Below are 126,591 nucleotides of genomic sequence, written 5' to 3' on the forward strand. Positions count from 1 at the left end.
CAGTATTCTCTTTCATAATTATAACTGTGATACACTGTACAATATAGTACTACAGACTTTGTCATGTTGAATCTTGCTGTTCAAATCCTACTTGGAAGGCTTGGCGGGTGAAGCATTGAGCTTTCTAGTTCCCCAAGACAAGCACAATATGTGTGGATTTTTGTTCAAGGGATGTTGTAATCACCTTGTCCGTGTAGGTGAGGGGGGGTGGGAGTTAACTGGACCATTTTACAAACCGAAATTATACCATTGCACCTCTTTCTTTAAATATATTTGTAACTGTACTTTACAGTCCTTGGGTTTCATGTGTGATGCATATTTCCTTGCATACACACTATGGCCAACATGAGTAACTTAAGAGGATACAGCCGCCCTGTTAACTTTATAAGTTGGAACGTTAAATCCATGAATCATCCAGTAAAGAGGAAAAAAGTCCTTTCGCACCTAAAACAGCTGGATACAGACATAGCCTTTTTGCAGGAGACGCATATAAGCGCAGGGGACAGTACTCGGCTTCTTAGAGGATGGGCTGGTCAGGTGTACCAATCCAATTTCCACTCAAAGACTCGAGGTGTTGCTATTCTGATTAATAAAACTACTCAATTCACAGTATCAGATGTACAGAAAGATAGCTCTGGGCGATACATCATTGTTGTGGGAAAACTATACACACTTCCAGTTATTTTAGTATGCATCTATGCCCCAAACTGGGATGATCCCAAATTCTTTACAAACCTTTTCTCTCACTTACCAGATATGACAACACACTACCTCATACTTGGTGGTGACACCAACTGTACACTTTCTTCCAATATGGATCGGAGTGTTTCTAGGAGGGCATCCCTGTCAAAATCGGCTCACTCTATTCAGCACTTCCTAAAAAACTATGGCGTGGCAGATGTCTGGCGATTTCGCAACCCCACTACCAGAGCATATTCCTTTTTTTCCTCTGTCCATAGGACATATTCACGTATCGACTACTTCTTTGTAGACAAAAGGATCCTTCATACTATAAAAAACTGCCAATATGGAGCCATAGTCATCTCTGATCACGGCCCAGTCATTATGAAAATGCAGATTCCGAATACACAAATCACATGTCGTCTGTGGCGACTTAACCCTTTACTTCTTTCAGACCAAGAGTTTACCACTTTTATATCAGCTGAAATTAAAATGTTTCTCGACATTAATCAAACACCAGGAATGTCACCCTCTATTGTATGGGAATCACTAAAGGCATATCTAAGGGGCCAAATAATCTCATACTGCGCAAATAAAAAAAGAGTAAACACTGAAAGTCTTAAAAAATTAACAGATGAAATATTGGAATTGGACACGCTGCACAGTCACTCCCCCACGGCAGACACTATCAAAAAACGTCTGTCACTTCAAACGGAGTTTAATATCTTATCTACGCGACAGGCTGAATATCTTCTTTCCAAAACCAAACATACACACTACGAACATGGGGAAAAGGCTGGGAGATCGCTTGCACATCAGCTACGCCAAAGAACTGCTAACCAAACCATCCCTGCAATTAATGATGAAAATGGTCTAAAACATACCGACAATGAAACAATTAATTCATGTTTTAAAAGTTTTTATCAATCATTATATACTCCAGATTCGTCTGCCAGCCCCTCTGCTTTAAATGACTTCTTTACAACCCTGAATATACCCCGTGTAGACCCAGTGCTGTCTACTGAATTAGAAAAAGATTTTTCAGCCACGGAGATAGCCTCAGCAATTAGTGCTATGCAAAGTAGTAAAGCCCCAGGGCCAGATGGCTTCCCAAATGAGTTTTATAAGCAATTCTCAAATCAGATCTCTCCGTTACTGCTATTGGTATTTGAAGAATGTTTTGTTAACAAGTCCCTACCACCAACCATGCGACAAGCAGTTATTTCTTTGCTACCTAAAACAGGAAAAAATCTTCTTGAGTGCAGTTCATATCGGCCTATTTCGTTGTTGAACACTGACACAAAAATCTTTGCCAAAATTCTGGCATGTCGCCTTGAAATGATTATTCCCTCTATTATTGCACCCGATCAAACGGGGTTCACAAAAAACCGATTTCCTTTTTACAACATTAGGAGATTATTTAACATTCTCTATGGTCCCACCCTGCGCGAACCCGATGATATTGAGGTAATTCTCTCGCTTGACGCTGAAAAGGCGTTCGACCGGGTGGAGTGGGACTACCTTTTCAAGACTTTAGAAATTTTAAATTTGGGCCCTAAATTCGTATCCTGGGTTAAAATTCTATATACTCTACCAATGGCAGCCGTGCGCACGAATAACAATCTGTCCACCTACTTTGAGCTCAAACGAGGCACAAGGCAGGGATGCCCTCTGTCACCACTCTTATTCATTATTGCACTTGAGCCGCTTGCATTAGCCCTGAGACAGAACACTGCTATCAAGGGTATACATCGGGCAGGTTCAGAGCATAAAGTCTCACTTTATGCAGATGACATGTTATTGTTTATCACGAACCCTATATCAAGTTTTCCTAAACTATTAGCTTTACTCTCAAAATTTGGAAAAATATCGGGCTACAAAATAAACCTCCATAAAAGTGAACTTATGCCCATTACTAAAGTGGAAGAACAGCATTTTGTGTCAGTCCCCTTTAAAATAAGCCCCCAAAAGTTCAGATATTTAGGCATATGGGTTACTTCAGACTACAAAGATCTCTTTAAGGCCAATTACCAAACTCTGCTATTAAAGGTGAAGCAAGACCTCGAACGGTGGGACCATCTACCTCTCTCCCTCGGGGGCAGGATCAACACAATTAAGATGAATGTACTCCCTAAGTTTCTTTATTTATTTCAGTGTCTCCCCATCTTCCTGACAAAGTCTTTCTTCCACAACCTAAACAGCCAGATATCATCCTTCATATGGCATAAAAAACCACCAAGAATCAACATGAATATATTACAGAGGCCCCGCTCAACTGGAGGTATGGCACTTCCAAATTTTATGTACTACTACTGGGCTGCCAATATAAGAGCATTGTTATATTGGGTGAAGAATGATGGCATTGATGTCAATGACCCTGAATGGGCGGTGCTAGAGAAAACTTCCATTGGTTCTACTTCATCAGTAGCTTTATTATGTTCCAAGTTACCACTAAATCAGCCTATCTCATCCTTTACCTCAAATCCAGTTGTCATTCATTCACTCAAAATCTGGTATCAGTTTCGGCGGTCTTTTGACCTTATCGACCTTTCATGTTCAGCACCAATATTAAGAAACCATTTGTTTGCCCCATCAATGATGGATGAGGCAGGCATTTGATATTTGGTCAAGAAGAGGAATAAGAGCATTATCTAACCTCTACGTTGAGAACAGGTTTGCTTCATTTGAACAACTATCACAGAAATTTAATCTCCCCAAGTCCCATTTCTTCAGGTACCTACAAACCAGAGATTTTGTGGCCTCTAACTTTGCTCAATTTCCATTACGTCCACCTGAAACTCTACTGGAAGCAATTCTCAAATGTAAAGTCAACACAAAACAAATAATAAGTAGAATGTACATATTACTAAATACATCTAATGTGGATAATCTGGACTCTCTCCAACACAGATGGGAAAAAGATTTAAATGAAAAAATTCCAGAAGCAAAGTGGCAACAAATAATACAAAGAATTTACTCCTCCTCAATATGCCTTAGACATGCTGTGGTTCAATTTAAAATAGTCCACCGTCTTCACTGGACCAAAGAAAGACTAACTAGGTTTAATAAAGATATTGATCCTACATGTGACCGTTGCAAACAAGCTTCAGCCACATTACTACACATGTTCTGGCTATGCCCAAAGATGTACAGTTTTTGGCGGTCTATTTTTGAGACACTCTCTATAATATGTGGAACAACAGTAGATCCCTCTCCAATGATCTCACTGTTTGGTGTGGCCCCGGGGGCCACTCCTCTCCCTGGGCACTTCAGAAATATGATGGCCTTTTGCACCCTGCTCGCCAGGAGACTTATTCTATTTAAATGGAAGGATGCCCGGCCTCCTACATATGGCCAATGGATAAGGGAAGTCATGCGCCATATTCATTTAGAAAAAATTAGATATACCATTAGGGGGTCCACCAGAAAATTCTATATTACCTGGCAGCCATTTATCTCTTTTGTGGAAAACATGGCAGCTGCCAATATTGAAACATAACCCAAGTGACTATGTACCTGTTATTTTTAATTTTCCTTTTTGTTGTCAATATGTTTACAAATGTGCTTAGTAAGCTTGCAGATGGTCCAGTAACTGTGGGTGGGTGGGTGGGTGGGTGGGGTGGGGTTATTGAGAAATTGATGTAAAAGTTCTGTGATTATATTGTTTATTGGTTGTATTTGAAAATAAAAAGACATTGTTCAAAAAAAAGAAAACCCTTGTGCAATCATGTCAGCACAGCTGAAAACAGTTTAGCTGGTTAGAGAAGCTATAAAACTGACTTTCCTTTGAGCAGCTTGAGTATCTGGAGCATCACATTTGTGGGGTGGATTCAACGCTCACAATGAGAAAAAGAGAACTTTCATGTGAAACGCCACAGTCTATTCTTGTTCTTAGAAATAAAGGTTATTCCATTCGAGAAATTGCCAAGAAACTGAAGATTTCCTACAACGGTGTGTACTACTCCCTTCAGAGAACAGCACAAACAGGCTCGTACCAGAGTAGAAAGAGAAGTGGGAGGCCCCGCTGCACAACTGAGCAAGAACATAAGTACATTAGAGTCTCTAGTTTGAGCTTCATTAAATAGTTCCCGCTAAACGCCAGTGTCAACATCTCCAGTGAAGAGACGACTCCGGGATGCTGGCCTTCAGGGCAGAATGGCAAAGAAAAAGCCATATCTGAGACTGGCCAATAAAAGAAAAAGATTAATATGGGCAAAAGAACACAGACAGAGGAAGGTTGGAAAAAAGTGTTATGGACGGACGAATCGAAGTTTGAGGTGTTTGGATCACACAGAAGAACATTTGTGAGACGCAGAACAACTGAAAAGATGCTGGAAGAGTGCCTGACGCCATCTGTCAAGCAAGGTGGGGGTAACGTGATGGTCTGGGGTTGCTTTGGTGCTGGTAAGGGTGGAGATTTTGGGATTTTGAATAAGGAAGGCTATCACTCCATTTTGCAACGCCATGCCATACCCTGTCGACAGCGCTTGATTGGAGACAATTTCATCCTCCAACAGGACAATGACCCAAAACCACACCTCCAAATTGTGCAAGTATTTAGAGAAGAAGCTGTAATGGAGTGGCCAGCGCAGTCACCTGATCTCAACCCCATTGAGCTGTTGTTGGAGCAGCTTGACCGTATGGGATGCAAGAAGTGCCCATCCAGCCAATCCAACTTGTGGGAGGAGCTTCTAGAAGTGTGGGGTGAAATTTCTCCAGATTACCTCAACAAATTAACAGCTAGAAGGCCAAAGGTCTGCAATGCTGGAATTGCTGCAAATGGAGTATTCTTTGATGAAAGCAAAGTTTGAAGGAAAAAATTATTATTTCAAATAAATATCATTATTTTTAACCTTGTCAATGTCTTGACTATATTTTCTATTCATTTTACAACTTGTGTCGTAAATAAAAGTGTCACTTTTCATGGAAAACACAAAATTGTCTGTGTGACCCCAAACTTTTGAACGGTAGTATATATATATGAATTTGTATGTGTATGAATGCGGACTATATGGATAATCGTTTTATTTATATATATATATATATATATATATATATATATATATATATATATTTACATCGTGAAAAGCATTTGGAACATTTTGAATACTGTTAGATTATAATTATATATAGACATTAGAAACAGTTCAAAACAAAGCACTTACCCTCAATATTTTTCCAATATTGAAAAGAACATTGATAATATGAATGATGTAGTTAATGACTTCAACAGGTATTTTGTAAATGTTGGACTGAATCTGGCAGAAAAAAATCAATAATCCTGGAGCAGATGATGGATGGAAAGAAGTGTTAATTAATAGGAATCGAAACTCATTGTTTCTCACTGCAGTGGAGGAGAGAGATAATAGATATTGTAAATAAATGTAAAAGCAAGACATCACTTGACAGTGATGGTATAGATATGACAATAGTCAAAAAGGTTATCGAAACAATTGTTCATCCTCTTACATGCATCTGCAATCTGTCATTCCAATCTGGTAAATTCCCTAAAGAAATGAAATAACTACAGGCCTGTTTCTCTACAACCACAATTTTCCAAAATCCTAGAGAAGCTTTTAACTCACAGATTGGACAAATGTATTTATAATCACAAACTGCTGTCTGAAAGCCAATCTGGATTCAGATCACAAAGACCCACCTAAATGGCATTATTAGAAACAATAGAAGAAATCACCAGCTCCATAGACAAAAAGAAATGTGCAGCAGGAGAGCTCATATAGTTCATGTGTGTAGGAGGCAGATCACTATAAGATTGTTCTTCTCTCCTTTTCATCCATTCACATTAAGTAGTTTTTTTGTCCATATCTTTATTTAATTTATTTGAAATGAAATAAACAAACAAAAATAATGTGAATACATCTCTTGTTTTGTAGGATTTCTTTATCCAGACACAGAAATGCTTTTATCTGCAGGATCATTGAGGCTGTTGAGGCAGGATGCATCTTGAGTATTTTCCAGAGAGCAGATCAAGGTGAGTGAAACAAACTGTGCTGTTAGTGATTCTATTCTCTGGTACCGAATATCTGTTCTCTCTTTGCTCTTTGGCTTTAGATCATTGACACCTTGATGATTGAAGGATCAAGCAGGCTGGGGTCAGAGGTCATCATGACCAGAGGGAGAACATTCTCACACGCTGCCACAGGCTAACCTACCATACATCCTTGCTTCTGCGTAGAATTGAGCTTTTATATAAAATAAAGTACACTGAAATGATTTATTGATGTTTTTGTTCTTTTAAAGTTGTCATGGATAAATGTGCCCCGGCTAGCTCAGTTGGTAGAGCGTGAGACTCTCAATCTCAAGGTAGTGGGTTCATGTCTCACACCGTGTTCACCACCTGCAGGAAGGTTCTTAATCGGTGCGATGTGATCTGGGTGACAGTGTTCAGACTGTCACCCCCGTGACCCGGTAATGGATAAGCAGAAGAAAATGAATGGGTAAATGTTGAATGTTTGTCATAGACATTTACTCCTTTCCTGCTGAAGTAACTACAGTTACTCTCCATTCTTCTGAAGTAGGCAGATCAGTTTAGTAGCTGACCTCTGACCCTGAGCTTCACTGTGCTTACAGCTACAGTGACCTCTGACCCTGAGGCTTCACGATGCTTACAGCTGCAGTGACCTCTGACCTCTGACCCTGAGCTTCACTGTGCTTACAGCTACAGTGACCTCTGACCCTGAGGCTTCACGATGCTTACAGCTGCAGTGACCTCTGACCTCTGACCCTGAGGCTTCACTATGCTTACAGCTGCAGTGACCTCTGACCTCTGACCCTGAGCTTCACTGTGCTTACAGCTGCAGTGACCTCTGACCCTGAGCTTCACTGTGCTTACAGCTAAAGGGTCATGCTGAAATAACTTCATTGTCATTCATGTACAAAGAATGAACTTTTGTTCCATGGCTCAGCTACAGTTTAGAATATAAAATGACAAAAGGTTGCAGTGATGTGAAATCTATATATAGCACAGAATATATACATTGGCTATATATACTGGATAACCAGCCAAAATACACAACTTTACCAGCAGGGATGTACAGTAACACTGCAGAGAATGACAGTAGTCCTGGAGAGATTCATCATTTCTTCATCTATTGCTTTATTCCATCTTCATATCTCATGAGCAAGTCACCGTTCTTTATGTAATGGTGCTTATTTTTGCAAAAAAAGTTAAAGATGATTTTATTTTTCTCAATAGTCTTGGTGGGTATCACTAAGCAGCACGCAGAATAGATTAGCCAGATATAACTTGAATGTTTGTCAGCAGTGTTCTTCCAAACAGTGTCATGTCTCATTGGAACCACTTAGTCAATATTTTTTCCGCAGTTAAGAGTTTTATGAACATTATTTCTTTCGCTTGTGTCTAAACATTTAGAGATCCAGATTCTGGGATATTATACAGAGAAAGGTGAGAACAGTCATGGATTATTGCTTATCGATCTTCCTTTAAGAAATCCTGATTGAGTATAAGACTAATAATATTGGATATACCTACTTACCACCTTGCTGCCAATACAGATGTAAGTATTTTATAATCTGTTTTTGAGAATGGAATAGTTCTTTGTTTGCTCAATAATCATTTGTCTTTTCCTGATTTGGTTATTAATTTAATTCTGCCTTGTTTCATTGTCATCAATAATTCCTTTCCAGCGCTGTTCAGTGCTCCATTGTGTTCTGTTCAGTGGGAAACGGGTCCAAATGGCTCTATGAGTATTGAAGGTTGCTGACCCCTGAGCTCGAACAATGCTTTGGTTAATAATGTTTTCAAACACAATATAAACAATGATCACACAATGAAACTTGGCTATTGCCAAAGAGACAGTTGCATAAACTCTTGAAGTCCGATCCTCCTGGGGATGGTCATTTCAGATTTTAGTGGAAACCTACTTTGGGGCTATTGCCAGTGCTCATCAAAGAACCTCAAACCTCCCACATCAGCTGCCATGTTGTTGCTTTAATTGCAGTAATCCTGTGGCTTCCTGTGTGTGTGTGTGTGTGTGTGTGTGTGTGTGTGTGTATGTGTGTGTGTGTGTGTGTGCGTGCGTGCGTGCGTGCGTGCGTGCGTGCGTGCGTGCGTGCGTGCGTGCGTGCGTGCGTGCGTGTGTGTAGAGAGAGGACTTTCAGGGCTCCTCCTCAAGACGACGTGCAGACATTCTACATGTGTATCACGTCTCTTATCACCTACAATCAGACTTAGTCCCGACAGTCCTCAGTGGGGCTGAAGTTGTCAGGTTTCCTTGAGGGGTGTGGGTGGGTGTGGGGTGGGGTGGGTGGGTGTTGTGATGGCGGAGTTGGTTTTGGCTGTCGAAAAGAAAAAAAAATGATAACAACGACACCCTTTAAACTTTACAAGCACCGACGAAGCAAAACAAGAATGGTGGAAGAGCTGAAAAGTGTGTTTCAGTGTGCTTCTACACTCCTTCCTACAATTAGCCTGCAGATAAATAACAAGCGCAGCGGGACACTGAGCTTTTGCAGTTTCAGCTCTCCACTTCGAGCAAAGAATGGAGCTTTTTTCCACAGCATTGAGCTTAATGAGTAAAAAAAACCCACGGTTACCTTCTAATTTTCTTTAACTATGAAAATGAAGGGGCCACAGTGGTTATCGCTCTTACCTCACAGCAAGAAGGTTGTGGGTTCCAGTATGACCCAGGGCCGTTCTGTGTGGAGTGTGCATGTTTTCACCATGTGCTCGTGGGTTTCCTCCTGGTACTCTGGATTGCCCCGAGGTGTGAATGTGGGTGTGTGTGGTTGTTTGTCTATATGTGTCTGCCCTGTGACAGCCTGGCGACCTGTCCAGGGTGTACCCTGCCCTCGCCCACAGTCTGCTGGGATCGGCTCCAGCACCCCGCGGCCCTGAACTTGATAAGCCGGATAGAAGATGGATGGATGAAAATGAAGTTGGTTAAATGGGCACATCTGACTTGGCTTTTCCACCAAAAAGAACCAGGAGTTAGTTCAGGGCTGGTGCCAGGGCCAGTTCTTAAATGAGCACCACCAAAGAACCGGTTCTTTTTCCACGACATTGCGTCACTCCAAAATGTGATACATCACTGATTTCACCAATTTCGTGCTGACAGCGCTCATACAGAAACCAGGAGACGGACTATATTCATCGGTTTAGTCCGGATCGCTCCATCTAGTTTGGCCTGAACCTCAGATGCAGACCAAAGAGCCAGAAAACATTACGTCTCTTCTTGTCTCTGTTGGTGTTTTTTCACGTCCGTCTTGCTTTAGTCTGGAGCCCCGGAGTGGACATAGAGGGAAAAGAAATAACGTATTTATGAGTTTGGGGCGAACGCGGATTAAATAATCCCATTCCCTCGTATTATTAACTGAGGGAGCTACAGTATCTCTGTCTGTTTTCTTTAGCCAAAACAGTTTTCTTTCTCCCTTCTAAAAAATGGGAAACATCTGTGTCCACATGACAGTAAAACTATGCAAAACAATATACTATGTAACTACATATGCCAGACCAATAGGTGGCACTCTAACACTGCCACAGAAATACACCAAGAACAGAGAAGAAGACATGGAGCATGTAAAAACAGAGAAATTGACAAATTCGATGTCTCGCCTTATTACACCAAACAGCATCAGTAGCTTCTGCAGCTCGATCTGGAGCATGTAGTCCGCCATTGTTGTTGTTGAGTGATGATGAAGAGAGGGTCGTGGGGCTAACGGGTCCAGAGACGGGGCGATTAAATTATTGTTTTCATAAATTTCTCCACTCTCTTTTCATAAAAAACAAGTTGTCAAGCCTCTAAAATGCTGCGCTGTGTGGATGATTGACCAAAAATGATGCAGTGACATGAAACGACCTTGTGGTGTGTACAGGGCCTCAGTCTTGTAAAATTTCAAATATCAAACACCACCCATCACAAACTTTTGTGTAATTGTTTTTTAATTACTATTTTCTTGAAAGTACTGTGATTTGTTGTCTTTGCTTTGGTTTTCACCAACTCAACAACAACAAGAACAATCAAACATTAAGGTTTCCACATGCTAAAGGTGCTAGCATGATGCCATTTGTTTTGCTTCTTTTGATGCTAAAAAGAAAGGGTAGGGAAAGATTAGTATAGCTTTAATATTTAAATTATATGTTTAATTGCTTAAAGCATTATGTTAAAAAGTGAGAGTGCGTTAGCTAGCAGTGTGAACCTATTTATTCATGGGAGGACAATATTAATATTTATGTTAGCATGTCACTCTGGAGGCCGCTATTGTTATTGTCTATCTTGTCGTGTATATAGAGAAAAACTATTTACTGTGGTGCTCCTCCACATTAGCAACATTTCAGAAAAGTTGTGTTTCCCCATTGGAGCGTTATAAAAAACTTCCGCCCAGAGCCCTTTTCAAAAAGTTGCATTGGCAGGAGCACTTTGTCATATTAATAAACTGCCAAAATCCAACAAAAACTTTGCAAAATGACACTGAGTTCAATAAATACGCTCAAATTCAACAAACTTTGGTGAGATTTTTGTTTAGTGCAATTATGGCTGCCATATTTGACATTACACTTAATTAAAACCAATGTCCCTGCAAAATCTTGATCAGTGCAGCTTTAGCAACTTAATTCAAGACATCTGTTTACACATTGAATGGAAAGTGATTTTTTCCTCCTTTTTCTAGTTTAATTTGTTTTCCTTGTAATTTTACCATTTATCAGATCTTAAAACCATCAAAGCTAAAATATACCTTCCTTCTGTGTCTGTAAGTACACTTGATAAATTAGCAGGTGAAAGCCGTGAATAATATCCTGACTTTTTGCACAGATCGGCTCATTCTACTTTAAAAATCTGCCTTTTCTCGGCAGATGTCTGAAGAGCCTGAGAACCAGATGAACTAGATGACACAGCAGCTTGCTTACAAGCATTGGAACATTATATAACTTTTTTTATCTTATATAAGTTTTTCTGTCTCTGCTCTGTTGTCTTGGCAGGAGTTTTTTTTATACGACCTTCCTGTTTGTGTCAGCTGAACGTCATGCTGGATTAAAAACTTGCATTGAATTTGTGGAGTTTTTAAGATTGTGCAATTCATTCTTCAGGCCAACAGAGGTCAATAAAGGTTACGGATTGCGAGAGCTTCTTCCAAAACCCAGGCAAGTTACATGACATATAGTCGTTTATTTTCCCAATGGGACCCAAGTTTCCAACTCAGAATCTTTAGCTTTGTTTAATTTCAACCATCCATAGTATAGAGATGACAAAAGTATAGATTTATTTATAAAACGAAACGTATGGATTTCCTACAATACCTTGGTTGGTGCTAAATCAAGCTGTGGATGAAATCCACTCCTGGATGAAGCAGAAGCTATCCTTCAGCACATTACTGCACCAGATGATCTTCATGAGAAGAGCTGACGGGTGTATCATCCGTTGCTACGAGATGAAGTTTACTGCCTCTGTTCCACATGGAAATGTGTTTTTACAGAGTGAAAACTTTCTTTGTCCAAATCCTTGTTGCCTTTGGCAGGTGACGCGTCGTGACTCACTGTTACTCAAACCCGAGGGTCTCTATGGGCTACACACACACACACACACACACACACACACACACACACACACACACACACACACACACACACACACACACACACACACACACACACACACACACACACACACACACACACACACACACACACACACACACACACTTATAAATCACACACACACTGGGCCATACACTCGCCTGCCTGTCAGCCTGCCGTGATAATAAGAAGCTCAGTTTTAACAGAGTGATCAGAGGCGGATGTCCGTGGGCTTTCCCACTGAATTTGTCTTGACATGTTCAAAGAAAAACATGACTTCGTGACTCTGAGCATTGTACTTGTTTTGTACCCAGGGAGTTTACCCACAATTCACTGACCTGCCCTGGCCGGATTCAAAGAAAAACAGCAACAACATAGATGAAAGACTGCATTCCTCTCTGTGGTCATTATATGGGGAGATGCTTATCTGTGTGTATGCTCATATCAGCTGTAATCAGTCAGTTTATAATGACAATGTTTCAACTCTGACTGCTACCGCCCTCAAACATAAGGAGTTTGAAATTATCCATATGTAAGATTGCATAACTTTTATTTCATCCATCTAATTCACTTTATTTTTTTTATGTCCAGATTGACTGTACGGTTACGTACAGTCAATAACCTTCGGTCATCAGCTGTTTCCAGAATTTTCGGTGAACCTGTTCTTCAGCTCTGACTGTCATGCTTTTAGCCCACTATTAGCTCTTTGTTTTCCTCATCACGGTAACAGTTTCTCTGCTTTTCTCCAGTCCCTCACCAGTCATACTCACTATATATATATTCATGTAACAATAAAAAAAACATGTGTATAAATAGCATCACATTACAAAGAGGCATTACAATAACCTCATACACAAGTAACACAAACAGCTTTTTGAAGAATTTGAATATTTTGAAGTTCCCCGACCTCCGTGCATTACAGGCCTAATTACTGTCATAAGCAATTCAGTGATGCTCTGCCCAACTACCTCTGTCTCTTAAACATGTACATGCTCATTAAATTAGATCAGTTCAGAGTAATTATTATTTATATTTATAACTAGTATAACACTTTTCTTGGGCACGCAAAGACGCTTTACATAAAGAAACACAAATAAAGAAAAATAAAATGAGTTTATGGAAAAGCGAGTTTATTTTTTTTACCAGTGATATGATAATAGCTTCAATTTGCTTCAATATAACAACCTAAAATGAACAAATATTATACAGGAAAGAGGCTTTTCTGTGGTACCATAGCAGCATTCTGTTTACATACAGTGAAATCTAGTGGTCCTGGATGGTATACAATGGTATAATTTGATCTACTCTTTCAAGTCACATGACCAACCAAACAACTGAGAAAATAAATTAGCTTACTGCTTGGGGATCTTGTCTGAAATAAAAAGATCTTGATTGAATCCCTGTCAATACTTTTGTGAACATATGATTTAGCCTTTCAGCTCTGTGCACCAACATGAGGGATTTGTAATTAACCACTCAAGAGGTGCAATAAGTGCAGACTTTCAACTTCAATTTGAGGATATTCACATCTCAATCCGGTGAACTGTGTTGCAGCACATTTTATGTCCACGTTATTAATGGATCAAAAGTTATTGAACAATCAGCTGCCTGCTGTTCCATGATCAAATGTCTCCATTAGTACCAGAATGTCCATCAGCTGGTTCTGTAAACTTGAACCATCGACCACCAAAAAGGTGGTTTGGATCCCAAATGGTTGTTGTAGTTTATTTTCTAAAATGGGAGAACCAGAAGTTTAATGATTATAACATTCATGGTGGATAGAAATGATTAAAGGTGAAGAACAATAGAAAAGGTCAGTGGTATAAGGTGGTGGTGATGGCCTGGCAGGGTACTGCTTTGTCCTTGAGCAAGACATTTGAAAACATCTGCTCCTCAGGCACTGAACTGTGGCAGCCCACTGCAGCTAGCATGTATAGTGAAGGTTAACTCTGAATAGGATGGGTTAAATGCAGAAACATGATTTACCTGAGGGGATCAATAAAGTATGGTTTCATCTTTCTTCAAAGAAACAGAACTGGTGTTACAATTACATCTTTTTTAGAGAAGAAACCGTGAAATGTGGCAATTAGATGCTTGTGTGGGACTTTAATTCAATAATACCATGAAAATTCTATACTCCTGAGTTATGGAGTGGCATTACAGTTTCAGGTCATCCTCGAGTAGAAAGACCCAGGTGAACCAATAAATGAGAAGAATACGTATGATAATAGTATTTTGGTTTGAAAAGAACAGGATAGGTCATATGTCAAGAAGTGGAACACATACAGGAGTTTACTTCAAGAAACCAGAGTTTGACTTCTAGTTCACATTGTCTTAAAAATTTAACCAAATACATAAATGAAATCAGTCCCACATAACCATCTGCAACATCACCCTTCAATCAGCAGCTAAATGGCATTCAAGTTCTTGAACACGGTATAAAAACATGAAATTCATCAAATGAGCAGACCCATTCCCAATAGCACAGCTTGATTTCCCTGTTTTTCCCTAAGGTAACTGCAATGGCTGCTCTGGACTTTTGTCAACATGATTACAGGAATAAACATTCAATGTTTAGTTATGTTTTTCAATCCAAAAATTATTACAAGTGACAGGTGTACTGAATTTATCTATTTGCTAACAAAATAGAATTGGTCATAGAAATCTTCAATGCATGAGTGAGTTTGTGAAACAATGAGGCTCCGTTTACACGACATTTCAAGTGAAAATGCATTAACATGTAAATGTCCGTTTCCACAGAAATGGAAAAAACACAGTTTTCATGTTGGGCCACTAGTGGGTGCTGTTGGTTATTTTTGTGATGAAACCACTCACACATGCTATAACATTAACGAGGTTCACAGATATTCGTTTTCAAAGGCTGTCGTCTTCACTGCCACTTTTACACTATAGTCCTGTTTACTTGATTAGCTTCTCTTTTATCCTTTAATAACTGTTTCCTGGTGACCATATATGGAAGTAACATTCATCTCTATCAACAAATGAGTGTGGGGCCTCAGCTTCTCTTTCAAAGAGCTGTTTGCATGGTGGTAGTTCATCTTAGCAGGTTTGCTGCCACTTCTTTTCATTACTTCATAGATCTGTTTATTCCAATCAGACTCCGACACCCTTTTCATCCTTGGTCTAATACTATAACCTTGATAAATACCCAGAGCCACAGGAAATTCTGGGAAACTGTGTTACAATAGCTGCATGTCAGACTAATATCAGAAATAGTAATGAGTAATTCAGCTGTGTGCTCATGCATGTGGGCTCGGTTGGAAGAGAGGTTGTCTCTCAATTGGAACGTTGCAGGTTCATCCCCAAGTGTCAATGAGCAAGACACTGAACCCCAAACTGCTCTGATTGAATGGATGGAGTGCCGCATGGCAGCCACATCCAATCCTTTTAAAGACTTTTTCCCTGGGATAAATGAAATACTCTATTCTATTCTATTCTATTCTATTTCTATAAACTTTTGCCATTAAAGCAGTTGTTGTACTTTTAAAAGCAGTAACTACCATGTAGCTGTATTTAAGTAGTTGTTTTTATAAGCTCAGTAGAGAAATGACACGAAACAGTTAGAGATCATTTATATGAAATTGTACAGTTGATTTTTTAATGAGCATATCCATCATTTGTCACTCCATTATGATTTTCTATCTTCCTTCACATTAAAAATTCGCCCTGGTCCTGTTTAACTGATTTTTTTCTTTCTTTTGGGGACCAGGCTGTCTGAAAACATTTAAAGCTCCACCCAGAATGAGGCTGCACTCTTTCTCTCTCTCTCTCTCTCTCTCTCTCAATCTCTTTCTCTCTCTCTCTCTCTCTCTCTCTCTCTCTCTCTCTCTCTCTCTCTCTCTCTCTCTCTCTCTCTCTCTCTTTCGCTCTCTCTCTCTCTCTCCACCCCCCATCTCTCTCTCTTCATACATTTGTCTGTTCAGTGTGGATCCTGACACTGGACTTGTAGGAGCTGGGACCTGGGACTTGGAGAGATTATTTGGGACAGGAGTTTTACAGGAAATCTGAGCGATACCTATGTAAGACTTACTTGCTCAGCCACGAGAGTCCCTAATGTACCGCTGACCGGGAAACAGTGACGTTTAAAGTGGCCAATCAGAAAGCAGGGGGGAATACGAGGCTGTCTAGGCAATGTCCGCCCCCAAAGTTCCAAAACTCTATATCACAGCGAGCACACACACAGAGGCAGCGCGCGTGCAGAAAGAGACCACACTCGTGCAGAAAGAGGCGACGCACGCGTCGAGACGCACCGCGCGCGCAGAGAGCGGTCTTAACTGCGGGTGATTACAGTTTTTATGCGCTTGTGAGTTTGGCACTGAATTTACGCCATACTTCCCTGTGCGTAAAAGTAGCCGCACGGATGATGCCTTTTGCGCTGACAGAAGCGACGCGTACAAGCAGAGATGGGCAGCCTTGCTGGACTTCCACGGTCTTGGGGGAAACGTTGCGCACGCTCCGCGGTGGTCTTGCCTGTGGTTTCGGCTCTTCTCCAGTTTTGCGCCGCCTTTAACTTGGACGCGGAGACGCGCGTCGTCTTCTCGGGACCGAGGGGGAGTTACTTCGGTTACTCAGTGGACTTCTTCGGCAACGCGTCCAGGTAAAGTCTGCCGTCATCTCCAGAAAGCAAATATCACGTCTCCACAGTGTCCAAGGGTTTCTGATGCGCTTTACGCATTCGAATCACCGCTTTTAAAAAGGCACTTTCCATTTGTACTGATCCCAAATTAATTAAAAATCTTGTTTTGAAGCTTCTCTCACTAATTTGTGGTGATGTGTTGTTAAAGTTGCATCATTGCACATTGTGTAAGACTTTACTCAATCCATGAGACAATCAGGGGAGTGAAACATAATTCCCATGGTCCAAATCTGGCCCAAGAGCAGTGTTGCCAACTCCCTCAGTAAGGGAAGTAGCTATTGGCTGCCCTTAAAAAGCGCAAAATGACGTCATCACCTAATTTGCATAATTGGACATTGACGTGTAATTGTTAGGCACGCTGTTGGAAAGAGGAATAACGTAATCGAAGAAACAGTGTGTAAAAAAAATAAAACGGCTTTGCCATTTAGGTATGTTTCTGAGTTGTCATGTGTCTTTTTTATACCTGATAGTTTGGCACAGAAATCAGCCTTACAATAAAGGCAGAATGCTCCTGTATCATCTCCAATAAACGGCTTCAACCAGCCTTTAAATTCTGTTTGATTCTCACTCCTTTCTGTATTTTTGAGAGTACAGTTTTGACTCAGACACGATTAGCTGGCTTATGTCAGGGAGAGGCACACACTCTGGCAAAGTGAGGAAGTGAATGAGACTGTGCGAGTCAAATCCAGTGATTTATTGGATTTGTTTTAGTGTAATTGAAAAACATTTCTATTTACTTGCCGCTCAGTAAACCAGCGGCGGCCTTGCACATGCGCGGTTCATTCTCAGTGTGGACCAGTGTGGTGAGGGTCTCCTCTGGTCTGACTGCAGGAGGGAGGGACGTACTGTCAGACTGACCACAGGTCTGTCAATCCTTCTGGAGGAGGAGGGGCTCACAGCAGGACCCGCTGCTCGTTGACGACAGTGACTGCAGAACGATACCTGCTTTCACGTCAGAGTCGCCAAACACACTAGAAAGTCGCCAATAACACCAGAAAAAGTCGCTAGATTAGTCGCTAGTCGCTTTTCAAAAAAAAAAGTCACCAACAGTCACCAGATTTAGCGACAAAGTTAAACTTGCGCGTCCTGCCCGTGTCATCTGCCCACCTTGCCCGAAGGGGCGAGTGGTTTTTAGGGATGGAGCCGATCCGATCCGGTATCAAGTTCCGATAGCAACGTAATTCATGGATCAGAAATTTCCGATCCAACCTGCAGAGATTTCCGATCCATGAAGCCTCGTCTGCTTCACTGTTACTGAAATGACTCCACAGTGTTTCCCTGCTGCTGCTCTGCTCGACTGGATTTCCTGAAGGGAGGCGGGTCTCAATGAGATGAGGAGTAATGAGTCAGGAAATCCATTCCACAGTTTGCAGCCAGCGAGCAGGCTAGGGGAGTAGCACTGCGGCTATCCAACTTTTCATGACAACATGTTGCTGTTTGGACGGATTTTACACTCAAAACACCACAAAGCAACACATCAACGTGGATGTTAGCAAAGCAGTTGTACAGTGAGGCGGTCGCTTTGTCAACACACGTCACCGTTTTAAATCTCCAGCTCCCCGAGGAGAACGGCACTGACCGCGACATCAAAACAATGAACAGCAGCTCCTCCGCTGTAGCAGTCGATTCACACCTCCGTGAATCTGCGTCCTACTCCACGCTAAACTCCCTGAAAATAGTCCCAATCATTCGTGTTGTGTTAGAGCTGGAAACATTTGGTTTGTGCTGCGTTGCTAAATAATTTCTCCAGGGATTAATAAAGTGATTCTGAGGTTTTAAAGATAGAACTAGTTTATTATGAGATGATGACGTCACACAGACCCCCACATTGTCCAAATGGAACAAAAATAGTTTGTACTGCTTCCTTTTCTGACCTTATACTAGCCCCAAGTTGCCTTTTGAGAGAATACATGCATCCATTTGTACATTTCATACATTACTGTAGAGAGGAGTTTATTACAGCCTCATTTAAAGTCAAAAATAATGATAATAATAATATTAAAGCAAACAGAGCTGTGGTGTCAGAATCGTATCATCAGATATACAAATTTAAGTATCGGGATCGGATGGGAAGGAAAAAACATGGATCGGTGCTTCCCTACTGCTATGTAGATGAGCAAACCGCTCAAAATCCTTAATGTCAAGCCCTGCATTAGTATAGTGACCAAGCCTGGGTTTACGGCTTTGATAAGCACAATGGACAAGCGGTTGGCTTGTTGTGGTGAAAGTTTACATGACTTCAAGTCACAGTATTTAGTAAGTTTACAACTGTAATTGAAGTAGAAGATAAATAAACTGTCTTTCATATTAATACATGCTTCATTTGACTTTATCTTAACATAAGCCTAGCCTATAAGAAAGAACAGTTTATGTATAATAAATCTGATATTGTTTATTATAAGACAGATTGATTTATTGCTTGTGTTTGTTGAAAAATACATGAGAAGAGGACCTTGACAAAACAATCGCATATTAAATCGCAATATTGAGGAAAAAAATCGCAATTAGATTATTTTCCTAAATCGTTCAACCCCAGTTAAAGGTACAGTAGCTGTTATCATGGCTGAGCAAGTAAGTCTTACATAGTCATCGCTCTGATTTCACTTGATTTTGTAGTGGGTCCAATGTATGGAGCTGGGTTTTGTTTTTTGTTTTTTACTGTCCCAGCTAAACTGACGTCTGGTGGTTCCTTAATCTGGGTTGTTCACAGAAACGTAAATCAGTTTTTTAAAGTAATATTAAAACCCTATTCATTAATTCTATTGATAGTCTGTCATTGATTATATGACAGGGAAACAGTGACGCTTAAAGTGACCAATCAGAAAGGAGAGGGAATGACGAGGCGTCTATGGAATGCCCGCCCCCCCAAAGTGCCAAAACTCAACATCACCGCACGCAGAGAGATCACAGAAGTCACAGTGAGCGCACAGAAAGGCGCAGAGAGTGGTCTAACTGTGTGTGCGTGATTGCAGTATTTATGCGCTTGTGATTTTGGCACTGAATTGACGCCATACCCCTGGTCTACAGAGTGATGAAAGTGAATAAATGAGACACAACAGGTATTTATATTGTAAAGAGTTCACATTATCCTTCTTTAAGATGTTATTGGTTTGGACCCTCTGCTGGGTTTCAGACCTGTAAAACTCATGTTTGCCTGCACTGGCAGAGTGGATTACCTCAGTACCTCATTATACTTTCACTTTGTCTGCAATCTGTAGGCTTTCTCACGGTGGTCATGATCTCATCCATTCTTACCTCAATCTGGACAACACGTCTACAACTACCAACCAAAGTAGTTAAAAGTCAGACTGGACGCTACAGTCAGCACCGCAATGGTTTTACTTAACTCTGCTCCTTTTAAGCAGTGGACTGCAATTTAGAACTACGGTCCATTTGAGAAGCCATGTTAATGCTTATCGTTGGTTATTAGTAGATGTGGAAAGATTTCAGAAAATTTGGAAGGAGGAAAGCAGGGTTTTTTAGAAGGAATCTTAAGTGAAGGGTAAAACTCTTATAAAAGAGGGCTGCACAATGTCAGAAATGTTTTGTTTTCATCAATGTGTGCAATGGACATTAAACATACTACAAAATGATCATATTTTGTTACTAAATGCAAATATGAAGCAATTTCCTTATGAAACGATTGGCTATAAAACATGTGGAACAACAAGTTTCATTATTAATTAAAATTGTGAAAACACATAGTAAATTGGGATGTGCAATATATCTCAAATTTATCGTTATCGCAATATCAACATATGCAATATACATAAAAGATACTATACTATGAAAATTTTGCAAACAAATGCAGATTTGAAGCAATTTTCTCATTTAAACATGCAGATTAACAAGTTGGGATATTAATTAAAATTGTGAAAAAGCACAGTAGCAACTCGGGCTGGACAACATATAGCAATTTATTGTTATTGTAATGATAACAGGCAAAATATATATATATCACAAAAGACGAAACTGTGATGAGTTATGTTCTCATGCTCTGTGCATTCATGAGAGAATAAAAGTGCAATTTATTTCAATTAATTCTTCCGAAAAATGTGTGGTTAACTAAAACAAAACATTGCAATCAGTTGACAGTTGTAAATATTTCTTACGTGAAGGCCACAGGAGTCAGAACCATAAAAATGGAGACAGAAATGTTGACAAACTGCTGATCTTTTTAAACACTACTGATGGGATGCAGATGAGACGAAATACACAGCAGAAGAGGCAAGAGAAAGAAGACTGTTAGAACTGGGAATACCAGTATCGTGTATCGGGTCCGATACTGCATGCAGTATACATACTCATGAAAAATCCCTGATACAATCCTATGAGTATTACGTGATGTCAGCTGGTACACAAGAGAGAGTGAGCAATGTCGGCGGTTTGGAGATTCTTTAACGTTAATGTGAATGACAAAAGTAAAATATAAAGAGGAGGAGAAAGATATGAAATGGAGTGGGAATTAGGCTTTATGGCATTTATTCAGTACTTGTATACGTACTCAGTATCAGTACTTGACAACATGTTTATCTGATATCGAGTAGCAACATATGAGTATTAAAGTACTGAAGTAAATTGGATGAGGTCAAAGACATAGTTTACATGAGAGTATTTGTAGGTGAGATGAAGTCAGACACCAGACACGGTGTGTAAAAATCACTTGTTTTAGCTCCTGTCACATTCAGAATTCTGAAAAGGAATGAATGATGGATGAGGTGTTGATGGCATCATGAGTCACGAGGTTGATCCATCATTACCGGGTTTAAAAGTTAATAACCAGGAGTCTTTGAAAAAAATTTCCCATGAAATCTCAACACAGCCCTCAAACCAGCTGACAGAAAGTATTCAGTCTGTTGCCAGAATAAACGCTAAGAAAAACTAGATATTTCTCTATTCAAGGTCAAGTTGTAAAAGACTTCCCTGCTTAGTTTAAAGAACCAGAACCAAATATAACAGGATTATACGCAGTACGTTTGGCACCATTCCGATGAAAACAAACCACCATATAACAAAGCTATATTCTGAAACCTAATTTTAGAAAACTCACATTACAAAAGAATACTGCCACACACAGACATATTTTTTATTGATGAAAACAGTGGAGTTTGTCTATTTATTTCACAGTTTCTCAAATGTCACCTGGGTTCTCCACAGCCTAAACAAAGGAAACCAGCTGCTAGCCTCCGCTTTTAATTTGAAATTTAAGAGGTATTAGCAAGTCTGGCATAGAAATAAAGACCACTACTTCAGTGAGACAAAAGTATGTGAAATATACCTGTGGAGCTCATTAAAACACAGTCCCAGTTAATAACATGGTGAAATTGCCCATATCTGATGCTTCACTCATGGCGAGCGCACTGCATCTGTGTAATAGATGCTAACGCTACCAGGCTAAGATGAACAGTGGAGAAGCAATCACGACGTTCAACTTGTCAATCAGCCAACGTTTCAAGAGGAAACGCATCGCTTTTGTGTCTTTGCTTCATAAAAGTTTCACGTTTACACAGCAACCTTTTGTAACTAATGTCAGTTTACATAGAAACAGCAGAAACACTGAAAATGATGTAGTTTTCATGTTGGGCCACTAGTGGCTACTGTTTTCTGATTGAAACCACAAACACATGCATGCAGATAACTTTAAACTATAAATATTAACAAAGGGAGTACATGGATGAACAAGATTGTTATTATGGTGACTGTCTACTATAAATCTACCAGGTTCCAGGCAGATATGGACTGAGAGTCATGAGACTCTGAAAGCAAACACTGTTGTTATTGTCCATCTCCTGAGAATATGCAGACAAACTATCTACTATAACTGGTGTGCAGTAGCAGCGTTTCAGAAGAATTGCATTTCCTCCTGTTTCCCCCGTTTCCATGGGCTGAGCATTTACTAAAGTTCTATTTTCAAAAAGTTGTGATTTCAGTGGCTCTGAGCGCCGTTGTCCTGTAAACGGAAACCTAAAGGGCAAGAAAGGTTTTGTCTTTTCACTTGAAAACTTAATCATGTAAACAAGTCCTGAGTCTGATTTTGAAGCGGTCCGTAGAATTCTTGAGTTTGGAAATGGTTGCAGTGGACTCTGTTAGCTGGTTTACTGGTTACATAACATTTTACTGAATCAGCTTCAGGTTTCTGTTGAGAAACACTCAGATTTCTCTCCAAATCTCGTTCTGGGACTCTTCAACAGTTTGGTTTGCCTCGGGACGATCTGGACAGCAGCAGTGCACCGTGTGAAATCTGACAGTGAAAGGTTAAACATCACATATCCTAACATTTTATTGACTCACTGTGTCTCAGTGTTTCCTCCTCAGAGGCTGACGGACTTAAAAGCTGTGTTCGTTTAATTAATGGAGACATTTCCTGTTCGGAAATTGGTCAAGATTCCCAGAGTTTGTATAACTAAGCTCCTGCTGGTGAGAGGTCATGTTGTGGAGCAAATACTAAGATGTTGATTTACACCCATTTTTTTTCCTGCAACAATACAAACCCTCTGTCCCAGGCCGTACCGTAGTGACAGCTCACTCAGTGTCTGTGTGTCAGACTACTGCCTCTTGTTTTGTGGTGGTAAACAACCCAACAGGAGAGGAGACGCCGCTCTGAGTGCTCCTTCTGCTGATGATGTTACTTTAGCTGGTTGTCATGCATTCAGAAAATTACCAGGTTGTTTGTCAGTGGGGAGCCTTGTAAAGAAAAATGCTCCCGTGGCTTAGCCATGCCATTTCTGTTTTCACAGCCCATAAGTCTAGTTTAGGAGGTAAACCCAACACCTGCCCCGAGGGGGCTGGAGCTTCCTCGGGGCAGGTGCTGGGGTACGTTGGTGTTAGAGTCCAGACCATCCGGTTGGCCACGATGTATGGTCACAGATGTTTATTTAAAATGATCAACAGTGAGGCCGGTAACGCGTTACTTAGTGACGAGTCATCTAACGCGTTACTATTTCCAAACCAGTAATCAGATTAAAGTTACTTCTCCAAGTCACTGTGCGTTACTATCGTAAGGTACCGTAGGACGATTATCTTGTCTGCAAAGCCGCTTTATTATTAAACTGAACCAGGCAGCTCGTTCTCCCTCTTCCAAACGGACACAGACATACGCAGCACATGCAGTATGACCTCACCCGCCCCCTTCTCCACTCTCAGCCAATCACAGACCAGCTCGATCTAATGGTGTGTTCAGGTGACACAAAAGAATAGTAAAAAAGATATGTCAACACTAAACCATATCATTGCAACAAAAACACAATGAAAGACTTTATTTGTCCTCCGGGGGGGTAATTAAAAGGTCGCATAGAGCAGGTAGTGCAAATATATAAATAGATAAATTGTGCAACAACAGACTACAATGACATCAATGGGTAAATAAATACCAGTAATAGTAAAACTCTTAAAACAAAACCTTGAGTCAGACATAAATACAAGAAAGAATGAAGGTCAAAGGTTAAATATGTATCAGCAGGAGGCCGGGTGGTGATCAACACTGAGTTTGGAAAAACCAGTTGTCTTTTGTATTTTGAGATGATGGGGTGTTGTCGGCAGCTGTTGAAATAACTTAAAAGTTACTTGTAATCTTTTAAAGACAAGTAGTCAGTAAAGTAATTAAATTACTTTTAGAAGAGTAATTAGTAATCAGTTTTCAGATTACTTTTTCAAGGTAACTGTGGCAACACTGATGATTAATTACAAAAATCTATGACCTAAAACCTAAAACTTATTTAAACAAATATTTTTTCCTCTGTGAGTCCCTCCTGACTCAGACAATGTTTACACAACAATGTTTTCCAGTGAACACAGAAAACTTTAATTGTGTTTTTGGGGGTTAATTTATATGACAACGGTGCTAAACCTTGTTGAAAACGCAACTTTTTGAAAATGGAAACCAAGGTGGAACTTTTGAGAATGTTCCAACTTTTTCTCCATGGAAACGGGGAAAACGCAACTTTTCCGAAACGCTGCTGCACACCACCGACATACTAAACATGTGAGTAGATGGACAATAACAACCATAGCATCCTCCAGCGTGTCATGACTCCCAGTCCACATTCTCCTGGGACTTGGTAGTTTTAGTTGACAGTCACTGTAATAACAATCCAACCTCTTCACCTGAGTCCTGTACTACGAACCGTGATCAACATATCCAGGATCTCTCTCTGTTCCCTGGGTTGACTTATCGAGATGTGTGCGATCCTGATCACCGTTACTATGAAGCAGGTTATCAACTCGCTGGTTCAACCCAGAGCTACGTGTGTCCGTGCACGTGAAAGGGGCGGAGTTTGCAGCGTCTGACCAATCACACACACGAAGAAATCCTGCAGGGCAGTTTACATCTGTAAACTGAAGTAGCAATTATTCTCAGAGAATATGAAGAATTAAAACACATCCAGCAGCTAAAAGCAACACTGCTGCTGCAGCCAAAGCCAGAACATTCCTGACTTGTTTGTGAGATAATACGATATTAATTTATCAGCGATATAAACGGACAGCATGGCCGGCTGATCAATCAATTTCACTTTATTACAACAGTAACGTGTCGGGCTGAATTTCCTCACTGCTCTTCTTTTAGTTTATATTTTCCATTCAGTTGTTTTGAGGCTGAATTTCTCTTGTGAGAGTGTTTTGTGTTGGAATATTAATTCATCACCGCGATGACACGAGTAGTTGTGCGTTCCATAAATTCATGTTTCTGCAGTTCTGTCAGGTGTGATCATTAACCTCATTATTACAGCTCAACCCTCGTGATGATAAACAGACTTGGAACAAGTCAAGAAGAAAAACATCTTTCAAAGCCTCAGTGACCAGGATTTATATTATTATGTCAAAAAGATCGCTCTGAATTACTTTCTCATCTCTGCTCCGCTGCAGCTCAGCGCTGAACCTGCCCACCAATCACCATCATTTAAGAATGGGCAGGGCATTTTCCAAGAGATCTGATTGGTCAGGAGGCGGGGCTTTGACCTTTGATCGAGGACATATCCTGCTCCCAAGCAGGTTAGACTTTCAGCGTCAGTTGCTGGGGTGATTTATCCTGGTGAGAAGTGAACCAGCGTCGTAGTACGGAAAACCCAGGGTTAATCCTTGAAGGTCTCGTTGTTGCAGGTTTCATTAAACTCACTCACTCAATGTAGAGTTGTCATGAGGCGAATTGGACCATGTGATTGTATGTGTGACACCCCTTGTTTAAAAGAAGAAGGACAGAAGGACGGAAGCAGTGAAAGAGCTAACTAAAAGGTGGACGTGGTCCAACAAGCCCTTGTATTTGAGAATATTCAAAACCATCTGTCGCAACAAGACAAATTTTTGATATGTTGTTGCACGTATCCTCCAACTCCATAGTGAGCATTGAAACATTGGACTTTGTAGATTTTCAGATCTGGTTTTGTAGTTTTCTCAAGGTAAACCTAATATAAAGATCTGCCTGAAAGTGATATGGAGTGTGGAAATAGTTCATATCTATTGAAGTCCTGCGTCTTTTTCTGTTTTGCAACCTATTTGAGAGCTTTAAAATGGACTAAAGTCACATTTCAGCAGCACAGTTCAATTCTTTATCAGTCAGCTGACTAAACCATTTCACATATCAGAAGATTTGTGAAACTCTTTTTTGCTGCGGTCTGTATCTCACAGTCCAGCCAAGATCTCAGTGCATATTGAATATCAGAAAATAGATCCAAATGCTTCATTTATCATGTATACTTCCAGTTTCTTCACCGTTGACACGACAGCATACAGTAATGTGTCTGCACACAACGTATGCGCTATATCTTCAGGAAATAGTTCATAGCATAGCTTAGTAGATGGACACCAACAGCAATGAGTGTCATGACTCCCAGTCCACATTCTCCTGTGACTTGATAGTTTTACAGTTGACAGTCACTGTAATACTAATCTAACTTCGTAATAACAATCTGACTTGGTCGTCTGTCCATACGAATGTCTGTCTACTTGCTGTTGTTTATTTTTATAATGCATTGTTTCTCTGTGCATGTGTGTGGTTTCAATCCAAAATCAAACAACAGCACCCACTAGTGGCCAAATATGAAAACTACATTGTTTACAGCATTTTCCTGTAAGTGGACATCGTTTTCAAAACACCAATAATTTATTTTTATTTTGAATAGCGCTTTTAAAAACACTTAAAGATGCTTTGCATCATGATAAAATCAGCAAGCATAAAATGGAGAAACATTAAAAACAGTCACAAAAACACATAATTACTGTGGTGTAAATGCAAAAACCTTTCTGAAACAAAATCGATGCCTTTTCAGTTGAAACATCATCTTAGCTTGTTCTATAAAGGAAATAACCAGGCATAGATTTCTACACTGCCTCCTAGTGGCTAAATGGTGGTGAATGATAGGTAAAGAAGAAGTTGCACAAAACTCCAGATGCACAAAGACTGTAAAATACTGTCCTAAATGCACAAGATTAAAGGTTTGATGGTATTTTCCCTCATAATATGAATCACTTTGTAAATGAAATTCCTGTATGTTTCTCTGCATTGTCCCACCCAGCATGAATCCCTGCTGTTCTTCCTGCCAGATCTGCATTTCTCTTCCCTCTCAGAACAAGAAGGAAAACACACTAATTGGGTCTGGTTTCACGAAAAGTCTCGGCCACACACATATGCAGGAGTTTAATGCGTTTATTTACATGCTAATCAAATAAAGCAGATATTCAGGTTCCAGTTGGTATATCCTGTTTGTTATAACAATGCAGATAAAATCTGGAGGAACCTGAGTGGCAGCAGAGGAGAGAAAGACTCTGCTTGGTTTTAATGAACAAGCAGTGTGTTTATTAGTGATTGTAATAGAAGATAATACCACTGCTCGTATGTTGTTTCCAGTGATTTGGCTTTTGCCTGTTGGAATTAAAGCAGTGTTTGTGTGTCTATACGTCCGGAGCGGTTCAGCTGAGGGTTTTATGTTGTGTGGGTGACTTCTTGAGTGGATGGTTAATTTGAGGACTTGTTTCAGGATAGCGAGGCTGTGTGAGCGCCTCCACTGTGGCTCATAAATCCTGGAGTAGAAATTGCACGTTGCATCTTTGACCTGGCCTCGCCGCCGAGCCTCTTCCCTTCCCTGCAGATGTTCCTGTTGAGCATGAGCTGAGGCAAAGTACACGCACACTTCTATCACCGCTGTTAAAGAGCCTGTTGTTTCCTGTTTTCGCTACTGGAGCTTTTAGAATTGAATGTTCCGGGGATCACAGGAGGTGGCGGTCTGGTTTAAAGCAGCGAGGTGAAGGAAGAAGGAGGCTGCAGCGTGAGCGGTTTAGGAAAGCTCACCCAGCCATCTATATACTCCTTTGCTGCTCTCCAGACATTCAGGGGGGATGGGAGAGTGAGGCGTCTGTCTGATCTCTGCTAATGTCATCAGTCACCAGTGTCTCGAGGCTGCTACCACACCGTGCAGTTTCTGGCTGTGCCAGATGAAAGCGAACAACCAGGAGAGAATTGTGGTGATATCTTTGGTCTTTGCTCTAAACCGGTGTTCCTACGTCGCACTGTGAAACTGGTTCAGACAGCCTGGGATCAAATTCAGACATTTTTGGGAAATTTCGATACTGCTGCTGCGCCCTACGTCCACTAACTAGCCAGTAGAAATGCATTATGAAATGAAGTATCAGCACGACAGTGGCGCTAAACCCAAATCGATGCTTTGTGGGTAAAATGGCAAAACATGTAAAAACAAAGTGTGGGATGTAAATGAAAAACTTTTTGTCAATTTTACTCTAAAAACACAAAAATGCCACAAGTGCAAGGGCTCCATCCATATTCTGCTATTTTTGGGGTTTTTTTGTGAATGGATGGCCCAGGCTTACATTCTATTCTTGTTGGATCCACTGTCCACACTGTGACCCAGCTGATGGTTTCATCCTGCAATCTGCACACAGAAAACTTAATGTCCTGGACGAAATGTTTTAGATTATCAGCTGAAAGAAACTAAAAAAGTAACTTGTAATCTAACTTAATTACTTACAACTTACTTAGTAACAAATAATCAGTAAAGTGACTTTTTAAAGGAGTAACTAGTAATCAGTAATCAAATTACTTTTTTCAAGGTAACAGTGGCAACACTGCTGTGAGCTTACAAGATTGTTAAAAATCTCAGTTTCTCGTCGGCTTTACGGACCTCCAACATGCAATACAGGTAAATTCACATGGAGGAGCAACGCTGCAGCATGTGCTCTGCTCAAAGTCAATTTATTTCCAGACAGTCGTCCAGGGAAAAAAGAAAAAAAAAAAGCATGAACATTTCCAGATACTTCTCATTGAGTCTCTTACTGTCCTGTCAGTTGTTTGTTCAGTGAAACTCCTACAAGAGCATTTTCTCTGCACGTTGGAAAAGACCTGAAGCAGAACTGAGGATTACCCAGAGATGATGGCGGTTCATTAAAATAAAAAAAGCTCCTGAGGCGAGATTGTGTCACAATCCACTTGGGTTTGATAGAAGCTCAGTGAAACATATACCCATTCACATGTTCTTCTATTTAGCCTATTTAAGATGTAAGAATGTAAAAGGGACTGAAGGTTTCTAACACAGAGAATCATTACTCGGCTCTGGAGTTTCTCTTTGCTGGTGGGAGGATTTTCGTGTTTGTGTCATTAGAACGAGTTATTCTAATGAGTCCGTTGTCATGTTCACAGTAATTTAATATGGTGTCAGGTTGTTTTAGGTGACTTTGTGTCAGTCATTTAGAATAAGATGCATTTTCTTTCCAAGAAAAGGCAAATCCCGTCAGTGTTTATGTCATTGTGTGAGAAGTTTGAAGGTAAAGTGTCACACATTGTTATTTATACACATCCTACACAATTCCACCTTTTTCAGTGTGTCACTTTTTTTCATATCTTCTGTGATTAACTCATTATTACTGGTTTGGAAGAATAGGGAAAATTAAATTATGGTTAAAAGAATGGTGACACAATGTACCACTGTATTTCTGAGTCTTCATGAACTTTAGTGATTCAAATCTGAAAGAATTTCTTAGTTATGTAATGAACAAACAAATATTGAGTCCTGTTGTTCTTGATTTTTGTGTTTTGGCCATATTCCAACTGGTTCATCTGTTTTCTGAGAATTTGAAGGTCTTCCTTCAATCTTCATCTGACAGTGATGGATGGTATAAAAACCTCGGGATGCACTAATACCACTTTTTGAAAAGACGAGTACAAATAGGAGTACTGATCTTTAGCGACTTGTCGATTCTGAGTATTGATACAAGCATGAACCAAATGCTATAAAACATCATTCATACTCTGTACACTAACGTGATTTGAAGGCTATGCGTTGGCCTTAACCAGATCAATCAGAGCCCTTGTGGTCTGCATACTTCCCTTTGTGTTCTGTGCTGCACCAAACACATAGATGGCAGCTGCTGCAGGTGTGCGTAGCGTTGGTGCACAGGCTGTGTGGAGGTGGTCGGTGGCAACGCAAAGCCTTTCCTTGTCATTTCAATATGGAGTATAAATTAGGCTAGTTGGACTTTAAAGTTGGACTTTAAACATGTAGCGTCGCTGGTGTGAGCCCTGAAACACTTTAGCATGTGGAGTGTAGCACACCTCGGCGCTACTAGATCCACTAAGCAATACAACTAATTCTGCTGGTCCAAATATCTCTGGTGATTAAGTTGCTGGTGTTGTACAAACTGTCTTTCTCCTCCTTTAGATGTTTTGGCAGCACATAATTTACACTCTCTTTCATTTGTCATTAATATTAAGAATCTCCAAACCGCTGACATAGCCCGTCCTCTCTAGTCTACCTGCTGCTGATGAATGATGCCACGTAATACTTGCCAGGTTTTATCGGGGAGCTTTTACGAGTATGTGTACTCAGGGCAGTATTGGTCCCGATACTGGTATCGGTATCGGTTAATCACACTGCAAAATGTAGTATGAAGTGTGATCTTGGTTAGGTTAGTGTGTAACATCATAATCAATGATTTTATCCAGTGTAGTGTTTCATATTATGCATATTATGCTTATGCTACATTCTGGAGGTCTCACAATGTTCCTATTTAAAAAAACAGCAAGTGAGAAACTAGTAGCAGGAGGAGAATGAGCTATGCTACTGCACATGACATGGTAAAGACCGGCAAACAGTCAGATTTAGGGGTTTCTGTACAGGCGTTCAGCTCACAAAGCTACTTTTGTTATTTCTTTATTTTTTTGCTGGTCATGTGTCATGATCGAGTCACAGCATGAATTTATGTCTGCATGATCACCTAAGCTGACACAGAAACCACATTAACGGTCGAAAATATGACGTATTCCAATCCTGGCATAGAGAGTCATACCCAACTCTTTGCCATGAACGACGTCTACCCCCGGACATAAAGCTGTCCTCGTTCTGCTCGCCTCATTATTCCACACAGGACACGGAGACATCAAGGGACCATTGTGGCTTAATACCAACTTGACCTCATGTCACACTGTATTTCTTTCTCTTTTTTAATAGAAGAGGACTGGCAGCTGATTCTAATGCTCACTCAGTCATTTTACTGTATTTACCATCTGCTGTAAAACCCAACTGGTAATAACAGGGATGTGCAGCATTGAAGTCACTGAGGTAATTGCAGCAAATTGCTCTTTAAATGTTCTTTACATGCCTTTATGAAACAGTTGTGCTGGTTCTTCCAAGTCCCCATAAAAAAAGAAAAGACCCACAGGATGGAGCTTTTTCTAAAACCTTCTGTGTTCTCAGCCACAAACTGTGATGCAATTTATAGCATCATGACAGTGAATAAAACAATACAGTGCAATAAAATTAATTCAATTGTTATTGCTAATGTGTTCCAGGCAGTTCCAGTTATTATGGCTTTCATCTGAAGGTTTTTATTTGTGTGTGATGTGCTTTAAAATGAGCTTTTACAAAATGCTTGTGAATAATGTGGCCTATTGGCAAGTTTAGAGATGAAGTGTCAAACTTATTTAGTTCAGGAGGCACAGACAAGCCAGTTTGATTTTGCTGCTCTGGTCACTTTGAAATCATTCAATACTTTGCAATGAAAAGGGAAGTAAATCAGTACTTTCCATACATTTTCTCATTCAATTTCCTCTTTTCTTTTAACTAAGGCACAGCTTACATGGCCACAGTTTCTAGTGAAAATGCTAAACTTTCGTAGAGTTTTGGTGTCCCGTTTGCTCGTAGCCACTGAAAACTTTTAGAAAATGTCCCACATCACTTATTCCAAAGGAGGGTGAGGATAAATCTGATTGTGGTAATTATTGCCCGGAGTAGTTTCAAACCCATTTACATTGGAACTTGGAACAAGGCAAGGATGTCAAATGATCTTATTTGCGATTTCTATAGAGCCTCTTTGTCATATTTCCTTATTTGTGGATGATATATTGTTACAGCTGAATCCATGAGATATCTGGGGGTTAATTTACCTACGGATGTGTCAAAATTGTTCTCTATCAACTTTCTGCCCCTGAACAAGAAAATTAGAGGAGACATAAGGAGATGGGATTCAAAACCTTTTCTTAATTTTGGGTCTCGTATTGAATCAGTAAAAATGACGATTCTGCTGATAATGTTGTATTTCCTCCAGTCCCTTCCAATAGATGTGTCTGACCAATAGTTTCAGGAGTGGGATAAACTTATATCTGTAAGGGTCTGTGTCTGTCTTTGTGTGTGTCTGTCAAGTCTGCATCATTTATCTCTTTGTCACTTCCTGTTTTATTTTGAAGTCTATCTTATCTGTGTCTTTGTTCACTTTCCCTTCCTGTTCTCACTCCCCCTGTGTCTGATTAGCCTTGATTCGTATCACCTGTCTGCCCTTCCCTTGTGCATTTAAGACCCTCTTCCTTTTGTCTCAGTGCTCGTTTATCATTGTTGTTCCGCTTCATGACCTCAGCCCATGCCTCGTGTTCGTCTTCGTGTTTTGGATTTCCCTGTGTACCGACCCCTGCCTGGACTTGGACTGCCTCTTTGAACACCAATCCTAAACGTGTTTGCTCTGACTCTTTAATAAAAGCTGCAAACGCCAGTTCTTTGTGCGAGTCCGCGTCTGGGTTCTCTATGAACCCTGATAATATCGAGATACATTTGGCAGGGGCGAAGACCAAGAATTAAGTATCAGCTCCCAGGTCTAAAATATTGTTATACGGCTGCACAATTGAGACTATTAATATGTTGGCGTAATCCAGAATACAGGGTTCGATGGAGGAGATTGAGGAGCATATGACGGGGAGAAGGTTACACAACAGCAATGGGACAATATTTTATTAAAAGCGTTAATAAAGGGCTTTGGACCCAAACCTAAAAACCATCTCAAGACTTTATTGGGGTCTACAACAAATGAAAGGCAACTCATTCGGTCTTAGTCGTGCCTCACACGACTAAGACACACGAGAGGACACAAACGATTGGCTGGCACTATGCCATCTTGGAACTTGGAGCAGCAGCCTCAGAGCATCATTATAATAATAATAATAATTATAATAATAATAATGATGATAATAATAATGCATTGGTTTTATATAGTGCTTTTCTGGACACTCAAAGACGCTTTACATTGCATTATTCATTCACTCCATACTAAGTGGTGGTAAACTACTGTACGTAGGTAGCTACAGCTGCCCTGGGGCAGACTGACAGAAGCGAAGCTGCCATTTTGCACCATCGGCCCCTCCGACCACCACCACTTACTCACTCTCACACTGCAATTGGCTCCTTTGAGCCTCTGGATGCTCAGCTTCTTGTAGTTGGACCATAAATCAGCAGTGTACAGCGGTGTGACGTTACATAGGCCCTAAACACTGAACATTTGACCGAATCTGAGCACATAGAAAACTTTTTAATCAGCATGTTAGCCTGGGCGTGTATTTTACAACACTGCCGATAGATGTCTTTATCATCCGTCCAGTCATCAGATATGACATGGCCTAGGTATTTAATTTCCTCACGGACATCAAGAGGACTGTTAGCCAGATAAAAGGTTGTAAAACTTGATTTCTTGTCCCCAGTGTTTCAAACTATCATTATGCTGCTTTTCTTAGCATTATATTTGATGTCATGATCGCTGCCATACTGAGAGCACACCTTCAGCATCTGTTGCAGACCAGCACTATAAGGGCTCAGTAGAACCAGGTCATCCGCATACATAATATGAATAACAATGGTATTGCCCACCAGACAACCTGTGTTAGACCCATTCAACAGATTTGATAGGCCATCCATATAGAGATTAAATAAAATAGGAGATAGTATTCTCCCTTGTCTTACTCCATTGCACACATAAAATAGAGCAGATAAAACATTATCCAATTTAACATTAAAAGATTGATGGGCATACCAAAACACTAAAATTCTCACTAACAATGTAGGGACACCTCTGTCCAGGTATTTCACAAACAGTTTTTCATGATAAATTCTATCAAAAGCTTTAGATGCATCAATAAAACATAAAAATACAGTGGAATTAAGACGTGTACTTGGATACAATCTCTTTGAGAGCATAAATACAAAGGTCGGTACCATGTTTTCTTTAGAAGCCAAACTGGATGTCAGTAGTGAGGACATGCATTTCTAACTTTGTTTGCAGGATTTTCTCCAGTACTTTCGACAAGACACTGACTAATGCAATAGGTCAATAATTGTCCATACTAGTCCATTCAGTTTATCATCCTTGTCTTTAAGCACAGGCACTAACAGTACAGACATAATAGATTTAGGCAGAACACCATGAATCAAGAAACCAGTAAAGCACATGGCGAGCAAAAGGCAGGAGTCTATAGCTGGAGTATTCTAGATGTTCTGCAGTATTGCAATCCATACCACAGGCTTTATTATTCTCCAACATGTTAATGGCATCATAAATATCTGCTGCCCTAACTACCATATCTACAGAGAGACCAACATGATCATGATCAAGAAAGATTTTGCTACTTTGAACACAATTGAAAAGTTTGTAGTAATGCTCCTGCCATTCCTCGGCTATTTTTCTGGGCTGCTAACAGCCTCAATATCAAAAGGCAGGGGAGTCTTAATATTATTCATGACCTTGACCTCTTTGAGGAAGTCAAGGTCATGATCAAGAAGTCAGTGAGATTGTTATTCTGAAGCTTTTTAGCAAGCAAACCAGCTCTCATTGTGTTTTCATTTTGCTTAATAAAACAAAGTGCATATTTAAATCTAGCATTCATGATCTTTTTATTATCTAATAGCACCCCTTGTCTAGGTCTGCCTGCCTCTGCCCACAGTCTAAAGGCCTCTCTAGCAGCAGCATGTATGTCAGCCACCAACTCATTCCACCAAGATCTGATGTTGGGTATTTTATATTTTAGAGTAGAGTAGAGTAGAGTAGAGTAGAATAGAATAGAATAGAATAGAATATCTTTATTGTCATTGTAACAGAGGTACAACGGAATTCTTTTTGGCAGAAGGCGGTGAGTCTGATCCTGGCCGCCTTATCTCTGTACAGTTCAGTACGTCGTCTGATGACGTGAGACAACCTTGGAGTGTTCTGATTCAGAAACAAAGTTCGAGGTGGAGCGAGGTTGAGAAAATAAGGAGGCGGGACGGAGCGTCAGTCTGCACAAACATCCTGGAGAAATAGAGAAATAAACCAGCCTTGGACGACTGTCTGTCTGGGGGAGTCAATGTCGATAACTGTTTTCGATCAGGCTGAGCACAATTTATCTCGGCCTTAAAAGTCCTCGGTCTCTCTGCAGTATCCAATATCCAATATCCAATATGGTGGCCCTTTACCTTCCAAGCCGAGCTGACAACTTCTCCAAGTTGGATTCCAACCCGGGTAGACATTCAAAAGTCTCATCCTGCTTACTTTCACGTTTGTTTATCGTCTGAGTGCTCAGAGCTCCCCACAATCCCTCAGCGACGCCTGGCAGCCTTCCCAAAACAGCTGCCAGTGTCATCCGAACTTTGCGATAAATCAGAAAACTTCCAGCTCCAATCAGCAGCATACCTGTTATCATAATTCCAATTATGTTGACGTCTTCCACGTCTTCAATGGAAAGACTGGACAGGCACACGATCCTCCAACTCCCCCAAGAGTCCCAACGTGTATCTGGCAGCAAACGTTCCATCAGGACAGGCGGGCTTCTCCTTTGCCCATTCTTTTTGTCAAAAAAATTTGGTCGATTGCATTGAGACCAGCTAATCAATTCCATGATTTCGGTTTGGATAAAGGTGCAGAGAGAGGCTCCTATTAGATTCTGACACTCGTTTACTCTTGTGAAATGGTTCAATGGAGGCATTAAGACATTTCACAATATCACAATACATGGCACTAGGGCTGAACGATTAATTGCATTTGCGATAATATCACGATATGATAAAACGGGATTTTCGATCGCAAAGGCTGCGATTTGACTGCTCACGTGATCTGGCCACGTCACGACTTGTGTCATGCGCCCACATATACATCATGAGCAAGTGGAGCAGAGCAGCAGTATTACTCCTTATGAACATAATTCGAAACGGCAGGTGGAAATAACTCATAACCCATAACGGAGTTCATAGCAAAAGATATGATACCCATTTGATGGGCTCGACATTAAGGTCTGTCCGACCGTCCGGGGCTGGTAAAAGCTTTGCTCGGGCAAGTGAATCATCTGCCCACCTCGCCCGAACGGGCAAGTGGTTTTTAGGGATGGAGCCGATCCGATCCGTTATCGGGTTCCGATATCAACGTAATTCACGGATCGGAAATTTCCGATCCAACCTGCGGGGATTTCCGATCCACAAGCCTCGTCTGCTTCACTGTTACTGAAATGACTCCACAGTGTTTCCCTGCTGCTGCTCTGCTCGCTGGCTGCAAACTGTGGACTGGATTTCCTGAAGGGAGGCGGGTCTCAATGAGACGAGGAGTAATGAGTCAGGAAATCCATTCCACAGTTTGCAGCCAGCTAGGAGGCTAGGGAAGTAGCGCTGTGCTATCCAACTTTTCATGACAACATGTTGCTGTTTGGACGGATTTTACACTCAAAACACCACAAAACAACAAAACAACAAAGCAACAAAGCAACTCAGCAACGTGGATGTTAGCAAAGCAGTTATACAGCGAGGCGGTCGCTTTGTCAACAGATGTCACCGTTTTAAAACTCCAGCTCCCCGAGGAGAACGGCACTGACAGCGGCATCAAAACAATGAACAGCAGCTCCAACGCTGTAGCAGTCGATTCACACCTCTATGAATCTGCGTCCTACTCCACGCTAAACTCCCTGAAAATAGTCCCAATCATTCGTGTTGTGTTAGAGCTGGAAAGATTCTGTTTGTGCTGCGTTGCTAAATAACTTCCCCTGGGATTAATAAAGTGATTCTGAGGTTTTAAAGATAGAACTAGTTTATTAAGAGATGATGATGTCACACAGACCCCCACATTGTCCAAATGGAACAAAAATAGTTTGATCCTTAATGTCCAGCCCTGCATTAGTATAGTGACCGCTTACAAGACTGCAAATCACAGTATTTAGTAAGTTTACAACTGTAATTGATGTAGAAGATAAATAAACTGTCTTTCACATTAATACATGCTTCATTTGACTTTATCTTAACATAAGCCTAGCCTATAAGAAAGAACAGTTTATGTGTAATAAATCTGATATTGTTTATTACAGGAGAGATGGATTTATTGCTTGTGTTTGTTGAAAAATAAATGAGAAGAGGACCTTGACAAAATAATGGCATATTAAATCGCAATATTGAGGAAAAAAATCGTAATTAGATTATTTTCCAAAATGGTTCAGCCCAACATGGCACAGAGATTCTCAGCATGATGCGCAGCCTTACAGTTCATATCTGAGCACATTAGGGCCTCTTTAGGCAATACAATATTATTTAGAGAGCTGTCTGTTAGCAGAGAGTATCTGTCAGGCAAGTCACTTTTAATTAATGATCTTATTACTGAGGAAAAAAAAGATTTCAAGTTCTTAAGAGAAGCTTGGTTAACTGAAAACAACAGTGCAAACAGCTCTCATTGAATCAGCTCCTCCACACTTCAGTTTTATCAACGAGGTCAGAGTGTTGAATAAATGAGGTGGAGTATCTTCTTTGTATAATGATATGTATTAATGCAAACAGCTGTTGTATGGAAAGTTTGACTCTTTTGAACATGTTGCTCTTCAGGTGAACTCTTCCTATCTGGCAATATTAGTAACCATCTCCACACCACCCAAATACAATGCAAACTTCTTTCATGACTTTAGCAACCTGCTGTCTGCTGTATGTATTGATTATGACTCTGTTGTGGTAATGGGTGATTTTAATATTCATTGTGATAATCCAGAAGATAACAGTGCTCAGGAACTTCTGAACATCAACTACAAAGAAACACTTTGCATGTATAACCTAGAATTAATAAGAGCCAGACAATCTTTCTTCTCTGAGATCATCACCAAACACAGTGATAATGCTCGTTCTATGTTTAGTGTCGTGGACAGACTGACCAATCCCTCGCCATCAGTACCTCCTGAACTGTTATGTGATGCATCGGGCGTTTTTCCAAAAACTCTAAAGACAGCCGTTATCAAACCTCTTTAAAAAACGAGTAATCTGGATGTTTCAGTAATTAGTAATTACAGGCCCATATCAAACCTTTCTTAAGTAAGATTATTGAAAAGGAAGGTTTTACACAACTTAATGCTTTTATGGCACAAAACAATGAGCTAAATGTTTTCCAGTCTGGATTTAGGTCAAACCACAGCACTGAAACAGCTCAAGTGCTGAATGACATCTACATGAGCAATGACACTTCCAGAGTCTCAGTTTTAGTATTACTGGATCTTAGTGCTGCTTTCGACACAGTTGACCACAACATACTGCTGGACCCACTGGAACAATGGTTGGGAATTTCTGGCACTGCACTAAGTTGGTTTAAGTCCTTTTTGCAAGATCGCGACTATTCTGTGTCAATAGCTGATTTTGAATCTGAGCAAATTAAAATCACTTGTGGAGTTCCTCAAGGTTCCACCCTTGGGCCCCTTTTATTTAACTTCTGCATGCTCCTGCTGGCTCAGATCATGGAACATTACTACATCTCTCATCATAATTATGCATACGACACACAGCTCTATATATCAGTGTCAGTGAATGACCACGTCCCCTTATACCGGCTGAGTACATGCATAAATGAAATTAATGAGTAAATGTGTCAGAACTTTTTACAACTCAACCCAGAGAAAACTGAGCTCATTGTTTTTGGCCCCAAAGAAGAAAGGTTAAAGGTCAGTGCTCATCTTGACTCCATGTCACTCGGGACATCAAATTAGGCCAGAAATCTGGATGGAGTTCTGGACTCAGACCTGAAATTTAACAGCCACATTAAGACAATAACAAAATCAGCTTACTGCCATCTGAAACATATTGAAGAATTAAAGGATTTCTGACCCAACAAATTTCTGAGAAACTTGTTCAGACATTTATTTTCAGTAGGTTGATTATCGTAACGGTGTGTTTACAGGCCTCAGTAAAAAAATCTGTCAGACAACTACAGCTAATCCAGAACGCTGCAGCCACAGTCCTCACCAACACAAAGAGGGTGGAGCACATTACTCTAACACAAAGAGGGTGGAGCACATTACACCCTTGCTCCAATCCCCGCACTGGCTGCCTGTGTGCCAAAGGATTGACTTCAAAATCTTACTTCTGGTCTATAAAGCTTTGAATGGTCCATCCATCCATTTTCTCCTGCTTATCCATTTCCGGGTGGCAGTCTGAGCACCGTCACCCAGATCACATTGCACCAATTAAGAACCTTTCCTGCAGGTGGTGAGCCCACAGGAAGGTGGCACCCAGCGTGGGACATGAACCCTCTACCTTGAGACTGTGAGGCTCATGCTCTACCAACTGAGCTAGCTGGGGGTTGCTTTGAATGGTCTCTGGCCTAAATCCATCTCAGATTTACTTATAGAATATCAAACCTCCAGACCTCTGAGGTCCTCAGGAAGAGGTTTACTCAGTGTTCCCAGAGTCAGAAACAAACAAGGTGAAGCAGCTTTTAGTTCCTACCTCCTCACCTGTGGAACAAACTTCCTGAACACCTGAAGACTGCTGACACACTCACCTCTTTTAAACCAGGACTATAAACATTTCTATTTGAACAGGCTTTTGAATAACAAATAGATTATACTTACTTTATTAAATTTATCTTAATAAATCTCTTACCTTATTTATTATACTTTTTCTGCTGTTTTTAAATCCCCTGAATTTAGCACAACCACTGACACTACAGCAAGAGAACATAGACACTGTCTGCAAACTGCTTTGCGTAGTGGGTGGTTCTGGATACAGGAAGTAGGCTGTGACTGTTATTACGTTAAGTTGAACGTTTTGAATGAGTGCACAGTGACTTTCTGGGGTTCCCGGCCTCTGTTGAGAGGTTGCAAACGTGCAAGATTCCAAAAGTGAGAGTAACATTCTGTTAATCCAGGTCTAATGATAAAGACCTAACTGGTGAGCCATTTGCTTAATATTTCTTCAATTTCTTTGTAAAGCACTGTGAATTGCCCTGTGTTTGAATGGTGCTCTATAAATAAATTTGCATTGCCTTGCCTTGCCTTTTCTTGTGATTTACAGTTGAAAATTCAGTTTGTGTAACGTAGCTTCCTTTGAGATTTGTGACCGAATGTCTTGACACACTCAGCCGTGGTGTTTTTTCTTGACCTACAAGCACATTCAGACACTCTACTTTCCTATGAAGCATCATTTTAGTCTTGTTAATGAATTCATTGCAAAAAATTTGCAAAAAACCTCAGTTTTGCTCAATTTGGCATGTTTTTTTAGAAGAACTTGATTTTTGTGATGGTATCAATGCCGGTTTCAAGTGTGTACTGGAAAAGGCAACTTTTTTCACCCTTTTGAAATTTCTCTCTTATTCTAATTCTATTTCCGAGTTTTAGTTTTATGCTCGACAGACAGAAAAAGCAGTCATGGTTTGTAAACCTTTCTGAAAGTCTGTAGATGTCGAGACCTCGACCTCTTACTACTTCTACGTTTGTTTTTAAACTTCTCAAATCTTTCTCAGAACCTTGTAGAAGAGATCTCTTGTCATAACTAATGTGTCTCTGTGTTAGTTTGGACCACATTACAACATTTGTTTCTCTTCCCGGCCATCTAGTATCAGTGTTTTGATCGGCGCCCCGAAAGCAAACACCAGCCAGCCCGACATCACGGAGGGGGGAGCTGTGTACTCGTGTCCTTGGAGCCAGGGCAACTGCAGCATCATCGACTTCGACAAGCAAGGTGAGTTAAATACAAACTTTGCTTTCATTTTTGAGCAGTCCTGCTCTTCTTTTCTAAGACCCCATTCATTTATTTTCCCATAAGACTGAATAACTTGCCTTTCCAGATTAAATGTCTGTTCTAGACGAGGATTTTGTGAAATAAATTTCCAAATAAATGCGACTTACGACTGGTGCAACGTATACTCAAGAGAGATTTATAGTCTGGAAAATACGGTATAAAACTACCAAGTCACAGGAGACTATGGACTGGGAGTCATGACATTCTGAAGGCAAACATTGTTCTTATTGTCCATCTACTGAGCATGTGCAGAAGAGCTATTTACTACAACCGTGGTGGGCGTGCGCAGTAGCAGCGTTTCTGTCACTTCCACAGAGACGGAGCATTATTCAAAAAGTTCCCCCTTGGAAGCTATTTTCAAAAAATTTTACTTTCAGCGGCTAAGAGCACAGTTGTGTAAACGGATTCCTAAAACGAAACAAAGGTTTTCTGTTTTCCCTTGAAAACTTTGTTGAGGAAACTTTGCTTAATATAGACATTTTTTTTCCACATCAAAATCCCAGCAGGAGATGGTGGATCACATCATTCCAGGATAGTAAACACTCACTTTCTCTGGACTGTACGGAGCCTCTCAGCTCAGCTCGGAGCTGCCGGGAGCTTCAGCTCTACTGTGCTTGACCCCAGGGTCAGAAGTGTGGCTCCCTGCCACTTTACCTCTGCTAATGTGGGGCCGCAGTGTTTGGATTGAAACCCGACTTTGATGTCCCTCCTGGGTTTTAACTGCCTCTCCTCCACCCCGCCCCTCGCTCAGGTCTCTGGGTGAAGTTTGTAATGTTTTCACGGGGCTTTGATTCTTCTGCTGAACTCCGTAAGCACTCTGTAATTAGTGCAAGAAGAGTCATTATGGGCGAAAGACCCTCAGAGGAACTGGACGCTGCCAGGAACATAACCCCAACCCATCAGAAACGCAGGAAGCGATAAGGACTGCCGTTTGAGGTTTGTAGGGTGTAGCTTCTCACCCGCACGATGGTATCGCACGCAGTTTACGCGGGCCGAGAGCTGAACCTCTTTGTTCATAAATCCACGCCCACTAACAGTTTACGGACACGAGTCGGCTGTGAAACATGATCCTGTGTTAAGATCTGCACACACGTGCTCATACATTTATGTCGCGCCGTCTCGTATTTCCCACCGTGGGCCTCCGGGTTCACGGTGTGTTGGAGGACACAGGCCAGACTCAATTAACCGAACAGGCATGCTGAGCAGAGGCAGCCAGCAGAGTTTAATGTCAACACGCTGCTGCATGCTGCAGGCGTTTACATCAGGAAATAGAAACTAGCACTCATAGCAAGGTCGTAAGTGTTATTCACATTTATCACTACCTTGATCAGGACTATGGACAAGCCATGGCAAATGTATTTACAAAGCACCACACAAGGAGATTTTTAAAATCTTAAGAAATTAGAATAATGAAAAAAAAATGTACAAAGCGATTAAGAAAGGCATAAAAAAAAGACAACATATAATCAATAAATAATCTATTGTTTAAAGTAAAGCCTAATTTTCGTTGTGTTTTGAGTTTCCGGTTACATGACAACAGTGCTCGAAGCCACTGAAGCGTTTTCATATGTCATTAGAGACAAATTTCAAGGTGCGCACGTCTTGAGAGCCAAGAAATGAACAATTAGTGAACTTTTAACATTATTACAAGGTTGTCATTATTGTCGTATTGTATGGTATTGTCGTTATTATCAATATGGTTAAGTTTGCCCTGTAACAGTTTCTCAAGCACTGAGAGCAGGCAGAGACACAAGCAAATTTCAAAACAAAATTTGAACAGCGAATCCAGGATGTATGTAAATCAGTCAGGGTTCGCTGAAAGCATTAAAAAGCAAAGAAAGATTTGTTTTTCAGAAGATGGTTTATTTTCTCTAATTTTTCAAAGAAGACATGAGAATCAAGGCGACCACTTTAGTCATGTTGCTGTCAAAATGCCAATTATTTAAAAATAAGTGGTCTTTTAATCCCACAGGCAAGATTTGGGTTTCTAAGGGTTAAATTAGTTTTTCATGGATGTTTTGTTAGACAACTAAACGACATGAAGTATTTTACTTTTACTTTTTTTTTCTGTACAATATGAAGTAAAATACAGATCTAATATCATACATACATACATACATACATACATACATACATACATACATACATACATACATACATACATACACATATCGATCGTCCATCGCTACGACGAGGACCATCATTTCACTGGTTCATCTGTGGGTACGCAGCTGGCTCGTGAGCCCAATCTGTGCTCTAAAGGTTCTTGTGCAGTGTGGACAGGGAATCGAGGCGGCCGAGGGAGAACTGTTTGTGCAGTTCTTCCTTATCTGCCTGCGATGCTCTGCTGCAGCTGTTCTGCTAGCTCCACAGGATTTGGTACCATTTTGAACCACAGGACGCCATTTTGATCTGTCGACTGCTGTGCTCTCCCAAGATGTAGGGTCAATATCGAAGGCCTTCAAAGAAGCTTTAAGGTTCTTTAAAGCCCTTCGTTTGGCCTCTGGAGCGTTTGCCATGTTGGAGCTCGCCATACATCAGTTTCTTTGGGAGTCGATGGTCTGACATGCGGATTATATGGCCTGCCCAGCGCAGCTGTGTCTGCAATAGGATCGTGTGTATTCTGGGTAGGTTGGCACGGGTGAGCACCTCAGTGTCTGGGATTCTGTTTTGCCACCTGATGCCGAGGATTTTTCTGAGGCTGGTGGTGTGGATGTGATTCAACTTCCTGGCATGGCGTTTGTATACAGTCCAGGATTGGCTGCCATAGAGCAGTGTGGTGAGGACTATAGCCTTATAGACCTTCAGTTTGGTCTCTAGAGTGATGCCTCTTCTGCCCCATACATTCTTGTTGAGTCTGCCAAAGGCAGCACTGGCTTTGGCAAGTCTGGCATTCACTTTATCGTCAATGACAGCTGTGCGAGAAAGGGTGCTGCGAAGGTACATGAACTTTTCCACCGCGTTCAGTCGCTGCCCGTTGGTGTAGATGTTGGGAACAGCGTATGGCTTACCAGGATCTGGCGGACGCATTACCTCCATCTTCTTTTGTTGATGGTTAAGCCAAAGTTTTGACAGTCATCTGAGAGTCTCTCAACGTGTGTTGCCTGTCTGCTTCAGAGGCAGCCTTGAGGGCACAGTCATCAGCAAAGAGTAGGTTGTTGATGGTATCAAACTTGACCTTCGGTTTTGCTTGAACATCAGACTAAACAGGATGGGAGCAAGCACATATCCCTGTTTCACTCCGCTAGAGACCAGGAATGGCTTAGATGTCTCCCCGTTGTCTTGAACTCGGGCCAGCATTCCATCATGTAGCTGACGTACAATGGCGATGAACTTTCCTGGACATCCACACTTTGCCATGATGCTCCAGAGACCATCTCTGCTCACTGTGTCAAAGGCCTTAGTCAAGTCAACGAAGGTGCAGTAGAGATCGGCATGCTGTTCCTGACACTTCTCCTGAAGCTGCCTGGCAGTAAACACCATGTCAATTGTCCCTCGTTCTTTCTGAAAACTGCACTGGCTCTCAGGTCGCAGGCCTTGCTCCAAATGTGTACTGAGGCGTTTAAGCAGCACTCTTGCAAGGATCTTGCCGGCGATGGACAAGAGGGAGATTCCTTGGTGTTCGTCACAGGACTGACGATTGCCTTTGTGCTTGTAGAGATGTTTGATACAGGCGTCTTTGAATTCCTGTGGGACTGCCTCATGCTGCCATATGAACAGGAATAGTTAGTGAAGTTTCTCTGTCAGTAGGTTTAGAGGCTGGGCACATGTGGCAAGGTTTTGTTAGTTAGGAGTGCCAGCCAGGTCTCTGTCCTGACATTTAAGATGTGTTTTTAGTCAGTTTGGTCTTCTAGTTAATATGTTTTACACAACCCATCACATTTTGCTTCTTCCCCCCACATCAAACACATGTGTTGAGATTTAACACAGCCTCACACAGGCAGCACCATTATGTTGACATTCGCTGGTTTGTAACAGTCTGTGCTCAAATCTCATGCCTTCCCTTTTATTTAGGTTTTGTTATATTTTGCACAGAAATATTAACTAACTTAAGTAAATTATTTTCAAAAGAGACTGATCGTTAGGCAATTAGTTATTTCCAGATTCACAAGTGGTTTAATATTAATGAATAAATGACAAATTTATTCAAATAATACTTTTTTATTAATAAATTATGTTTAATAATGTATTTGCTGTAAAGTAATTAATCAATCAGTTCAGGAATTGTTAATAAGTAAATTTGAATTAATAATTAAATGTTTATTATTGGTTTTATGATATTTGTGGGTTAAATGTTGAACATTTAAAGGGTTTTTGTAGATGAATTCAGTTTATTTGCTGAAAAAAACTGAAGTGAGAAGCGGCTAAAGGAGGCACAGGCTATAGGGTGACCAGACTACGGAGGTAGACTGAGATCTGTGTTGTGAATATTGAGGAAGGACTGTGGATAGAGAGGAATGTTTTGTAAATGAAATGAAAGCAGTGCGTTTGTCTGTCCGTCCAGTTTATCAGGTAATACAATGGACAATGGTGAGTGTTGAATGGAGCTCCAGTCATGAAGTGGAGAGCAGCATGATAAATAACATCCAGCGTGTGAAGGAGATCTGCAGATTACATCACTATAATCTAAGATTGGGAGAACTGACATTCTAACCAGGAGTGATGAACTTCTTTTGCTTTTCTGGCATCAGGATTGTAGAAGGAGTCAACGATTTCCAACATCACAGTTCTTCTTAGTTTGACCTTGGATCTAAAGAGGTTTTCCTAATATAAATCTCACTTTCACAGTTTTCCATGAAGACTCTGGCCCACCTGCCTGAGTTAAGAGTTCAGGTTCGTTGGCCAGAATAAGCTAATATAAGCCTTACTGTGTCACTTCATCAAATTAATCACTCTAACTTATTGTTGTGGAAAAGCAGCATGCTGAAGTAACGAGTTAAAACCTTTAGCAGACACTCAAACTGTTAGAGCTCCTTCTTCCCTGACCATGAAGTGCAGCCGTTTGGATTAGAGTTACAACACGGCCGTTGAGCTTTCTGATGCCTGCCATAGCATGAAGGATGGATTATTACTGCACACCTCGGCAACAAGGCTGTGAAATATCTGTTTACAGAGTGCGGAGAACATGTTGAGAACACTGCACACCAACCCAAAACATCTCTGAAGTCCCAATTTCTGGTTAATATAATGTGAGGAAGCTGGAGAACTCTGTTTCTTATATATTTATGTTGTATGATTTCTTGCTTTCTCTTGTGTTTCTTTGCAGGTGATCGGTACTTTTATATCAATGATGTGAACACTCAGGTTGAGTTCAAGTCCCACCAGTGGTTCGGAGCGACTGTGCGTTCCCATGGCAACAGAATCCTGGTAAGAATGGCTGCGTTTCTAGTGTGATGTCAGTTCAGATTTCATACAATTGTTGGGACTACTAAGGCCTTGTTTAAATAACATTGTGTTCAAGTGAAAATAGAAGTCTTTCTTTGTGTTTTGGGGGTCCATTTACACGACAACGGTGCTCGGTTTATCCTTTATTCTGTGTGTGTATGACTCCCACCACCAGTAAAAGCATTAAGATGCCTTTATAGTGTTTGAATTAAGTTAATAATTATTTTCCACTTTTTACTTTTGTATTTAAGTGAAGAAGTTTATTAGTGCTTTTTCAAAGTGTTTGTACTTTAGTTCAAATACTTGTGGACTAGCTCAAATCACAAAGATGAGCTATAATCAATCCGTCCATCCATCCGTCCATCCATCCACCAACCAAGCAATCACCCAGCCAGCCAGCCAGCCAACCAACCAATCATTCATACTACTGACCGACCAATCAATAACATTTCAGAAAATACAACGCAAAAAATAATTGACTAAATATTAAAAGGAGGTTTATTTGCAAACACACAGCTGAACATGTGAGTGTACATGCTTAAACACATGCAAATATCCAGTCTGACAAAAGTAGATAAGATTTAAAGTGGAAACCAATACACTGCACATAAACAAACAGAACAGACATACGACACTTTCTGGAGCATACAAAACATGTGACATCTAAGATTTGACCAGAATTTTCATTTGGATTGGATTGGATCAGACCTGATTTTGGGTACTTGAATGGGAGTCATTTTTGGTAGCTTTTTTATTAGTTTGAGCCATGTTGCCAGATCACTTTGCAAAACGTAGGCAGTATCACACATGCAATTATCCAGTATGACAATGGTAGATAAGCTTTAAAGGGTAAACCAATGCACTGCACATAAACAAACTAAACAGACACGACTGACTTTCTGGAGCAGACAAAACATGTCAAATCCAAGACATGACTAGAATGTTCAAAATACAACATTATTAATTAGAGAAGATCAGATCAGATCTGAATGTGAGTAATGTTGAATTTTATGTCATTTATTTTCTTGTTTTAAGCCATGTAGCCTAAACACTGAGCAAATATTCAACAGTATGTCCCAACCGGCTCTTCAGGTTTGAGGCCTCTATTGATTCTCATACACATTTGGAGGATCTCTTTACTTCTATATTGAGATAAAACATATTTTGTAACTGTCTTTTAGATTAACTATGATATGGTCTTATTTAACTCCAGAAATAGAGCTGCCGAGAAGACTTTAAAAAACGTTTGATCTTGGAAACACAATCAGCTCTGACTGAGCCTCCTCTCCTTGCTCTCCAGGCTTGTGCCCCTCGGTATTACTGGAGGACCGAGCACGACACCCCCTTTGCTGACCTCACGGGGTCCTGCTACCTCTCTGTGGACAGCCTCAAGACGTTTGTGGAATATGCACCATGCCGAACAGGTGAACTGCCGCCACCAGGAGGTTCGAGTCCAGAAAGAGCTACAATCAGTTCATAAAACACATGATTTACTGTTGTTTCTTGTGTTTGGGTGCTGCTTCACCACAGAAAGACACGGACCTGCCGGACAGGGCTATTGTCAGGGAGGATTTAGTGCTGACTTCACCAAGGTACACAATCACACAGGCACTTCAGCTCCGTTTGGGCTGATGTAAGCAGTCGGAGCTTACTCTGTGTACTTCAGCCTTGCAGAGTTTGTTTGAAAGTCATTATGAAATTGGTGACACACAGATTCCTCCTGCTACTGTTAATACTGTGTGTGTGTGTGTGTGTGTGTGTGTGTGTGTGTGTGTGTGTGTGTGTGTGTGTGTGTGTGTGTGTGTGTGTGTGTGTGTGTGTGTGTGTGTGTGTGTGTGTGTGTGTGTGTGTGTGTGTGTGTGTGTGTGTGTGTGTGTGTGTGTGTGTGTGTGTGTGTGTGTGTGAGTTACAGGATGGGAGAGTTGTACTTGGAGGACCAGGCAGCTTTTACTGGCAAGGTGAGCGTACAGGAATGTGGAGCAGCATTAGATTTTTAGAGGATATCTTCCACTGTTTTTCTTCTTTTGTCAGAGTTAGAGAATCAATGCAGTCACCCTTTTGTCCGGCAGGTCAGCTGATCTCAGCCACCACAGAGGAGATCGTAAAGGCATACTACCCGGCGTACTTTCTGTTGTCGGTCACTGGGCAGATTCAAACCTCGCAGGTTCAGGGGACGTTTGATGACAGTTACCTGGGTAAGGACGTACGTCTGGAGAAAGTTCTCCATTTAACGCCAGATGTGGATATTCATCACATTTTCAGCCTGAGTCTTTTGCAGCTTCTTGGCAGAAACACTGCTCTGGGTGTGCGTGTACCCAGAGGGTTTGCTCACTGACCCTGCACTGCACTATGACCTTGCCTTCAGTGCTGGCAGCTGGATGAAGTTGATCAAAATCTCACCTGCCCATTTTTCCCTCTTGCTCCTCTGAGGATGCATTCTTTCAATTAGTTCTCCTGTTGCACTGCAGACTGCCAACAAATGTCAACATTGGGCACAGTAAACTGAAATTATCCGCCGGGCTGCAGTGAATGTAGATGTTTCAGAACATCATTTCTGCATCCATGAGACTCACTACAGTAGCAGGATTGATTTAAAGAGACATTGGCTGTAAAATTCTGAATACAATCATTTTTCTTGTGATGGTATTGTGATACAAGCTTTCTGCATCCTAGCTTTGGTCTCGGTCTCAAATTCTATGTTGAACATGACTTTCTTGATTTAAATATGCTTTCATGCATTTGCCAGTTGTAATGTTCTTTATTCCGAGCATCAAGACTTGACAGGTCAGTATGGAAAAGCAGATAATGATATTAGTGCCCGCTCACATCACAACGTCTCAAGTTAAAATGCATCAAGATTTCAGTTTTTCCTCTTTCCCCATCTGTTTTTGCCCCCAATCCTTCCTTCTAGGTTACTCAGTGGCTGCAGGCGAGTTCAGTGGGGATGATGAGGAAGGTGAGGGTCGTATTTACAGTGCAAAGTGCCTCAATATATGGCTGAGTACAGGGCCAGCCACTCAAACACACATCTCGGTTCAGTCACCAAAATGACTATGAAGTCTTCCAGTAAGACAGAACCTTTGGAAACACATCTGATCATTATGTTTTTGTTTTACAGACTTCATCACAGGAGTTCCCAAAGGACTCATGCTGTATGGTTTAGTAAGGAGCTCCCACATACTTGTTTGACATTTCTTGCTGTCTTCAAAACAAAGATTCAATATCATGGTGTGTTTTGGGATCCCATGTTCATAATGAGTAACAGCTCTGGTCTTTTCCACTGCAGGTGTCCATATTAGACGGCAAGGATCTGAAGTCTCTGCTCAACTTGACGGGAGAGCAGGTAGGCACCTCAAGATTGTCTCACTCTTCACGTCTATGGGGACACATTTAGAGTGACATGTGCACGGGAGGGTTGGAGATCAAGGAATTTGCCCCTGTGGAGAAAAAGCCTACACCTGGGTTAGAGGTCGAGCTTACAGTATGCACCGCTGTGGTTTCTGAAAGTAGTAAATCAAACCCAAAAACTGTGTGTGTGTGTGTGTGTGTGTGTGTGTGTGTGTGTGTGTGTGTGTGTGTGTGTGTGTGTGTGTGTGTGTGTGTGTGTGTGTGTGTGTGTGTGTGTGTGTGTGTGTGTGTGTGTGTGTGTGTGTGTGCTTTTTAAACAGGAGATACTGATCATCTGTTTTTTAAACTACTGTTTGAGAAGTGAAACCCACAGTTGAAAACAGACGTCCACACACTCAGTCTAAGATTTGGGATTTTGGGAACCAAAGTGGAAAAGTCTTACAAATTGTTAATTAAGGTTTTCAAGTGGAACCGCAAAAATTTTGTTTTAATTTTTGGTGTCTGATTACAAGACAATGGTGCTCGGAGCCACTGAAAACGCAACTTTTTGAAAAAGGCTCCCATGGTGGAACTTTTCAAAAACGCTCGAGTTCCATTTCTGTGTAAATGAATGAAAATGGGCAAAAACGCATCTTTTCTGAAATGCTGTGCATGGACGTAGTAAATAGTTGTTCTGCACATGCTCAGTAGATGGAAAATAAGAACAATGCTTGACTCCAGAGTGTCAGGACGTCCAGTCCATTTTTTTCAGTTGTTGTGTAGATTCTGATTATTTAATTGTGACATGCCACCGTCGGGTTGACCCACAGAGGCACAGAGTCAGATTCAGAGTTTACCATTCTTTTTATTAAACACCAACACAAAACTCACACAGAGACACTGTAGTCCTGGGTCTCCCGTCCATCACCTCGTGTCTCTGGGCAGCTCCTCCTTTATGGGCAGAGAGGTGAGGCAGCACACCTGATGTGAATCAGGTGTGCTGCCTCACCTCTCTGCCACATACCTCCAACGCAGAGAAATAACCATTCCCTCTGGTAGTGGAGCTCTGCTTTACTGATATACTGAATAAATTCAGTATAATATGAAAAAGCGTAACAGTTATCCTTACAGTTAGCAGGAGCTCGCAGTGGTGATGGTAAACTGTAACATCACATACGTACGACTAAACTTACATATTCAGACACGCAATGTTTTAACTCGCCATCTCAAGCAGCCTTCTTCTCCTTCTGGGTCACATTCTGGTTCAAACTGGTTGAACGACAGCGACAGGCTGGATTTGTTGAAATCAACTTGTTGGACCTCAACACCCATGTGAAATTGTTAAGCTGTTCAATATAGGACCTTTAAGAGCAGCAGACACAACACTGAGACTCGAGCTGACATATCAGTGATTCTGCCATGAAAGCTAATTACCTCTACCTCTTAAAAACACCCACAATGCAACAGCTATAGGAGAAATTTTCTGGACATTTCACTGTATTTTGCACCAGAAGGTTTTATTAAAACTGCCTATATGTTGAAATTGTCATCATTTCTGGTCGTAATTGTTTGGTTTTTGTGACATATTAGATTTTTTTATGACGCATGCTCTGTGCCACAAGAAAGAAAAACTTTGCCGCTTTGTTAGCAGTCCAGTCCACTCTAGATGAAATTGGGTTGGATGTCGCCCCTGAACTAAAATGTGTTGGACATCAGTTCTGATTTAAAAAAATAGATGTTATTAGACATAATTATGCATTTTTCTTAGTTCCTGGTTTCTGAGATTCCTACTGGTTCCTGTGTTGATGCGGTTCCTCAGTGTGAACATGTGGTGAGGTAGAGCTAACAGGGTATCGTGTTGAACTTTATTTTCAGCCTCGGCTTGATTTATGTCTATCCGAGCTGTTTAGCACCTGCGACACCCGAAAGAAAGCCCAATCAACGGTCTTGTTTCTCACAAGGGGGTCCCCAGATTTCTGTATGGCTACATCACAAATCACTTTGAAGAGAAAGTCACCCAAGAGTGAAACGTGACCCTGATTTATCATTTGCCATGAAATCAAACCGGAAAAGCCGAGTCCCACAAGGATCTCTCGAAGTGATATTTAAAGGAGTTCTCATCCTCAATCCCCGGAGGCCTGGACCCCCTACCCCTGCACGGGCTTACAGGAGCTCCAGCTCTCAGCTGCATGAAAAGAGAGAAGAGGAGACCCCGGGGGATTGTGGGACTGAGAGGCTGAAGAAGGAAGCTTCTGGGGGATGGTGGAGGGGACAAAAAGATAAAAAGGAGGCAGAGTCAGAAAATGAAAGAAAAAGAAAAGGCTATGTGTGCTGCGGTGTGATTACAGGCTAACCGGGTCTTGTTTGTAATGTCTTCCAGATGGGGTCTTACTTCGGCTACGCGGTGGCAGCCACCGACATCAACAGCGACGGGTGAGTGCGATGACACAGACGGTGGCAGAAAACTGAGAAAAGAGACAAACCGAGAGCAGCTAGGATCAGAAGCTGAAAGTGGATGTTGAGTTCAGCGAAACAGTTTAGATGGTGGGACTGTTTCGCTGAACTCAACATCCACTTTCAGCGAAACAGGTTGATGGTGGGACTTTTTGGTTCTTTCCCAAACTGACTCAGGCTCCTTCGTGCTCATTTACATGAAAAAGTCCCTTCTGTACTCTTATTATTTGTGTAGTTTCTTTTTGAGGAAGGTTCTGCTTTAGATAATCTCACTTCCACTACTCTGACAGCCTCCACAGTTTTACTTTTTAAAACATCAGCGTGAACTCACCATGACTTGGTTGCTCTTTTAGCGGTACCCCAAAGGGAAACAAGAGCATCTTCACTATAAACAGTAACTGACGTTAAATCCTGAACTTCCCTTTGTACTTTATTACAGTTTCAAACATGTGAGCTTCACTTATTACGTGCTGTAGTTGTTAAGTCGATGTACGGTCCACCTGGTGCTGATCTTCGTAATGCTGTGTACTTCTAAGTGAAACAGAATATGTAAGCGATTTAGATCAAATCCTCAACAGTAGTGCTCATAGCTTAGCAGGTAAAGCGCTACACATAGAGTTATACATAGAGTTATGTCACAGGGGAACAGAAATGATTAAAAATAACTAGATTTAGCTCTAAATGCTCTCTAAGCTACGTACACTAGCTGACTGTCAGTGGGGTTTTAGTCCATCCAACATTTGTGCGTAGGGCTTACACAGGTAGTACAGGGGCTGAAATATGAACCATATGTGGGATTGTTCTTCGGTTCCATAATGACGGCATGTGTGGGCTCAATGCAGTGTTACCCCTGGTGTTTTGTGGGCCTCACCAGGACTACATACGTATGACCCACATCGGTGCCATCTTTAGGTTTCAGCTGGGTATATGGAAATGATTCTGTTTGCCCAAGTCTTACCCTCATGGTTTGACCGGATGGTCCATCGTGTATTTACCCATATTTGGGTAAACTTTTTGTATACAACACTGAACCCTTGGAGTCAGCCCATATGGGTTTCATTGGGTTTTCTCACATTCAACTCATTTAGTCAACCCGTGTGGCACTGTTATGGGTTGCCCAGTCTGAGCCCATGCAAACATTTCCCATTATTGACCTATCTAGGACCCAAAGGCCCAGCTATAAACCACGTGGGGTTCACAGATTCATGTTGGCTGGGACATGATGTGCTCCATTAGCTTGCGCCTCTCAACAGCGATACTTTTCCATATTAAGTTATACATTTTTCACATTTAACAGAGACAAGGAAAGCCAGTCTATTTAGTACAAAAAACTGTGCATGTTTATATTTACATGCTATAAACCAAACTCCCCACGCCAGCTAAATACACAAGCTCAGTGATCTTTCTTTTTTTTTATTGTTTTTTTCCATCTCATGTTTAATTACAGAAGGTTATGTTGGCCATGTGGATTGATTTATTGTTTTTTATGTATGAATTTTACCAACTTTTCGAAAAAAACTATTGACCCAAATTACATGAAAATTTCAGGGCTGATTTGTCATCATCCAAGATCCAATTAATTTGATTATGGGATTGCTCAGCTCATGTAGAGGTAAGATATTTCCTCCATTGTGGACACACTGGAAGTCCGTGGTGAACCGTCAGTTAAGGCTACAGCAAGGAAGCTGCTGTGAGCTACCTGCTAGCACACTGCTACCTCTGCTCCGGAGCTCGCAGCTAATATCTCATTTCGGCAAGTATCCAGAGACACCAATGTGAGCACATTGGCTCTGGTAGTGGTTTATCTGTGTACCCCCACTCAGTCTTTCACACAGTGACGTTGCTATCTGACAGGCTAGTTAGCATCGGTATGAACTGATGGCTAACACGCTTAAGAAATGGGGCATTTGTGAAGGTATGCGCTCTTCCCAGTGTCCATTCTAGTTACTATCTGTATTGATAATGCATCTGTTTCTTTTCTCATCCTGCTGTTTCCCAGCCTGGATGACCTGGTGGTGGGAGCTCCCATGTTCATGCGGCGAGGGTCTAATGGGCGTCTGGAGGAACTGGGTAAGGTCTACGTGTACCTGCAGCGGGCTCCTCTCCTGCTGGACCACAGCCCGTCCCACCTGCTCGGACCGCAGCCCTTCAGCCGATTCGGGTCCTCCCTGGCACCGCTGGGTGATCTCAACCAAGATGGGTTCAACGGTAAACATGTTTCTATAAAGTCCAGACTCACTGGAAATGTGAACGTCATGAAGTCTTTAATAGTTTACCTTTAAACATCCGCGGATGCTTTTTAAAATGTGAATAGATGGAAACCACTGACGTCTGCGGCTGATTCGGGAATCATTCAATCAAAATGAGTAACAGTAAAACTCAAACAGTGCTGATCACGCTGTAATCTGTGCAAATTGTTGTGTTCTTCTAATCAGACATGGCCATCGGCTGCCCGTACGGAGGAGACGACCAGCAGGGGCAGGTTTTCATCTATAACGGCCATCTTGGAGGACTTTTGGACACGCCCACTCAATCTCTCTCGGGCCAGTGGGCTTCCAGCTCTTTCCCTGCCGGGTTTGGCTTTGCTCTGCGAGGGAACAGAGATTTGGATCAAAACGGGTACCCAGGTACTGCAGCAAACAACACTTTAACATGATCACTTTTAACCTCCTTGCTGATATCTCCATTTGATGGTTTTTCTCTTCGTACAGATCTGGTTGTTGGAGCTTTTGGGGCAGGTAAAGCTGTCCTGTACAGGTATGTGGAAATATTAATTACTTCAGTCCGTTGCACGTCTTCATTGTGCATTCTTTAGTACTTATAAAAGTGTTTTAAAACTTCAAATGGTCTACAAATGGTAAAGTAATGAGCAAAGTTTTATGAACTCGAATGATGTCAGGGCCTATTTACACGCCAACATTTTCAAATGAAAATGCAAAACTTCGTAGTATTTTGGGGTCCATTTAAACGACAACAGTGCTTGTAGTCACTGAAAATGCAACTTTTTGAAAACGGCTCCCAAGGTGGTTCTTTTAAAAAATGCTTGGGTTCCAGCTCCCTGGAAACGGGTGAAAACACACTTTTTTTGAAGTGCTACTACTGTGTATGCGCACTGCGGCTGTAATAAATGGTTCTTCTGCACATATGCAAGTCCCAACATGCTAAGTACATAGTTTTTAGCGGTTTTACTGTTTCCGTGTAAACGGACACCATTTTCAAAATGATGCAATGTAAACAAGAAGCTTTTCTGAAATTCAGAAGCAATGCGTTTTCACTTCAAACTTTGTCATTGAATGGAGTCTCAGTTCACAATAGAACAACATTTCAGAGAGATTTTAAAATTTCTTGAAAATATGTCAGCTAAATTTGAGCTTGGTAGCAATGACACTTCTCAAAAACAAGCATGGAAAAGTAAGTGGTGCATCGGAGGATCATTTTATGACAAGGTATTTGCAGGTCAGTACTGTGAATTGGATCAAAAGTATTCTAGAGAGGCATAAAAATCCACAAAAAGCTATGGGCCAGATTGACTAAAAGCTTGCGTGCATGAAAAAGTCTAAACGTAATGTTTTATGCACACATTGAAGCAGATCTATGGAAAATGACACAATCCATATTTGATTTCATGACTTTGTGTTACAGATTGTTTAAAATACTGGGAGGAGATGCTTCTACATCTAAAACAATAGCACTTCGGCTTGCAGCTGATGTGCATTACTCCAGCTGGCCCTCCGTCACTTATATTTGTGGACCTTTTATTAGAAAACATTTGTGTTGTTCCATTTTCTTAAGTTTTCCAGCTGTGAGTTTGTGACAGATAATTTTTCGGATTGTGTTTTTATTTTTGGGATAAATTCTGATTTATATTCTGTCACATTCTGTTATGTTTGATAACTTCCTCCACCAACACCTTGAGCTTGATCAAACCACTCTATAGTGAACACAAGCAAAAAATAGTAACTATGGATGCATCGTTACCAGTATCTGGTATCAGATCCCTGATACAACCTGGCGAGTAACTATGTGACATCATGCGTCAGCAACATCAGCAGCTGACAGACAAGAGAGCACAAGTGATGTCTGTGGTTGAAAGATTCTTTAATATTATTGATAATGACAAAAGTAAGGCCGACTCTAAATTATGTTTTGCCAAAATATCAAGAGGAGGAGAAAGAGAGTTTGTAAAAGTTGTATCAGTGCACCCCTAGTTTTTAATGGTTGTTATCTTACGAAAAGTAAGAATGGATGTTTGTGCTAAATGCTGATTTCATTGTGGTGTTTATGTTAGGGGTTTGCTTGCTGAACGTCAGCTTATCGTCTACATAGCTGATGATTTTGGTCAGCAAAAAGTTTACTGATTAATTGAACTAGTTGTGCCATGGCCTTCTTACACCATCCATGCGCTGTATGTAGCAACCGATAATGTAATAGCTATCGCCATTTTAAATGTACTCAAGCTAGTAACCTGATAAGAAGAGATATTCCGTTATGTGTCCCACGATGGGAAAATATGCATCGTTACAGCAGCAAGTGGACAGCAAAGAATAGCAAAAGAAAAGAACATGAACAATGAATAAAAAATAATAAGTATGTCAAACAACAACAATAATTAAAGCTGCAAGCAGCGTTGAACGGGTCCTCGCACACCCGCCCAGGTACTTCGGTGGACTTCTTGTTTCAAGTAGATTGGAATTTCCCCCTGGGATGAGTTCATGCTGGAAAATTTGTACGTTTGAGGAAAAACTCACCAAATCTGATATTTTCCTCCAAACGTCTGACTTGCTGTTGAGTTTTCGGTACGGCCGTAAGTGAATTTTTTGTTCATTTTGGCCTGTTACATATGTGTGCCGATTTTCCTAGCTCTCGGTGTAACAGGATTCTTGGGCTACCTTTTTCCAATTTTGTAGTTGGCGCCGTTGAGCCATTTCGCAAGTCACATGTGTAACTCCATCAAATTATCAACATTTTTGCAAGGGCTGACGAGTGTGCAAAGTTTCACAAAAAGTTATTTATTCTAAGGCCCTCACAAACGCATCTGTTTGGGCTGACAAATAATGATAAGAATAATTAAAGCTGCAAGTAGCTTTGAACAGGTCCTCGCACACCCACGCATGTTGGAATGTGTTGCATGTCAAGGTTTTGTGCATGTATGCCTCACTTCCTGTTTCCAGCAGGTGGCATTATGCTTGATTGCTGTAACCATCTTCAGGCTGTGATCAGACGTGGACGCTTGTGCAACTTGTAAAGTTTTTGCGAGAACAGAGTTTGTATGCTTTTCTTCCTGTTTCCAGCAGGTGGCGCTATGCCCAGTGGTTGTGTCTCTTGACAGTGATCAGATGTGGACTCGTGTGCTTCGCATAATTAGTGCATTTGCTAATTAGCGTGGATGCTAACATCAGCCTGTGTGCTAATTCGCGTGGATTCTAACGTTAGCATGCATTCTACTGCTATTGTGTATGTTAATCAGCACTTATGCTAATGTCAGTGCATATGCAAATCAGCATATATGCCAATCCAGGTGTGTTATGCTCGATGGCTGTGACTTTCTTTTGACTGTGATCAGATGTGAACTCTCAAGCAACATGTGAAGTTGGAGCCAGATCCAAGCATGTACACACCGCTTCCTTTTTCCAGCAGGTGGCACCATGGCTGATGGTTGTAATTGTTGCATGGTTGTGATGAGGGCCGGACTCTGATGCAGCATATCAAGTTTGAGGTCAATCTGATCACGTTCAGGCTATTTACAATGCACTTCCTGTTCCATGGCGAAGATTGTCAAAGCCACGCCCTCAAATGGCGTTATGATTAAAAGTCATCATATGGTTGTGATGAGAACCGGACTCTGATGCAGCATATCAAGTTTGAGGTCAATCTGATCACGTTCAGTGTATTTACATTGCACTTCCTGTTCCATGGCGTTCTGGACCATTGCCACACCTTCAACTGGCGTTACGACTGAGAGTCATCATGCGGTTGTGATCAGGGCTGGACTCTGATTCAATGTGTCAAATTTCAGGCTGATCGAACCACGTTAGAGGACCAAAGTTTGTGGCTTGGTCCAAAGTTTGTGGCGTGGTCACGGCCACGCCCTCAAACTTTTGCGAAAGATTTTGATAAGTTTTGCTCTTGAACTCCTTTTCTATCAAAAGAGCTCGAGTAGAAGTAGCTTAGAGTTTCCCCCTGGGACGAGTTTGCTCTGCAAAATTAGTACATTTGGATAAAGATTCATCAAAATCTGCCATTTTCCTCTAAATATCCAACTTCCTGTTGAGTTTTAAGTACGGCTGTAATAGAGTTTTTTGTTCGTCTTGGCCTGTTACATATGTGTGTTGATTTTGGTAGCTCTCGGTGAAACGGGATTCTGGGGCTACTTTACTCCAATTTTGCAGGTGGCGGCGTTCAGCCATTTCACAAGGCACATGTGTAACTCCCCCAAATGATCGAAATTCTCGACCAGACGAATGTGCAAAGTTTCACAAAAACATCCTCAAAAATGTGTCTGCTCGGGCTGACAAATAATAATAATAATAATCCCTTAATGAAAAAGTTATCACACTTTTACCTTATTTAATCTGCATTTAACAAATCCTTTGAAAATGTAATAAACTTTCCAAATATGTAATAAAACATAAATGAATGATAATAATGGATATTTTGTGCACTTTTCTTATCAAAAATAGTTATTGTAAATGGTATAGTAATCAGTTATAAAGGATGCACACCATGCTGCACAACATTTCATTATATCATCGGCATATTGCTTTTTTTTTTACATTTACAATGGCCAAAAGGACAACGTCACTGGCAAGTATTGTGTTATTGGACAGTTTGTGACTCATGCTGTTGTGCTACTTTGCATTTCTCCCAGTGGGAAACATCAGGAAACACATGTTTTCTCTTGTTTTTCTCCTTCTGTGCTTTCGATCAGAGCTCGGCCAATCGTGAGTGCCAGTGCCACGCTAACGGTGCAGCCCACCATGTTCAACCAGGAGGAGAAGATGTGTTTGCTGAATACAGGCAATGAAACCCTTCCTGTGTCTTGGTATGAAAGTTACTTCATGCTCCTCAATAGCAGGTTTGATAAGTGTTGTTTATTCCAGTAGACACACCCTTATAGACTGAACAAAAGTTGTTGTCAAGTAGCCAGAGGGTCGTCTGACATCAGCAGAACACGGAGAGTCCTGCTGCTGTTATGTAACACACGTCACAGTCGACACTTTACTTTACCAGAAAGTCAAGTGACCTCATGTTTCCTTTGGGAGTTTTTCTGAAGCACACACTGGGTATTTTTAGACCCAGCAGAGGGGAAAATGAGACAGCATTTACCACATCTCTGTGACGCTGTTTCCACAGCTTTCTATTAAATGTGGAACATTTTGTGAGGCATTAACCAAAGGGGCTGTCCAGAGGGTTCAATACAGGGAAGTCTTGTTTTCATTCTTAATGCTGCGGTTTAGAAACAACACGAAGCAGCAGAGGAGGTGGGAAAAATGTAGAGTAGCCACACGAATAGTTTAAGATAAGATATCTTTTATTTATCTCACATGTGGAGAAATTTGCAACATTGTTTAGTAACATTGCCGTGTAAAAACGGGGCTCAATGAGTTTGACCCCCCCGATCTATAATGCCAATTCTCTGCATGAAGAATACCAGCCCAAAACATGTTTTCATCTCGAAGTTATTAAAGATAATGAGGTAAATGTAAGAAAAGATTCATAAACACATCTGGGTAAGTTCAGCCTGTAGATCCAGTGTGACCTTCTTTTGTTTTTAAAGAATATATTCTGTTATATCTGTTTCAAACCTCCAGTGTCAGCGTCAGTTTCTGCCTGCTGGCTAATGGAAAGCACCTCCCCTCCCATCTAGGTGAGACACACACACACACACACACACACACACACACACACACACACACACACACACACACACACACACACACACACACACACACACACAGTCCCCATTACCTTGCTTTCTTTGTGCCGCCAAAGCTATGCTGGACCTCACTGTGGTCAATTTGCCAGTTAAGATTGTAGTAAAAGAGCGATTGTGTTACAGAGGAGTGTTGTGGGCTCCAGCAGTTAAAGAAAAGTGTGTGTGTGTTTGTTTTGAAAGGGTGGGTGGATAATGTCTGGGCTCACTGCAGGTCAGTTGTCCCATACAATCCCCTTCTTGTGTCTGCATGTGTGTGACTGCACACACTTCACCATGCATTGTTTTGTGTAACCTATAGGCCTGTAGATGTACAGATGAAGTGTGACTGGGTGTTTTGGTGTGTAGGTTTTGTCGTGGAGGTGCAGTTGGACAGTGTGAAGCAGCACCAGAAGGAATCCATCAAGAGGACTTTGTTCTTGGAGAGTCAGCAGCCCGGCCTGGTGAAGACCTTCAGCCTGGTGAACGGGGAGCGTCTGTGCTACGACACCAAGATCTACCTGCGGGTCAGTCAGGGTTGTACCTCGGCATCGAGCTGGTTGAACAATTACAAACAAGTGCTTTTGGAATCCTAGCCAACGTCTACGATTACAGACTAATGCAAATCAGAGACAAATGCAAATGTTCCACAAATATCAGAGAGGATCAGCATGAGGATTATCAAATTTTCAGGCCTGTTTACTCAACAACATTTTAAGTAATAATGCTTTTTGTGTGTTCTGTTTTGCACGGCAAAGTTTTGAAAACAATGTTCATTTACATGGAAATGGCAGAAACGCTGAGAACAATGTCGTTTTTATGTTGGGCTGCTGTGGGTGCTTGCAAAATCAAAGACAATAGCTTGTATTGCATCTTCGTCGAGTATCATTCAGTCCTGGCATTTAGTGTTCTACGAGCGGAACAGAACCAAAATGACCAACGTTACAGTAAAAGTGGAAATACCTGGTGTTTATTCTCCTTGTGGAGGGGTCTGCAAAATCTGGCTCTGGAGCCACATGGCAAAGAAGAGAAAGGAAAGGAAAAAAGAATCAAAAAGAAAATAAAAAAGAAGAAAATTAAGAAGAAAAGGGGAATTTTTAGTATAGCCAAAACTGCCCTAACCATTAGGAAAGGCACAGCAGTTCTAAATAACCAAAGTTGCTAAAGTAGCCAAGATGCATTAAATGGCTAAAGTGGGAAAATCCATGAAAAAAAAGAAAAAAACAAGGAAAAATGTGTAAAAATGGCTACAAAAGCTAAAAGTGACACTTCATGAACGGAGCTTGCCAATGTTTCAGATAATGAACATATTTTGCAACTCTAGGCAAAATCACAAAAACGGCTCTTTTGGTCAAAAATGTTGTAAACCTCTGTCCTAGCATATACAGTATAGCGTGCAAGCGTATCGATAAGTGGTCATAAACTACGTTGTTGTACGTTGTAGGCATTTATTGAAGATTTGTTGCAACATGTGTGGAAAGAGCTCCATAAATAAAGTTTCATTGATCAGGAGGTGGAGGGAGGGAAAGGTTTACCTAAATCTGTTGTTTCCTCTGATCGTGTGTGTGTGTGTGTGTGTGTGTGTGTGCGTGCGTGCGTTGTAACTTTGTGCTACTTAAACAAGAACTACAACTAACCTTAACCTTTTAAACTTTATTTCTTCCCAAGGGGCAATTAACAAGGTCCAGAGTGCAGACAGCACAACAATGATGTAAAAACTGAGTAGAAAAATGAAATGAAAGATCAGTAACCTAAATAAAACAAATGCGGATAAATGAACAAACTTGGTAACAAACAACACACTGATGTTTTTGTAAAAAGATGCACAACCCGACGGTTATAGAAGTTTTCTGGACATTTTATTGTGTTTTGCACCAGAAGGTCCTTTCTCTACAGAAGGTTCATTTTCTGTATTAATTGTTTGGTTTTGTGAAATTATAGACATTTTCATCTCTCATACTTTGCACCACAACAAAGAAAAGCTCTAAAGTTTAAATTTAAAGATTATTATGGTAGTATTTTAAAGGTCCGGCCCGCTCTGGATGAAATGGGTGGGTATGTGACTCCTGAACTAAAATGAGTTTGACCCCCCTGGAATAGACTGTTTTAACAAACAGTTTGATAACATGTTGGTTGTTTTTACACTTTCTAACAGATTACATATAAAAAACCTGAAGCTTTCAGTAGCTATTGGTAACATTAGTTAGTCCCTCTAGAAACTCATTAATCCCTCCAAAAGGAAAATGATTGTTTGCAAACAGTCAATCATTCCAAACCCGAGCTTTTCATATCTGCCGCAAATGTGGTTCTTCATCCCGGCCCCGCTGCGTTTGGCACCTGCAGCACCAGGTGAAGGCACTTAACTGTTTAGCAGGGTGGAGGTTACAGTCATTTCCTAACAGACTAATAGCAGTTTTGAAGTCTCTGTTTGAAGTGGCTGTTTAAGGTGAAACTACTCCAGTCTCAATTTTCTCGTCACTCAGCGGTGACGCGATCAGAGATCAGAGGCTCTGATGATGAAGTGTGGACGTTTGAATCAGAGTAGAAACTGTCAGCCAACACTTGTTTGTCTCTCTTTTTCTTAGAGGGGGTACGTCATACAACCTTCACCACATTATAGAAGAACTAAGATGCTAAATCTGACTCATTTCTGCTCCAACATCTGCCTTTGATCTCAGGCTCACTTCTCTCACTCAGTTCTTCTCTCGTCACTGGCTGACACTGTGGCGTTGCTCTCCGTTGCAGGCCGAGGAGGAGTTTCGGGATAAACTGTCGCCGATTTACATCAGCCTGAACTTCAGCCTGGACTCTCAGGCCACGGTGGACCAGCATAGTCTCAAACCCATCCTGAACTACCAGACTGAGCAGCTCATCCAGCAGAAGGTAGGAAGCAGGAACCTCATCAGACCCATGATGGTGACTGCTGGGGACACCAGTGTTTGTCTTTTCCTGAAAACACTGCTCTGAGCAACTCATTCATACTTCAAAGTTACAAGGAAAAACATCAGAGGGTTAGACAAAGAACATTTTAATTTTTCCCCCCTTGTCCTGTTCGGCAGCTTGGGCAAACAATATTATGTTACTGAGAGCCTTCTGGAGTCAGAACAGGTTTTGCGCTTACAACAGGAAGAGACCTGGAGTCTCCTTCTGTTGCTGCCGTTATTACAAACTGGCAGGACTGCTGGACCACCGGGGGGGGGACAACAGACACTACCCTTGTTAATGCTATATTTACTGCTAACACATCGATCCACACACTTTCCAACTGTTGTTAGAGTAAAAAAAATTGAGCAGTACTATATCTAGATATAGTTTAGATATATATTCAGAGTAGCAACAACAAATACAGAAGTACATGATTTTGACGGTTCAACAAATGATGCTGGAAAACAAGCAACAGCACATCTCATTGATGTGTGTGTGTGTGTGTGTGTGTGTGTGTGTGTGTGTGTGTGTGTGTGTGTGTGTGTGTGTGTGTGCACATGTGGTTTGCCCACTGGGTGTGGTCAGAACTGATTTTTGCATGGAAGTCCTTGTTTTCATGAATATCTGGCAACAAATGGTCTCAATCTCACGCCCCGTTAATTCGTAGGACGTTTTAAGTGAAAATGCATCATTTATGCATTTGTGTTTCAGAAAAGCCTCATGTTTACTATGGAAGCGAATATGGCTCAAAAATCAATTTAAAATGTATTAACAGAAATGCCTTTTCATTTTAGGATTAAACTGCATTTTTTGACTCAAATAAAAAGGAATGATCAATCATCCAAACAGCATTTTAATTTTCTTATACAAGACTGCTTATTCTGTGCCTTAATTAAAATGAAAAAGAAAATTACTTTTAAGTTTTAATTTTCAAAAGATTTCATTTTGAAATGTCAAATCTAAAAATTAAAATGCATTAGCAGAAATGCTTTTTCATTTCAAGGTTCTGGCTGCATAGTTTGCCTCATAAATAAAATTATTAATGCATCATCCAAACTGCATTTTCATTTTCTTCTTCAGGTTGCACATTTTATAACAGAACTCAAAAGAAAACCTAAAGAGGGAATTGCTTTTTCACTTTCATGTCCGCCGCGCAAAAAAAACCTCAATATTCAATTTGACTTCACATTTCCAAACGGCGCAGGGGAGTGACGTCAGTAGCCGCCCTCCTTCCTCTGACTGCCTCGCATCTGAATGGTGAAGTGAGAAAACAGCGTGGCAGAGGCATATTGCCAGGTTCTCTCATAGCGAGGGAAATGGTGCTTGTTCAGTGATCTGCTCATTTACTGTGAGGTTTTGCAGTCACTGAACGTACGCCGGGCGTTGAACGTGTGGTGGACGTTGAACGTACCGTTGTCGTTGAACGTACCGTTGTCGTTGAACGTACGGCGGGCGTTGAACGTGTGGTGGGCGTTGAATGTACGGCCGTCGTTGAACGTATGGTGGGCGTTGAACGTGCCGCGGCCACTAAACGTACTGCGGCGGCTGAACGGTGGTACACAGTCGGGGCTCCTCCCGACAAGCATTGAACGATTGAGTGAACACATCTTTGTATTAAACTGATTCTCGTCATTCAGTAACATCTAAAGAGCTGCTTTGCCCCTCATGTCTCTTCTCTTGCTCAAGCTCAAATATGCACAGCGCCCCCTGGTGTATTGGATGCGCAGCACAATCAGAAGCAGTAGAGCGGCCTCTGAGGTCAGTCTACCGCGCGGCTTGGAAATGCAAAGTGGAATTGAATTTTGATCCTTTTTTTGCAGGGCGGACATGAAAACAAAAAAGCAATTCCCTCTATAGGTTTTCTTTTGAGTTCTGCCATAAAATGTGCTACATGAATGAGGAAATGAAAATGCAGTTTGAATGAACTATTATTAATTTCATTTATGAGTCAGATAATGCAGCTATATCCTTGAAATGAAAAAGTATTTCAGCCAATGCATTTTGATTTTCAAATTTGACATTTCAAAATGAATTTTGGTCACTATTTGCTGCAGTGTCTTTTCAAAATTTAATCTTAATCATCATTTTCTTTTTCATTTTCATTAAGTCACAGAATAAGCAGTATTATCAAAGCAAATTAAAAAATGCAGTTTGGATGATTGATTATTTATTTTTATATATGAGTCAAAAAATGCAGTTTAATCTGAAAATGAAAAAGCATTTCTGTTAATACATTTCAAATTGATTTTTGAGCCATATTCACTTTGATAGTTTACAAGCAAGGTTTTGAAAACGATATCTAAACGATTTACTTTTTATGTTAGTCCACTAGTGGGTGCTGTTATTGGTTTTTGTAATGAAATCACACACATGTGTTCAGAGAACAATGCGCTATAAACATTAACAATGGGATTGTTATCACAGTGACTGTCACCTATAAAACTACCGACTACTAAAACTACTCGTACATGTGCAGAAGAACTTTTTACTGCAGCCATGATGCACATGGGCAGTGGCAGCCTTTCAAAAAGTTGCAATTCCCCCTGTTTCCATGGAGACGGAGACAGAGTATTTTCATAAAGTTGCATTTTCACCTGTTTCAACAGCGATGGAGTGTTTTCAAAAAGCTGTGTTTACCCCCGTTTTCATGGAAACGCATTCAGAGCAATTTCAAATGGTTCCACCTTGGGACGTGTTCTCAAAAAGCTGTGTTTTAAGTGGCTCTGCGCATCTTTGTCTTGTAAACGGACACAAAAAAATGCAAAAAAAGGTTTTCAGTTTTCACTGTGTCATGTTTGTCAACTAGACTGAAGTCTGATTGGCTGTTCCCTCAACCAATCACATCGCTAAGCAGACGTTTTCAAGTACGATGCATCAAAAATGTCAATTTCCTCTGAGTTTATTTCCATTTCACTTTCTCTGTGTGTTTCTGTATTTGAACCTCCCGGTCCCCTCTCCAAACATGATGGGATATCCCAGCTTTACTTTAACCCTCCCTCGAGCTCTACCCGGCACGAGAGGTGGATTTCTCTGCAGAGTGGTAAAGTGTTACCACACTAAACATCTGCACCGCACCACTTGCACGGCCACACGCCTCACATGTGAGGACTAAACAGATTGCCACCACAACCAGATGAGATGCTTTCAGGAATATTTTCATTTGAACTTGGAGAAATACCTCTTAGACTATGTTAACATTGGGAATCTACTAACATGGTGTTGGATCCAGAGCTGCGGCGCTCTCTGGTGTTTCCATTGTCTTCATTGGAGGACTGGTGAGTCCTGCACAAGGCTTTGGGTGGGGTGCTGCTTGCAGACATCTGGTTGTAGTTTGTTTATGTATGTTGCCAGCAGTCTCCTCTGGCGGGTAAGAACCAGGCCCTGAAAACGTGCACATGTTTATAAGGTGAAGTGAGTATTTGATGTGGGCATGTGAGCGAGTGCTTGTAATTGGATTTTTTTAAAGAGTGCACCAAAGGTTGTTTTTTTTCATTTGTTTTTAGGCAGATTCTTTAAAGGTTCTATATGAGAGATCTCAACAGAGCTGTTTTTGTGCGTTGTGTGGCAGCGATGAGTCATATACCCTTTTTAGTTAGTAGTTTGCAGCCAAAAGCTGCTGCTTCTCCTTCTCTTACAGACTAGATGTTAAAGCCTGATCTACTAAAGTGTGTGTTTAAAAACTGGATATTGCGTGTTTACACAGGATTCCACAAATTAATGAAAGGAGTTTATGCGAACTAATGTAAAATGTACAATGTGATTGAAAAGGTTTGCATGTTTATGATTGTGTCTGTTCTTTTAAAGCAGTCATCACCCGGAAATCACATTTTTCCTTGTTGAAACATGTATATTGGGGGAGAACCTCAGTTGAAACTTGGATAAATTTGATTGTGCTTCTGTGTTGTCGTCAACACACAAGGCTAATATCATAAACCCACCTCTGTTACATTCAGCGGCGAGCTGCTAAAGGAACTAATATAAACGTCGATCCCCTTGTGATTTACAAAGGATCTGCATTTAATTTAAAATCTCCGGGGTGGATTGCTCTGTGGCGTGGATGTTTGTAGATGGATCCATTGTTTTGTTTTTTTGTGTTTTTTATGTGTGAGCAAAGGACAGCTAAGGCTGTTGCTCTGCTATCGTTATGATGTACAATTCCTGCAGCCAATCAATATGCGCCCAACATGATTGACAGTTCCTGCACGTCTAATGTCCGCACCAATCCAAATTTTGCATGTATTCTTGTGAGAGGAAGTTGCTCTATGAAATTGAGTCAGAACGAGCACCTTTTGATTTTTGATTTTTTTTTCAAAATAAATTCTCATGATTGATGTAAAGATAATTTAAGGGACATGTGAGAATCCCAGGTGATTATTCCTTAAAGCATTTAAAAAGGTGAAAATCAGCTCAGCCTCCAGCAGGTTATTGTGGCACTACTGTTATTGTGGCATTTCCTCACCTGGCCCTCCACAACTTCCAACAGCTGACTTTTATATAATGTTGTCTACGTTTTACCTCTGACTAATTAGCTACCATATTTCTTTTTTTCCTAACCCAAATCTAGATTTATTCTCTGTAATATTCCAATACATTTAAAGAAAAACGTCTGTGCTTGGGGTAGACAATAAAGTTTATCTATCAAACCTGGCAGTCAACACAGTCATGATTATGTAAATTAAGTAGCACCTCAAGCAAATGAAAAGAAAAGTAGGTTTCACTGACCTACTTTGCCTGAGCAAGCCAATCACGGACAGCTAAAAGACAATGTCAAGTCTGAGCACACAAACTACCACCTTATGGTACAAAGTGGTTTTGCATGAGTAGAAAGCTTGGGGCTAGTCGCATTATCTTCGAAACCTTTTATTTGACTTCTTGATTGTTTCATGCTATTTATTATACCTAAACAATGCCTTCAAAGCCAACACCACATAGTTTATCTAGTGTTACCTCAACTAAGAACCTGCATAAACTGGAGAGTGATCTAGTTTTACAGAAATGTGATTTTTCTGATTTCTAATAATCTAGAAAAGACGCAAGATTATACTGACAGAACTTATGTTTCTGTCAGTATAAGTAAAGGTGTGCCACAAGGGTCAGTCCTGGGCCACTCATGTTCATACTTTACATCAATAACATGAATCATAATATATCAAATGCAAAATTTCACTTTTACGCTGACAATGCCGTCATGTATGCTTCTGCTTCCACACCTGTCCTTGCTTTCATTCAATTACAACTTGCTTTTAATCCCGTCTAACAAAACTTTTATGATTTAAAACTGGTTTTAAATCCTGACAAAACCAAAATCATGATGTTCTCCAACTCACGAGCCAAACTTTCAAAATTGCCCCCAATGATCACTGCTCAGGGATCTAAGACCTACAAATATCTAGGAATTTTACTTGACAACTCCCTGTCATTTACCCATCTGATTCAGCAGCTTGTTAAAATTTTTTAAGTGAAACTCAGCTTTTTCTTCTGGATAAAATCTTGCCTTTTTGAAGACTGGTTTCTGCAACATTCATGTCTGTGCTGGATTACGGACATCTTTTGTAGATGCACGCCTCCTCTGGTAGTTTACAGTCCCTGATAAGGTCTATCATGGAGCTCTGAGGTTCATCACCAATTTAAAATGTCTGACACATCATTGTCTGCTATAGACTTGTGTTGGATGGTCGTCTTTATATATTCGGAGACTCAATTACTGGAGTGTTTTTATTAGGATCCGAGCACTGACAGTGTATAGGACCCTTTGAAACTGTAGAGATTTTTTTTAAGTGCATTTTCGGTCTGCTCCCATCCTACCTTAAGACCTACATCAGTCACAGAAACACGGACTCTTATAATCTTTGCTTGCAAGATCTTCTGTCATTGTCTGTTCCAAAAATCAGGACTGAACTGGGGAAAAAGGCTTCAGGTTTGCGGCTTCATCTGCTTGGAACAAACGACAAAAAATCCTGAAACTCACAAACCTGGTTTCACTGGACTCTTTTATGAAGTTGCTTAGTGACATGGAGACAGACACATCTGTCTGCAGATGTTCTGAATGATGGACTTAATTTTAATTTGTGAGCCATTTTTGCTAATTTGCATGTTTTTTTAAAGTATTCACATTTTTCTTATGTTTTATGTGTTTTATGTGCTGAAACCTTAATGTACTGCTGCCTGGCTTAGTCAGGACACTCTTGAAAAAGAGATTTTAAATCTCAACAAGGTTTTTCTGGAGAAAAAAACGTTAGATAAAAAAATAAAAGATTAAAGAGACAAGTTTTACCACTTGTTTTTGTTTTTTGCTCTCTTCTTTGTGCTTAAACAGTTGAAGCATGTTCGCTAAGGATGCTGAAACCTGAAAGCACATCGGCCCTCAACTGTTTCCAGTGGATTATCAGACTGACATGCTCACATGCATTCAGAAAGGTTGTAATGAACCTCAACTGTAGTGTTGCAATCAAGACCACCTAATTGTGCATGGTTGTAGGATTCAATTCAATTCAATTTTATTTGTAAAGCGCTAAATCACATCAACAAACATCTCAAAGCGCTCTTACAATGATAGAGTACAACAGAACCCAACTAAACCCTTCCAAAGCAAGCAGATGTAACAAGCAACAGTGGCCAGGAAAAACTCCCTCGCATGGAGAGAAGTTCATAAGAATTCCCTCTTCAGGAAGAAACCGTGGGGCGGACCCTAGACTCTGGAAGGGCGGCCATCCGCCTTGACCGGTTGGGGGGAGAAGTACATGGGATAGGACAGGGAGAGAGAGGAATAGAAGAGGGAGAGAGAGAGTGGCAGACAGGTGAGATAAGTACAAATACTAAGAAAAGTCTATGATGAGCGTTGGTCTGATGATGAACCAATCTCAGTCTGGAGTTTAAGGGCCGTGCCGTTGCGGTGGGGTCACGGTGCTGTGGTGGGGTCGGGTAGTAGGACCGTCGTAACTCCACTCTGTGAGTCTTGGGTCTGATCCCCTGGATCCTGCTCCCCTCCTGTCAGGGAGAATAAAAGACGGTTTCTTAATATAGGACGGAGCCTGGTGATGAAGGGTTTTATATGTGATCAGAAGGATCTTGAATTCTATTCTAGATTTAATTGGAAGCCAGTGTAAGGATGCTAAGACTGGGGAGATGTGCTCTCTTCTTCCAGTTCTGGTTAGTAAACGTGCAGCAGCGTTCTGCACTAGCTGTAAGATCCTAACAGAGGAGTTTGGACAGCCTGACATTAGGGAGTTACAATAATCTAATCTAGAAGTCATAAAGGCATGAATAATTTTTTCTGCATCTTTGAAGGACAAGAAGTTTCTAATTTTTGCAATATTCCTTAGATGGAAGAAGGCTGTCCTGGAGACATGTTTAACATGGGAAATAAAGGACAGATCCTGATCAAAAAAACACCCACGTTCCTAATATCACTGTTAGAAGTTAAGGTAATATTATCTAAGGTAATCAGACTATCTGAAAAGTTATCCCTGAGCTTTTTAGGACCTACGATTATAACCTCAGTCTTGGTTGTGTTGAGCATTAAGAAGTTGATAGACATCCAGGACTTAACGTCCCTGAGGCAGGACTCTAATTTAACAAGTTGGTCGGCCTGATTGGCTTTAATTGATAAATATAGCTGAGTATCATCTGCATAACAATGAAAGTTAATGTTGTGTTTCCTAATAATATTTCCGAGTGGTAACATATAGAGATTAAACAATATCGGTCCGAGGACGGAGCCTTGTGGTACTCCACACAGGACCCGTTCATGCATTGAAGATTTGTTATTTACATGACCAAATTGAAACCGGTCAGATAAATATGATTTAAACCAGTTTAAGGCTAAGTTTTTAATGCGACGACATCTTCTAATCTCCTTAAAAGTATATTATGATCGACAGTATCAAATGCGGCACTAAGGTCCAGAAGAACTAAAACAGATAGAAGACCTCTATCTGAGGCCATTAGAAGGTCATTAGTAACTTTTAGCAGTGCAGTCTCTGTACTGTGGTTCATTCTGAAGCCGGACTGAAAGTCCTCTAACAGATTATTCTCGTGCAGGTAATCCTGGAGTTGTTTAGCGACTACTTTCTCCAGAACCTTTGACAGGAAAGGAAGGTTGGAGATCGGTCTGTAGTTTGAGAGAAGGCTTGTGTCTAAGTTTGGCTTTTTAATGAGAGGTTTAATAACTGCTAGTTTAAAGGATTGTGGCACATAGCCTATTGTTAGAGACTAGTTAATAATTGCGAGTATAGAATTATTGATTAGTGGCAGTGCCTCTTTCAGAATTCTAGTAGGAATTGGGTCCAACAGGCTAGTAGTTGGTTTAGCAGAAGAAATAAGGGAATTTAGTTTGACTAGTTGTATTTGCTGAAAGCATTCCAGATGACTGTTAGGTTTAACCAGTTCCTCTGTTATGGGGCTAACGGACGGTAGGGTTTGATGGATGTTATCCCTAAGCGTTGTAATTTTATTTTGAAAGAACTTCATGAAGTCCTCACTACATATATTGATAGGAATGGTGGGCTCAACGCTATTTTGGTTGTTGGTGAGTTTGGCTACAGTACTGAAAAGAAACCGAGGGTTGTTTTTGTTTTCCTCTATTAAGGATGAGTAGTAATTAGTTCTACTTCTACTCAGAGCTTTCTTATAAGTTTTGAAGCTATCCTTCCAGGCTATATAATCTATGTCTGTTTCTGTTGAACGCCAACTTCTTTCTAATCTACGGGAGCGTTGTTTAAGCTCGCGGGTTGATGAGTTAAACCATGGGGATGACTTTTCCTGTTTTTTCATTTTCATTTTTTGAGGAGCTATGTCATCTAGCATTGTTCTTAGCATATCTGTCAGACTGTTTGTTAGGTATTCAATATCTGAGCTAGCAACAGTATACGGGTCAGGAAGATTCACTACTGATTCTATAGCAGAGGGAATTCTTTCCTTGAATTTAGTTACTATGTTATCAGAGAGAGACCTGGTTAACACGGCTTTAGCCGGTGGTGTATAACTATTTAGAACAAAGTCAAAGGTTATTAAGAAGTGATCTGACAGGAAATCATTGTGAGGAGCGATGGTCAGATGCCATCCATCCATCCATCCATTTTCTTCCGCTTATCCGGGGCCGGGTTGCGGAGGCAGCAGTCTAAGCAAGGAAGCCCAGACTTCCCTCGCCCCAGACACGTCCTCCAGCTCCTCCGGTGGCACCCCGAGGCGTTCCCAGGCCAGCCGAAAGACATAGTCTCTCCAGCGTGTCCTAGGTCTGCCCCGAGGCCTCCTACCGGAGGGACATGCCTGGAACACCTCCCGAGGGAGGCGTCCATGGGGCATCCGAAACAGATGCCCGAGCCACCTCAGCTGGCTCCTCTCGATGCGGAGGAGCAGCGGCTCTACTCCGAGCTCCTCCCTGGTGACTGAGCTCCTCACCCTATCTCTAAGGGTGCGCCCAGCCACTCTACGGAGGAAACTCATTTCAGCCGCTTGTATCCGGGATCTCGTTCTTTCGGTCATGACCCAAAGCTCATGACCATAGGTGAGGGTAGGAACGAAGATCGACTGGTAAATCGAGAGCCTCGCCTTTTGGCTTAGCTCCTTCTTCACCACGACGGACCGATACAGCGACCGCAGCTGCAGACGCTGCACCGATCCGCCTGTCGATCTCACGCTCCATCTTCCCCCCACTCGTGAACAAGACCCCGAGATACTTGAACTCCTCCACTTGGGACAAGGGCTCTCCACCGACCTGAAGGGGGCAAGCCACCTTTTTCCGGTCGAGAACCATGGCCTCGGATTTAGAGGTGCTGATCCTCATCCCAGTTGCGTCACACTCGGCTGCGAACCGCGCCAGTGCACGCTGAAGGTCCAGGTTTGATGAAGCCACCAGGACCACATCGTCTGCAAAAAGCAGAGACGAGATCCTGTGGTCCCCAAACCAGACCCCCTCCGGTCCCTGGCTGTGCCTAGAAATTCTGTCCATAAAAGTTATGAACAGAACCGGTGACAAAGGACAGCCCTGCCGGAGGCCAACGTGCACTGGGAACAGGTCCGACTTACTGCCGGCAATGCGAACCAAACTCCTGCTCCGGGCGTACAGGGACCGGACAGCCCTTAGCAAAGGGTCCCGGACTCCATACTCCCGGAGCACCCCCCACAGGACGTCCCGAGGGACACAGTCGAACGCCTTCTCAAGGTCCACAAAACACATGTGGACTGATTGGACGAACTCCCATGAACCCTCGAGTAGCCGGTGGAGGGTATAGAGCTGGTCCAGTGTTCCACGACCTGGACGAAAACCGCATTGTTCCTCTTGGGTCCGAGGTTCAACTAACGGCCGGATCCTCCTCTCCAGTACCCTGGAATAAACTTTCCCAGGGAGGCTGAGGAGTGTGATCCCCCTGTAGTTGGAACACACCCTCCGATCCCCCTTCTTAAAAAGAGGGACCACCACCCCAGTCTGCCACTCCAGAGGCACTGTCCCCGACCGCCACGCAATGTTGCAGAGACGTGTCAGCCACGACAGTCCCTGCACATCCAGAGACTTAAGGAACTCAGGGCGAATCTCATCCACTCCCGGTGTCTTGCCACCGAGGAGCTTAGCAACTACCTCGGTGACTTCAGCCTGGGTAATGGACGAGTCTACCTCTGAGAACCCAGCCTCTGCTTCCTCAGCAGAAGACGTGATGGTGGGATTGAGGAGGTCCTCGAAGTATTCCTTCCACCGCCCGACGACATCTCCAGTTGAGGTCAACAGCTCCCCACCTCCACTGTAAACGGTGTTGGTGAAAAACTGCTTCCCACTCCTGAGGCGCCGGACGGTTTGCCAGAATTTCCTCGGGGCCGACCGATAGTCCTCCTCCATGGCCTCCCCGAACTCCTCCCAGGCCCGAGTTTTTGCCTCCACCACGGCCCGGGCTGCGGCCCGCCTGGCCTGCCGGTACCCGTCAGCTGCCTCAGGAGTCCTATGAGCTAACAGCGCCCGATAGGACTCCTTCTTCAGCTTGACGACATCCCTTACTTCCGGTGTCCACCACCGGGTTCGGGGGTTGCCGCCACGACAGGCACCAGAGACCCTGCGACCACAGCTCCGAGTAGCAGCTTCAACAATGGAGGTGGAGAACATAGTCCACTCGGACTCAATGTCTCCAACCTCCCCCGGAATCCGTGAGAAGCTCTCCCGGAGGCGGGAGTTGAAGACTGCGCGGACAGAGGGCTCGGCCAGGCGTTCCCAACAGACCCTCATGACACGTTTGGGCCTGCCGAGTCTGTCCGGCTTTCTCCCCTGCGTCCAGCGCATCCAACTCACCACCAGGTGGTGATCAGTTGACAGCTCTGCCCCTCTCTTCACCCGAGTGTCCAAGACACGTGGCCGGAGATCAGATGACACGACCACAAAGTCTATCATCGACCTCCAGCCTAGGGTGTCCTGGTGCCAAGTGCACTTATGGACACCCCTGTGCTCGAACATGGTGTTCGTTATGGCCAAACTGTGACTAGCACAGAAGTCCAATAACAGAACACCGCTCGGGTTCAGATGAGGGAGGCCATTCCTCCCAATCACCCCTTTCCAGGTCACACTGTCGTTGCCCACGTGGGCATTGAAGTCCCCCAATAGAACAATGGAGTCCCCAGTTGGAGCACTATGGTCAGATGCTCTATATTCAAACCATAAGTTAGAATAAGGTCTAGGGTATATAGACCGAGGATGGCCGAGGTACCGGTCGGAAACCCATGACCAGTATCGGATTGTGTCTGATATTCGGGGAGTCATAGCGGTGCAGGTGCAGGCTGCTGCTGCCTGCAGCCATCACGAAACAAACTGTTTCATTTACATTGAGTGTTGTGTTGGAAAATTAAAGACCACAACATTAAATACAAACGTAAAATGCTAGTAGATGCTATTAGATGCTAGCAAGACTTCAAGCTCCCGTTGCAACATTACCCTCCAGGTTGTCCTCTCTCTTTGAGTCACGACGTTGTCTGTATTCTCCTCATTCTCTTTTTTTGGGATTTCTTTTCAAACACATTAATGCCACAAAGCTGAGGCTCCATTCATGTGTATGTTTACAGTCAGCGTGTGTGTTCGTACGGTCACCAGTTAAAAGAGAAACCAGTTAATCCAAAACTCTGCGGCTCAGAAACCTCCCGATACTCGTAGCAGGTCGCTCCGTGGAGCTCCCTCTGAATCCTCTGGTCGGCCACCAGACAAAAAACACCTGCACATCGTCGCTGCTCCACGGGGTTTATTTTTGTGCATCTATCTCTGTTTATGAGCGTTTTTGTTGTGATCGGTTTAGAAAATGGCGGGTTGAATGAGCCGCCTTCTGACTCATCTGTGTCGTGATGCGCCGGCTAATCAGCCGCCTGCTCTCTGCCGACATCACATTTTCTACTCGCCTTAGCTCATTCTCAACCTTGGCTGCGCAGGTACCACGGTACCTGGTAGTGAGGACTACCACGTAGTGGAAAAGTGTCAATAACGAGTTAAGCTAAGAAGGAATTAATGGAAAAGCGCCATTAGTCAAACAGTTAAACAGAGTGAAACAAAAAACAAGAGAAGTCCCACAGCTTCTGTTACACAGATACAAAACTCTGGTACACAGGTAAACATCACAATAATACACAAAGTACCATTAAGAACTTGCTGGATATGCAGAGGAACATAGCTAAAGCCAGCACATAGCAACAACCATGGCACTATGTCCAATGGCTAGAACTGTCTTTTGACTGTGATCAGACATGGACTCTCATGCAACACGGGAAGTTAGAGCCAGATCCGAGCATGTACACCCCACTTCCTGTTTCCAGCAGGTGGCGCTATGACTGATGGTTGTTATTGTGATTTTAGCTGTGATGATGACCAGTCTCTGATGCAATGTGTGAACTTTGATGCTGATCAGACCATGTTCAGGCGAGCATGAACACGGCCACTCCCACAAATAACGCTACAAGTGAGTCATCATTGATGAGGGCCGGACGCTTATGCAATGTGTCAGTTTGACACCGATCAAGCTAAGTTAAGGCCTTTTACACGTCACGTCCTGTTTTTACACCAGACTTATTGTTTTGTGGTGAAATGTCCATTTTTGGCCATGCCCTCAGATATTGTGATGTCATTTTGAGACACTTTGCTCACCAATCTTTATTCTATCACCATGCCAATTTTCAGGTCATTTGGAATTACCCCCTCGGACTAGTTCTCACTAGAAAATTCAATTTGGGCCCAAATCTGCAAAATACCCAATATATATTTCACAATTGTGGACTTCCTGTTTAATTTCAGTATGTGTGTAGGAGACTTATTTGTGCATCCTGGGTGTTACATGTGTGCCGACTTTCGTAGCTCCCATTGAAACGAGATCCGGGGGCTGAATTTTTAAAATTTTCCAGGTGGCGCCGTTGAGCCATTTTTCCAGTCGCATGTAATTCCAACAAATTATCACATTTTCTGCTGACTGTGTAAAGTGATGCAAAAATGTATGTATGTTTAGGTCCTCAAAAATACGTTTTCCCATTGTGAAAAAAGTATACCAGTAAATAATGATGATAATGATAATAATAATATTAGTAATTTACAATTTCAATAGGGTTCTTCGGCACTTTCAATGCTCGGACAATAACTATGAAACTTTGCAACAACTGGTCCTTAAAAACATTGCCTTAATGCTAAAATTAGCATGTGGAGTGATTTCCATTCCATTAAATTCAGTGTTTTTCTGTACTGCTGTGACTGTGCAACAGCCAAAAAAGCTGAAGTCGAGGAAGAAATGAATCAGAGGGGAAAGTCTGTTAAAAGCTTCTCACTGAGGCTGTGATGCGGTAGTGAGTGGAGCCGCTATGCTGCAAGCTGAGATCTGACCACAGCGGCAGCTGGAGCTAAACTGAGAAGGGATTTTCATTCAGTGACACCAATCATGGCTTCTCCCTAATCGGCGTTTAACAGGATTATAGTTCTGTAATTGCCTCTTTATGTTGTTTTCACTGAAGCCATTCCCAGACTCTTATTCAGTTCCTCGGTTTATAAAAACTTTCATGTTGACTTTTCTTTTTGCAGTGTGAAACTGGAGATCCCTTCCGATTACATCGTCGGTATATCCTCAAATTCTGAAATATGTTAATTTCTTAGCACAAGAAGTAGAAAGGTTTTGAATTTTAAATCCCTAAAGAAAAACACACAATCTTGAACAAAGTGATTTCGACACATATGTTCATGTACTACTTCTACCACAACATCAATTTCTGTGTGGAGTTTGCATGTTCTCCCCATGTGTGCATGGGTTTCCCCCGGGTACTCCAGTTACCTCCTAAATCTGACTCTTGTGCCAAGACCATCTCCAAACTTTATATATAATTATATTTATATGTTTTTATAGCTACTAGGACCTATCCAAATTTTTTCACTTCCGCTCCGATCCCGATACCTGAATTTGGATATCTGCCGATACCGATACTATTCCAATACCAGAGCTCTGTTTGCTTTAATATTATTATTATTATCATTATTGTTGATTTTATATGAGGTTGTAATAAACTCCTCTCTACAGTAATGTATGAAATGTACAAATGTATGCATGTATTCTCTCAAAAGGCAACTTGAGGCTAGTATAAGGTCAGAAAAGGAAGCAGTACAAACTATTTTTGTTCCATTTGGACAATGTGGGGGTCTGCGTGATGTCATCATCTCATAATAAACTAGTTCTATCTTTAAAACCTCAGAATCACTTTATTAGTCCCTGAGAAAATTCTTTAGCAATGCAGCACAAACAGAATGTTTCCAGCTCTAACGCAGCTCTAACCATTGGGACTATTTTCACAGAGTTTAGCGTGGAGGAGGACGCAGCTTCACAGAGGAGTGAATCACCTGCTACAGTGTGGAGGAGCTGCTTTTCATTGTTTTGATTCCGCAGTCAGTGCTGTTCCCTTCTGCCTCGCTGTACTACGGCTTTGTAAACATCCACGTTGATGTGCTGCTTTGCCGTGTTTTGAGCGTAAAATAAGTCTAAAAAGCAGAAATGTTATCATGAAAGGTTGGACAGCACAGTGCTACTTCCCTAGCCTGCTCGCTGGCTGCAAACTGTGGAATGGATTTCCTGACTCATTACTCCTCGTCTCATTGAGACCCGCCTCCCTTTAGGAAATCCAGTCCACAGCAGCAGGGAAACACTTATGGAGTCATTTCAGTAACAGTGAAGCAGACGAGGCTTCATGGAACGGAAATCTCTGCAGGTTGGATCAGAAATTTCAGATCCATGAATTACGTTGATGTCTGAACCCGATACCGATACTGGATTTGATTGGCCCCATCCCTAATAGATACATAATAAGAAAATTACCATTATGTAAAAGGCCACAATTAACGTTTTGTGTTTTCACTTGAAAATAGTCTTAGACTTCCGGTTTTGGTGTGTCGCTGACAAGTCGCATTGCCTGGGCTCGTCGCTAACTTTCTGCAAAAACCCTTGAAAAAGGACTGACGGCTCTTATTGTTTGTTTCAGGGAAACTTTTACAGAAGTTACTACTAGCAACCCGCCAGCATCAACAGCAATTCGACGCAGTTAAAGCCCAGCTGGAGCATGAATGTCCGCTACGGGATGCTTTATCCAGCTCACGTTTAGGGCTTTTCCAGCAAAAAGAACCAGGTTCTAGTTCAGGGCCGGTGCCAGAGCCAGTTCTTAAATGAGCACCGCCAAAGAACCGGTTCTTTTTCCACCGTTAACGGAGCAAAGTGGGACCCACGTCATTGCTTCACTCCAAAACGTTATACGTCACGATACATAAGGAGACGGACTGTATTCATTGGTTTAGTCCGGGTCGCTCCATCTAGTTTGGCCTGAACCTCAGATGCAGACCAAAGCCAGAAAATATTACGTCTCTTCGTATCTCTATTGGTGTTTTTTCACGTCCGTTTTGCTTTTGTCCGGAGCCCCGGAGTGGCCATAGAGTAAAAAAAAAATCTGTGTATGAGTTTGGGGCTTGTTTTTCACTATTTGGGCATTACATAGGGAATTTCCACTCCTTTCACTTTATTTCTGGGTGTGTCTGAATCAAATGCTCAACATTGGAGAAGAATGGAGGTGTAGAATGATAGAACGCAGTTCTAAAACGAAATGTTACGGATATAACTTCTGTTCCCTGAAGGAGAGGAACGAGGGACAACACATATTGTATGGGATATCATGTGACCTGCTGAAGACACCTCTATTCATGCCTTTACGGCAGATGATCTGTGATGACGTTTGTGAGGGTCCGCCTGCACATATAAAGCAGCACCATCACAGTCATAACAGTTCAATAACCGCTCTTCACCGAGCCCAGCTGAATTGCAGGGCAACTTGTGACCAACTCGTTCCTCTCCTTCAGGGAACAGAAGTTATATCCATAACATTTCGTTCCCTTTCAGTCGATTCACTCGTTACAACACATATTGTATGGGACATATATTCACGCCCCGCATAGTAGTTATCAAACCAGAGTCTAACCTGCACCCTCTAGTGCATTTTAGACCCGACAGAGAGGACAGACTGAGCCATCGAAGGAGCCGTCACGTCCAGCCGATAAAACCGCACAAACATGTGTGGGGATGACCAGTTAGCCACAGCACAAACCTCACTCTTCAATACCCCTTTAAAAAGGGCCCATGATGTTGCCACACCCCTAGTAGAATGTGCCCTCACACCGTGGGGCAACGGGCAGCCTCTGCTGCCATAGGCTAAGGATATAGCTTCAACAATCCAGTGAAAGAATCGCTGCTTGGACAGGGCCTTACCTCTGGCTGGATTTGCAAAGCAGACAAATAATTGGTCACATAACTGCACGCTTTGGGTGCGGGCAATATACGTGCGTAGAGCCCGTACTGGAAACACGTTTTTGTATGAAAGAAATTTCATATCAACCGACTCAAGAGATTTGAATGGGGGTCCACACAAGACCTCCAGCACCAATGTCAGATCCCACAACGGGATGCTGGGTCTAATCACGGACCTCAGCCGGCGGACCCCTTTTAAGAAGCGCATGGCTAGGGGGTCAGCGCCTTGTGATTTACCCTTAAAACCCACGTGGCAGGCAGATATGGCTGCCAAATAAACTTTAATTGTGGAGAAGGAGAGACCCTTATCCAGCAGCTCCTGAAGAAATGTCAAAACATCCACAATGGAGCATTGAAACGGGAGAACCTTGCGGTTCTGGCACCACTGTTCAAAAGCCCGCCATTTATGTGCATATAGGCCTCTAGTGGATGAGGCCCGTGCACTCTGAATTGTTGCCACCACTGCAGGGGGCAGGCCCTATGCTAATAAGTTGGACCTTTCAACAGGTAGGCATGCAGTCTCCACAGTTCCGGTTGGGGGTGAATTACCTCCCCTTCTGCTTGAGAGAGGTGGTCCCTGTGAAGCGGGATCCTCCAGGGCCTCACTGCCAGCAGACTGATTATTTCTGCATACCATGACTTTGCTGGCCACTGAGGGGCCGCTAAAATCACAGACAGGCCCTGCTGCCGCACCCTTTCCAATTTAGGAAGTATCATCTCCACTGGGGGAAATGCCTACAGAAGCACATTGGGCCATAGTGAGCCCAATGTGAGCTAGCGCATCTGTGCCCAGAGGTGCATTGTGGTCTGCTATGGAAAATAACAGAGGGCAGTGTGTATTCGCTTTGGATGCAAAGAGATCCACTTCTGCTCTGCCAAACCGATTCCAATATCTGATCTACCACCCGTGGGTGCAGTCTCCATTCTCTCACCATAGGTCCGGGGGGAGAGAAGGTCTGCCCCCTGGTTCGAGTGGCTCCGATTGACCGGAAATGAATATTGTACCACTGCAACAGAGAGTGAGACAGTTTTAACAGGGGAAGTGAACATGTCCCTCCCTGCCTGTTTATGTAAGAAACCCCTGTTGTATTGTCTGTCCTGACCAGCACATGCTGGCCCCCAGGATCTGACAAAATTTCTGCAGGGCTAAGAAAACAACTAACAGCTCCAGGTGGTTGATGTGAAGTCTGTATTGAGCTGGCGACCAGACTCCTCTCACCATCGCTCAATCGCACAGAGCTCCCCAGCCCTTCAGGGAGGCATCTGTGGATACAATCTTGCGAAAAGACACTCTGCCTATGGGGGAACCCTGCTGCAGCAGACCGGGTTCCCTCCACGGCTGGAGAGCTTTTAAGCAGGAAGGAGTTATTGTCAGCTTTCCTTGAAGATGACGTGCAGGGCACAGCCGGTGAGGATGAGTCCATCGCTGGAAGGCTCGTGACTGAGCATATTTCTAGTCCGAGAAAAGAAATGTGCTGACTCGGTGTTAGTGAGCTCTTTTGGAAATTCACTGAAAATCCCAGTGACTGTACGTGAGACAGGATGAGCGACAGCTGCGTCTCTGCGCCCTCTCTGGAGTGGGTTATTAACCAGTCGTCCAGATATGCTAAAACAGGAACTCCTTTCTGTCGGAGAGGAGACAGCACCGTCGCCACACACTTGCTGAACGTGCGGGGGGCTAGTGACAGATCGAATGGCAGCATGAGATACTCGTAAGCGCTGCCCTCGAACGCGAACCTCAGGAATTTCCTGTGGTCGGGATGTATTGCTACATGAAAGTCATGGCTTTGGCTTCGCGAACCAAGATTCATGAAGGAGGTCCACCCCGTTTTCTTTTTTCTTTTTCTTTTTTTTTTCTTTTTTTTCTTTTTTTTGCCCTTGTCCTGTTCGGCAGCTTGGGCCAACAATATGATGTGATTGAGAGCCTTCGGAGTCAGAACAGATTTTGGTCTTGCAACAGGGAGAGACCTGGAGTCTCCTCCTGTTGCCTTCTCCGTCAGAAGATGGCATGGCTGCCGTACACGACCGGGGGGAACGCTCAAAGGGAGAGAGAAGAGAAAAGAGAGAAAAAGGTTGAGGGAGGAGGGGGGAGGGGGATAACATACAATATCCTTGTTGTGCTACATATATTATTTGCAGTTATCACACTGATCCAAATATTTTCCTACTGTTTTTGGATTAAACCAGCCTGAGCTGCTCTATCTAGACAGTAAAATGATTTCTTAGATTAACCAGCCTGAGCAGCTCTATAGACAGTAAGATGATGTTCTAGATTAACCAGCCTGAGCAGCTCTATCTAGACAGTAACGTGAAGCAGGAACATGAATTAACAAAGAGGTGACAACAAAAGAGGAACATGATTTTTAAAGTTTGAGCAAATGATGACAGAGAACAAGCAACTTCAGAAGCACCTTTCGTGAGGAGTGGAAGTGTGTGTGTGTGTGTGTGTGTGTGTGTGTGTGTGTGTGTGTGTGTATGGTTTGTCCACTGGGTGGGACCGGAACTGCTGTGGGGGGACCCGTGGCGAGACCCCGGGGTCCGAGGCCATCGGGCCCGGACACCGCCACCCCGGCAGACGGAAGCCCCCCAGGCCCGGGGAGACCCCAGCGAACCACCCCAGAGAGCCACGTCCCCGCCCAAAAAGCACCCGACGGAGAATGCAGAGAGGAATCCCCCCCAGGCAAGAGGGGCCCACAAGAGAAGGATAAAGGGCACAGGGCCCCAGGCCCCGACCCAAGCCGCCAAGCCGAGAAAAGGCCGGAGCAGGGCCCCCGGGCCGAGCGGGTCGAGAGCCCCCCCAACCCCGGCGGCGAGTCCCGCCGCACCCCCGGGAACAGGCCCACCCACCGCCCCCCCCCAACCCGGCAAGGCAGAGACGGCCCCAGCCGCCGCGCCCCGGACCAGCCCCGCCCCCAGACCCAGGAAAGCGAAGGCCGGCGCAGGCCCCGGTCGGAGGACAGTCAACTCTACACCCCCAGGAGCCTCATATCCCACCCGCCCCATGACCCTCCCCCCCGGTTTTAATTGAAATACCCAACCCCTGACCCACCCCCCACAGACACCCACCCCTGACGCAGACGCAGACGCAGACGCAGACGGGCACACACACACACACACACACTCGGGACGGTGGGGGAGTGATGACTCTCGCCCCCCCAGGCCGCCGGCCGGGCCCCCACCCGGCCACCGCGGTGTCCCAACCTCCACTAATCCAACAGCAAATGGAGAAGGAGCACCACGAGCGCCATGCCCGAGGGAGCGCGCCCCCCGCATCCCAGCCGCACTCACCCCGGGCCGGGGCGGGACCCCAGCGGGAGGTGCTGGGGGGAGCCACGTCTCCCGCCCTTCCCCTGCCCTATATGTGTGTTGGATGTATGTAAGGGTGTGTCTTTGTGTTTTGAAGAGGTGGATGCAATGTGTGTGTCTATGGTGCGGTTTAAAATTGGGGGGTAGCGGGGCCCGGGCGTTCTACCGCTGACAAGCGGCAGAACCCCGAAAGCGGCTTACCCCCTCAAGACCCTGCGTGACTAAGTGTGGTTAAAATTGTGGGTGGTGCAAAGTCGGGGGAGGACCCAGACCGCAGTTAAGTAGCCCGGACCCCCCACCTAGGCACCGCCCCACTGTTCCCTATTGTGGAGTAATATAAGGTGAGGTAAGGCAGGGAGGGTTCTGAGGGAGGGGGTCCCCCCGTCGCTAGGACCTTGGCCCAGCTGGACCCCCCGCGCTGCCCCACCCCACCCCCGAGCGGCCGGCCTAGGACCCGGGGAGCCACACCCCCCCCCAACAAGGCGCCGTAAGGGGACCCGGGCAGGGAGCCCCCACCCCACCCAACGGCCAGACAGCAGAGTCTGAGACCCGCAGGGCCCAGTGCGAGCCCAGCCGGAGGCCAGTGGTCAGGGCACCCCCCCTCATTCGCCCACACACACACACACACACACACACACACACACACACACACACACACACACACACACACACCCACACCCACCCACACCCATCAGGCCCTGGAGGTCACTCTCAGTCAACCGTCCATCCAGAACCCGGAGCCCCCCCCCGTCCCCCGCTCCCCCCAATCCAGGAACGAGGCAGACCTGGAGCGCGGCAGCAGGGGCCAACCCGCCCCACCGGGGGAGGGGGCCAGAGGGAGGACCCACCCCCAGCGCCGCAGCGGGCACCCCCGCCGGAAAGGGGGAGGCCCCGCACCCCCTGGGCCCGGACGACCCGCCCCCAACCCCCCCCAGCCGACAGCCAAGCCGGGGCCCGACGCCCAGCCCCCCCACCCCACCCCAGCGGGCCCAACCCCGGCCCAGGGCAGAGCCCCCCGCCCAGGACTCCCCAGGCCAGGCCGCAGCCCCCCAGCATAGACGCTAGGACCCCCCCGAGCCCACAGAGCCACCAACCACCAAAGCCACGACGCCCCAACCACCGTCCACCCCGTTTTCTCCCACAAGACCTCTCGTGGCTCATAAGTCCAATGCGAGCACGGCAGGCTCGGCTGCAGTGTCAACCGATAAAGGATTGGTCATCTGGGTCTGATGGCTGTGCTATCCGGTCTTTCCGTTGTTGTCTCTTTACAGCTAAGTTGCTCCTACGTTCACTCTCAAAGGTTACATGAAAGTAAGCATCTGTTAAATCTATGATTGCGAACCAATCCTCCGGGCTGACCGCAGTCAGGAGTTGTCTGAGTGTTAACATCTTGAACTTGTAAGTTCGTAAGTACCTGTTCAACACCCTCAAATCCAGAATTGGCCTGAGACCGTCTCCTCTTTTCGGAATAACAAAGTATCGGCTGTACCAACCCTTGTTTTGCTCCGAAGCGGGGACCACTCGGATCGCTCCTTTTAGTAGCAGACTTTGTATTTCCTCTCTCATTACCGGTGCAGCGGCCTGTGACACTGTGGTCTGTACCACTGATATGAACCGGGGGGCTCTGACACAGAATTGTAGACAGTACCCCGCCGAAATGGTACGTTCCACCCATGGGGAGGGCGGGCACGTGCGTGACTGAGAGAGCTATGTCGTCAGCCTGCTGACTTGTAACACTGTAGGTGGAGGGCTGTGGCCCTCTTGTGTGCCAACAGGGAACTGCATCACCTGATGGCTGACCTGGAGTGTTGGAGAAGAGCTGTCACCGTCTGGCATGTAGCCCGCAGTTCCTCGCGAACTGCGTAGCCGGAAGGGTGACTAAGGGCTCTTTCAGGGAGCTTTTGCCCTCTACTGTGCTGGCAGGGAATAGCATCGTCTGACTTACATGAGTTTTTTCTTTTTTTAGAGAAAACCGAGTATCTTTCATTTGTGACATGTTTTGTACAAAAGACACATTTTTTGGTGCACAACACTGAACATGTGTGGGGAGAAAGTGCTTGGGAGACAATGTTGGGGATGTGCAGCGCCGTTTGGGGCTGACTCCCTGAACATAAACCTGAACGCGCATTAAAACATGTGCATTAAAACATGGAGGGCTGCAGCGTCTCCCCGCTGGAGTCCCTCTGGTCCTAGACCCTCGGTTAGGAAGGCTGGTGCTCCTTCCTCTTTGGCGCTGGGTCTCTCCGGAGGCCGGGAGGTGGGCCCTTACTCCAGGCAGAGAGGTTGGACTGGAGGCTGCTGTCTCGCCGGCTGAGGGTCTTTGCTCGCCAGTGGCACTGCCTTCTTAGGAGGGGCTTGTGCTGGTTTGCGGGACCCGGAGACGAATATGGGCTTGGCATTGCGCCTGGGGATGATGCTACGCAGAGCCTTGGCCTGCTTCTTCTTCATCTCAAACCTGGCCTGGATGGCGTCCAGTGACTGGCCAAACAGCCCCTCCATAGTAACCGGCTCGTCCAGATAGGATGCTCTGTCTCTGTCCGAGACGTCCGTTAGAGTAAGCCACAGGTGTCTCTGTATCACCACGGCAGAGGCCATCCCTCTCCGAGGAAGATCGCCGTTCCGCAGGCCCCATTGAGGATGTAGCCCGAAGACACTCTCACCTCGTCGAGGAGGGGCGATAGCGGGCTGTTGGGGGGTAACAGAGACGCCAGCTCTGCCAGACGCGCCACCTGGTACATCTGCAGCATGCGCGAGTCTGCATTGAAGGACACCAAAAGTAGCACAGGGGTTCCAAAAGTGCTGACAAAGGTCATCCTTGAACACAGACTGCAAAATTACTCATCATTCTTTATGAGACAAAACAAGATTTCTCTAACACCTTTTAATCATTGGAGATCTACACGCCAGGGCTGTCCTATGTCCCCTTTATTATTGTTGTTTACCAACGAACCCCTGACCGTAGCTATTTGTCAGTCGGCTGAAATCTCAGGCATAACTTTTGACCTTATTCCTCTCCGACCACTTTAGATTCTCCGTTCTTCTGTATTTTGTCTTAAGCATTTCCTGTTACTAAAAATGACATCGTGGTGGACTGCAGTGCAGTGTTTTTATATCGTCTATAAAACTACCATTAAACATAACAAACAACGCTGCCACCTGGATATTAAAGTGGGAACACATGAAAACTGGCATCATGTTGCCTCATCCTTCCTTCATTTTGACCTGAGAAGACAACATGAGAAAGTGGACTGTGGTATCTTCCGGTGACATCTTTGTACTGTCATTAGCGACTCACGGAGCAGCTATGATAAACTTTAAGAGCACTGAGGTGTACCGGTATCTATATCGTGGGCCGTTGTCATCCAGAGATGGAGAATTCACCTTTTGAAGGCTGACGCAAGTCCTAGCTGGTCAGCTAGCGCTAGCCACCATGCTAACCACTCGGAGTGGGTGAAGCATAGCAACCAGCTGGTTGAATCTCATTATATGAAATAAACCAAGATGAAATCCTTTCAAAGTTATTATTCTTTATTACAATCGCGAACTCTGCACTCACTCATCTTGTACATCAGAGATTATGTTGCTTTAAAAGTTACACAGTGCTGCACAAATTCACAGGTTGTATGCTGCTCCAGAACACTCCTGTCTCACCTCTTTATGTTTGGAACGTTGTTGTTTCAGCTGCTTTCCCCTCATTATCCAGTTGTTACGACAGCGACATACAGAGCATGTAATGCTAGTCGCGGTTAGCCATGGAGCAGCGACAAACACAGCCAGGCACGGTCCACCAGATCAGCCACACAAATAACCAGCCACGGCCAGCCATGGAGCAACGGCTTAGTGACGGTTAGCCACGGAGCGCCAAGAGACAAAGTTAGACACAGCTAGCTACGTAGCACTGGAGCATCAAATCAAACAGCTTGCTATGGCTAAACACGGTGCACCGATTCACACGCAGCCAGCTGTCAAGCCACAGAGCAATGATCCTCATGAGCAATGTTTAAAACTCTTAATTCAGAGATAGATTGTCAATCCCGTTCACTGTCCAGAACGAGGCGCTACTACAAGCAATGACACAACACTACAGTAGTCCTACCGACCGGAAGTTTCAAGGCAAAATGATACAATGATGCAATGATTCTTTTGGCGCAGAATATGGTCAATCAGTGAGACAGAGCATTGCTTGTCTCTCTTCGCAGACAATATTGTTTTGTGTCTGACAAATCAAGGAACCTCACTAAAAGCATTATATAATCTTTATGAGACTGTCGAGATATTGTCTGGTTATAAAATCAACAGTGGTAAGAGTGCCTTAATATTGTTGAATAAAGAGAGAGAGAGGGGCCACCAGTCCATGCACAGTTTACCATTGCCACAGAGGGATTCACTTACTTAGGAATTAGAATAGCCCCAGACATTGGAAGCATCATCCCAATCAACTGCCCACATAGCAGACGGGTCTGGGCCAGATCCGGCATCAATCCGGCATCAATCCGGCACTGCTGGCTGACTTCTGGCATGGCAAGTTGTAAGTCAACCGGATGTGTGCCAGGTCCGGCAATGATAGCACCGTTTATATGATGGTATGCTGCATGTGGCCCGAATGTGGTTTGGTTTATCTGGCCCAGATCTTTCATGCCAGATATGGACCACTTGTGGCTGACCTTATGTCATCCATATGTCTCATAAACATGCATTTTATTTTCAGGGTGAATTCAAAATAATTGTTAAGTCTTACTTTTAAAATGTTTTTCTATTTTTATTGGTGTCTTTAAAGCCAACAAAAAGTAATTAAGTCTTACTTTTAAAATGTTTTTCTACTTTTATGTATGGTGTCTGAAAAGCCACCCACTCCTGTTTTTTTCAGATCATTCAAACACATTTACATCACATGCTCGACATTGTCAGATAACAAACATTTTTCAGAATTGAATGAGTAATAATTAGAAAATGACTCCTATACTTTACTGAGTTACAGTCGTTTGTGCTGTCCCTCTGAAATGACAGCCCCTGAAGTCTACCTCACAATCTGCCTGACAACCAACCAATCAACAGAGTGATTTGTTCTCATTGGCCTTCCCTCAACATGTGACTCTCCTAAAATAACGCTAACAGAAGCAGATGCTCCATTTTGTGCTGAGTGAAATCGCTTTGACAGAGAGAAAACAGAGGAGTCAAGGTGAGTTTACGTTTTTATTTATTTAATCTAAGCACAATATGTCAATATTTTTGATAAAGAAATAAGTTGCCAGTTTGAGATGTATTCTATTTAAATGGGGAAGGTGGAATTTCCGAGTTTTCTACGTGTTGTCTTGTCTAGAATCACAGTACAGTAATCAGTACAATGTAATCTTTGGGATGTTTAGATAAGATGGCGGGGAGAGAGGCAGTTGATACGTTACAATTAAGATTTGGGAGGGAGTCGCAGTTTAGCCGCGGTTCCATCATGCAGTACCGGAGCGGGGCGGGAGGGTACGGTCTGGCAAAGAGCACCCAAGCCAAAAGCAGCGTCCAGCTGCTGCTGAAACTCCTCCTCCTGTTCCTGAGAGGAGCGTCTGCCTCGTTGAACGACCGCAGTGTTGTGTTGTGAGCAGACATTTCAATAAACACAGTTCACAAAACAACCAGTGAGCAAAGCAGCATTTGAGAACAACAGGAGGCTTTTCCGCAGATGAAATTTTAAGATATTGCAGGCAAGTCGAGAGTGGCAATCGTCACTACCAATCAGCAGATGGCTCCTCACACAAGTTATTCAAATTTAATTCAAGTCAATTCAACTTTTTTTTTATAGCGCCGAATACAACAAAATCATTTCATTACGCTCTTAAAGAGAAACCCGACAAATCCACATGAGCAAGCATAAGTGACTGTGGAAATGAAAAACTCCCTAATCAAATCCATTTTGGTTGATGACTGTATCAATTAAGTTATGTATATATGAATATAAACAAAAATGTTTATTTTCCATCTTTATGCATTTTTTTAAATCTGTCTACTACATTACATTTTAAGAAATATGTCAACTGTAAACATAATTGTTTTATTAAAATTAATATTAAATGTTCTTTACTTGCAGCGCTTGTCGCGGCGCCAATCTCCGCCACTCCAGGTTCGGGGATCTGAACCCGACTCCCTTTTGATCGGCCATAGCAACGTAGGCTATCGCCTCGCGCTTCTGAACGGCGTTCATCCATCCCTTAGGACCAACTGACCCCCGTTCAACTGCTGTTCACATGGAACCCTTCTCCACTCCCGCCAGCCTCAGTATTGTGGCATTGATGTGCTTGGAAAGAAATCCCTCCCAAAAAAAGGTGGAGAATATAGACACGGTCATGACTGGAAGATAGAGGACAAGCTGGAGGGTGATGTTGCAAAGGGAGCTTGAGGTAGTGATGGCCAAATGAAGCTTCATGAACCACTGTCTTTATCTTTTGAAGCCATTAGATGGCTGATGGCTAATGCTGCTGTTTGCAAAAAGACCATGTTCCAATGTTCCAAAAGTTACAACGTTAACATTCAATTATAAAGTCCAAAAATTCATTTTAAGTATTTAAAGTGTTCAACTGTGTTACAATGAATTTTTGGACTTCATAAATGAACATAGTGTTTTATTGATAAGTATTAAATTGTTAAACTTACTGTGTTACAATGTCTTTTTGCACTTTTTAATTGAATGTTATATTAGGTATTCGAATGGTTAAACTTACTGTGTTGCAATATTTTGCACATCTTAATTGAATGTTGTATTGATAAGTATTTGAACTGTTAAACTTGATGTGTTCCAATGTATGTTTGCACTTTATAATAAATATTAAGTAAAAGCGCAATCTTTCTTTTGTTTTAAATGTTAGACTTGCTCTTGTGGTCTCCAATCCTTCATGCTGTGTTTTGACGTGCTCATAAGAATTCCCACAGTCCAATGAAATGCAGACAATATAGCGATTTTGTTTCCTTTATTGTTTCCAAATAATTTCCAAATCAAATCAAGTTTATTCGAGGGTTATTGGCAGACAGATGAAGCGATCAGATGATTGTTTCAATGCAGTTCAGAGCGGTCTAAAACTGTATGGCTGTGTACCTTACTGGAGACGCCCACTAAACTCCATCACCACTTAAATAGCACAGGTGATGCAGTCACCTGTGTATGGAGGTGGAGGCGGAGTGGATAAATGAACTGCCAATATCCCACCAGCGTCCACAGATCAATAAATCAAAACAAATAAATTCACCCATCAAACTTAAATATAGGAATTAAAGATAACAAAATAAACCATTTAAAATTCAAGTATTTGGTTCAAACATAGCGGCCTGTAATTGTCCGGTGAGAAAACAGAGCAATTGCATTTACAAAATTAAAGGAGCCAAAACATAAATTCTATTTACATCTTATGTTCTTCTCTTCTTTCTTCCAAGGTTCAATGAGTGTAAAAATCCAATTTCTGTGTGTGTAAGCAGTTTGTAAAGTTCATTAGTGTAACAGTCCATAGAGAAGTGTGTGTGTGTGACAATGTCAGTGAGAAGAGGGGACTCTGACACCATCTGAAGCCTCCTGAAAGAGGGCAAGTTTGGTGATGGGCCTGCAGAGAGTGCTGGTCTGAACTTGCATTAACTGCCTGTCAAACCCACCGGAATCTGGTAATGGCTGCAAGACTTGGCCCATGACCCAAGAGTTTCTGGGGGCCATATCATCAATAATGAGGACAAGGTCTCCTTTGTTGAAGTTTTTTGTTTTTCTTGTCCATTTGTGTCTTTCTTCCAGATCAGGTAGGTACTCTTTGGTCCACCTTTTCCAGAAGAGATCTGCCATGCATTAGACCTGACTCCATCTCCATTTAATGTAACAGTTCTCTGGGCTAAACAGTCCAGGTGGTAAGAAAGGCTTTGGTTTTAGCAGCAGGAGATGGTTTGGGGTAAGGGGTTCCAAGTCCAAAGGGTCGTCAGAAGCTTTGGTAATAGGTCTGTCATTGATTATAGCTTCCACTTCACAGAGCACGGTGGCTCGTCCTTCCTCATCCAGTGTTTACTGGTGTAACCTTTTGAGAACTCCCACAAGACTGTTGGTCAGGTCTGGACCTTGGAGCAGTTGGGTGTTAAAACTTGTGCCCTGGTAGGTAGCGCCACAATCGGCATTGTTTTTGGTTCAGATGACAACTTTATAGCAAACCCTTGGTCCAGGATGTTGGTCATGAACATTTTGTACTCCTCATAGAACTTGCTGCTCCTTACCCGTTTCTTTTTTTAACTATATTGCTCTTTGCTTTGCAACACAGTAATTGTTAGGGAATTTGACTTCTCCGTTCTTCAATGGTAAACCAATACTGTAATGTCCATCAACCAACATGATAGACCTTGATACACTTTCCAAGAACATGTGATCCTGCAGTGACATCTCCAGGAGCTCCTCATGTTGACGCTCAGGAAAATCATGTTTGCTTTGCTGAGGTAATAACTGTTCCACTTTCTCCACAGAGATCCTGTGAGCCATAACAACAGGCTTCCCAAACCTTGAGACAGCAGTCTTCCTGAAAGGTCCATTGAAGATCCATCCCAAAGCAGTTTTCATGCCATATGGTCCATTGTACCGACTATTTATGATGCAACATGGTTCCAAAGCCTTCGGTACTTTGCTTCCAATCAACAGGTCAACATTAGCCTCAATCCTTGGGAGCTTCACTTACCTTAAATATGGCCATTGTTTCAAATCCTTTTCAGTGGGAATGCTCTCCCCTTTCACGGGTATTTCCTTCTGCGTATATCTCTCTGAGAGTTCAATGTACTCGTCACCTTCCAAGCCACTTATTTTGAAATCAGCTGCAACGGCTGTCTCGACAACTTGTCTGTTCATCTTCCGCAGGAGTATGTCCGTTTTCCTTCCAGTCATGTGGAGTTGCTTAAGGAGCGATTCTATACAGAAGCAATCAGTGCTGCCCGGATCAATAAATGAATAGGTTTCTATTATTTTGTTATCCTTTTTTTTTTTTTTTTACTTTCACAGGAACAATCGCAAGTGTGGTTTCAGTATCACTGGCCCCAGCAGCTCTCCATTCCTCCTCTTTATGTATTTCTATGAGAGCACTTGTAATCGACTTTTCCTTGTTGTCTTTTCTGGTCTTGGTTTCTTTGGTTATATGTTATGTGGTGGGGTGCTTTAGTGTACACACTTTGCAGGTTACTCTTTGCATACATCCTTTGCTCATGTGTCCTACTTGTAAACATCCAAAGCAGACTCCTTTCCTTTTTAAGAATTCCAACTTTCCCAGGTGAGGTGTGCTATTTAATTGTGAGCAGGATGAAAGGTTATGAGCCTCGTTGCAAAACAAGCAGCACTTGGCTTGCACTTCAGAGCCTGGATGCTGATGGCTGCCTGCTGCTGGTGAGACACTGGTCACAAACCCAGTCTTGGTCCTCTTCTCCTTTTCTACACTGAAGCGATTCAGCTGCTTTGTAAAGCAGACTTTATTAGTTGGATTGGTGTCTTTCAAGTTTCCAAAGACGGGATCAGACAAGATTCAAGCTTGAGCATTCATAAATTCCACTATGTCTGCAAATTTAGCTCTTCTACCTCTATGGTCTTGTAAATCACAAGCTCTGGCTCTCCATTTTTCTTTTAATTTGTAGGGAAGCTTTGAAAGACTTACTTTCATATGGATGGATGATCCAGTTCCTCCATGTACTCTACTGTGTCCTATGCATTACGACAGCCTGGAAAGATTCCAAAGTTTCAGCATCATCAGCTTTGATAGATGGCCAGTTGAGTGCTTTATCAATGGAGGCAGTTACAACTCTGTATTCATCGCCAAAGTGTTTTTTCAGGAGCCTTTTTGCCTCTGTGTGTCCTTTGTTGGATTGCATATATTGGCAGCTGTGCACCAACTCTCTTGGTTGTCCTGATCTAAACTGCTCCAGAAAGTGAAGTCTGTCTTTGCTGTTGTCAGTTCGATCTTTGATACCGTGTTCAAAAGCTTGAATAAAAAACTGATATTCTAATGGTTTACCTTCAAAGACAGGTATGTTGAGTGGTGGCAAGGAAGCCAGATTCTGCTGTTTAACAATAACTTCTGTGATGTTGTTTGGCTTTTCCTTGATGGCGGCTAAATAGCTCATGTTGTTACCGTGTTGTCTCAGGTATTTTGTTGGATTCCACTCCTTACAGCTGTGACCATTTCATCATAATCTTTCTTTGATGGAAGAGTCAAGTGTTCAGAGGGAGTGGCAAGAGGAGTCATTTGCTTTTCAGAATCAACATCTACAGCAGAGCAGGACATTGTCCCATTTTTGTGTGCCATAATGGTTTCTTGAGCAGAGTCTTGTTGCATCTCAAAGCTCAAGACTTGTTTTTGCACATCCACAAGGGCGTCCATTTTGGTTGATATTATGATGGCCTGAGCTTGTGTGTACACATTTCTCACATCGTCATCAAAAGGATCCCTGCGGGTCTCAGACTCTGCTGTCTGGCCGTTGGGTGGGGTGGGGGCTCCCTGCCCGGGTCCCCTTACGGCGCCTTGTTGGGGGGGGTGTGGCTCCCCGGGTCCTAGGCCGGCCGCTCGGGGGTGGGGTGGGGCAGCGCGGGGGGTCCAGCTGGGCCAAGGTCCTAGCGACGGGGGGACCCCCTCCCTCAGAACCCTCCCTGCCTTACCTCACCTTATATTACTCCACAATAGGGAACAGTGGGGCGGTGCCTAGGTGGGGGGTCCGGGCTACTTAACTGCGGTCTGGGTCCTCCCCCGACTTTGCACCACCCACAATTTTAACCACACTTAGTCACGCAGGGTCTTGAGGGGGTAAGCCGCTTTCGGGGTTCTGCCGCTTGTCAGCGGTAGAACGCCCGGGCCCCGCTACCCCCCAATTTTAAACCGCACCATAGACACACACATTGCATCCACCTCTTCAAAACACAAAGACACACCCTTACATACATCCAACACACATATAGGGCAGGGGAAGGGCGGGAGACGTGGCTCCCCCCAGCACCTCCCGCTGGGGTCCCGCCCCGGCCCGGGGTGAGTGCGGCTGGGATGCGGGGGGCGCGCTCCCTCGGGCATGGCGTTCGTGGGGGGGCTGGGGCGCGGTGCTCCTTCTCCATTTGCTGTTGGATTAGTGGAGGTTGGGACACCGCGGTGGCCGGGTGGGGGCCCAGCCGGCGGCCTGGGGGGGCAAGAGTCATCACTCCCCCACCGTCCCGAGTGTGTGTGTGTGTGTGTGTGTGTGTGTGTGTGTGCGTCTGCGTCTGCGTCAGGGGTGGGTGTCTGTGGGGGGTGGGTCAGGGGTTGGGTATTTCAATTAAAACCGGGGGGGAGGGTCATGGGGCGGGTGGGATATGAGGCTCCTGGGGGTGTAGAGTTGACTGTCCTCCGACCGGGGCCTGCACCGGCCTTCGCTTTCCTGGGTCTGGGGGCGGGGCTGGTCCGGGGCGCGGCGGCTGGGGCCGTCTCTGCCTTGCCGGGTTGGGGGGGGGGGGGGGCGGTGGGTGGGCCTGTTCCCGGGGGTGCGGCGGGACTCGCCGCCGGGGTTGGGGGGGCTCTCGACCCGCTCGGCCCGGGGGCCCTGCTCCGGCCTTTTCTCGGCTTGGTGGCTTGGGTCGGGGCCTGGGGCCCTGTGCCCTTTATCCATCTCTTGTGGGCCCCTCTTGCCTGGGGGGGATTCCTCTCTGCATTCTCCGTCGGGTGCTTTTTGGGCGGGGACGTGGCTCTCTGGGGTGGTTCGCTGGGGTCTCCCCGGGCCTGGGGGGCTTCCGTCTGCCGGGGTGGCGGTGTCCGGGCCCGATGGCCTCGGACCCCGGGGTCTCGCCACGGGTCCCCCCACAGCAGTTCCGGTCCCACCCAGTGGACAAACCACACGCACACACACACACACACACACACACACACACACACACACACACACACACACACACACACACACACACACACACACACACACACACACTTCCACTCCTCACGAAAGGTGCTTCTGAAGTTGCTTGTTCTCTATCATCATTTGCTCAAACTTTGGAGGTCATGTTCCTCTTTTGTTGTCGCCTCTTTGTTAATTCATGTTCCTGCTTCACGTTGCTGTCTAGATAGAGCTGCTCAGGCTGGTTAATCTAAGAAATCATTTTACTGTCTAGATAGAGCAGCTCAGGCTGGTTTAATCCAAAAACAGTTGGAAAATATTTGGATCAGTGTGATAACTGCAAATAATATATGTAGCACAACAAGGATATTGTATGTTATCCCCCTACCCCCTCCCCCCTCCTCCCTCCTCCCTCAACCTTTTTCTCTCTTTTCTCTTCTCTCTCTCTTTGAGCGTTCCCCCCCGGTCGTGTACGGCAGCCATGCCATCTTCTGACGGAGAAGGCAACAGGAGGAGACTCCAGGTCTCTCCCTGTTGCAAGACCAAAATCTGTTCTGACTCCGAAGGCTCTCAATCACATCATATTGTTGGCCCAAGCTGCCGAACAGGACAAGGGCAAAGAAAAAAAAAAAAAAAAAAAAAGGATCCCGCCTCTTCTCAATGTATTCATTCATCGAATCCCCTTGCGGAAAAACACTGGTGTGTGATGACTCATTATCCTTGAGGACATTCAGTTTTGCTGTGTTTGCAGCTGTATCAGTTTCCAACTCCAGTTGTTCCTTTCTGGCTCTAAGAGCTTCCTCCTTTTGCAGTTCTTGTTTTCTTTTGAGTCTGGTAGCTTGTGCCATGAACTCAGCCTTTTGGATTTCCAGACTCAACTTTGCTGATTTGATAGAAGATCTAGATGAGCAAGATGTCCTGGAAGAATTTTCTGTATACAAGTGGTTGAAGGACCACTTGTATACAGAACATTGGAAACACTGTCCTGAGGTTTAATTCCGTCATTCAGTTTATCAGCTCCAGTGGCTTCTACCTCCTAGGAGTCAATAAAGCCATTAAGGATCCATTTATTTCCTCCATTTCCTGACATGATTTCAAAAACTCCTGTTCCAATTTAGATTTGACAATTTCAACATTGTAAACCTCTTCATCAACTTTGTCATTACGTTCCTTTTTCTGGTCAACAAACCCAACTTTATTTTGTGTGCATTTTTCAGATCTTTGAGTATTTCAACCACAGCATTTATATTACTTTCCAATCCTTGTGAAACATCAGACCCTTTGTTTCCAGACATTTTCCTTTTATTTAAACAGATACCACAAGTCACAAGAAATCCCTTTGTTTCATTTCACTGTTTTGTTCCTTGGGTTGTTTTATTTTCCAGGTGTACTCGTTTTACTAGTCCTCTAAGGAAGCGTTGCGCTCACTGACCCCATGTTAATGACAGATGCGGAAGTATCGCAGATGACGTATTGCAAAGGTGTGTCAGATAGGTCTGTCATTCATCAATCCGGTGTAATTTAGGCATATTAAAACGATATTTGCTGAAACGGTTGTGAAACCAACATGTTTGCAGAGCCGACTGATGAATACATCTGGAGTTAAAACATCGGAGTTTCGCCGATGTTGTTTTGATCCGTTGTGAACGGTGAGTTGAGCCGGCAGGTGTCACAGAGAGAGACGTGCAGTTAAGTTTTAGACGATAAAAGCGCAATCTTCCTTTTGTTTCAAATGTTAGACTTGCTCTTGTGGTCTCCAATCCTTCATGCTGAGTTTTAATATAGCGATTTCATTTCCTTTATTGTTTCCAAATAATTTCCAAATCAAATCAAGTTTATTCGAGGGTTATTGGCAGACAGATGAAGCGATTAGATGATTCCTTCAATGCAGTTCAGAGTGGTCTAAAACTGTATGGCTGCGTACCTTACTGGAGACGCCCACTAAACTCCATCACCACTTAAATAGCACAGGTGCTGCAGTCACCTGTGTATGGAGGTGGAGGCGGAGTGGATAAATGAACTGCCAATATCCTACCAGCGTCCACAGATCAATAAATCAAAACAAATAAATTATTATCCATTAAACTTAAATATAGGAATTAAATATAAAAAAAATAATAATATTCAAGTATTTAGCTCCAACATTAAGTATTTAAACGGTTAAACTTACTGTGTTAAAACAAATTTTTGGACTTTATAATTTAATGTATTGTTTTATTGATATATGTGGCAGAGGGGTGATTAAGCCCCTGATGAGAATCAGGTGTGTGGCCTCACCTCTCTGCCCATAAAGGAGGAGCCGCCCTGACAGGCGGGAGTTAACACAGAGACCACAGAGAGCCTGAAAGAGGCAGTGGTGTTGTGTGTGAGTTTTGGTTTGGTTTGGTTTGTGATTTAATTTGATAACTCGAACTATGGTTATGGGGACTCTGCGTCTCTGTGGGGGAACCCAACGGTGGCATGCTCCACTGCCACAATAAGTATTTAAACTGTTAAACTTACTTTGTTAACATTAAATTATGAAGTCCAAAATTTATTTGAAGTATTTGAAGTGTTAAACTGTTTTACAATGAAATTTTGGACTTCATAATTGAACATAGTGTTTTATTGATACGTATTTAAACTATTAAACTTACTGTGTTAGTGTGTTTTTGCACTTTTTGATTGACTGTTATATTAAGTATTTGAACTGTGCTGTAAATGTTTTTCACGTCTTAATTGAATTTTATATTGTTAAGTATTTGAATTGTTAAGGACCAAGTGAGGATTTGGACTGTTAAGGATTGGGAATTGTTTTTCATAAGTTGTTAAATTAAAAACAAGTGTTTGTAAAATGGTATTGTTGAAGCATTTTAATAAGCTAATTAAGCATGTGTCATTATTACATGGCCTAAATAAGGTATAGATTAGGCTGACATCTGGTATCACTGCTGAAACCTTTCTGGGCCAGCATCGGGCCACATACGGCAAAGAACAAAGGCTCAGACCAGCAGTGTGTCTGCAGCTGGTCCAATGCTGGCCCGTTGGTGGGCCACCTCTGGCAAACCGGATCTGGGCCACCAAAGGGCCGTCGTTCTTTGCGGTATGTGGACCAAGAATAAGTGCATCATGTGGGCCAGAGCTGGGCCAGACCAGTTTTGCTATGTGGGTATGACCCCCTGGTGAAAGAAATAAGGGAATATTTGGAGACATGGAGCACAATGCCTATCTCCATGATAGGATGCATTAATATTGTCAAGTGCTACTCACTTTTGGGAGGTTTTATCCTGCAGTTTTCCCCAACTTGAAAGGGTAGCTTGCTTCAGAAGAAACAGACTGGAATTCACTCATTGACCTCTTTCTTTCTTTGTTTTGTTTTCTTTCATAAGTTGTCCCAGCCAAATGAGTGAAAGACCTTTAAATACAAACACAAATAGAAACTCAAATGTAAGCCAAGAATCAAATACTTAATTTTTAGACTGATAGAAATGATTGTTGAAATTAAGTCAAAAACAGGTAATAAGTACATTTCCATTCTTAAAACACCCAAAATACATTCATTCACAAAGAGATAAGGACCAGCAAGTTGGCTTGAGGACCTCCAGAATTTGTTAACCTGGTGCTGCATTTCCTCAAGTGTCTTATAGGGATAGCTTGTGAAGTTGAGTGTTTTCCAGTCACCACTCATTGATGGCCGTACCAGCAGGAGCATATTGGGAGTGATGTACTGCACACTATCTTTGGGGCTCTGCACACTGGCATTGATGGGGTGCTCATTGGAAATATAAGCTGCTTCAGCAGAGCCATTTCGATGGGGTGTATCAGCCGGATTTTCCACTGCCAGTTGATTTCAGTTTCAGCTGAAGTCTCCTTCACAGCAGACCTGTCAAAGCCATCGAGAAACTGATATAACTCCTCAAGGACCGGTTTGGCACTGACACAATTGGTCCCTTGCAACAGAGCATTAAAAACAGTAAAAATAACACAAGACAAAGGGCAATTGACATCAGAGGGAATATGCAGTTTTGAAAATATGTGTTTTGAGTTGAGATTTGAAATGGAGGAATGAGTCCAGGTTTCTCAGTTGAGGAGGTAAGGAAGAGGAGTGGAGGGAGCGGAAACATGGAGGAGGGCGGACAGATATGGGGGGGCGAGGTTGTGAATGGCCTTGAATGCGAGGAGGAGGATTTTGAATCGGATGCAGAACTGAATGGGGAGCCAGTGGAGCTGTTGGAGGACGAGAGACATGTTGTGGATGCAGGGAGTGCGAGTGATGATGCGGGCAGCTGAATTCTAGACCAACTGAAGCTTATGGAAGGACTTGTGAGGGAGGCCAAAGAGGAGAGAGTTACAGTAATCCAGGTGGGAAGTGACGAGGCTGTGGATTAAGATGACGGTAGTGTGGGAGCTCAGGGAGGGGTGGAGACGGTTGATGTTTCATAGATGGAAGTAGGCAGATCGGGTAACATTATTGATGTGAGATTGGAAGGATAGAGTGCTGTCCTGATCTGGCAAAAACATAATCTTTGGACTTTTGACATAATTGATATTACTAATGTTGATACCTATGCTCACTGTGGGTTGCTTATCACGCTTTAACCAGTAATTATGATTGAACCTTTGTACATTTTCCTCTATAGTCAGTCCTGTTGGTTAAACCTGAAAACTGAATTAAACATGTTGAGAACTGCTGTTTTAACTGCCGGCCTGCAAAGGTCTCAGGGGCCTTTCACCTTTAGAAAGTCCAGGACTCGGTTCCCTTTGGACGCAGGGTAGTCGAGAATTTTATCACCTTTATTTGGTTCAGGTGGTGTCGACATTCACTTTTGAGACTGGATCCAACTGCCTGCACAATGTCACGCAATTACAATCTGCTGGTTTGGGGGCGCTGTCGCATGAAATAAACACTTACCAGAGAGGAAGTAAAAAAGAAACACGACTCATTGATTGGTCCAGACCAAAACTGGAAGTCCTGCTGCTGCCGGGGCTAATTAGCTTTTGGCTAATGGGTTGCCACAAACAACTGCAATATATAGTCTTCATGCCAGACATCAATGAATGCCTTTTTCACTACTTCTAACTCTCTACTTCTCACTACTCCACGTCTGCCCACAAGATATTTTCCAATTTTTTTCTATCTGCATCTGCATTTTCTGATTCACGTGGTGAACTTTGTTTGTTTACTACCCAGAATGCATTGGGCACTACGCCACGTCCTCTCACCCCCGTCCTCTCACCCCGCCCACTAGAAAGATTGTTTGTAAATGAACCGAGACCTAGCTTTTGAAGAGGACCAGAGATTGCTTGTTAGATCCGGTTCAGAGTTTGTGGGGGTGTTCACATCACCTTTCCTTGAAGAGAACTGCGGTCCGGATCAAACAGGAGAACTTGACCAACAGGTTGGCGAAATTGAGGTTTCTTTCAAACTACTTCAGGGGTTGGAGATATTTGTAGATGAAGCATGAAAACAGGATGAATGAAAACAGAGGATGAACGTGCGTTTGTGAGGCGGGGGAGAGAAACTTGGACTCGATGTTAGCACGTCTGTTAGCGCGCGCGGTTTTCTTCCGACAGCTCCTTCAGTCCTGAGTAAACAGAGAAGCAGGGAGGATTCTGCAGCCAGACTCTGTTAACCATTTCCAGGCTGGTTATGTTCTCTGCGAAGCATTCTTCTGGAATTTAATGTTTCCCACATGTGGGCGAGATGAAGCTGGAGCAACAATGACAGCACAGAGCTGCACCGAGAACTCAGAGAAAGGCTTCACCCCTGATCCAAGTCACATTTATGTTCTCCTGAAGGTTCTACCAAGTTGTATATCTCAAAGCTCTGAGGAGCAGATTAATCCCTGCTGTCTTTTAAACGGGAGGTTTTTGCTTTTTTTGATGATAATAATGTCATGTAACACTTGTTTAGATGGAATTTGTCCTCCTCATCCCACATGTGAGGCTCGCAGTGCTTTCATCCTGCACACATGAAATACTTTCAGAGCTTTCAACGACATCCCAGAAACAGCTTGTTGCAAATATTGTTCCACTTTTAGCGCATGTATGGATATTGTCTCAATCTTCTTTTATCCTTTCATTAAACCCTCATTCCAGTGTCCAGGCTTCTGTAAATATCCACTTCTTCTCAAGGCCATCCTCATATCTTTGGACTCTTTCACCAAACCATATCCATCCTTATCTCTCTCTTTCTCCCTTATCCCCTCGTTCATCTCCTTCCCTTTGTTCTCTCTCTCTCTCTCTTTCAGGCCCAGATTCAGCTTGATTGCGGAGAGGACAACATCTGCGTCCCTGACCTCAAGCTGGCTGTTTACGGGTGAGAGGGAATCACCTTTCTGTTACTTTACCTGACTCAAACAAACATTGTGCAAAGCCTGCGGCCACACAGTGCTAATCTGGCCCAGCTTTCCTCACTGACCGATGCCACAACAGAAGTTTCCCTTTTATGTTTTTGGTTAGTACCAATGGGGCACACTTATGACCTGATTCACTAAAATCCTGTTTGAGACTGCTGAACTGCAGGGGTACGCAAATAAATCACGCTTTAGGTTTGTATGCGTTTTGCAAATGATCAACTCAGAATAACATGAGTGACACCACACGAAACTAAGACCCTGTTTACATGAAAAAGTTTCTAGTGAAAACACATTATTTTTGCATTTTAATATAATTTCGGTAAAGTTTTGCTTTTACATAGCAACATTTTGAAAATGATGTACGTTTATATGGAAACAACAGAAACACTGAAAATGATGTAGTTTTCCTGTTGGGCCAGAAGTTTGTACTCGTGTTTGTTTTTGTGATGAAACCACACACACATGCACACAGAAAAATACGCTTTTAACATTAACAATGAGAGTACACAGACATTCGTATGGACGACCAAGTCGGATGGTTATTACAGTGGCGGTCAATCATAACACTACCAAGCTGGTGCACAATTCAATGACATTTCATTGCACAAAACTCTGCATCGGACTGGTACAAAACAACAATAAAAAAAAACCCAAAAGTTAATAGAAAATAGGAAATATTAAACTGTAGCAGCAGTTATATTTCATTGTGAACCATGTGTGTCCTGGCAAGGCTTATTGTGAGTTTAAGAGTCTGATGGCTGGAGGGATGAAACTGTTGCAGATCCTGGTTTTTGTGGCTCTGGAGCTGCAGAACCTCCTTCCAGAGGGTAACAGAGAGAACATGACGCTCTGGAGGCAAACATTGTGTCATTGTCCATCGACTGAAAATGTGCAGAAAAACTATTTACTACGGCTGTTTTGTGCACGTGCAGTAACAGCGTTTCCTCTGTCTTCACTGAGCCAAAGTGTTTTCAGAAAGTTGCGTTTTCCCCCATTTCCACAACAATGGAGTCGGATCATTGTCTAAAAGTTCCACCTTGGGAGTTGTTTTCAAAAAGTTCAGTTTTCAGTGGCTCTGAGCACCATTGTGCAAACACCCCCTAAAACTCAAGTTTTCACTTGTGATTGTCAGTTAAATTGGGCTTTAATCACCATGCACAGGATAGAAGATACATTTTATCCCCGAAGGTCAAAATATTTTAAATATAGGTCAGCCTATTATTGTTCAGCAACATATGTCAACTTCCTTCACCGATATAAGAACATTGATTGAAATCCACAGACCTGTTACAAACCGACAAATCTTCAACCAATGATGGACACATAGAGAAAAGTTTTTCTATTTCAGGAGTGAGATCGACTAAATCTTGAGGGACACATGAGAGTGAATATTTTTGTCAGCAGACGATGATAAAACATTTACAGCCAAAAGCATGCATGAGCAAGAGCTGAGTGAATGATCACCAGCTCTTAAAGAGACCACACATTTTTGTTAATTAATCTTTGTTTGTTGGTGAATGGAGAGCAGCCAGACTTTTGGCAGTCCATTCACAAAGCCATCACACACACACACACACACACACACACACACACACACACACACACACACACACACACACACACACACACACACACACACACACACACACACACACACACACACACACACACACACACACACACAGTTTCTCCTCGCGGCCGGCCGACTGTTATGAGTAGTGTTTTGCATTACGGTCCCGCCATGTGATTTCTCTTAGCTGCAGAAATACAATCAGCTCTGTAGGTTTTCCCATGAAAACCCAAAGAGCTGCGTTTGCTGCTGCCCTGGGATCAAACTGCAGTGATTCAGCAGATTCTCCCAGCAAGAATTTCTCTTCGCCGACACTCAGTAAGAAGCAGGGTTTTTCTCCTGCCGGACATCTGTCGCTGGAGTTTCACTCCGACCCTCTGGCTTCGTGTTTGCTTTTCTGAACTTCAGGACCTTCTGTTGTAATTCTCAGTGTTTTCACATCTCGATGCGGGTGCGTGCATGGTATCTGTGGCAGTTTCTGTGTTTTGGGGATCTGCGCTGCTTCCTCTGTGCTCGCTTAATTAAAGTCATCTGGTTGTTGTCTTACCTAGCGAGAGGTCACTGCGTCCAGACCCTGGTAAGATGTGGAGGGAGGGGCGGAGGAAGAGAAATGAAAGAAGAAGCCTGATCCCAGCCAGGACCCTCCACCCCCCCACCCCTCTTCCTCTCGATAGAAACATGAATTTACTAGCATTGGGGGGAGGGTCGCTCTCGCAGGGTGTTGAGAGGATTTATTACGACAAGGGGGGGGGGTTCACGGCGAGGGTCTGTTTCCTGAGACAAATCGCAGTGAGCGGATTTGGGTCGTTTCCCAAGTCCAGGAGGCGAAGAGCAGATATGCAGCAGGAGTAATGACTGAGGGGGACTGAGAGAAACAGATGCATTGTGTGGACGGACCTGCAGCCGCTGCTTCTCCTTACGGTTTACGTTGTGAGTTTTGCGCATGCTCTGCAGAAAGTGACTCCAAGTGGACCAGACAACACAGAGAGCTTGAACGAAATGTGTGTCTTTGAAAAAAGATTAGATGGAAATAGACCATTCTAATGCATTCTGGACTACTAAATACCACATTGTGACATGTAGATTTAGCTTCTTTACCGTAATAAATTTCCTTTTCTCCTTGACATATTGGCCAATACAATCCAATACACTTTCTTGCTTTGTTAAAAAGTTGTCTTTTTTCTTTTAAGGTAATAGCTTGTTTTCATTGGTGCTGGTTTTCACTTGTGCCTGTACCTGCGTAACTGTAACTGTACCTGTAATTGTACCTGTACCTGTAACTGACTCAACTCACTCCAAACTTTACTACATGTACTTGTTTATGCCCCCTGCAGTTGACATATTGCTTCTATCTGCACCCCTAAACTGAGAACCTGTAGACTCTGAACTCTGAACTTCTATTATCCTCTTATTAGTTTTTAATTGAATATTAGATGCTTATTTGTTCTCTGCAAGCCTCCTATAGCTCGGTCCCAAGACCTTAGTATGTCACAGTCACACATAAATTGGGATGGAGCAAGCATGATTGTCAATACTTATTTCAAAATCAACATTTTCACAGCAAAAGATATTTTATTTTTCAATGAAAAGCATGAATCATGTGCAGTGGAAATGAAAAATCAGATCTATCATACATCCATAAAATCAGTCCCACCTGTGTGGGTTCCTCAGCATTTTGAAAAAATATTTTTGTCCAAATTCCTCCCCGCTGCCTCAGCTTTGGAGCGTATCAGAATAAGTCAGAGAATTACAAACCAATCATAGGCCGCCTATCAAAACGTATATACCACATTGTATCAATTGACCAATCACATTGCTCGTTACTGGGCGTAATGCAAACCGGAAGTCAGTTGTGACTCGTTAACTTGAGCCAATGATTTTGGCGAAAAAAGACGAATTCAGGCAAAATTAGACGGTGACAAGTAGTGATGGCCATTATACACATATTTTAGAGGTTTGAGCAACTTGTCCGCTATTTTTTTGTCCCGTCTTTCCCGAAAATGGACCGTCCAAATGACGGCTGGACGACTCGCTGTCTAAAACCACCTTGAGCATAGACCATCGTTCAAAGTTCTCACGGACACGAGTCAAAAGTGACTCAAAATTGCCTTTATATAAATCTGCTTAGTTACGTGTGACGTGGACTTCCCAGATATGTAAAAATAGATTGGGCAAGTTTAAAGAGGAAATTATGCAGTGGAAAGCTTGTTGCAGCAGCATTTATGGGGATTATTTCACTTTTTTTTCAAGTTTAATTTATAACCTGATATTTCACCAAATGAAGTGAGAGTAGTAAGGGCAGCAGGAACAGAAACAGCTAGATTAGAAATGTACACGAGCAAATCATCGGCATCAGCACTTAAGTGTATTAAAATCTGTTTTAATAACAAAGCAAAACCACTTTTGCTCCAAGAAGGAGACGGTCTGCTCGCCGTCAGTTAGCCTGTAACTCTGGTATAGAGAATTCAAGAGCTAAGATACAAAGTCAACCGTTTTTGGTTTTTTTGGTTGTTTTATGTAATTACGCCCTGTTCAAATTCAAATAATCAAATCTGGCTCACACTGATAAAGGTTTGCTGTATATCAAGGGTGTCAAACATAAATCCTGTGGGCCAGAACCGGCCCCCAAGAGGCTCCAATCCAGCCTCCAAACCCAAAGAAAAGTGTAAAAATCTCACACATAACATTTATTTTTCTAAACAAACTTCTGAAGAGTAGCGGGCAAAACACAACACTGAGACCTGAGCTGAGATATCGGTGATACTACCATGAAAACCTACAAATTAGCATTAGCCTCACCGGGGTAAATCACTGTCGTAACTTACTCTGAACCTCTAACCTGCTCCAAAGCTGGTTATGTTCTGGGTAAGAGACAAATGAGCATATAAGCTCCGCCTCCTGACCAATTGGATCTTTTGTAAAATGACCTGCCCATTCTTCTATTCTTGACTTGTTCCCAAGTCTGTTTAGCTCCACAAGGGTTTCATCTAAAATAATGAGGCTAATAATCATGATCACACCTGACAGAACTGCAGAAACATGAGTTCATGGAGAGCACAGCTACTCGTACAGTCACGGTAAAGAATTAATATTCCAACACATGTCACGCTCACACGAACCAACAGAATGGAAAATATAAACTAAAAGAAGAGCAGTGAGGAAGCACTGCCTGAAATGTTTCTGCTGTTATAAATTAGAATTGAGTGATCACAGTGCTGTCCGTTTATATTGTTCAATGAATTAATATCGTACAAAGTCACTTTTAGCCTGGTGGATCTGTTTTAATTCTTCATATTCTCAGAGACTAACTACTCCTGTATGGTAAAGTAAGCTGCGCTGCAGGGTTACTCGGTGTGTGTGATTGGTCAGACGCTGGAAACGCCACTCCTTTCATGTGAATGCAAACTGATCCTGAAGGGAAAACACTGGGTTGAACTATCGAGTTGATAACCTGCTTCATGTTAATGCTTTTCAGAATCACGCGTGTCTGGGTAAGTTAATCTAGGTAATAGAGATATCCTGGCTATGATTATCACGGGTCGTAGTATAGGTACCAGGTGAACTGGAGGCCAGTCAGCTTGTCAAACTCAAGATAAAATTGTTTAGCTACTTCATGTCTTAAGATAAGATATCCTTTATTTATCTCACATGTGGAGAAATTTGCAGTGGTGCAACAGGATAGTAAAGAGAAAGAAGCACACATAGCAGAAACTAAAAAAGCAGATTATACATCGTCAACCCTTCAACCACAGTTCAAAGGCCGCACACAGCCCAGTTTCATCTCCACTGGTCGATACCAGTGACAAAAAATTGTGTTTTGTCTCCCGTTGTTAATGTTTAGAGCGTATTGTTCGCTGCTTAGATGTGTGTGGCTTTATTACTGTAGCCTGTAGCTAACAACAAACAGTGACAACTAATAGCCCAACATGAAAACCACATCGTTTTCTGAATTGATGCGCTTTCACTTGAAACGTTGTTGTGTAAAACGGGGCCTTAGTTGATGGGACTATATGAGACTGAAACCTTCAGTTGAAACGTAACGTTGTTGTTTTCTCCTAACAGCGACAGGACGGAAGTTTACCTGGGCGATGAAAACTCTTTGAGCCTCACCTTCAACGCCCGGAATGAAGGAGAGGGAGGAGCGTATGAGGCCGAGCTCTACGTGATGCTACCTCCCGAGGCCGACTACAGCGGGATCACACGAAATAACGCGGTGAGGAGGCAGAACACGCTCAGGGTGGATGTAGAGGAAAACTGTACTCTGTCTTCAATGAGGGGGAGATCGAAAGAAATGGAAAGAAATGACGTCTGGTTCTCACCAAAAGACGGTTCGAAACCACCACTCCACCAACACCATTTACTGATGGAAAATGTGACTTGGAAGGACATCCAGATGTCCTTCCAAGTCACATTAAAAAAAAAAATCATATCTATTTTCCAGTTTTATGCTTCAGTACATGTCAGAACCCGTACTTTCTTACTTTTACTTAAGTAAAGAAGCAGGGTACTTTTGCTATTACCAAAGTCTTTTTTTACACAAGTATCTGTACTTCACCCTTTATCAGAAAAGTGAGTGGTCGAGTCCTCATTTCTCCCAAATTACATGAAGATAGGTATAGCTTTGGTCAAATTGTAAAAATGTTGTTTCTCTCACTGGCTTCAAAATATGGAAAAATACTATTGGAAAATGATCACATGCACTGTGATCATTTTCACAGATCACAGTAGGCTATTTAGATTATTCAAACGTAATACTAATAATAATAATGTCTGATTTTATTGTCCTAAATTCCTGGAAGAAACACATCAAATGACATTTATTTTTCAACTGTTGTTAATAAGTCTGATCTTGGTAAATGTTACTCTTTAGAATTGATTTTATGATATATTTTGGCCTAAAAGGACATTTTCACATACTTCAAAAAGTCAGTCAAGTGGCCTACTTCTGTCTTTCCATTTGCGTCATGTTTCCTGTTATATATACATATATATTGTGTGTTGGTTCCAGAGTCTGAGCCAGCTGACGTGCAGCTACGAGGCAGAAAACCAAACCCGCTATCTGGTGTGCGATCTGGGAAACCCCATGAAGTCTGGTACCAGTGTAAGAACCAACAACGCCCATGTGTGGTGTTTTGACTCTCTTCCCTCACGTTCAGTGTCCCAGAAGAATTAACTCAAGTCTGCTGGCATAATTGACTCACAAGATATTTTCACATGATAAAACATCGATACAAATGTACACAAGCTCTTTTTTTTCCTGTCTTCAGAAATTGGCCCAAAAGCCACAATATTACTTGCAGATCAGTTGAGCTGAAATGTGAACTTTCTTTTCCATTTCTGTCGCTCAGGAGTAATTTTTTGCCCTTGTCTCTTTGTGAATTGATCAGTTATGGGGAGGCCTTCGATTCACCGTACCCAGACTGAACGACACCCACAGCACTGTCCAGTTTGAGCTTCAGATACGAAGGTAAGTCTCTTTTCAGAGAACCTCGCAGTGGACATGCGGTGGAACCACGGTGGAATAGACTGCAGCTCAATGTTACTGCAAAGTTTTCCTGTTTCTTTTTAAATTGGTTAAAGTTTGGTAAAATACTACTACTATTACTAATTCTAATAATAATAATAGTAGTAGTAATACTACATATTATTTGAAGATATTTGGCACTCACTCAGCTTTTGTACAAAGGGAGATGATGGTAGCTATCAAGCATGGTAGTTAGACAACCTGCTATCAAGCATTTCCATTGTCTCTTAAAGGTTTTAGTTTGATTTTCTTCGAAAACTTTAGTATCAGCGGGTTTTGATCACAAGGTAGGGAGGGCTTACCTTGATTGGGATTGACTAAACTCCAGATGACACTATATAGGGTTTGATTTCTGATTGGCTTGTTGGAGCACACGCTTTATAAAAATTTGAAACAAGCCAGGAAAAGATGACAGACTTGTATGTGGACGCATATTACCATTGGAAAACTATTAGAAAGTGAATTTTTCAAGAATGTAGTCCTATTGAAGAATCTGGACTGTTTTCAAAAATTTGCTGTAGCTCTGAGCACAGTTGTGGTGAAAACCGGCACCCAAACGCTACGAAAGTTTCCAGTATTCACTCCAAAACATTGTCATGTAAACAGGGCCTTCCATAGTGTGAGACAGCTTTGTAATGTGATAAAGGCATCTAGTGTTTTTGTGTTCATTACAGTAAAAATGTAAACAACTCCGAGAGTGAGGTGGCGCTGTACGAGCTGGAGGTGGCAGCCATGGCTGAAGTCATCCTGCAGGGGTGAGGCCTCACTCTTCACTCCACCATTGAGTGCTACACGTTATACAGTCGTACAGTGTTGAAGTGACCGTGTGTTTATGTGTTTCTCTCAGTGTTTCTCGACCTGACAAGGTGGTCTTCCCTCCTCCCAACTGGACTGCTCGTCAGAGTCTGGTGGAGGAGCAGCACGTTGGGCCGGAGCTCCAGCAGGTCTACGAGGTAACTCTTTTCTATTCTATTCTATTCTATTCTATTGAAATCTGAGAATCCTCTATGTGGAGTTTGCCTTTTCTCTTCCTGGTGCAGTATACTATATATGTATTCTTCTGTCTTTGCTCTGTAACATCAGGCTGCGTGACGTTGAAACTTCATGACAAATTGAAAGGTAGAATTTTCAGTCTGTTTTAAGAAACTGTAGCAATAAAATTGAATAATGACTGTGAACAATAGGGAAAGAAAAGGAAATAACAATAAAGAAGTAAATAGTGACAGAGCCTTAATGGCTCATTTATGCTCCTTTTATCTTCTACAGTTAATTTGTGTCGTCCAAAGTCTAATTTAAACTCAAACGATACGTGAAGGTTAATGTATTTTCTCAAACCAAATAAGGATGACTGTGTTCTTAATATTATCTAGGCTGTAATGTACAATGGCAATGAATATTGATTGATCAATTTGATCAATCAGAAACATAAAATAGATTGATTCAACAAGATCAACTAAATCATCAAAATGAGCAGTTTGTATAAAAACACCACAATTTGTTTGGGTTTTATTTGTTTTTTTATATTTCAAATATTTTTTATTGGTTTTTAAAGCTGACAAAAAAGAACAATAAATTAACAAAATACAATAACAAAATAAACAGCAGGGTTGAGCAGATATATTTCCATGTACATAATAACAGAGAACAAGTGGCAATGTGTACAATAAACAGTAGCAGAAAGAACTGTAACCTGGTTAATGAAAACGCACTTGCCCTCCCGTCCTCCCATCCCAACTTTTCAGAACTAAACTAAACTAAACTAAACTAAACTAAGACACCATATTTATGCAAGCAGTGAGACAAGGCAAGTCCCACAGAGCCCAGCGGTGTATTGTGGGTCAAGGGTCAAGTCAGGACATATTTTGAGCAGATGTTTGAGTGTCATGGAAGTAAGATGAGAAAGTCTCCCAGGTTCTATAGAATTTGTCTGATGAGCCGTGGACTGATGCACGGAGCTTTGATTGATTGATTGAGATATTTATTTCGAATATGTAAACACAAGTATCAAGTAAATAAGTATGGATATTAAATATATATATGTGTACATACATACATACATACATACATACATACATACATACATACATACATACATACATACATACATACATACATACATACATACATACATACATACATACATACATACTCATAATGGTGTGTGAATGTGTGTGTGAATGGGTGAAAGTGATGAGCTATGTAAAGCACTTTGGGGCTGTTGTCAGTGAAAAGGCGATATATAAGTGAATCCATTTATCATTTATTTATAGACTCATATACATACATCTAAAACAATTTCACAAGGCAAAAGAATTATTCCACACTTCTAGACTACATCTAAATATTTGAAAAGGAGTGAGAAGAAGTGAACAAACACTTATTTAATCCCACCCATTTTCCATAAATTATTGTTTGTTAATTTGATCATTTCCAGCTTCCTAATTATTTGTAGAATATTCAATTTGTGTTTATACATGTAAGATACATTCAAAGTATATACAAATATGATACTACCTATTTATGATTAGTTATTAGTTTTTCTAATATTTTGGAGAATTGCGGAACTAGTTAGACAAGCCTGTAGTTTGTGAAGTGGTCTTAGTTCCCAGTTTTGTCTCGAGGTATTACCTTTGCTATTTTCATTTTGTTTGGAAATAAACCCTTTTGGAATGATAAGTTACAGATGTATGTTAAAGGTTTTGAAATTCCCTCAATGACTTTTTTTACTAATATCATATCAATGTCATTCACATCAGTAGACTTTTTGTTTTTACGTTCTTTAACAATATCCAGTATTTCTTTCTCCTCCACTGGTTTAAGAAACATTGAGCTCGAATTTCCCTCTATCAGCCTTTCAGGTTTTTCTCCAGTTGCTCCTGGGTTTGAGATCCTTGCTGCTAAGTCAGGTCAAACATTTACAAAGAAATTATTCAATTTGTCTACTTTGTCCTGCATATTATCAAGTTCTTTATCTTTATCAATGAAATACCTAGGATGCGTTGTTAGACTAGTGCTATTTCTTATAAGACTGTTCTGTATATTCCATATTCCTTTAATATAGTTTTTGCAAAATTCAAGTGTTTTTCTACAATATTCTTTTTTACTTTTCCTTATAATATGAGTTAAGTTGTTTTTTTATTTTTTATATTTATTTTCTGCCTCTTTAGTTCTTTGTCTTATGAAATCCCTGTAACGTGTATTTATTCTTTTTGCAGGCATTTCGTAGTCCCTTTGTGATCTATGGACAGTTACTGTATTTAGAATTTCTGTTATATTCTTTGATTGGACAATGTTTATCGTAGAGTGACCTAAAAGTTTCCAAGAATGTTTCATATGCACTGTCAGCGTCTTTCTGTTGGTATATCATACCCCAGTTCTGTAGCAGTAGCTCGTTCTTCAGTGCACTGATGGCTTCCTCTGTCCTTACTCGTCTGTATTGTATTTGTTTGTTTGGCTTGTTATTCCTGAAAATGTCCAAACTGAGACATGCCATTACATCTTGAAGCCATTGTTTAAGTCTTGGCGAGGCAGCACCCTTTCATTTCAGCAAGACTGCACGTCTTGCTAACGGCAAAGCAAAGGTAACCATACGACGCTCAGCAGATGTCAGATGTGGGCCGTCTCCACCAGGAACACCAGTCAGGGCCACGACAGCATTAGGATCCAAGGTCTTCTTTAAAAAAATTTGGAAGACGTCTGTCCAGAATCTTTGAAGCTGGGGGCATAGCCAGTACATATAGATCAGTGGAGCATCATCGCTTTGTCACAGATGGGAGTAATATTTTGGTAGAATTGAGATAATTTAGTCTTTGACATGTGAGCCCTGTGGACCAGCTTGAATTGAAGAAGGCCTTGCACACTGACGATTGATTTATTTATCAACACTTTCCCAGAATTCATCAGGTATCAGTCCCAGGTCCCCCTGCCATGATGTCTTAATTCTGTCCAGAGGCGTATATTTCAACTTTGAAATGCTACTGAATATTGTGGACAAGGTGCCTCTTGAAAAAGGGTTAAGTGTGAGAAAAGTGTCGATTGGGTTGGTGGCAGGTTCTAGAGGACAACGATAAGATTGAGCGTATATATTGCCTGATCTGAAGGTATCTGAAGAAGTGTGATTGAGGCAGGCCATGTTGCTCAGACAGTTTATTAAAAGAGTCGAAGCAGCCATCTTTGAACAGGTCTCTGAGACATTTGATGCCTTTCTCATGCCAGGTCTGAAAGGTTGAATCAGTTAGTGAAGGAGCAAACAGGTGGTTAGGAGCAACTGGGCATAGAAGTGAACTGTCCTTGTGACCGAAGGCCTTCCGAAACTGGATCCACACCTTAAGAGAAGGTGTACAACTGGATAGTTGTTTTTTTGTTTTTTACTTTTTTTGCTGCTGTTGCAACTTAAAATCAGGTTTGAACTTTTGAGGTTATAATGAGTTATACTCTGTTGTGGTGACAGTGATATTAATACATTTTCTGCATTTGATTTTAAACCAGCTTGTGACTGTAATCACCTCTTGACCCTTGTAATGGAAAATGTAATACATTGTGTGAAATATGTTAGATTTCCTTTAAATAATAAAAATAATCCATCCATCTTCTCCCGCTTATCCGTTTCCACGGGTGACAGTCTGAGCACTGTCACTCAGATCACATTGCACCGATTAAGAACCTTCCTGCAGGTGGTGAGCCCACGGGAAGGTGGCGCCCGGCGTGGGACGTGCCAGTAAACATACACTGTGTCACTTTCAGTTATTTGACACCTGCAGGATTGTTATATTTTGTTTATACATGATTAGAACAATGAAATGATGTTGAAAGAAACTATTAAAATTAGGGACGCACTGACACCAATCCCAGTATCTCTGATTAAGTTGAATGATCTCTCTGTGCCTCTTGCTGCACCTCCAGCTGGTGAATAATGGTCCCAGCGTGGTGAGCGTCTCCACGCTGGAGCTGAGATGTCCTCTGAAGGCTCACGGCTACCAGCTGCTCTACCCAGTGGAGGCGGCCCTCGAGGGGCCGCTCATCTGTTCTTCCAGAACGACCTTCAACGCACTCAAACTCAAGGTGAGGACCCTCACTGCTGAGGCCGTTCCCCCCTCCCCACACCTACGTCTGTTTCTGAACATCTGATTGTGTTTCTGTACGCAGCTTCAGCCTCCAGCAGCACCTCCGGCCTCACTGACCTCCAACAGCGAGCACCACATCCAGAGGAGGGAGGCGTCCAGAGACCCGCTGGCAGAACACGGAAACCTGGTGAGACACACACACACACACACACACACACACACACACACACACACACACACACACACACACACACACACACACACACACACACACACACACACACACACACACACACACACACACACACACACACACACACACACAGAGAGAGAGACTAGCGTCGAGTCTTCGGCTCCATCACACGGTGGTGGGAGGCAGCTCGGCCCTCCTTATGAAGCGATTATATCCTAATGAGGTTATATTTTCAGGAGAGGAAACAGAGATTCTCATAATGTCCTCTGCTCATCATTTCCTGCTACATGCTGGGATTGTCAGATTAATGATGTTTGCAATCAGTGACTCTGATCTGAGAGTCACACAGAGGTTACAGAGAACATGAAGTCCGGCTCACAAGCGTCAACAAACTTTTCCATCTGCAGCAGAAGAGTGAAACAATCTCTCCTGGGGCCTATACTATGACCCATGATAACTATATCCAGGATCTCTCTTTGTTTCCTGGGTTGGCTCACCCAGACACGTGCGATTCTGATAAGCGTTAATATGAAGCAGGTTATCAACTCACTAGTTCAACCCAGTGTCTTCCCCTCAGGATCAGTGCGCGTTCACATGAAAGGGGCGGAGTTTGCAGCGTCTGACCAATCATACACATGGAAGAACCCTGCAGAGCAGTCTACATATTACTGAAGGAGCAATTATTCTCTGACAATATGTAGAAAGTAATTCCTTATAATTATAATTATAATTTTATAGAATATGTAGAACTAAAACACATCCACCTGGCTCAAAGCAACATTGCTGCCACGTCCAAAGCCAGAACATTCCCGACCTCGTGAGATTATACCATATTAATTCATCAGCAATATAAACGGACAGCACTGTGATCACTCAATTTCACTTTATTACAGCAGAAACGTGTCAGGCAGAATTTCCTCACTGCTCTTCTCTTAGTTTATATTTTTTCTATTCAGCTGTTTTGAGGCGGAGTTTCCTCTGTGTGTGTGTGTGTGTGTGTGTGTGTGTGTGTGTCTGTGTCTGTGTGTTTTGTGTTGGAATATTAATTAATCACCGTGATGGCATGAGTAGTTCTGCGCTCCATAAATGAATGTTTCTGCTTAAATTAATGCTCTCTTTGCTCCCCTGCGCTCAGCTCTGAACCCACGCACCAATCACGATCATTCAACAATGGGCAGGTCATATTCAGAGAGATCTGATTGGTCAGGAGGTGGAGCTGTTACGCTCGCTGTGATCTTATCTGGAACGTATCCTTCTTGGGAGCAGGTTAGACATTAAGAGCAAGTTGCCGCAGTGATTTATCCCTGTAAGAAGTGAACAAGCGTTGTAGTACAGAAAACATCATAGTACAGAAAACCCAGGGTTAATACTTGAAGTTTTCTCAATAAGAGAAAATCTGAGTCAAGTCAAGTCACATTTATTTATATAGCACTTTAATACAGCTGTGGCTGAACAAAAGTGCTTCACATAAAAGACAAAGTAAACAAATTACAATAGAAGAGTAAAAACAGTGAAATACAGTAAAACAAACAATATGATTGGCAACAATAAAACCAGGCACAGAGTCTCAAACATGGTTAAAAGCCAAGGAATAAAAATGAGTCTTAAGATTAATTTTAAAAGTGAACAGTGAGGGGTACTGTCTGACGGGCAGTGGTAGCTCATTCCACAACAGAGGGGCTGCAACAGAAAAAGCTCTGTCCCCTCTGAGCTTTCGTTTGGACCTCGGTACCTCCAGAAGAAGCTGATCATCTGACCGGAGGCACTAAGCAGGGGTGTAGGGGTTGAGCAGCTCAGAGAGGTCGGGCGGGGCGAGACCATTCAGAGATTTAAAAACAAATAAAAGAATCTTAAAACGAATTCTAAAATGCACAGGCAGCCAGTGGAGAGAAACCAGAATGGGCGTTATGTGCTCCCTCTTACCTGCTCCAGTTAGAAGGTGGCCTGCAGCGTTCTGGACTAACTGGAGACGTGTGAGGGAGGACTGGCTGACTCCAACATAAAGAGCGTTACAGTAATCCAGCCGGGATGTAATAAAAGCACGGATTACTGTTTCAAAGTGCTGCCTTGCCAGAATGGTCTTCAGCTTTGTAAGCCTTCTGAGGTGGAAGAAGCTGGACTGAACCACTGCCCTATTCTGAGAGTCCAATTTAAAATCACTGTCCATTCTAAAACCTGGGTTTAAATCCACTGGCTTCACATGTGGAGCCAGGGGACCCTGCTCGAAAAGAGGGGGTTCACAGGAGCCACTGCGCCCGAACACCATCACCTCAGTTTTGTTTTCATTGAAACATAGAAAGTTAAAAGTCATCCAGGCTTTAATGTCATCAAGGCCTCTTTTCTAAAATCTTTGAGATAAAAAGCAGCTTTTAAATGGGCCTAAAATTAGCCAAGACAGCCTGGTCAAGGCCTGGTTTCTTATGAAGGGGCTGCACCACTGCATGTTTAAAAAGCACAGGAACACCAGGTGAAAGGCTGCAGTTAATAATCGTGAGGATGAGCTGCCCTATGCTGTGAAAGATTTCTTCCTGGCGGGAACCTGAGGGCTTCATATGTGCAACCACATCCTCTAAAAGTTGCAATGTCACTGGTTCAAACTCGTCGAATGTAACTATGAGGAGCAGAGTCAGAGGGATCAGAGCCAGGAGCTGCAATCAGTGTCATGGTACAGGCCCCTGGTCTTCAACATTTCCTCTATAAAAGCCACAGTGATTTATTTACAAGAAAAAAACAACCTCACCTAACATGTCGCAGTGAAAGCCTTCAATGAATCAAAATGAATGAATGACGCTAAATGTTTGGGGTCCATTGTCATTTAACATCGAGACGGTGTGTGAAGTCGTTTCCAACACGGTGTCCTTCCACAGACCTGCAGTGGTGCAGTGGAGTGCTGGCAGCTGCAGTGCGACGTGGGGCTGCTGGAGAAAGGAGGCAGGGTCATCCTCACTGTGCGATCTCGACTCTGGGCTGAAACCTTCATGGAGGTCAGACTGCATGTCGCACTCACAATCAAGTACTCTCCTGCTCTCTAATGGATGTTTGGTCCATTTCTAATACTTATATTAAATGTTCCTTCTTTGTTGATCCACAGCGGGCTAACAAGCAGTACACCCTCGAGTGCGTTGCTCAGTATAAAGTGGAGAAGATGCCATATTCTATTCCTCCCAAATTCAAGCCATCGGGATCCAAAAAGGTACATTTATAATTTCAACATGCTTGTAGACTAACAGTTCGCCAGTGAACATAACTGGAGAGGCTCTGCTGTTTCCTGTTGTGCAGGTGGAGACGGCTGTGATGTGGACCAAACCTGACAGTCATTTGTCTGTTCCCGTGTGGATCATCATCCTGGCTGTGTTAGCCGGCCTGCTGTTACTGGCCTTGCTCGTATATCTACTGTACAAGGTAAATGACAAGCTAATGGATGGCAGCTAATTACACTGTTATAGCACAGAGAACAAATCAACAGCGTGAAAAGAGAGTAGAAAGCCATCAGTTCAGTCTGTGTGTGATGATGGGACGAAACCATCAATTCTCATCTTTGTGATTTTTGTGTTTTTATGGCAACATGTTGAAAACGGCAAGGAAACGGCAAAGAAACGGCAGAAACGATGTAGTTAGAATGCTGGGCCACTAGTGGGTGCTGTTTGTGTTTGTTATGTAAGCAGGGGCTCTGGACCCGCTCTCTTGGAAATATACAGATATTGGCTGAACCTTCCACAAATATTATGCCTCTGAAGAATGATGTGCAATTTTCTCTCTTGGTCAAGTACTTTTACACGATAATATTTGTGTGAAAACGCAAAACTTATGTTGCGTTTTGGAAGTCTGTTTACACAATAATAGTGCTCGAAATGACTGAAAATGAACATTTTTGAATACTCTCTGACTACGTCTTGGTGTACACATGGGGAAATGCTGCTTTTCTGAAATGCTGTGAATGTTGGTGTTGTCTGAACGCATGTGTGTGTGGTTTCATTACGAAAACAAACAACAGCATCTACTAGTGGCCCAACATGAAAACTACATCGTTTTCAGCATTTCCGGCAGTTCAACGAAAACAGACAATGTTTTCAAAATGTTGTGGTGTGAACACGAAACTTTTCGGAAAAGAAAATGCAAAAACAATAAATTTTCAATGGAAACGCTGTCGTATAAACAGGGCCACAGAGAGTCGTGTTCACATATCAGCTTCCACAGCAATCAAGTTTGGGCACTATTTTCTCATTTTTGTAGCCTTAAGTCAAAATCTGCAATTCTGAAGTGTATGGTTTGAGCTTTAGTTCTGGTTTTGGACTTGACAACTGATCTTACCACTTTCCGCTCCAGATGGGCTTCTTTAAAAGACCAGATCCATATGGCACCACCATGGAGAAGGCCCAGCTTAAACCCCAGGCTTCCTCTGAAGCTTGAATCCAGGAGGATCCCTCCGCGACTGTTCCCAAGAACTGGAAGCGCCGTCTCTTCTCCCAGACAAACATTGGAAACTTTCTACGACGAGCTGGCAGCCCATGTATAAAGGCACAATTATAGGTGCTGTATCACTGGAAGACACAATATCTGGTGCTGCACTAAAACGGCAAAGCAGAAAAGAGGACGGGGGTCTGGCAGTTCTTTATGCACTGCTATCTGTGAACAATGCGTCGTAGAATCTGAGCTTTCTCAGAGGCTCGTCTTTGTGGGGATTTTCTACCAACAGTGTTAAAACCTGCCTCCAACTGAAGGCAATAAAGCTACAGCATTTCTTCATGTTTGCAATCCCCGTGTTGAATATTTCTGGAAACTTTGTGTGAGCAATACACCAGTTGTAATTTATGGAACAGTGTTTTCCCATGGTTTGTTGAATGTTGTACTGTACTGTCTGCAGGTAAAAACCCTGACCCTGTTTATCTTGAACTCTTTCCTCTCCCATATTGGGAGGTCCTCTGTGTATGATGTAATGTTTTCAATGTGTTATGAGCTATTGGTGTTGTTGCCCCGAATAAAGCCTCATTTTGTATACCCACTCATCATGTCATGGATGTGTCAGATGTCACTTAACGGAGACAGAAGAGAACTCGTTTTAGTAAGAAATATGGTTTTGCGGTGTGAAATAAGTTGCTCTTGCTTGTCCTTCCTGTTTGTCAACATTTTTATGCAAAATATATTTGAAGTCACTGAAAATGATGATGAAGACCTCTGAATCTGAGCCTTTGAGAGAAAATGGAGTACTGGCCCTGAGAAGAACGGCAAAGAGCTTTTTTTAGCAGTGGTTTGTTGTCATGAAGAAGTTCACCACTGACCCAGGTAGACTCACCTTTTCACGGGACTACCTGTTGGAGGTGAGCCACTCTGTCAGAACCGGCGGGGGTTTCCCTACACACTGACGACATGCCTCCAGAGCTACTTCGTGTACACAGGAAGAAGCGAATACGAAGGAAAAGAGGGTCGAGAGGAGAGATGAGAAACATTGCGGAGGAGAGGAAGCCGGCTGCCTTTACCTGCCATAACCGTGTCAAATGTGGGATCGCTACGGAATCAAAGGAGGAACTTTCCACCCTGATCCGGTACAATCTGGACTATCACCAAACCAGTCCTTTTTGTTTCACAGAGACATGGCTGTCTGATGTTTCACACTTTGATTTGAAGGGTTTCAGCTTCATTCACTTTGACAGGGATGGAAAAAAAACACAGAAGTCAATTTGTCAAATGCGGTTTTGTTGTTTGTGTGGTCGGTCACTTCAGTGTTTGTGGGGCATGGACATCAGACATTATAAAGGACAGACGCCACATTGACCAATGTTCCCTATTGGCGCTGGCGAGCAATGGCGCCGTCATCTTGGTCCGTAGTAGGTACCAGACCGGTCCGGGCCACCAGATCTGTCTGAGGCGGGGCTTGGGCCTACTCCTTCCGATGGCGTAGCACATTACCCACATAGCACAGATCTGGTTTGCCAGAGGTGGCCCACACACGGGCCAGCATTGGACCAGCTGCAGACACAGTGCTGGTCTGAGCCTTCGTTCTTTGTCGTATGTGGCCCAATGCTGGCCCAGAACAGTTTCAGCAATGGTACCAGATGTCAGCCTAATCTATACCTTAATTAAGCCATGTAATAATGACACGTGCTTATTAAAATGCTTCAACAACAATGATACCATTTTGTAAACATTTATTTTTTAATTGAACAACTTCTGAAAATCAATTCCCAATCCTTAACAGTTCAAATACTTATCAATACAACATTCAATTAAGGCGTGCAAAACTCAAATACCTAATATAACATTCAATGAAAAAGTGTAAAAAGATATTGTAACAAAGTAAGTTTAACAATTTAAATACTTATTAAAACACTATGTTCAATTATGAAGTACAAAAATTCATTGTAACACAGTTTAACACTTCAAATACCTAAAAAGGAATTGAATGTTAACTTTGTAAGTTTAACAGTTTAAATACTTGTCAATAAAAATACATAAAGTCCAAAGATTTATTTTAACACAGTAAGATTAACAGTTTAAATACTTATCTAAATAACATTTAATGAAAAAGTGCAAAAATACATTGGAACATGGTCTTTTTGCAAACAGCAGCAACATTAGCCATCAGCCATCTAATGGCTTCAAAAGATAAAGACAGTGGTTCATGAAGCTTCATTTGGCCATCACTACTTCAAGCTCCCTTTGCAACATCACCCTCCAGGTTGTCCTCTATCTTCCAGTCATGACCGTGTCTATATTCTCCACCTCTTTTTGGAGAGATTTCTGTCCAAGCACATCAATGCCACAATACTGAGGCTGGCGGGAGTGGAGAAGGGTTCCATGTGAACAGCAGTAGAACTTAGTTCTTTTTGGTTGGCCTTTCAGACACCAATAGGTGTCTCGGCTGAACTTCCTCACTGCTCTTCTTTTAGTTTATATTTTCCATCCAGTTGTTTTGAGGCTGAGTTTCTCTTGTGTGTATTTTGTGTTGGAATATTATTTCATCATTGTGATGACACGAGTAGTTCTGCGTTCCATAAATTCATGTTTCTGCAGTTCTGTCAGGTGTGATCATTAACCTCATTATTACAGATAAACAGACTTGGAACAAGTCAAGAACAAAAACATCCTTCAAAGCTTCAGTGACCAGGATTTATTTCTCATCTCCTCTCTGCTGCAGCTCAGTGCTGAACCCGCCCACCAATCACCATCATTTAAGAATGGGCAGGTCATTTTCTAAGAGATCTGATTGGTCAGGAGGCGGAGCTCTGACTGCTTATTGAGAACATATCCTGCTCCGGGGCAGGTTAGACATTCAGTGTAAGTTGTCGGGGTGATTTATCCTGGTGAGAAGTGAATGAATGTCCCAGGGTTAATCCATGAAGTTCTCTGGATAAGAGAAAATCCAGCGTCGTAGTACAGGCTTCTGGCTACGAGTTCCCTGGTGGGCAGAAATACAGAAGAATAAGTTAATATTCTTAAAATTCAAACAATAATAATGTTTCATCTTACCTGTGAAAAGTAATTTCCCGAGCCCTACTTTCAACAGTCCGCCGATTCATCCAGAAATACACCACAGGCTGATCTGGTGTCTTGGAGTCTCTTCTGCTGCAGTTTGTGTTTACAGGCTGGACACAGCGGCAGCCATGCGGCGGCGACTCTTTATTATGTCCATGATGGACATGACTCAGTCGCTTTATATCTCAGTCCATTAAAGGTAACAAGTCTGATTTATTCGCTCCCATTATCACTTCCAGGTCATCTCAGGGTCACCTCCGGACTTGTGCCCCTCTTTTTCTGGTAGAGATTGTATTCGTAAATTTGTATCGCCACTTGTCAATTTGTATCTGAGCTTGTAAAAGCTTTTCACATTATGTTAATTTGTTTTCTGAAATCTAAGTGGGTTTCAGGACTTGTGTTTTGTTTTTTGATATGCAAAAATGTTTTCCAAAATGTAAATTTGTCTCACATTTTGTAAGTGTTTCACATGTTGTAATGTTGCTTTGCACCTCTCACAGTACTGTCAACAGCAAGTGGGCATCAAACTTCACTGTGAGAGAGACTGAGTGCTGCAAACACTAGGAACTGATGAGTGTGTCCTTCAGACCACACTACCTCACCGTGAAGTTTTACAAAAATAACTGTGATTTTAGTTTATGTATCAGGTCCTGATTTTAGTCAAGCTGCTTCAGCACATATCTGACTTACAATAGAGCCATCAGTCAGTCTGGAGAGCAACCAGTGTTTTTACTGGAGGATTTTAACAGGAGTGACATCACTACATATCTGCCCAGTCTGGAGCAATATGTCACAACTCCCACCAGCCTGCACAAAACATTGGACTTATACTACAGCAATATCCCTGGGGCGTATATTTCAAAGCCACACCCACCCTTCGGATGCTCTGACCACAATGTCATCCTGCTGCTGCCAAAATACAGATCACAGCTGGAAAAAGGCGAATCCATAAGAAAATCCATTGCAGTCGGAAATAATGAGGCAACAGAAAGACTGAAAGGCTGTTTTGATCTTACAGACTGGGACTTTTTAATGAGTAATAAGTACAAGTAATAGTGATTTTAACATGCTGACAGATGTGCTGACATTTTCTATTTTATTTTGTGAGGACACTGTCACTCCCACCAAACAAATAATAATATATCCAAACAGTAAGAAATGGGTGACAAAGGACATGAATATCTGCCTGCTCCAAAAGAAAAAGGCCTTCTGACAAGGAGTTCAGAAGGATGCCAAAGCTGGCTAATGCCTCCCCCTCACCCCTGTCTCACCCCTGTCTTACCCCCGTCTTACCCCTAGAAGAGGCCATCACCATTTACGAGCAGCCGGCGACCTCCATCCTGCGCAGAGTCAACCCAGACAAGGCCTCTGGCCCTGACTGGCCCAGCTGACTGACTCCACTCAGCTGGGCCTTTGAGCCAGTCAGGGCCAGTCAAGGCCTCTGGCCCTGACTGGCTCAAAGGCCCAGCTGAGTGGAGTCTTCACCAGACTCTTTAAGCTCCTTTTGGACTCTGGGTGTGTCCCTAATCTGTGGAAGGAATCCTCCATCATCAATATTCCCAGAAAAGCTCACCCTAAAGTGCTGAAGGAATACAAACCAGTGGCTTTGACTTCCGTGCTGTGTAAATGCATGGAGCAAGTGGTTGGTGACCGACTGTCAGACGTTCTCTCACACAAACTGGACCCTTTTCAGTTTGCCTACAAGGCAAAATGTGGGGTACAGGATGCATGTCTCACACTTTTGGACACTGTCACAAAACAACTAGACTCTGCAACAGTGCACACTGGATCACTTTATTTTCCTTTTTGGGGCGAAGGCTGTTTATGAGGGAGACTGTTTATGACGATGAAAATAATTTGAGTTCACGTCTCACCTTCTGCTGCAGCTGCATAAAAAAGCGGCTGCTATTCCCAAAACTTCTGGGGGTTGAGGACGGTGGTCTTGGAAATAATATAATGGCAAATAACATAATCCTGAATCCTGCCAAGGAAGTTGTAGTGAGCACAAGTAAATTGCACCGGACCTCCGTGCGCTTGGAGCGCTGCGGTGCATTCAATGACCTCTTGGAAAAGTCCCTCTTGAAAATGCTTTTGACAATAAATCTGCAACCAAATCTCTTTATCTTCTCCTTTAGTCATTGTAGGTTGATAAAACCACTATTAAATCAACACAACTATATTTTGGTTTGTGCAGCTCGCTACAGATGCAGTCAGCTAGCACTGGAGAGTGAACTCTCTGGTGATCCAATCAGAGGGCTTGAATACACTGACCTCACGCTCGGCCTTCCAGAAGGCCCCGAGTCACCAATATCAAAATCTGATTAGTTGAAGCAACACTTGTTTTACATGGCAGACGCCTGCAGAATTGAATCTGAAGGCCTCAGGTAGATTTCTTTACCCTGGCAACAGGTGATGGCTGAAATGTGATTGGTTTAAAGCTTTAATATGGAATGACACATCATCACAAGCAGCGCAGCCGGGGGAGAAGCTATGAGAGGAAGCAAACAGACAGTTTAAGAAGTACTCATGTAAACATCAGTCTGTGATTCTGATCTTTTTCTTAGGCCTGCAGAGAGGGCCTTGCAGGCCCTGACGGCCGCCACTGGTCTAATCAGAGCTCACGTTCCCTGTTAGTGGGTGAACAATCCAATGCTTGTCTTGCATGAGACAGCAATTGGTTTCTAGCAACACCGTGATACAATACCGCCCCCTGCAGGTAAGATAGATAGATAGATAGATAGATAGATAGATAGATAGATAGATAGATAGATAGATAGATAGATAGATAGATAGATAGATAGATAGATAGATAGATAGATAGATACATGAAATGGCTTTGCTGATGTTAAAAGTCCTCAGGTGGAGACGTTGTGCCTTTTTGTAGACAGAGGCAGCATGACCATTGATGCTGAGCGGCTGGAACAGGGGCTTTGGGTTTTTCTCTCTGGACAAACAGCACAGCTCCTTAGTCTTTGCGATATTAAGCTCCAGTGAGCTTTCAGCAATGGTTTAAAGCTGCGGGTACTGACTAGAAACAGTCTTTTAATACTTCACAATATCATCACAAAGCAAAAGGAAGCGAGTAGAAGCGATGCTGGAAGCGGTTTGTTTTGGTTTTTAATACACGGTATCTTTTACTGGAGCGGAGGGGGGAGAACACGTGGTGTCCAGGGTGGGTGGGGTCATTGGAGATGGAAGTCGGCCACTGTAAATGTCTGTAAAGGTGAATCACACCATGCAGCAGTAGGTCAGGAGGCTCTTGATGGTGCTTTGCTAAAAGATCACCAGCAGGGTGTTGAGGGAGGTGAGCCTGCTTTAACTTGCTGAGGAAGGAAAGTCTGTTGTGCTTTCTCCACCTAGTGGGAGATGTTGTTGATCCAAGTGAACAGTGGTTGGTGATACATTTCTTAGGTGGGGCGCTTCGTTATTATCACTTATTAAGACTCTTTTATTAACATAGAAACAAATACAAGCAGAAGCTTCATTAGTCCCTTCTAGAAAATGAATGTGTTTTGGGGCTGGTTTACTGGAAAAGACAGTTAGTCTAGAGTTTAGGGAAAACTAATGGTATATGAGGTATATTTTCAAACAACACATCAATTCGTCTTTCAAAGCATTTTAGAAAGCTTTGAAAGAAACCTCAAAAAAATAACTATACTGGAGAAAATTTAACCTGACCTGCAGCTTTTCAACCAAATTTCTTCTTTCAAACCGTAAATTAGAAGAGATGTGAAAGAGTTAATACTCAGAGACTCACTGCTTGTTATCTTCATCTCAACATCTCCTAAAAACACGCGAGAACAAACCAGAACTTAACTTGACTTAAACCAATCACTGAGCCAGGGGCAATTTAAGAAGCGCCCCAAGTCTCAGACATGAAATGATGGTGATGAGTTTAATTTCATGTCAGCCTGCTCACACACACACACACACACACACAGACTACTGGAGAGAGTGAAATCAAGAAATCCTCTCTTTTATTGAAGATCAGGGTCGGCCCAAGCCTCCGTGGGGCCCTAAGCAAAATTTGTTTTTGGGGCCCTCTATTTCTTTTTTTTTTTTTTTTGTTTGCCCTTGTCCTGTTCGGCAGCTTGGGCCAACAATATGATGTGATTGAGAGCCTTCGGAGTCAGAACAGTTTTTGGTCTTGCAACAGGGAGAGACCTGGAGTCTCCTCCTGTTGCCTCCTCCATCAGAAGTTGGCATGGCTGCCGTACACGACCGGGGGGGGAACGCACAAAGAGAGAGAGAAAAGAAGAGAGAGAAGAAAGTTGAGGGGGGGGGGGGGGGGGGGGGGGATAACATACAATATCCTTGTTGTGCTACATATATTATTTGCAGTTATCACACTGATCCAAATACTTTCCAACTGTTTTTGGATTAAACCAGCCTGAGCAGCTCTATCTAGACAGTAAGATGATTTCTTAGATTAACCAGTCTGAGCAGCTCTATCTACAGTAAAATGATTTCTTAGATTAACCAGCCTGAGCAGCTCTATCTAGACAGTAAAATGATTTCTTAGATTAACCAGCCTGAGCAGCTCTATCTAGACAGTAACGTGAAGCAGGAACATGAATTAACAGAGAGGCAACAACAAAAGAGGAACATGATTTTTAAAGTTTGAGCAAATGATGACAGAGAACAAGCAATCAGAAGCACCACTGGGTGTGACCGGAACTGTTCTGGGGGGACCCGTAGCGACACCTCGGGGTCCGAGGCCATCGATGACTCTCGCCCCCCAGGCCGCCGGCGGGCCCCCACCCGGCCACTGCGGTATCCCAACCTCCACCAATCCAACAGCAAATGGAGAAGGAGCACCGCACCCCAGCCCCCCCCACGAGCGCCATGCCGAGGTAGCGCGCCCCCCGCATTCCAGCCGCACTCACCCCCGGGCCGGGGCGGGACCCTCCCCCTGCCCTATATGTGTGTTGGATGTATGTAAGGGTGTGTCTTTGTGTTTTGAAGAGGTGGATGCAATGTGTGTGTCTATGGTGCGGTTTAAAATTGGGGGGTAGCGGGGCCCGGGCGTTCTACCGCTGACAAGCGGCAGAACCCCGAAAGCGGCTTACCCCCTCAAGACCCCGCGTGACTAAGTGTGGTTAAAATTGTGGGTGGTGCAAAGTCGGGGGAGGACCCAGACCGCAGTTAAGTAGCCCGGACCCCCACCTAGGCACCGCCCCACTGTTGCCTATTGTGGAGTAATATAAGGTGAGGTAAGGCAGGGAGGGTTCTGAGGGAGGGGGTCCCCCCGTCGCTAGGACCTTGGCCCAGCTGGACCCCCCGCGCTGCCCCACCCCACCCCCGAGGGGCCGGCCTAGGACCCGGGGAGCCACCCCCCCCCCCCGACAAGGCGTCGTAAGGG

General features: G+C 42.8%; 1 protein-coding gene across 1 annotated transcript; it reads left to right on the forward strand.

The window, feature by feature from the left end:
* The first annotated feature begins 16,433 nt into the window (after nucleotides 1-16,433).
* Nucleotides 16,434-119,884, forward strand: LOC308108549 (integrin alpha-5-like). Its single transcript, XM_080461595.1, has 30 exons — nucleotides 16,434-16,853; nucleotides 40,968-41,092; nucleotides 46,419-46,519; nucleotides 47,838-47,961; nucleotides 48,068-48,129; nucleotides 48,450-48,495; nucleotides 48,607-48,732; nucleotides 49,449-49,493; nucleotides 49,656-49,699; nucleotides 49,824-49,880; nucleotides 52,245-52,297; nucleotides 54,318-54,526; nucleotides 54,754-54,945; nucleotides 55,030-55,075; nucleotides 59,247-59,360; nucleotides 60,130-60,185; nucleotides 60,600-60,757; nucleotides 62,976-63,113; nucleotides 101,299-101,366; nucleotides 107,039-107,189; nucleotides 107,985-108,077; nucleotides 108,364-108,443; nucleotides 109,175-109,255; nucleotides 109,348-109,453; nucleotides 113,403-113,561; nucleotides 113,646-113,750; nucleotides 116,624-116,740; nucleotides 116,848-116,949; nucleotides 117,036-117,158; nucleotides 118,083-119,884. Exons 1-30 carry the CDS (start codon nucleotides 16,660-16,662, stop codon nucleotides 118,164-118,166), a joined length of 3,159 nt encoding a protein of 1,052 aa, XP_080317721.1. The 5' UTR covers nucleotides 16,434-16,659; the 3' UTR covers nucleotides 118,167-119,884.
* The last annotated feature ends 6,707 nt before the right edge of the window (nucleotides 119,885-126,591 follow it).

Source organism: Lipophrys pholis (assembly GCF_963383615.2).
Source record: "Lipophrys pholis genome assembly, chromosome: 4".
NCBI classification, from domain to species: domain Eukaryota; kingdom Metazoa; phylum Chordata; class Actinopteri; order Blenniiformes; family Blenniidae; genus Lipophrys; species Lipophrys pholis.

Excerpts from the sequence above, each read along its gene's own strand:
- LOC308108549 (XM_080461595.1), top strand. The coding sequence starts at position 16,660 with ATGGGCAGCCTTGCTGGACTTCCACGGTCTTGGGGGAAACGTTGCGCA. Across the intron at positions 41,093-46,418 it reads CATCGACTTCGACAAGCAAG|GTGATCGGTACTTTTATATC; the intron begins GTGAGTTAAATA and ends GTTTCTTTGCAG. Across the intron at positions 116,741-116,847 it reads GGGCTGAAACCTTCATGGAG|CGGGCTAACAAGCAGTACAC; the intron begins GTCAGACTGCAT and ends GTTGATCCACAG.